We start from the raw sequence: 144,179 nt of genomic DNA on the forward strand, positions 1-144,179 counted from the left end.
CTGGAAATAGCCCACGAGTTGCTCACTTAATCATTTGAATGATACATTTTCCTAATCACTTAAGGGTTCATGAATTAAACATTAAATAATTAAATATTCATGGACATTTCAAGGACTTTGAGAAAATGGCAGCAGCTTACCTTGACCAGTCCTCATTGAAGTGAGCAAAATAACTAAACAAACAAGCTTTGGTCATATTAATGAGTTTAAATATTTATTTTAAAAACTGAAAAAAGAAAACAAACCCACATAGTTTTTAGTATATCATACAAATACATTAATTCAATGTTATTTTGAGTGTTTGTTTCTCATTGACTACAGTGAGCGGCAGTTTGAAAGGCTGTCTGAGCTGGTTGGACTACAGACACAAACCAAAAGGTGAGAGGTTAATAACCAGGAAGTAGTGACAGAAGTACACCGCTAAATCATTGTTAAATACCCAGTGTCACAACTTTTTATATAAAACAGCAAAAAGCAGAGCAGAATAATAAAACTCAAAGGGGCCGCCAGGGTAGTGGGTTCGATCCCCATAAACAAAAATGTATGCACGCATGACTGTAAGTCGCTTTGGATAAAAGCGTCTGCTAAATGGCATATTATTATTATTATTATTATTAAGACACGCAGGAAGACAAACTCAAAGAGCATCACACACGGAGAAAGTATACTGTGATTAAACCAGATCTGGGTCCAAATAGGATGAATACATTTTTGAATTGCATTGCTTTCATTGAGCCTGACTGGAGTGCCAGATGGGTGTGTTTTGAAGCACATTTGGGACTATTTCATTGGTTCCATTGCGCCAGGCAAGCTCAATCAAGCGCAGCTAAAGTATTTGAAAGGAAAACAAATACTGGATGAAACCCTACTAATCTAACTCATGGTGTACTCTACAACATACTATGTTCCCATTTCTTTTCATTTAGCCAGATTGAAGAGCACTAGTGACCACTGGCAAGAGAGAGGTGGAGGAGAATTCATGAGTCTCTGTAATGTAATAGCTCTGCTGTGGAACACTGCCCTCTTGTGATAATGTAACTTATTGGACAGGTCCAGGTATACCCTCCCTGTTTCAGTCCGTTTTGTGCCTAATGAACAGGGCCCAGGTGTTATTGCTACTGTAGACAGATGGTGATGATGGAAGTTGTCGGTTCCTCTGTCTAGGCTTTACAGCTCCATCGTCTGGGGAAGCTGATAAGATCCCAGCAGTGTGGGTGTGTAGGGCTGCATTCCAATTCCCTACCTTTCTGCTTATTACTTGCTCACTCCACTACACAAGTCAATTCCTTTCAAATCAATGAGGGGGAGCGCCTGGGAAAAAAGGGTAAATGATCAGACGGCAGCTTATGGAAGTCCATGTTCCTGCTACGTTACAGAGACCAGGAAGCTCAGAGCCACACAGCCAATCAACGGTCCAGCATGATCAGGGTTGTGTTCAATAGGACACGGCGTAGCATACCGTTTTGCAAAGGAAAACGAAAACAAGCGTTTGTTATTGGACACGTTCAGGTAGTACCTTTTCGATTCACTCCGTTTTCTTCCGTGTTGTGCCTAATGAACACAACCAGGTGTTCAAAGCAGCCCCAGAGCATCACACACACACACACCACTTCAACTCCAGCAACAGTCTTCTCTGGCTGCTCAGACACACCACACTAGTGTCTTTAACAAACCTAAACCCCATTCATTTCAACAGACAGAGCTCACTGCAGGGCCGGATCTTTTTCTAGTGTATCCCCAGGGTAGCTGGGTGTCTAAACAGTCAACTCTAATAATAATAATAATAATAATAATAACAGTCATCATGGTCTTTAAAACAGGAGGCGAAAAGGCATAAGTCCGTATCCCGTTGGACGTATAGCTCAGATGGGGTTTGGGTTAGAGAGGTAAAAGCTCGCAGTGAGAGGAAAAAAAGGATCCAGGAGAAAATAAAACTGGGGAGGGCAACAACCCTACGATTTAGAATAACAACGCAACACAACCGTTTAGTGGGAGAAAAACACACGTGCCTGTTTTCGTTGCACTGATGAGACATGGGTAGCCAGGGGGAGGGCAAGGGGTGGGGTCTAAGTGGCAATCAGTCAAGTCTCCCTCTGATGAGGGATTGGCCCTTGTGAAATGTATCCTAGGATGTCTGTTTGTGAAGAACTTGTGCTCGTGGTGGGTCGCTCCACAGTGCTCCGACTGCGACAAAGGGAACAGTTGGAGAACTGAAATAAATACTTGCTAGAAGACAGAGGATCCATCAGCAGGTGTGCTATTCCTCAACAGTTGAGGGGGAGGGGCCAGGCAGGTAGTCAATCCATCCCCCTTCACTTTCCCTCCTCATCACGGTCCAATTAGAAGCCGCCGGGAGCAAGAGGAGAATTTTAAAAAAGCACCTTTTTATTTGGCTTTCATAAAAATAAAAAAATAAGAAAGACTGAAGAGAGTGTATAAATGGGGCAAGAGGCAGAGCGAGAGAGAAGTCAGTCTTGTGGTTGGAGGAGTAGTGGGGAACAGACCTCAACCTGTACCTGTGAGGAGAGTAGAGGGATATTAGACTGGACTTCAACACACCCAATTACACACATGGTACAAAAAAGGCCATAAAGCAATCACACACAATCGCTATTTCTGCCATAGTGCCTCTGAGTAATCATGTTGAGACACACATACGCACCTTCGTCCTCCTCCCCCCAGCCCTCGGCCACCCCGGCCAGCTCGTAGTGCTTCTTCCTTAGCTCTCCAAGACGCTCTCGCTCCTTTTGCAGCTTTGTCTCCAGCTCTAGAACCGAAACCTGACAACACACACAAAAACACGGTTTACTTAGACCTGTAACACACACACACACACACTCAGCTACCCCACATTGCTCTTACCTGTGAGTCCATCTCCTGCCTCTTGATCTGAGTGAGGCTCATACTGGAGAAATCCATGGTGTCTGAAGCACACAGTCATAGGAGAAAGAGAGCGGGTGAAAGGAGAGAGAGAAAGGAGAGAAAAAAGGGAGAGACAGATGAAGAGAAAGGAGGGAGAGATGAAGACAAAGGAGGGAGAGAGAAAGAAAGAAATTCAGCATTCAGTCACAATACATTCAGTCACAATACATGTCATGTTGATCTCTCACTGTGTAAATCCATGGGCACACTACTGTTAATCCACTCACCTTTCTCCTGGATCTGGGACTTCCCGGACTTGGTGGAGGCTACAACCCCAGCGGTGGCCTGTGTGACCCCTTTGGATGCCAGCTTCAGGCGGCCCAGGTTGGCGTTGTCTTTGTCTGCCTTCACCTGCACAACAGACCAGAGAGTGGCTGGGTTCCCAACGGGAATGGGTCATGGGTGTGTCTTAAACACGTGTAGAGATATGGTTGACACACCAAGTGATGAGAGAGACGTAGGTTGGCGTATGTAGATCCGGTTGTGAGTGAGTGTCTCATGCACACAGTTTCAGTTACCACATATCACTACAAAATAAGTACCGTCTCACCTTGGATGCGGCCACCAGTTGTGCAGTGCTGGCTGCGATCTCATGCGAACACACCATCAGCTCCTCGTACTTGCCCTTGCCCTGCACCACCAGGTCTGCTGCATCTCTATGGGATACATTACGCAGAGTATTCTGGGTACTGTAGTACATCATGCTACTATTACAATGGTTATAGGCTATACAGTAGAGGCTGGAGATTTTCCTGGTCAGGTCATGTAGTCAGGAAAAACTTCTGGCCTAAATGAGTGTATTCCAGAATACCATGGTGTTGTGGAGTAGTAACAACACTGCTGTAACAGTGCTCCGGTGTAGTAATACAAGGTTAAGTTAGAAGTGAAAGGGTGATACTACTTACACCATGACTGTGGCGCCCCAGCCCACGGCTTTGGAAGCTGAGATCAGGCCTTCAGTCCAGCGAGAGTTCTTGACATAGAAATCCTTCATGGATGCTGCCCCCTGGTGGAAACAATATATTATATTGGAATATACACTGAGTGCGCAAAACATTAGGAACTCCTGCTCTTTCCATGACAGACTGACCAGGTGAAAGTTATTATCCCTTATTGATGTCACCTGTTAAACCCACTTCAATCAGTGTAAATGAAGGGGAAGAGACAGGTTAAATAAGGATTGTTAAGCCTTGAGACATGGATTGTGTATGTGTGCCATTCAGAGGGTGAATGGGCAAGACAAAAGATTTAAGTGCCTTTGAACGGGGTATGGTAGTAGGTGCCAGGTGCACTGGTTTGAATCTGTCAAGAACTACAACGCTGCTGGGTTTTTCACGCTCAACAGTTTCCCGTTTGTATCAAGAATGGTCCACCACCCAAAGGAAATCCAGCCAATTTGACACAACTGTGGGAAGGAAGCATTGGAGTGAACATGGGCCAGCATCCCTGTGAAACGCTTTTGACGCCTTGTAGTCCATGCCCCGACGAATTGAGACTGTTCTGAGGGCAAAAGGGGCGCAACTCAATATTAGGAAGGTGTGTATACTGTTACAACAGACAACAAATTTTGTACAAACATGTCGAAAGTGGTGTAAAGTACTTAAGTAAAAATACTTTAAAAGTACTACTTAAGTATCGTGTCGCACTTGAGGCATGGAATTCATAGTTCGAACATGTCGACCATATCTTTAGTGTACAACATGAAGTTTCCCCCTCCATGTCAATGAGTGGGAAGCAGCAGCGACCCAGTGGGAGCACTGGGCAGAAGCTACATAGTCAGCAGAGAGGGCAGCAGCTACATTTAAAAAAAAATACAGCACATGCGCATAAATCTCTGTATCAATAGCCACGGCAAGTGGGGTTCCAGATACTCCGGAACCGCAGCCACTCTGTATATTATATTATATTATTATATACTATGATGCACATATGATACGTTTCTGTTTCTCACCCTGCCACTCTCCACGATGTCCCTTTGCAGATCTTTGGAAGACAGCACGAGCACTTTGATGGCCTGCATCAGGTCTGTACAGGAGGCCAGAATCCTATGGGGGGCGATAGAGGACACATTCGTTGGGCAGCACCACTGTGCAACACATCTTGATCTCAAACGTTTCACTCATTTGAAAGTTATGTGATTCTCAAAGCCAGGGTCGTGTTCATTAGGGCACGCAATGAAAATGTTTTAAAAGGGGACGGAAAAATTAGCGTTTCTTACTGGACATGTCCAGGTAGTCCCTCCCTGTTTCAGTACATTTTCTTCCATTCAGTGCCTAATGAACACGACCCAGGAGTGGGAGACTCACCTCTCATTGACCTCCATCTTAATCCCTGTGTCGACTGCACGCGACTTGTTGAGCATGTCCTGTCAATGGGATACAACAAATAGAGGAAATGAAACACATTTTGGTTGGTACTCCTGTAAAATGAAACCAGAGGATTCTTTTCACACACACACACACACATTTCTGTTTTTGTCTGGGTCCTCCTTGGTGATGGTGGTGACACACACACGCGCACACACGTTGAGCTGGTTACCTCTATCCTGGCGGCTGCTGACTCCACAGCGGCCGATGTGGCGGCCATTTCCTGCTCCACCAGATCTCCCAGCTCCCCCTGCTGCAGCTCCAGACCCTGAGGACGCAGTTTCTACAGACCAGGGAGAGAGGGGGGGTAAGACAAAAAAGAGAGATAAGACAAAAAAGAAAGATGTGGCATTGGACTTGTCGTTGTGGTGGCACCTGTAGATGCTGTCAGTTTGACATTTCCCCCCAACATTTTTAAAGATAAGGACATTGGGAGGGGGAGCTGACCTGTGCCCAAGGTCAATTTCTAGTGTTGTGACTTGCCCTCCAAGGGTCACATACTTAGTTGAAAGGATAAGAGGCACTGACTCATCTTATCATGATGACATCCCCTGGTTTAAATGTGCACAAATAGGTATTATGAAGAAGTTGAAGTTCTCAGAATGATTGCAGGGTGTGGACTTTTGGTAAATTTTGTAGACCTACACTACCAGTCAAAAGTTTGGACACACCTACTCAGTCAAGGGTTTTTCTTTATTTTTACTATTTTCTACAATAATAGTGAAGACATCAAAACTATTAAATAACACATATGGAATCATGTAGTAAACAAAAAAGTGTTAAACAAATCAAAATATATATGTTAGATTCTTCAAATAGCCACCCTTTGCCTTAATGACAGCTTTGCACACTCTTGGCATTCTCTCAACCAGCTTCACCTGGAATGCTTTCCAACAGTCTTGAAGGAGTTCCCACATATGCTGAGCACTTGTTGGCTGCTTTTCCTTCATTCTGCTGTCCAACTCATCTGAAACCATCTCAATTGGGCTGAGGTCAGGGGATTGTGGAGGCCAGGTCATCTGATGCAGCACTCCATCACTCTCCTTCTTGGTAAAATAGCCCTTACACAGCCTGGAGGTGTGTTGGGTCATTGTCCTGTTGAAAAACAAATGATAGTCCCACTAAGCCCAAACCAGACGGGATAGCGTATCGCTGCAGAATGCTGTGCTAGCCATGCTGGTTAAGTGTGCCTTGAATTCTAAATAAATCACAGACAGTGTCACCAGCAAAGCACCCCCACACCATAAAACCTCCTCCTCCATGCTTTACGGTGGGAAATACACATGCGGAGATCATCCGTTCACCCACACCGCGTCTCACAAAGACACAGCGGTTGGAACCAAAAATCTCAAATTTGGACTCCAGACCAAAGGACAACTTTCCACTGGTCTAATGTCCATTGCTCGTGTTTCTTGGCCCACGCAGGTCTCTTCTTATTATTGGTGTCCTTTAGTAGTGGTTATCTTTGCAGCAATTCGACCATGAAGGCCTGATTCACACAGTCCCCTCTGAACAGTTGATGTTGAGATGTGTCTGTTACTTGAACTCTGTGAAGCATTTATTTGGGCTGCAACTTCTGAGGCTGGTAACTCTAATGAACTTATCCTCTGCAGCAGAGGTAACTCTGGGTCTTCCATTCCTGTGGTGGTCCTCATGAGAGCCAGTTTCATCATAGCGCTTGATGGTTTTTGCGACTGAACTTGAAGAAACTTTCAACATTTATGACATTTTCCGGATTGACTGACCTTCATGTCTTAAAGTAATGATGGACTGTCGTTTCGCTTTGCTTATTTGAGCTGTTCTTGCCATAATATGGACTTGGTCTTTTACCAAATAGGGCTATCTTCTGTATATCCCCCCTACTTTGTCACAACACAACTGATTGGCTGAAACGCATTAAGGAGGAAAGAAATTCTACAAATTAACTTTTAAGAAGGCACACCTGTTAATTTAAATGCATTCCAGGTGACTACCTCATGAAGCTGGTTGAGAGAATGCCAAGAGTGTGCAAATATGTGATCAAGGCAAAGGGTGGTTATTTGAAGAATCTCAAATATAAAATATATTTTGATTTGTTTAACACTTTTTTGGTTACTACATGATTCCATAGGTGTTATTTCATAGTTTTGATATCTTCACTATTATTCTACAATGTATAAAATAGTAAAAAATAAAGAGAAACCCTCGAATGAGTAGGTGTGTCCAAACTTTTGACTGGTAGTGTATTTCACCACCATGTCAGAGAATTTCACAACCATGGCAGGCCAAGGAGTGGACAGCAGCACTAATTCTTCTTATAATGCATTATATCACAAAACTTCCAAGTGACATGGCAAGCAAGAGCCTATGTCTAAGGCATAAAACAAACGCCGGTGGACGCCAGTCCCCAACAAATTCTGCGACCTAACCAGTGGTGTAGTGACATTTTTCTAGGTGCCGGATAGCAAAGTATATGTATGACGTCATTGTTTCTCAATCAAAGTTTGTACCGATGTAGACCATTGAATAATACAATTTTAAAATATGCATAAATGCATCCTCCAAATGCAACATTTGCCTATGCCTACACATATTGGCTCAAATACATTTCTTTTTTTTAATACCCACAAATACTGTCAATTGTGAATGATAATTCTTCACATTTTACGGGTGAAACGTCCAAGCTGGATCTGCATGCCAACCATTTGATCTCAATCAGTTTCATGGGAATATGCATTTAGATCTTCTTGAATGATGTAAGTAACTACTGTTCGAGCAAATTTTAGAGCAGGTGGTGTTAACATGCTACAGAATACACTATATATACAAAAGTATGTTGACACCCCTTCAAATGAGTGGATTTGGCCATTTCAGCCACACCTGTTGTGGACAGGTGTATAACATTAGAGCACACAGCCATGCAATCTCCATTGGCAGTAGAATGGCCTTACTGAAAAGCTCAGTGATGTTCAACGTGGCACCGTCATAGGATGCCACATTTCCAACAAGTCAGTTTGTCAAATTTATGCCCTGCTAGAGCTGCCCCGGTCAACTGTAAGTGCTGTTATTGTGAAGTGGAAACATCTAGGAGCAACAACGGCTCAGCCGCGAAGTGGTAGTCCACACAAGCTCACAGAACCAGACCGTCGACTGCTGAAGCGCGTAGCACATAAAAATCATCTGTCCTCGTTTGCAATACTCACTACCGAGTTCCAAACTGCCTCTGGAAGCAACATCGGCACAATAACGGTTTCCTTCGGGAGCTTCATGGAATGGGTTTCCATGGCCGAGCAGCCGCACACAAGCCTAAGTTCACCATGCGCAATGCCAAGCGTCGGCTGGAGTGGTGTAAAGCTCGCCGCCATTGGACTCTGGAGCAGTGGAAACACGTCTCTGGAGTAATGAATCACGCTTCACCATCTGGCAGTCCCACGGACGGATCTGGGTTTAGCGGATGCCAGGAGAACGCTACCTGCCCCAATGCATAGTGCCAACTGTAAAGTTTGGTGGAGGAGGAATAATGGTCTGGGTTCTGTTTTTCATGGTTTGGGCTACGCCCCTTAATTCCAGTAAAGGCAAATCTTAATGCTACAGCATACAATGATATTCTAGACGATTCTGTGCTTCCAGCTTTGTGGCAACAGTTTGGGGAAGGCCCTTTCCTGTTTCAGCATGACAATGCCCCCGTGCACAAAGCGAGGTCCATACAGAAATGGTTTGTGGAGATCGGTGTGGAAGTACTTGACTGGCCTGCACAGAGCCCTGACCTCAACCCCATCAAACACATTTGGGATGAATTGGAACGCCGACTGCGAGCCAGGTCTAATCGCCCAACATCAGTGCCCAACCTCACTAATGCTCTTGTGGCTGAATGGAAGTCCCAACAGCATTGTTCCAACATCTAGTGGAAAGCCTTCTCAGAAGAGTGGAGGCTGTTATAACAGCAAAGGGGAGACCAACTCCATATTAATGCCCATGATTTTGAAATGAGATACTTTTGGTCATGTAGTGTACCTGTATTTGCAGGAGGTTAGCTTGGCTTCTCATATGGTGTTGAGTAAAGCTTAAACCATGTATTTAGATCGTAGGTAGGTAGAGTATTTATGTAGTTATTTAGGTAGTTATTGTAGGTAAGTACTGTTTACGTATTGGTTAAGTATTGTTACGGCGGAGACCGGCGAAGTGGAGAACGTTTATTGGTAATTATCTGTTTAGTGCAATGGTGGAGAGTGGTTTCCAATGTTAATGTGCCTTCTAATGTGCTAGCTAGCCAACGTTTAATTTCTTTGCTGCGTTATGAAAGGAACTAGACACGGTCATTAATTATCTGTTTAGTGTGTTAGCTAGCTAGCGGGTAGCTACTGGTATCGATTAGCAACGCTGGAGAGCTGTTTTCAATGTTAATGTAGCCCTAGCCATCGTTTAATTTTTGCTGCGTTATGCGTTATGAAAGGAACTAGACACGGACTTGAATTATCTGTTTAGTGTGCTAATACACTCTTGGCAGTTTGTTGTAACCAAGTATTGATGCTAAATTGTGTGTTAATTGATGCTAGCCTGCTAGTTAGCTACGGCGTCATAGCTAGGCATCGTGGGTTGTTGTGGGTAGTTACTGTGTCTTGGCAGTGCCGGCTGTAGCACGAAGCGAGCTACCTAGCCGCTTTTTCGAACTGAGTCAGAGTCAACACAATAGCCATTGTGTGCCGGGTGTAGCACGAAGCTAGCCAGCTAGCCGTTCTTCAAACAAAGTCAACACAGCGGCCATTGCTAGCTACCCAGCACGACCACCTAACTGTACGGTAGTAGCTAAATACAATATACTTGTCCTAGCTAGCCAACGTCTAATCATTGCTGCGTCATGAAAGGAACTTGACACAGACACGAATGATCTGTTTAGTGTGTTATCACACTATTGGTGGTTTGTTGTGACCAAGTGTTGGTGCTATACGGTGTGTTATTGTTATTGGATGCTAGCTTGCTAGTTAGCTATGGTGTCATAGTTGAATAAAGTGGGTTGAGTCTATTCCTTTAAACATTGAACCGCTGTGGTTCACAACAATTCTGATCTCTAAGGTGGAAGTTGGGAGAGTTTTTGTTCGGGTGGTTCAGTGAAACAATTTTAGTTTCTGAGGTAGAAGTTTTTGGTGAGGAAGGCCCTGCTCTCTCCGCTCCCAGATGCTTAGCTCATTTCTTTCCGATCTCCTCTGCATTTTTGTAGCCATTTGCTACAGCCTGTCATCTATGCCTCTGCCTATCCCTGTTCTCTCCTCTCTGCACAGGCTACACAAACGCACCACACCGCGTGGCTGCTGCCTCTCTAACCTGGTGGTCCCTGCACGCACCACCCACGTGGAGTTCCAGGTCGCAGGCAGCCTCTGGAACTGCCGTTCTGCTGCCAACAAAGCTGACTTCATCCCAGCCTATGCCAACCTCCAGTCCCTCGACTTCCTGGCGCTGACGGAAACATGGATCACCACTGAAAACACTGCCACTCCTACTGCTCTCTCCTCGTCTGACCATGTGTTCTCGCATACCCCGAGAGCATCTGGTCAGAGGGGTGGTGGTACAGGAATCCTCATTTCTCCCAAGTTGACATTCTCAATTTTTCCCCTAACCCATCTGTCTATCTCCTCATTTGAATTCCATGCTGTCACAGTCACTAGCCCATTTAAGCTTAATATCCTTGTCATCTATCGCCCTCCAGGTTCCCTTGGAGAGTTCATCAATGAGCTTGACGCCTTGATAAGTTCCTTCCCTGAGGATGGCTCACCCCTCACAGTTTTGGGGGGATTTCAACCTCCCTATGTCCACATTTGACTCATTTCTCTCTGCCTCCTTCTTTCCACTCCTCTCCTCTTTTGACCTCACCCTCTCACCGTCCCCCCTACTCACAAGGCAGGCAATACGCTTGACCTCATCTTCACTAGATGCTGCTCCTCTACTAATCTCACTGCAACTCCCCTCCAGGTCTCCGACCACTACTTTGTTTCCTTTTCTCTCTCGCTCTCCTCCCACACTACTCACTCTGCCCCTACACAGATGGTAATGCGCCGCCGCAACCTTCGCTCTCTCTCTCCCACTACTCTCTCCTCTTCCATCCTATCATCTCTTCCCTCTGCTCAATCCTTCTCCCTCCAATCTCCTGATTCTGCCTCCTCAACCCTCCTCTCCTCCCTTTCTGCATCCTTTGACTCTCTGTGTCCCCTATCCTCCCGGCCGGCTCGGTCCTCCCCTCCAGCTCCGTGGCTTGATGACTCATTGCGAGCTCACAGAACAGAGCTCCGGGCAGCGGAGCGGAAATGGAAGAAAACTAAACTCCCTGCCGACCTGGCATCTTTTCCCTCCCTCCTCTCTACATTTTCTTCATCTGTTTCTGCTGCTAAAGCCACCTTCTACCACTCTAAATTCCAAGCATCTGCCTCTAACCCTAGGAAGCTCTTTGCCACATTTTCCTCCCTCCTGAATCCCCCCCTCTCTCTCTGTGGATGACTTCGTCAACCACTTTGAAAAGAAGGTTGACGACATCCGATCCTCGTTTGTTAAGTCTAATGACACTGCTGGTCCTGCTCACACTGCCCTACCCTATGCTTTGACTTCTTTCTCCCCTCTCTCTCCAGATAAAATCCTGCGACTTGTGACTGCAGGCCGCCCAACAACCTGCCCGCTTGACCCCATCCCCTCCTCCCTTCTCCAGACCATCTCCGGTGACCTTCTCCCCTACCTCACCTCGCTGATCAACTCATCCTTGACCGCCGGCCATGTCCCTTCCGTCTTCAAGAGAGCGAGAGTTGCTCCCCTTCTCAAAAAACCAACACTCGACCCCACTGATGTCAACAACTACAGACCAGTATCCCTTCTTTCTTTTCTGTCCAAAACTATTGAGCGTGCCGTCTTTAGCCAACTCTCTTGCTATCTCTCTCAGAATGACCTTCTTGATCCAAACCAATCAGGTTTCAGGACTGGTCATTCAACTGAGACTGCTCTTCTCTGTGTCACGGAGACTCTCCGTACTGCTAAAGCTAACTCTCTCTCCTCTGCTCTTGTCCTTCTAGACCTGTCTGCTGCCTTTGATACTGTGAACCATCAGATCCTCCTCTCCACCCTCTCCGAGCTGGGCATTTCCGGCGCGGCTCACTCCTGGATTGCGTCCTACCTGACCGGTCGCTCCTACCAAGTGGCGTGGCGAGAAGTTGTCTCCGCACCACGTGCTCTCACCACTGGTGTCCCCCAGGGCTCAGTTCTAGGCCCTCTCCTTTTCTCCCTATACACCAAGTCACTTGGCTCTGTCATATCCTCACATGGCCTTTCATATCATTGCTACGCTGACGATACACAACTAATCTTCTCCTTTCCCCCTTCTGATAACCAGGTGGCGAATCGCATCTCTGCATGTCTGGCAGACATATCAGTATGGATGACGGATCACCACCTCAAGCTGAACCCTGGCAAGACGGAGCTGCTCTTCCTCCCGGGAAGGACTGCCCGTTCCATGATCTCGCCATCACGGTTGACAACTCCGCTGTGTCCTCCTCCCAGAGTGCGAAGAGCCTAGGCGTGACCCTGGACAACACCCTGTCGTTCTCCGCCAACATCAAGGCGGTGACCCGATCCTGCAGGTTCATGCTCTACAACATTCGGAGAGTACGACCCTGCCTTACACAGAAAGCGGCACAGGTCCTAATCCAGGCACTTGTCATCTCCCGTCTGGACTATTGCAACTCGCTGTTGGCTGGCCTCCCTGCCTGTGCCATTAAACCCCTACAACTCATCCAGAATGCCGCAGCCCGTCTGGTGTTCAACCTTCCCAAGTTCTCTCACGTCACCCCCCTCCTCCGCACACTCCACTGGCTTCCAGTTGAAGCTCGCATCCGCTACAAGACCATGGTGCTTGCCTATGGAGCAGTGAGGGGAACGGCACCTCTGTACCTTCAGGCTCTGATCAGTCCCTACACCCAAACGAGGGCATTGCGGTCATCCACCTCTGGCCTGCTGGCTCCCCTTCCTCTGCGGAAGCATAGTTCCCGCTCAGCCCAGGCAAAACTGTTCGCTGCTCTGGCACCCCAATGGTGGAACAAGCTCCCTCACGACGCCAGGACAGCGGAGTCACTCACCACCTTCCGAAGACATTTGAAACCCCACCTCTTTAAGGAATACCTGGGATAGGATAAAGCAATCCTTCTACCCCCCCCCCCCACACACACAGCGGAGTCGCTCACCCCCTTCCGGAGACATTTGAAACCCCACCTCTTTAAGGAATACCTGGGATAGGATAAAGTAATCCTTCTACCCCCTCCCCACCCCCCCACACACACAGCGGAGTCGCTCACCACCTTCCGGAGACATTTGAAACCCCACCTCTTTAAGGAATACCTGGGATAGGATAAAGTCATCCTTCTACCCCCCCCCACCCCACAGCGGAGTCACTCACCACCTTCCGGAGTCATTTGAAACCCCACCTTTTTAAGGAATACCTGTGATAGGATAAGTAATCCTTCTACCCCCCCAAATTGTAAAGTGGTTATCCCACTGGCTATAGGGTAAACGCACCAATTTGTGAGTCGCTCTGGCTAAGAGCGTCTGCTAAATGACGTTAATGTGCCCTTGAGCAAGGCACTTAACCCCAATTGCTCCTGTAAGTCGCTCTGGATAAGAGCGTCTGCTAAATGACTAAAATGTAAATGTAAATGTAATTTGGTTTCAATTAACACGACCATTCAGCAAAATCATCCTAAAATCTCATAAGAAATTACATGTTGTTTTCGATCTAACACTAACGTTAAACTATGCTATTAAATTCGGTCTGTTGTGTAGAATTCTAATTAATCATTAAGTGATCTTGCCCAGACATTTTTTTTTATATATATATTTTATTTAACCAGGTAAGCCAGTTGAGAACAAGTTCTCATTTCAACTGCGACCTGGCCAAGATAAAGCAAAGCAGTGCGATAAAACAACAACACAGATTTACATATGGGGTAAAACAAAACATAAAGTCAAAAATACAACAGAAAATATATACAGTGTGTGCAAATGTAGCAAGTTATGGAGGTAAGGCAATAAATAGGCCATAGTGCAAAATAATTACAATTAGTATTAACACTGGAATGATAGATGTGCAAGAGATGATGTGCAAATAGAGATATTGGGGTGCAAATGAGCAAAATAAATAACAATATGGGGATGAGGTAGTTGGGTGGGCTAATTTCAGATGGGCTGTGTACAGGTGCAGTGATCGGTAAGGTGCTCTGACAACTGATGCTTAAAGTTAGTGAGGGAGATAAGAGTCTCCAGCTTCAGAGATTTTTGCAGTTCGTTCCAGTCATTGGCAGCAGAGAACTGGAAGGAATGGCAGCCAAAGGAGGTGTTTGCTTTGGGGATGACCAGTGAGATATACCTGCTGGTGCAAATACTACGGGTGGGTGTTGCTATGGTGACCAATGAGCTAAGATAAGGCGGGGATTTGCCTAGCAGTGAATTATAGATGGCCTGGAGCCAGTGGGTTTGGCGACTAATATTTAGTGAGGACCAGCCAACAAGAGCGTACAGGTCACAGTGGTGGGTAGTACAGTGAGTGAAATAAGTATTTGATCCCCTGTTGATTTTGTACGTTTGCCCACTGACAAAGACATGATCAGTCTATAATTTTAATGGTAGGTTTATTTGGACAGTGAGAGACAGAATAACAACAACAAAATCCAGAAAAACGCATATACAATTTTTTATAAATTGATTTGCATTTTAATGAGGGAAATAAGTGTTTGACCCCTCTGCAAAACATGACTTAGTACTTGGTGGCAAAACCCTTGTTGGCAATCACAGAGGTCAGACGTTTCTTGTAGTTGGCCACCAGGTTTGCACACATCTCAGGAGGGATTTTGTTCCACTCCTCTTTGCAGATCTTCTCCAAGTCATTAAGGTTTCGAGGCTGATGTTTGGCAACTCGAACCTTCAGCTCCCTCCACAGATTTTCTATGGGATTAAAGTCTGGAGACTGGCTAGGCCACTCCAGGACCTCAATATGCTTATTCTTGAGCCACTACTTTGTTGCCTTGGCGGTGTGTTTTGGGTCATTGTCATGCTGGAATACCCATCCACTACCCATTTTCAATAACTTGGCTGAGGGAAGGAGGTTCTCACCCAAGATTTGACGGTACATGGCCCCGTCCATCGTCCCTTTGATGCGGTGAAGTTGTCCTGTCCCCTTAGCAGAAAAACACCCCCAAAGCATAATGTTTCCACCTCCATGTTTAACGGTGGCGATGGTGTTCTTGGGTTCATAGGCAGCATTCCTCCACCTCCAAACACGGCGATTTGAGTTGATGCCAAAGAGCTCCATTTTGGTCTTCATCTGACCACAACACTTTCACCCAGTTCTCCTCTGAATCATTAAGATGTTCATTGGCAAACTTCAGACGGCCCTGTATATGTGCTTTCTTGAGCAGGGGGACCTTGCGGGCACTGCAGGATATCAGTCCTTCACGGCGTAGTGTGTTACCAATTGTTTTCTTGGTGACTATGGTCCCAGCTGCCTTGAGATCATTGACAAGATCCTCCCGTGTAGTTCTAGGCTGATTCCTCACCGTTTTCATGATCATTGCAACTCCACGAGGTGAGATCTTGCATGGAGCTCCAGGCAGAGGGAGATTGACAGTTCTTTTGTGTTTCTTCCATTTGCGAATAATTGCACCAACTGTTGTCACCTTCTCACCAAGCTGCTTGGCGATGGTCTTGTAGCCCATTCCAGCCTTGTGTAGGTCTACAATCTTGTCCCTGACATCCTTGGAGAGCTCTTTGGTCTTGGTCATGGTGGAGAGTTTGGAATCTGATTGATTGATCGCTTCTGTGGACAGGTGTCCCTTTAAGAGTGTGCTCCTAATCTCAGCTCGTTACCTGTATAAAAGACACCTGGGAGCCAGAAATCTTTCAGATTGAGAGGAGGTCAAATACTTATTTCCCTCACTAAAATGCAAATCAATTTATAAAATTTTTGACATGCGTTTTTCTGGATTTTGTTGTTGTTATTCTGTCTCTCACTGTTCAAATAAACCTTCTATTCAAATTATAGACTGATCATTTCTTTTTCAGTGGGCAAACGTACAAAATCAGCAGGGGATCAAATACTTTTTTCCCTCACTGTATATGGGGCTTTGGTGACAAAATGGATGGCACTGTGATAGACTACATCCAATTTGCAGAGTAGAGTGTTGGAGGCTATTTTGTAAATGACATCGCCGAAGTCAAGGATCGGTAGGATAGTCAGTTTTACGAGGGCATGTTTGGCAGCATGAATGAAGGAGGCTTTGTTGCGAAATAGGAAGCCGATTCTAGATTTAACTTTGGATTGGAGATGCTTAATGTGAGTCTGGAAGGAGAGTTTACAGTCTAGCCAGATACCTAGGTATTTGTAGTTGTCCACATACTCTAGGTCAGACCCGTCGAGAATAGTGATTCTAGTCGGGTGGGCGGGTGCCAGCAGCGTTCGATTGGAGAGCATGCATTTAGTTTTACTTGTGTTTAAGAGCAGTTGGAGGCTACGGAAGGAGTGTTGTATAGCATGGAAGCTCGTTTGGAGGTTTGTTAACACAGTGTCCAATGAAGTGCCAGATGTATACAAAATGGTGTCGTCTGCATAGAGGTGGATCTGAGAATCACCAGCAGCAAGAGCGACATTATTGATATACGCAAAGAAAAGAGTCGGCCCAAGAATTTAACCCTGTGGCACCCCCATAGAGACGGCCATAGGTCCAGACAACAGGCCCTCCGATTTGACACATTGAACTCTATCTGACATTGATTCAGCTTTGATCTAAACTTTATTAAGCATCCACAATTCTGAGTAGTGGCGGCATGAGTTGGAGACCAGATTTACACTCCTGATCATCCAGATTCCAGCATCCTCCAGCTAAGATTCTAGCTACACCAACTGTGCTGCCATCCTGTTAGAAGGTAACAGATTATTTTATTATAGTGGTTAAGAGTGACTTTCATTGCATTCCATGGTGTTTATCGCCCCCTAGTGGAGTCTTCTGGTACTTAGACAGACTGCACAAAAACCGGGAGTAGAGTTGTCATTCTGCACGCAGACAAGCAGCTAGAATAATAATAATAATAATATGCCATTTAGCAGACGCTTTTATCCAAAGCGACTTACAGTCATGCGTGCATACATTTTTGTGTATGGGTGGTCCCGGGGATCGAACCCACTACCTTGGCGTTACAAGCGCCGTGCTCTACCAGCTGAGCTACAGAGGACCACTAGAAACAACGCTACAGTTCTTTCTGTGCAACTATTTCTTGTCATGCTTCAGCCTCTGAACATATTTGTTTGTAAGTTCAATTCAAGCATATTGCTAGTGATGATAATATTGTTATTGATAGAATTACTTACTTATCAATGTTAGTTGGTTACATTTACTCAAGCAAATCGCACTGATTTCACGAATGGCGTCAGCTGTATTAGTTAAGTGAATTGTAAAACATACTATACTATAGTTGACTGTTTCTAGTGTAATATGCTTTGTTATTGTACAGAGGTGTTTGCACATTATTAGTGTAATGAAAGGAGTTGGCTAGTTGTTACTCATAGAGTAATTATCTATCTGGTTTGTCGTCATGTCAGACACATGGTACCTTGGCACTTGCTTTGTATTCATGCAACTTCAACTTGAAATGTATAATGTACAGCTACAGTATGTCAATGTGAATTGAATACTAAAGTATATTATTTAATGTATTTTGCAGTTTCACAACAGACGTTTTCAATACATTCGGTTAAGAAAATTCACGCCTTGGAAGTTTTATTGAAGACTCAGTTGTTAGCCATCTGTCTAGTTTTGCATGGGAACGCAATTCCAGGGCAGAATACCAACGTTCACCATGGACAGAAAAGGCCTTGTCTGCTCTGTCCTCCTGTTGCTGTCCCTGCTCCAAGTCTCTTCAGCCGCCATCGGAGAACTCCAATCAATCAATGAACTGCGTACCATAGAGTTCGGCCACAGGTATCCACGTCACGGTCTCAAGCTGCTCTACTGGTTCGCTCAAACAGCTGACCATCAACGCCGGCACAGACACCATTCCTGTTGGTTTCAAAGCACGCCAGCTGCAATAGAGACGCATACAAAGCTCTCCCTCGCCCTCCATTTGGCAAATCTGACCATAACACTATCCTCCTGATTCCTGCTTATAAGCAAAAACTAAAGCAGGAAGCACCAGTGACTCGGTTAATAAAAAAGTGGTCAAATGACGCAGATGCTAAGCTACAGGACTGTTTTGCTAGCACAGACTGGAACATGTTCCGGGATTCTTCAGATAGCATTGAGGAGTACACCACATCAGTCACTGGCTTCATCAATAAGTGCATTGATGATGTCGTCCCCACAGTGACCGTACGTACATACCCCAACCAGAAGCCATGGATTACAGGAAACATCCACACTGAGCTAAAGGGCAGAGCTGCCGCTTTCAAGGAGCAGGACTCTAACCCGGACGCTTATAAGAAATCCCGCTATGCCCTCCGACGAACCATCAAACAGGCAAAGAGTCAATACAGGACTAAGATTGAATCGTACTACACAGGCTCTGACGCTCGTCGGATGTGGCAGGGCTTGAAAACTATTACAGACTACAAAGGGAAGCACAGCCGCGAGCTGCCCAGTGATACAATACTTCCAGACGAGCTAAACCACTTCTATGCTCGCTTTGAGGCAAGCAACACTGAAACATGCATGAGAGCACCAGCTGTTCCGGATGACTATGTGATCACGCTCTCCGTAGCCGATGTGAGTAAGACTTTTAAGCAGGTCAACATTCACAAGGCCGCAGGGCCAGACGGATTACCAGGACGTGTACTCCGAGCATGTGCTGACCAACTGGCAAGTGTCTTCACTGACATTTTCAACATGTCCCTGACTGAGTCTGTAATACCAACATGTTTCAAGCAGACCACCATAGTCCCCGTGCCCAAGGACACTAAGATAACCTCCCTAAATGACTACCGACCCGTAGCACTGACGTCTGTAGCCATGAAGTGCTTTGAAAGGCTGGTCATGGCTCACATCAACACCATTATCCCAGAAACCCTAGACCCACTCCAATTTGCATACCGCCCCAACAGATCCACAGATGATGCAATCTCTATTGCACTCCACACTGCCCTTTCCCACCTGGACAAGAGGAACACCTACGTGAGAATGCTATTCATTGACTACAGCTCAGCATTCAACACCATAGTGCCCTCAAAGCTCATCACATTGCTAAGGATCCTGGGACTAAACACCTCCCTCTGCAACTGGATCCTGGACTTCCTGACGGGCCGCCCCCAGGTGGTAAGGGTAGGTAACAACACATCTGCCACACTGATCCTCAATACAGGGGCCCCTCAGGGGTGCGTGCACAGTCCCCTCCTGTACTCCCTGTTCACCCATGACTGCATGGCCAGGCACGACTCCAACACCATCATTAAGTTTGCCGACGACACAACAGTGGTAGGCCTGATCACCGACAACGATGAGACAGCCTATAGGGAGGAGGTCAGAGACCTGGCCGTGTGGTGCCAGGATAACAACCTCTCCCTCAACGTGACCAAGACAAAGGAGATGATCAAAGGAGCCCATCTTTTTACGCTGCTGCTACTCTGTTAATTATTTATGCATAGTCACTTTAACTCTACCCACATGTACATATTACTTCAACTACCTCAACTAGCCGGTGCCCCCGCACATTGACTCTGCACCGGTACCCCCCTGTATATATAGCCTCCCTACTGTTATTTTATTTAACTTCTGCTCTTTTTTTTTCTCAACACTTTTTTGTTGTTGTTTTTATTTTACTTTTTTTATTAAAAATAAATGCAATGTTGGTTAAATGCACCTGTTGTATTCGGCGCATGTGGCCAATAAAATTTGATTTGATATGGCTTCCATTCCTTTGGGAACACCGAGGGGCTACTCCCAGCAATTGATCCGGCCACACAACTCTACTTTGCAGTGGGCAACCTCAATACAAGAAGCAACCCCGGTGCTAGCAGCCTGCCAATGTATGTTGTTCATGATAACAGTAAACCCTTTACTGCCGAGAAGAACATGGATCGGATCATTGTTAAGATCCCCTATGACCGGCTCGTTGTGGAAGACGCAGCACCAACCGACAGCCAAATTCTACGACCAGGCGAATACCTACAAGATCAGTGTCGGCCTCTTAAAAGAGATACGTAGACAGAAGAATATCCAAGCTTTTTTTGGAAGTGGCAGGTTATGTTGCTTGAAACCAGGGCTGAAAGCAAATTTACATCCTTGCCAGTAGGCATAGTACAGATTGCCAAAAAATATTTTTAACATGTAGTCATATTGTGATTGTTTGATTGTGCTTTTCGATTGTGATTCTTCTTCTGATGAGATGCCAAGTGTTTAATGACAGGCTTATTGTTTACTTTCTGTAGTTCACTTTGAGGTCAACTGGACATGTAGTCTATTCAAGTTTATACATGAATCCCTCCGTCCCTGCAGCCTGACTGAGGTTAACAATGGTTCTGTATCATCAGTATCAACATTAGTAACATGGCAACGCATAGTATAAAATAAATTATCCTCCTCCTTTTAACTCGCTAGTAATTGTGTAATAATCTCATGCTTTCATGAAATGAAATTACTGTAATTTGCAGCTTAACTGTACTATGTACTCATATTTAGTCTTAAGAATAAAGCAGCAACAATAACAACAAAACTTGTATGACCATAAAGACTCGACTGACCTCTGCGGTGGCCAGAATGCCATCCAGCGCAGCCCTCAGCGTGGCGATGTCTGCCGTAGCCAGGCTTTCCTGCGCTTTCATCTGACCCAGCAGGGCCAGGGCCTCGGCCCCACACGCCTTCACACTGTCTGACAACGCTGTGTGTGTGGGGGGGGACAGAGAGGAGGGTCAGAGATACAGACACAGTATGGAGACTTAGAGGAAGTGGGTGGCAGTGATGGTCCCTGATCGGTTTGTGCCGTCTTCCCAACCCGGTGACAGACAGCACAAACAGATCGGGGACCAGGCTAGGCTATGGTTGCCTATCTGCGCATTATCAGTACTTCTCTAACAGATCTATATAGGGATGTAGAGGAACAAACTTTATTTAAAATCATGGAGTATTCCAGTCCTGGATGTGTGAGTGCACATTTCAGTTGAAAAGACACAGGGACAGCTCACACTCACCGTCCGCTTGCTCCACTGGCACCATGTGAGAGGTGGCACTGCCCTGAACAATGGTATCGCCCACCAGGTGGGCAAGATGGGTCACTGCCCGCACCAGCTCCGACACACCTGGAGAACCAAGGGTCAAAGGTCAAACTGCTATAAAGTCTATATACAATCAACTGGATATGCTACTTTTATATGAAGTACTTGAAGGCTGTAATGCTGAAAAACACTGTATTTGAACAATAAATAAGCATTTTACTATCAACCTCCACTGTCCACCAAGAGTGTCTGAATAGTGAATACCTCTCACATATTCAAGTAGATTTATTTTCTCCCATAGAAATCTAGCTCTTTCATGTGGGCAAGAAACTGAAAAAGGAACCTTTCTTCAAATATATATATATATATATATATATACACACAGTGGGGAGAACAAGTATTTGATACACTGCCGATTTTGCAGGTTTTCCTACTTACAAAGCATGTAGAGGTCTGTAATTTTTATCATAGGTACACTTCAACTGTGAGAGACGCAATCTAAAACAAAAATCCAGAAAATCACATTGTATGATTTTTAAGTAATTAATTAGTATTTTATTGCATGACATAAGTATTTGATCACCTACCAACCAGTAAGAATTCCGGCTCTCACAGCCCTGTTAGTTTTTCTTTAAGAAGCCCTCCTGTTCTCCACTCATTACCTGTATTAACTGCACCTGTTTGAACTCGTTACCTGTATAAAAGACACCTGTCCACACATTCAATCAAACAGACTCCAACCTCTCCACAATGGCCAAGACCAGAGAGCTGTGTAAGGACATCAGGGATAAAATTGTAGACAAGGCTGGGATGGGCTACAGGACAATAGGCAAGCAGCTTGGTAAGAAGGCAACAACTGTTGGCGCAATTATTAGAAAATGGAAGAAGTTCAAGATGACGGTCAATCACCCTCGGTCTGGGGCTCCTTGCAAGATCTCACCTCGTGGGGCATCAATGATCATGAGGAAGGTGAGGGATCAGCCCAGAACTACACGGCAGGACCTGGTCAATGACCTGAAGAGAGCTGGGACCACAGTCTCAAAGAAAACCATTAGTAACACTCTACGCCGTCATGGATTAAAATCCTGCAGCGCACGCAAGGTCCCCCTGCTCAAGCCAGCGCATGTCCAGGCCAGTCTGAAGTTTGCCAATGACCATCTGGATGATCCAGAGGAGGAATGGGAGAAGGTCATGTGGTCTGATGAGACAAAAATATAGCTTTTTGGTCTAAACTCCACTCGCTGTGTTTGGAGGAAGAAGAAGGATGAGTACAACCCCAAGAACACCATCCCAACCGTGAAGCATGGAGGTGGAAACATCATTCTTTGGGGATGCTTTTCTGCAAAGGGGACAGGACGACTGCACCGTATTGAGGGGAGGATGGATGGGGTCATGTATCGCGAGATCTTGGCCAACAACCTCCTTCCCTCAGTAAGAGCATTGAAGATGGGTCGTGGATTGGTCTTCCAGCATGACAACGACCCGAAACACACAGCCAGGGCAAGTAAGGAGTGGCTCCGTAAGAAGCATCTCAAGGTCCTGGAGTGGCCTAGCCAGTCTCCAGACTTGAACCCAATAGAAAATCTTTGGAGGGAGCTGAAAGTCCGTATTGTCCAGCGACAGCCCCGAAACCTGAAGGATCTGGAGAAGGTCTGTATGGAGGAGTGGGCCAAAATCCCTGCTGCAGTGTGTGCAAACCTGGTCAAGACCTACAGGAAACGTATGATCTCTGTAATTGCCCCACACCTTCGCCCCACACGCCTTCACACTGTCTGACAACGCTGTGTGTGTGTGTGTGTGTGGGGGGGACAGAGAGGAGGGTCAGAGATACAGACACAGTATGGAGACTTAGAGGAAGTGGGTGGCAGTGATGGTCCCTGATCGGTTTGTGCCGTCTTCCCAACGCCGATGGTCATTGTCACCCGGTGACAGACAGCACAAACAGATCGGGGACCAGGCTATCGTTGCCTATCTGCGCATTATCAGTACCTCTCTAACAGATCTATATAGGGATGTAGAGGAACAAACTTTATTTAAAATCATGGAGTATTCCAGTCCTGGAATACTTATGTCATGCAATAAAATGCAAATTAATTACTTAAAAATCATACAATGTGATTTTCTGGATTTTTGTTTTAGATTCCGTCTCTCACAGTTGAAGTGTACCTATGATAAAAATTATAGACCTCTACATGCTTTGTAAGTAGGAAAACCTGCAAAATCGTCAGTGTATCAAATACTTGTTCTCCCCACTGTATATATATACAGTTCCAGTCAAAAGTTTGGACACACCTACACATTCAAGGGTTTTTCTTTATTTTTATTATTTTCTACATTGTAGAATAATAGTGAAGACATCAAAACTATGAAATAACACATATGGAATCATGTAGCAACCAAAAAAGTGTTAAATCAAAATATATTTGAGATTCTTCAAATAGCCACCCTTTGCCTTGATGACAGATTTGCACACTCTTGACATTTGTTTAACACTTTTTTACTACATGATTCCATATGTGTTATTTCATCGTTTTGATATCTTCACTATTATTCTACAATGTAAAAAATTAAGAAAAACCCTTGAATGAGTAGGTGTGTCCAAACTTTTGACTGGTAGTGTAAATTCATGTTAACGTTGCTGAGTTAGTTACTGTCAAACTGCACAGCAACCGTCGGTGAAAGTAACGTTTTTGGCTGCCTTTTGACCTTGTCTGCTACACAAGAACAACGATGGCTTCGATAGGTGCCTGAAAGTAGATTGTGTGTGTGTGTGTGTGTGTGTGTGTCGTGTGTGTGTGAATGCACAAAGCTGACTAAGGGAGTAAGAGAACAGTTCTGAGTCTGACCTGTGTTGTCTGCCAGGTAGCTGTCTCTGGCAGAGTGAAGTCTGTCCATACAGTCCAGAGAGGCCTGACACCTGGACGCCAGGTAGTCTACACACAAGGAGGGTACACAGTGAGGGGAGAGGCCTCTTCCACCATACAAACACACATACACACACTATTATGAGGGGACATCATCCTACATCACACACTGGAACACAAAACACACACACATGCACAAGTAGATTGAGGCATCACACACACATCTACACATCCAGCATTGGTTTCACAATGTGGCATCATCTCAGGTGGACGGACGGACAGACAGACCGGAACAAAGCTGGAGTCAGTAGTGCATAAGACAGAGGTTGGAGAGGGTTAGGGGCTGACCTGCAGAGCTGGTGCAGCTGATGTGTGCTGGGTCGTCAAGCTGGGCCAGTGAGTCCTGGACTATCCTCTCTGCCTCCTCCACAGCTCCCTGTAGGGTGGACCAGCGGGCTGCCACAAGCTGGCTCTCCAGGGCCTGCTCCCTGCTCTCCTATACACACAGGGTCAGTGAGAGAATCAGATATCACACACGCTCACTGAGAGGCTGAGACGCAGGCGCACACAAACGCACACGGCTACCTCCCCTGAAACACACCTTCTCATTGAGTTGGTTCTGTAGGGCCTCGGCAGTCTTCACTCCGCTCTCCCTCTCACTGGCCAGGCTGCTCTGAACACGCTCTAGCTCCTCCCCCAGGCCTGCAAGCTCCTCCTCTTTCTTCGACAAGGATTCTGCTAACTCCACCTTGTCCGATTCCACAGTCGAGAGCTGAGAACTGAGCTCCTCACTCGACTGAGATTGAGAGAGAGAGAGAGAGACGGAGAGAGAGAGAAGAGAGAGGAGAAAGAGTTTGACACACATACACAGTATTTTAGGATCGTGCCTATCCCTGTGTTTCTCCGCTGAAATGAACAAAAAGGCTCACACACTAATACCACCTTTTAATGGTGACTACGCCCTAACTGCTATGAGATGTGGATATGACAACTGCCATTCTTCTACTCTACCTCACCTGTTTGTGGGCACCCTCCTGAGCATGTGAACAGGAACGAGAGACGGGAAGAAAGAGTTTGTAAGTGAAATGTGTGACAAAGTGACAGAGTATGCGTGTGAGGACTGGAGGGAGTGGTTGTGTGAGAGAGAATGAGAAAAGAAGGGGTTAGGGCGAGAGAGAAGTGAGTGTGTTGATTCAGAAATAGGGTTGACAGGAGTGGGAGAGAGGGATGAGAGATGGAGAGGAGGAATGGTAATTGGACCGTCATGGCCTAGTAAGACTACACACTGTCGGGATCATGCAGAGATCGAGGTCTGCACCGACGCTTCACACAACCCTCTCTCCACACACACGATTTCATGCACGCACACGCTCACACACACACACACACACACACACACACAGACGGGTAGAAGAGTAACATGGAGTTGGGGAATGTAAAGATAGAAGACAGAGTAGAGATGATTTGAAGGTGTCAGAGGTCAGGGTGAGGTCAAGTGGGGTAGAGTGGAGAGGAGTGTACTGTTGGGTGAGTGTTTAGATTGGAGAGGAGATGAGGAGTGTACGGTTGGGTGAGTGTTTAGGTTGGAGAGGAGATGAGGAGTGTACGGTTGGGTGAGTGTTTAGGTTGGAGAGGAGATGAAGAGTGTACAGTTGGGTAGAGAGGTGGCTACCTGTTGGGATGAGGCCATGGTGCTTTTCAGGCTGTCTAGCTCCACCCTGCTGGAGATCAGCTCTCTCTGCAGCTGCTGCAGCTGCTCCACCTGTTCCTGCTCCTGAAGGGGGAGAGAGGTGGGAGAGACAGAGGGGAGGGGGGGACGGGGACAGAGAGCAATATGGGGGGAGAGAGATAGAGGGGGAGGCAAGGCGGGGCAAAATAGAGAACGAGAGAAAGATAGATAGAAACAGAGAGTCATGTTATTTGCTAGGTCTCCATCTCTCTACCTCAGTTTATTCTGGAGGGGTTTCTACCTCTCTAACACCCACATGTACAGCAAGGCATCTCAGTTACACAATGAAATGATCAGAGAGATAGAGAGAAAGTTGAAATGTACTGTAGTATGAAGAAGTGAAGTATATTACATTTGAAGTCATCTGTGTCCATGAAAGCGAGAGAGGGGGAAAAGGGGAAGGGAGAGAAAACAGAAAGAGGGTGATACAGACTGTACACACACAGTATTTCAGGAGAGTGTGTATCCCTGTGGGAGTGTGTGCCTCGCCCTCACCCGTCTCTCCGCGGCAGCTTTGACCTTCTCCTGCATCTCTCTCCTCACGCTGTCCACCTCGTCCTGAGCCGCCCGCGCCACCGTCATCTGACGAATCACCTCCGCATTCTAAAGCCAGAAACAGAAAAACACAGACGTTTTAGGGGAGGGAAGAGCTTTTAGAATTACAAACAAGAAACGTGGAGGAAACGTGTGAGCATTGCTGCTAGAAGTGTTTTCTCTAAAGAAATGTTGTAGTACAGAATGGATAGGGGGTCCCTGTTCGCACCCTACTCCTCCCCCCTCCATTGGCCCAAACCCTCTGATGTTTGCAGATCTGTAAGGTGGAAGCAATATGGTGAAAGCTCTACCACTACACTGTTCATACTCATCCAGACCCTTCAGATCTGCAAACATGGAAGGGTTTGGGCCAAGGGAAAGGGAGCAAAATGGGACTGGCTGAGAGGGGTCGGAGTTAGCCTGCACCATGAGTCTGAGGTTCTTCCATCATAAGGGGTCTGGATGGGCCTACCTTCCTCAGCAGGTCAGCGTGACTCTGCACCAGCTCTGTGTACTTCTCCTTCAGCTTGGTGTAGCGCTGCTCGTTGGCCACCGCTTTCCCTGAGAGACACGGACAGACAGCGCTGTTACTATCAGAACTATCAGTTACTACAGAGGGCTGAATCCTGACTTGAGATATGCACACATAATTCAAACGTTCGTGTAGGCATTGATATCAGTTGAAGACATTTGAGTGACTCATGTAAATCTTGTGGCTTGGGATTGGTCAAGTAATTAGCACTGCCAGCTTCTACACATGATGCTTGTGTCTGCATGGGATCGAATCCCAGTCCCACCATTCTAACACACGTTTACTAACAAAACACATGTATAGATGGGTACTGGAGTGTCGGATGGTAGTGGCTAACTGCTAGAAGGCGGAGCTGTGCAGATGTGCCCGGGCTGTCTCTGGACTCACTCTCGATCTCGGTGAGGCTTCGCTGCTCTTTCGCCGTGTCCTCTTTGACACGGCGCAGGTCGTCAAGCTCCGCCCTTAGGAACTCGCTCTCTCCCAACGCCTGCATCCTCAGGTGGCTCTGCTCTGCTAGCTCCGCCTCCAGCTCATTGACACGCCCGCGCAGCGCCTGGCACAGACGCCCACTCTGAGAGAGAGGCAGAGCGAGAGAGAGATGGAAAGAGAGAGAGGAGGGAGAGAGTGTTATGGTTCAACAATGTGTAAACACACTGTCACGACTTCGGCCGAGGCTGCCTCCCCTCCTTGTTCGGGCAGGCTTCGGCGTTCGTCGTCACCGGCTTACTAACCACTGCCGCCCCAATCATCATCACAATTGTCTCGTCTTGTCAATCACACACACCTGGTTCTAATCCCCTCATTAGTCTGTGTATAAGTGTTCCCTCTGCCCCCTTGTCCTTGTGGGTGATTGTTATTTGTGAGAGTAGTATAGCTCGGTGGAGCTACTCATATCATATTGTTGCCAGGGTAGATTTTCCCCCTGTGCCATTGTATTATTGGATTATGTTACAGTGTATTTACCAGGGATGTTTGTTTCCCCTGTGCCTGTTTCGTTGATCGCTATTTAAGCGCAGTTATGTGTCAACGAAGGAATAAACTCTGTATTCGGTGATTACCCTCCTGCGCCTGACTCCATTCATCACACACACTCCCTCAGAAGTTTAGGCATTATGGAAAATTGCCTCTGCAGTGGCTCAAGTGACTCATTAAACCTCCTCCCCTCTTCTCACCTCCAATCTGAAGGACTCCAGTTCCTCCCTGAGGGCCTGGATATCCCGTGTCAGCTGCTCGATCAGGCGGTCCCTAATGGAAACAGGACAGGACAAGGTCGTGTTCATTAGGCACCAAACGGAAGAAAACGGGCCGAAACAGGGAAAGGACTACCTGGACGTGGCCAATGATAAAAGCGTATTTTCCATTGCAAAAAGTTTTGGTACGGTGTGCCCAGGCCATACCTCAGCTGCAGGGCTTTTAATGCCTCCACATACCTCTATTGGAGGTCAGTTTGTCACACAAGTCAGACCAATCTATACAGACCAAGGATATCCTACAAATCATACAGAGTGTAGCAGTTTGCTTCTGGTGTTTTACTTGTCGTCCTTGCGCATCCCGTTCTGACTGTTGAAATTGAAGGGGTCGGTGGCGGCGGACGTGCCAAAGAGGTCGTCGAACCTGGGCTCTACCACAGCAGCCTAGTCGGAACCAACACAGCAAGACAGAGAGACAGTCAGCCTGCCAGTCAGTCAGTAGTTCTATAAGCTTTAGGTTTCATTAGGTTCAGTTGACAGACAAAGGAGAGTAGACACAGATACAGTACAACTAAGACAGAGCACAGAAGGGGCACCGTTTGTAACATGCCATATTTTGTGAAAAAAATTAATTCCGTACCACAGGAATGGGATAAGTGTGAGTCAGCTAGTGCACAAAATTAATCTTTCACACACAATATGGCATGTTACAAACAGCGCCCTGTAAAAAAGCAGTAATGGGACATGTTCAGATGGGCTACCGGCTGGACGGGGATGTCGGTGTCCACCAGGTCCTCTGTCACCAGGTCCACCATGTGTTCCGTCTCGGGGGAGGATGACTCAGCCGGGATGACTACCACGGGACTGATGTGCTCTGACAACGCCGACGCCCGCAGGAAGTTAGGTGGGTTCTGAGAGAGAGAGAAAGAGAGAGGAAGAGAGAGAGAAAGAGAGAGAGACACACACACGAGACAGAGCACGTCACGCCCTGGCCTATATAACTCTAGCTAGTTTGGTCAGGGTGTGAATAATCTATGTTTGTATTTCTATGTTTGGCCGGGTGTGGTTCCCAATCAGAGGCAGCTGTCGCTCGTTGTCTCTGATTGGGGATCATACTTAGGCAGCCAGTTTTCCTGCCTGTGTTGTGGGTTTTTGTTTGTGTTCGGTTAGTGTGGCTTGTTAGTGTTAGCCTTCCGACGTCACGTTTCGTTGTTTTTGTATGTTTATTCAGTTCAATAAACATGGATGCATTTCACGCTGCGTCTTGGTCCGTCCCGTCTATGGACGATGGTGACAGCACAATTAATCCAATTGTATTTGTATAGCACTTAACCAAGCAAAGGCAACAGAGAAAAATGGGAGACTACGTGATTAGGCAGCAGAGATCCTGTCTAATCTGCAGGCTAGTTCAGGAGGACTCCAGGCCTTACCTCAGGCAACTGTGGGATCTGAATGAGCCTCTTGAAGTACTGCAGGTTACTGGAGCGGTAGAACAGACTCTTCAGCCTAGCAGAGACAACAAGCACACAGATGAAACACTCCACCTTCATAATCACACCTTCAGCACTGGAGTTAGTTAGGTCAGGCGATAAAGCACTATGGGCCCTGGTCAAAACTAGTGCACTATATAGGGAATAGGGTGTCATTTGGGATGCCACCCATGACTTGTGTGTGAACTCACTTCTTGAACTGCTCCTGGAAGCGGTCTCTGTGGCCCTGGAGTGTGTCAGCAGGAAGGCCTGCAACAGACAGACAAACAGATCAGAGTTTTGGAATGTGTGTGTGTGTGTATGTGAAACTACTGAGAATGTGTTTGTACTACAGCGTGTGTGTGTGTGTGTATACTAAGGTATTAGGCATTTCCTAACCCTATGATATGACCAGGAAAATTATGTGAATTACGTGCCCTTGGAATAGCCACCGTTTTTCTGGGAAGGTCACAGGAAATATTGTTGGCCCTAGATTAGTAGTCAAGTACGAGGTATTCAGGCTGTCACTCTGCTATTTGTCCAGCAGGGGGCATGTGTTGACTCACAGGAGTGCAGCTTGAAGAGCAGCTTGACGGTGTAGTCGTACAGGTGGCTGCTGTCCAGGATGACCTGGATCAGGGGAGCCAGGCGACACTGGCCTGCCGCCGTCACCGACACAGACCGTGACATGTCCAGGGAGCTGAACACTGCAAGGGAGGACACACAAACATATCAGTGATCATCACACACATAAAAAAGGCATGTGTGTGTGTGCGTGGTTGTGCACGCAGGTGGTTAGGAAAAGCTGTTCTAGACTGAATCAACTAATGAGTATGTACTCCAACAGTGTCTCGCTTTCTTCCACTCTCATTACAGCTCTCTTTCAGTCCCTCTATCGCCTTTGCACTCCCTCCCGCTCTGATGCCAGTCCCTACAGACCCAGTTGTTTCCTCCACACAGAGGTGTGGTTTCCTGTGCAGCCAAACCCAGACACACACACACAGTGAGGCCTCTCAGCTCCTGGGTGACGTGATGCTTTAGCCTGCAAAACATCTCTCCTGATGGGAGGCAAAGGGTGTGTGTGTGCGTGTGTGTGTGAGATGGATGAGAGGAGGAGGAGACAGGATAGAAATGAGTCCTACTGAGTGTTCAAATGGAGGAAGAAGGGCAATCATGTTGAGATAGATGGAAGATGGAATATGTGTTTTACTTTGTGAAGAGCGTATAGTGGCAGGGAGACAGGAGAGTACTGCATAGCTCTGTTTTAATGTCCATACTAGTATACTACTTCCAATGAAGCAATGTATTGGGCACACATTCTATGTGGTATGCTAGTGTGGATATTGGGACGTAGCCTATGAAGCCAAAACCAGGGTCATGTTCATTAGGCACCAAATGGAAGAGAATGGACAAAAACAGAAAGGCACTACCTGGACTTGTCCAATAAGAAACGCTCATTTTTGTTTTCCGTTGCAAAACATTTTCCATTGCATGCACGGATGAAGATGACCCTGACATATAAAAGCTAAGGGCCATGTTATGTCACAACATCTTTAGATAAGCGCGGTTGCAGAGGAGAGATGGAGAGAGAGAGACAGGAATAGCTTACCACCCAGGAAGAGGTTGAGCTCACACTCCAGGTAGTCGAACATCTCCACTGTCAACTGGAAGCTGTAGTGAGAGGACACACCCACCCACACACACAGAGGAGTTGGATTGGAGGGTTCACAGCATGTACAAAGTGGAGGAGTAGCCTACACATCACACATACAGAGGCTGTAAGACCCATGTAGCAATGAACCGGAGTTGGTTTGTATACATATAACAAGAGTCATATGCTCTATATAGAGTCTATAGAGATGATCTAATAGAAGGCAATAACAAAAACATTCTGCATTTTCTTGTCATTTTCAACACTTGTAATCATAATCAAAGGGAACATTGGGGCTATATTAGAATATGTATCGCTATAGATCCAGCCCTCTGTGGTTTGGTGAGAACAACAATAGCAAGTGACACTCACAAATTGTTGACGTCGTTCTCTCCCGCTTCGTCAAGCTGCCTGTTTGACATCTGAAGGTTGCCGGGGAAACGGGGATTCTGGGGGAGAGAGAAGAACTTGTCATATCAGAACTGGGGCTGAATCTCAATTGTATTCCTTGATCCCTCGTCTCATCTCTCCTTGCCTCCTTCTCAAAACGCATCGGAGGAGAAGATTCGAGGGGAGGAACCTCAGATATTCTGCTCCAATATGCTTTGAGAAGGAGATTAGGAGAGAGGATGTGAGGAATCAAGGAAATACAATTGAGATTTACCCTCGGTTTTTCCACTTCAGTAGGCATCTCCAGGAACAATGACTAAAACCCCCAGAGCAACACCAAGTCTGCTGCCTGCAGTATTTCACTGAGCTTAGCTGTCTATGAGCTACTGATTCCTAAAAGGCCATTACTTTTAGAGTAGTGTGTCTGTGTGAGGAATATCCCTAGAGAAGGGTATATATATATATATATATATATATATATATATATATATATATATATACAGTGCCCTCCACTATTATTGGCACCCCCTGTTTAAGATGTGGTCGAGGACTTCCAAAAATTTTCCCTTTTTTTTTAAACAACATAGAACCCAAATGCAAAAAAATTGAAAAATCCAACCTTTTATTTAAGTACATTACTTTGGTGGTAAAAAAAAAAATCACACATTTAGAAAAAAAACAACTTGAAATCATGTGTCCCACAATTATTGGCACCCCTAACAATTCCGCTGAAAATTTTAATTGATTTTTTTTTTAATATATTTTTCTGTAGTTGCTAAAGTTGGTCAGGGTATCTAGGAACTTTTAATTAGTAATTAATGACTTCCTGTTTCCCTGGGGTATAAATATGACGTGACACAGAGGCCTAATTCTCTTACCCATTTGTCAACATGGCAAAGACAAGAGAACACACCATTCAAGTAAGGCAGATTTGTGTCGACCTTCATAAGTCAGGCAATGGCTACAAGAAAATAGCCACTCGCCTTAACTTGCACGTATCTACAGTCAGAGGAATCATTAAGAAGTTTAAAACAACTGGAACAGTGACAAACAAGGCTGGAAGAGGTCCCAAGTTTATCTTGCCACAACGCACAGTGAGGAGGATGGTAAGAGAAGTAAAAAAAAAGTCCTAAGCTCACTGTCACAGAATTGCATCAAAGAGTGGCATCTTGGGGTCACAAAGTCTCCAAAACAACCATCAGACGCTCTCTATATGCCAACAAGCTGTTTGGGAGGCATGCAAGGAAAAAGCCTTTTCTCACTAACACTCACAAACGTAAACGTCTGGAGTTTGCTAAGCGGCACTGGGACTTCAACTGGGATCATGTGCTTTGGTCAGATGAGACTAAGATTGAGCTTTTTGGCAACAAACACTCTAAGTGGGTCTGGCGTAAAACAAAAGATGAGTATGCCGAAAAGCACCTCATGCCCACCGTGAAGTATGGTGGAGGATCTGTGATGCTGTGGGCCTGTTTCTCTTCCAAAGGCCCTGGGAACCTTGTTAGGGTGCATGGCATTATGAACGCTTTGAACTACCAGGACATTTTAAATAAAAACCTGATGGCCTCTGCCAGAAAGCTGAAGATGGGTAGTCATTGGGTCTTTCAGCAGGATAATGATCCAAAACATGTGGCAAAATCTACACAAAAATGGTTCAGCAGTCACAAACTCAAGGTCCTCCCATGGCCATCTCAGTCCCCAGACCTCAACCCAATCGAAAACCTGTGGGGCGAGAGTGCATAAGAGAGGACCCAGGACACTGGATGATCTAGAAAGATTGTGCAAAGAAGAATGGTCAAAGATCCCTCTCTCTGTGTTCTCCAATCTTGTGAAATGTTATAGGAGGAGATTAAGTGCTGTCTTGTTGGCAAAAGGGGGTTGTACAAAGTATTAACATCAGGGGTGCCAATAATTGTGGGACACATGATTTCAAGTTTTTTTTTTTCTAAATGTGTGATTTTTTTTTTTACACCAAAGTAATGTACTTAAATAAAAGGTTGGATTTTTCTCTTTTTTTGCATTTGGGTTCTATGTTGTTTAAAAAAAAAGGAGAATTTTTGGAAGTCCTCGACCACATCTTAAACAGGGGTGCCAATAATTGTGGAGGGCACTGTATATATGTATGTATGTATGTATGTATGTATGTATGTATGTATGTATGTATGTATGTATGTATGTATGTATGTATATATATATATATATATATATATATATATATATATATATATACAAATAAATAAATAAATAAATGAGAGAGAGAGAGAGAGAGAGAGAGAAGGGAGACTGGTCTGCCTGTCGTTCATACAGGCTGGGGCACTACTCACTTTGACGTGGAACTCCATCTTGGTGATAAGCAGTTTGAGGTAGATGCTGCACAACTTCCCATAGCCTTCACTTAGGTGACCCTGAGGGCAGAGGGGAAAAGGGGAACAGATGGAGTGAGATGCCTTAGAGAGAGACCAGATCAAACAGATATTCCAGGGGCTTGGGAGATTTCCAAAGGAGTCGCTGTTACAGAAGGAATTTTCTCATTAAATCAAATTGATCTGCTTCTGCAAAGTCTTGCACTGTAGGAGTGCAGGCCTATGTGTGTGTGTGCATGGTGTGTATGTTTGTGTGTGTGTGTGTGTGTGTGTGTGTGTGTGTGTGTTTTAGTGGTGCGCGGGTCAACTTGTTGTTCACCTGCGATTGCTAACCCATCCGCAACCGCCCGACTATATGTGACAAAGTGAAAATCTGTGGCCCACACCCGACCCTAACCTGCTAATATAGAAAATGCGCTGTAGGCTACAGTAAGAGATAGTGAAAAGCATTTTTGACAGGGGGTGCATGATCTTTTTTGCCTGATTTAGCATTGTTCCTGCTTATAATTTTTATAATCTATAATTTGATACATGCAGCTTCTCTTCTGTCATTATATGTTGCCCCAGAATACTAATTAAACTCTTGGTCACCAGAATAATGTCATAAATCGATAGAATGAATGTTTGAATCTAGTTGACATAGGTAAAGTTCTCTCAGTCATCTCTGCTCCTTTCACGCATATTTTATGTGGTTGAAATACTAAAATCAGCTTTTATGATGCTGATCAGAATCACCTTTATTTGCCAAGTACATTTACACATACTCAGAATTTTACTTGGCGATATGGTGCTGCTAGTGAAAGACAACATTTAGAGACAGAATACAGACAACGGATTTTAAACAAAGTTTACGTACAGTACCAGTCAAAAGTTTGGACACACCTACTCATTCAAGGATTTTTCTTTATTTTTACTATTTTCTACATTGTAGAATAATAGTGAAGACATCAAAACTATGAAATAACACATACGGAATCATGTAGTAAACAAAAGAAGTGTTAAACAAATCAAAATATGTTTTATATTTGAGATTCTTCAAATAGCCACCCTTTGCCTTGATGACAGCTTTGCACACTCTTGGCATTCCCTCAACCAGTTTCACCTGGAATGCTTTTACAACAGTCTTGAAGGAGTTCCCACTTATGCTGAGCACTTGTTGGCTCCTTTTCCTTCACTCTGCCGTCCACTCATCCCAAACCATCTCAATTGGGTTGAGGTCGAGGGATTGTTGGTCAAATAGCCCTTACACAGCCTGGAGGTGTGTTGGGTCATTGTCCTGTTGAAAAACAAATGATAGTCCCACTAAGCCACAGAGTGTCACCAGCAAGGCACCTCCACATCATAACACACACGTCCTCCATGCTTTACGGTGGGAACTATGCATGTGGAGATCATACGTTCACCCACACCGCGTCTCACAAAGACACGGCGGTTGGAACCAAAAATCTCAAAATTTGGACTCCAGACCAAAGGACAAATTTCCACTGGTCTAATGTCCATTTCTTGTGTTTCTTGGCCCAAACAGGTCTCTTCTTATTATTGGTGTCCTTTAGTAGTGGATTCTTTGCAGCAATTCGACCATGAAGGCCTGATTCACACAGTCTCCTCTGAACAGTTGATGTTGAGATGTGTCTGTGACTTGAACTCAGTGAAGCATTTATTTGGGCTACAATTTCTGAGGCTGGTAACTCTAATGAACTTCTCCTCTGCAGCAGAGGTAACTCTGGGTCTTCCATCCCTTTGGAGGTCCTCATGAGAGACAGTTTCATCATAGCGCTTGATGGTTTTTGCGACTGCACCTGAAGAAACGTTCAAAGTTCTTGACATTTTCCGTATTGACTGACCTTCATGTCTTAAAGTAATGATGGACTGTCGTTTCTCTTTGCTTTTTGAGCTGTTCTTTCCATAATATGGACTTGGTCTTTTACCAAATTGTGCTATCTTCTGTATACCACATCTACCTTGTCACAACACAACTGATTGGCTCAAACGCATTAAGGAAAGAAATTCCACAAATTAACTTTTAAGAAGGCACACCTGTTAATTGAAATGCATTCAGGTGACTACCTCATGAAGCTGGTTAAGAGAATGCCAAGAGTGTGCAAAGCTGTCATCAAGGCAAATGGTGGCTATTTGAAGTATATTTTGAAGTAAAAATATATTTTGATTTGTTTAACATTTTTTCCATCTGTGTTATTTCATAGTTTTGATGTCTTAACTATTATTATATAATGTAAAAAATAGTAAAAATAAAGAAAAACCCTTGAATGAGTAGGTGTGTCCAAACTTTTGACTGGTAGTGTACATTATATACATATACTATATACAACTTTATATAAAATATATACACCGTCTGTAGAGGTGCTAAATGCACATTCACATTCTCTCAAGATGCTGAGAGAACTACATCTTGTTCCTGAGTAAAAGTTTTGCCTACAATTGGTGTATCATTTTCAGTGGTGTAAAGTACTTACAGTTGAAGTCAGAAGTTTACATACACTTAGGTTGGAGTCATTAAAACCAGTTTTTCAACCACTCCACACATTTCTTGTTAACAAACTATAGTTTTGGCAAGTTGGTTATGACATCTACTTTGTGCATGACACAAGTAATTTTTCCAACAATTGTTTACAGACAGATTATTTCACTTATAATTCACTGTATCACAATTCCAGTGGGTCAGAAGTTTACATACACTAAGTTGACTGTGCCTTTAAACAGCTTGGAAAATTCCAGAAAATGATGTCATGGCTTTAGAAGCTTCTGATAGGCTAATTGACATCATTTGAGTCAATTGGAGGTGTACCTGTGGATGTATTTCAAGGCCTACCTTCAAACTCAGTGTCTCTTTGCTTGACATCATGGGAAAATCAAAAGAAATCAGCCAAGACCTCAGAAAAAAAATTGTAGACCTCCACAAGTCTGGTTCATCCTTGTGAGCAATTTCCAAACGCCTGAAGGTACCACGTTCATCTGTACAAACAATAGTACGCAAGTATAAACAACATGGGACCATGCAGCCGTCATACCGCTCAGGAAGGAGACACGTTCTGTCTCCTAGAGATGAATGTACTTTGGTGCGAAAAGTGCAAATCCATCCCAGAACAACAGCAAAGGACCTTGGGAAGATGCTGGAGGAAACAGGTACAAAAGTATCTATATCCACAGTAAAACGAGTCCTATATCGACATAACCTGAAAGGCCGCTCAGCAAGGAAGAAGCCACTGCTCCAAAACCGCCATAAAAAAGCCAGACTACGGTTTGCAACTGCACATGGGGACAAAGATCGTACTTTTTGGAGAATTGTCCTCTGGTCTGATGAAACTAAAATAGAACTGTTTGGCCATAATGACCATTGTTATGTTTGGAGGTAAAAGGGGGTCGCTTGCAAGCCGAAGAACACCATCCCAACCGTGAAGCACGGGGGTGGCAGCATCATGCTGTGGGGGTGCTTTGCTGCAGTAGGGACTGGTGCACTTCACAAAATAGATGGCATCATGATGAAGGAAAATGATGTGGATATATTGAAGCAACATCTCAAGATATCAGTCAGGAAGTTAAAGCTTGTCACAAATGGGTCTTCCAAATGGACAATGACCGCAAGCATACTTCCAAAGTTGTGGCAAAATGGCTTAAGGACAACAAAGTCAAGGTATTGGAGTGGCCATCACAAAGCCCTGACCTCAATCCTATAGAACATTTGTGGGCAGAACTGAAAAAGCGTGTGCCAGCAAGGAGGCCTACAAATCTGACTACACCAGCTCTGTCAGGAGGAATGGCCCAAAATTCACCCAATTTATTGTGGGAAGCTTCTGGAAGGCTACCCGAAACGTTTGACCCAAGTTAAACAATTTAAAGGTAATGCTACCAAATACTAATTGAGTGTATGTAAACTTCTGACCCACTGGGAATGTGATGAAATAAATAAAAGCTGAAATAAATCACTCTCTACTATTATTCTGACATTTAACATTCTTAAAATAAAATGGTGATCCTAACTGACCTAAGACAGGGATTTTTACTAGGATTAAATGTCAGGAATTGTGAAAAACTGAGTTTAAATGTATTTGGCTAAATGTATTTGGCTTTTACTTTTACTTCACTAAATTCCTAAAGAAAATAATGTACTTTTTATACTAAACACAAATGTTTCATTTGTAAATGATGTCTGAGTGTTGGAGTGTGCCCGTGACTATCCGTAAATAAAAAGGAAAAAAAGGAAAAGTGTGCTGTCTGGTTTGCTTAAAATAAGGAATTTGAAATGGTTCATACTTTTACTTTTGATACTTAAGTACATTTTAGCAATTCCATTTACTTTTAATACTTAAGTATATTTAAAAGCAAATACTTTTAGACTTTTACTCAAGTAGTATTTTATTGGGTGAATTTCACTTGAGTCATTTTCTATTAAGGTATCTTTACTTTTAGTCAAGTATGACAATTGAGTACTTTTTACACCACTGATCATTTTACTATAAGTAATGCTTAATTCTGCAGTTCCCTATTTGAAGGCCTATGGCGCACGTACAGTTAGGCCCTAAAGCTTAGGCTTACGCACTAATGCCAGATAGCCTAAAATAATTAAAGAAAAACTTCAATGTAGCATATAGAATTATACATTTAGGGATTTTTTAAGGTATTGTTTTCTCTTTATTCATCCACGCAATATTTCATGACCCTAAACCAGCCCACCCGCAGATATAACCACGGGGACTGCGGGTTATGACTCACCCCACACATCACTAGTGTGCGTGTGTATGTGTGTATATATATATATATATATATATATATATATATATATATGTGTGTGTGTGTGTGTGTGTGTGTGTGTGTGTGTGTGTGTGTGTGTGTGTGGCAAAGTGAATAGCCAGCTATGAAGTCAATTGCTTCTTCTCACTTCCCTTTCCTTGAGCCCTCAGTGTGATGTCACAACAGGAAGGAAGCAGTACTGACTGGTCATCAAGGTCACTCTCTCAGAGTCCTAGTATATTTTATACCATCAGCAAATACCAAGAGACCCAACTAAGTGTACTTCCAGGAAAAGGTTACTAGTCAGCATTAGTCCCTACTGCTCCCCCGCCCATCTTACTCACTGAATACATGGGCAGTAAACGGTTAGGCTTTTCCACTGTACTGCTGCAACCCAGAGGCAACTCTTTTGTTGAAACGTGGTTATTTCATGTAAAAATTTAACGTATGTCAAATCAACAGTCCTAAATCAATCATTCAACTGGATGGAAACATTTGTTTCCAAAAAAAAAAGAGTAAAGCTATAGTCTATACACAGTAGCACCATTAGGATACCATAACAACAGCGTGTGTTGTTGAGTCTGACACAGGTTGAGCAGGACCACATTGCTGTATGACTGTCACCTATTAGAATGTTGGTCACTCAGATGGCGACGGCAACACTAACTGACAGCAGACCAGCATGGACACACCACACTGATATGGTGTTGAAGGGAAATAATGATGGCATGGGGGTGATCATGATTTTACCCCCCAGTCAATGTACAATATATGACATGCGTGTTCTTAAATCACACCATATTCCCTATATTAGGACTGTGCCCGACCCAAAAAAATATTGGTCGACCGAAAGTAGTCTATTAAACTTGTATTTTTCCATATATAGACACACCCTATGTGTTTTAATAAAATCACCTATACTGAACAAAAATATAAATGCAACATGTAAAGTGTTGGTCCCATGTTTCATGAGCTGAAATAAAAGATCCCAGAATTTTTCCATACGCACAAAAAGCTTATTTCCCTCAAATTGTCACGCCCTGACATTTAATACCTGTTGTTTCTTGTTGGTTTGGTCAGGGTGTACATTCTATGTTTTGTATATCTATGTTGGCCGGGTGTGGTTCCCAATCAGAGGCAGCTGTCGATCGTTGTCTCCGATTGGGGATCATACTTATTTTGCCTACCTTTAGTTGTGGGATCTTGTTTCTGTGTGTTTGGCTTGTTTGATGTTTAGCCTTTAGGACTTCACGTTACGTTGCTTTTGTTGTTTTGTCGGTGTTTATATAATAAACGAACATGGACGCATACCACGCTGCACCTTGGTCCAATCCTTTACACGACGTACGTGCACAAATTTGTTTACATCTCTGTTAGTGAACATTTCTCGTTTGCCAAGATAATCTATCCACCTGACAGGTGTGGCATATCAAGAAGCTGATTAAACAGCATCATTACACAGGTGCACCTTGTGCTGGGGACAATAACAGGCCACTTTAAAATGTACAGTTTTGTCACACAACACCACAGATGTCTCAAGTTGAGGTAGCGCGCAATTGGCATGCTGACTGCAGGAATGTCCCCCAGAGCTGTTGCCAGAGAATTGAATGTTCATTTCTCTACCATAAGCCACCTCCAAAGTCATTTTAGAGAATTTGGCAGTACGTCGAACCGGCCTCACAACCACAGACCAAGTGTAACCACGCCAGCCCAGGACCTCCACATCCGGCTTCTTCACCTGTGGGATCGTCTGTGACCAGCCACCTGGTCAGCTGATGAAACTGAGGAGTATTTCTGTCTATAATAAAGCCCTTTTGTGTGGAAAAACTAATTCTGATTGGCTGGGCCTGGCTCCCCAGTGGGTGGGCCTGGCTCCCAAGTGGGTGGGTCTATGAACTCCCAGGCCCACCCATGGCTGCGCCCCTGCCCAGTCATGTGAAATCCATAGATTAGAGCCTAATGAATTTACTTAAATTGACTGATTTCCTTATATGAACTGCAACATGTTGTATTTCTAATTTTGTTAAGTATTTAAGCATTGAGCTTGTCTGATGCTTTAAGCGCACTGTTTGATTAAATAAGACACAAATGACTCAAGAGGGAGCCAGAGATCAAGATAACCAGAAGAAAGAAACCTTAACTTGACACAACCATCCTCCTCCTGCTCCTGCTGGCTTTCGCAGGTTCTGCCGTTAGTCTCCTGAATTTGCCATTAATAGGCTACACGAGGAGGCGGCAACCTTTTTCATGTGGAATTCCAATTTATCTTACCATTTCTACCGATCTGCGTGTCAGTTATGGTTTTCATTTGCACACTTTTGTGGAAGATTTTCATTTAATCTCAAAATCATTGTCAAGTGGTTAATAAAAATTATATCCAAATCTAAATGAAAATGATACAAACCTAAAAAAAGTAACTTCTATTACCATTGCCAACTATGTAAAAATAGCCTACATCAAGCCAACATCCTGATAAAAATAAATATCCTATGAATCACATTGGCTACGCGTGGCCTGTCTGCAACGAACTTGAAACATTGTTTCAACTTGGGTCTAGGGCTGTTGTGGTGACCGTATTACCGCCACACCGGTGGTCACAAGTCATGAAGGCAGTCAAATTCCACGTGACTGTTTAGTCACGGTAATTAGGCTTCTCCAAGCTCTGATGCTGCTGATGGTCATTAGTAGCCTACCAAACTTGCTAACTGCCTGGTACTCTATTGTACCTCTAATCACTCTGACATCAATGCAAATGTAATTGAAAAGCTAAATCAGACACTTCATGAGAGCCCATGAGTTCATGTTGCGCAACATTTCTATAGGCTATGCAATTGCGCAAGAAAACAGAGTGATGGCCGCTAATAAAAAGAGGAGGATCCCATCAGCTTTCTATAGGCTAGGCCTACTATACAGTGGGGAGAACAAGTATTTGATACACTGCCGATTTTGCAGGTTTTCCTACTTACAAAGCATGTAGAGGTCTGTAATTTTTATCATAGGTACACTTCAACTGTGAGAGACGGAATCTAAAACAAAAATCCAGAAAATCACATTGTATGATTTTTAAGTAATTCATTTGCATTTTATTGCATGACATAAGTATTTGATCACCTACCAACCAGTAAGAATTCCGGCTCTCACAGACCTGTTAGTTTTTCTTTAAGAAGCCCTCCTGTTCTCCACTCATTACCTGTATTAACTGCACCTGTTTGAACTCGTTACCTGTATAAAGGGCGGCAGGTAGCTTAGTGGTTAAGAGCGTTGTACCAGTAACCGAAAGGTCGCTGGTTCTAATCCCCGAGCCGACTAGGTGAAAAATCTGTTGATGTGCCCTTGAGCAAGGCACTTAACCCTAATTGCTCCTGTAAGTCGCTCTGGATAAGAGCGTCTGCTAAATGACCAATTATTTATTTATTTATTTATTTATTTATAAAAGAGACCTGTCCACACACTCAATCAAACAGACTCCAACCTCTCCACAATGGCCAAGACCAGAGAGCTGTGTAAGGACATCAGTGATAAAATTGTAGACCTGCACAAGGCTGGGATGGGCTACAGGACAATAGGCAAGCAGCTTGGTGAGAAGGCAACAACTGTTGGCGCAATTATTAGAAAATGGAAGAAGTTCAAGATGACGGTCAATCACCCTCGGTCTGGGGCTCCATGCAAGAGCTCACCTCGTGGGGCATCAATGATCATGAGGAAGGTGAGGGATCAGCCCAGAACTACACAGCAGGACCTGGTCAATGACCTGAAGAGAGCTGGGACCACAGTCTCAAAGAAAACCATTAGTAACACACTACGCCATCATGGATTAAAATCCTACAGCGCATGCAAGGTCCCCCTGCTCAAGCCAATGACCATCTGGATGATCCAGAGGAGGAATGGGAGAAGGTCATGTGGTCTGATGAGACAAAAATATAGCTTTTTGGTCTAAACTCCACTCGCCGTGTTTGGAGGAAGAAGAAGGATGAGTACAACCCCAAGAACACCATCCGTGAAGCATGGAGGTGGAAACATCATTCTTTGGGGATGCTTTTCTGCAAAGGGGACAGGACGACTGCACCATATTGAGGGGAGGATGGATGGGGTCATGTATCGCGAGATCTTGGCCAACAACCTCCTTCCCTCAGTAAGAGCATTGAAGATGGGTCGTGGCTGGGTCTTCCAGCATGACAACGACCCGAAACACACAGCCAGGGCAACTAAGGAGTGGCTCCGTAAGAAGCATTTCAAGGTCCTGGAGTGGCCTAGCCAGTCTCCAGACCTGAACCCAATAGAAAATCTTTGGAGGGAGCTGAAAGTCCGTATTGCCCAGCCACAGCCCCGAAACCTGAAGGATCTGGAGAAGGTCTGTATGGAGGAGTGGGCCAAAATTCCTGCTGCAGTGTGTGCAAAACTGGTCAAGACCTACAGGAAACATATGATCTCTGTAATTGCAAACAAAGGTTTCTGTACCAAATGTTAAGTTCTGCATTTCTGATGTATCAAATACTTATGTCATGCAATAAAATGCTAATTAATTACTTAAAAATCATACAATGTGATTTTCTGGATTTTTGTTTTAGATTCCGTCTCTCACATTTGAAGTGTACCTATGATAAAAATTACAGACCTCTACATGCTTTGTAAGTAGGAAAACCTGCAAAATCGGCAGTGTATCAAATACTTCTTCTCCCCACTGTATTTATTTCTCAACTTTCCTAATATTAAGCACATTGCTTCTCTTTACAACAGGAGTATAGCCTACCTGGCTGCCATGAAAATGAACCAAGGGGCCTCCCGAGTGGCGCAGCGGTCTAAGGCACTGGATCACAGTGTTGCAGCGTCACTACAGCCTAGGGTTCGATCCCAGGCTATGTCATTACAGGCCGTGATCGGGAGTCCCATAGGGCGGCGCATAATTAGCCCAGTGTCGTCCGGGTTAGGGGAGGGTTTGGCAGGGGGGGCTTTACTTGGCTCATCGCGCTCTAGCGACTCCTTGTGGTGGGCCGGGCGCCTGCAGGCTGACTTTGGTCGTCAGTTGAACAGTGTTTCCTCCGACACATTTGGTGTGGCTGGTTTCTGGGTTAAGCGAGCGGGTGTTAAGAAGCGTGGTTTGGCGGGTCATGTTTCAGAGGACACATGATTCGACCTTTGCCTCTCCCGAGCCCGTTGGGGAGTTGCAGCGAAGAGACAAGATCGTAATCACGAAATTGGGGAGAAAAAGGGTGTAAGAATTACACAAAAAATTAAATAAATTGAAAATGAACCAAGGGAAAAGCGGTCCTCCATTCGCTATTTAAGTGCATAGATGACATGTATTTTTTCCCCTGCCCGTGTTTCGAGATTGGACCATTATCATGCACCTTTCTAAATCAAAACTAATTTCACACATATTTATTTAGTATATGTAAAGACAAGATTAAATCAAGAATAGTCTGATGGGTGACAATATTAGCCTATCACTGAATGATGCCCAGCATAAAGACGATGCATTTTTTTTGCGACTTTTTCTAAATCATAGTCGCACACCTCATGTAGCCTAGCCCATAGGCCTATATGTTTTGATAAAGTTTGTATCACAACTAAAGTGGCCAAATAACTTCTAAAAAGCACATTAATCCGCTTTACAAGAGGTGTAGAGCCTAACTGGCATCCATAAGCAGCGCGTGAGTTTCAAGTTTGGGGAAGATATGTTTTCACCATAGAAATGCACCTTTATAATAAAAGCATTACATGCATAATCGCATTTGCGGTCACTTTTGATAATGGTGTTTTCCCGCTAATGGAACATTTGTGCTTATAGCCTACTGCCATGTGCGATTTGCTGCGCTTATAATGTGAAGAAATAGCCTAATGGTTTATCAACATTTTAAGCTAAACGTTCTGATCTGTTGCGTCAGCCACATTGCGTAAAAAATGTTTTGGGATGCTAGTGGTTGTATTCATTTGGGATCTATCGCATCCCACAACTGTCCAGACTATGTTTGGAATATTTATTTCTCGCACAGAATAGGTCAACTTTTGTACTATGGGGGATAGTAGATTGACATAGGCTAGTGCTTTTGCTGTTCGTTAGGACTACTCATCTTGTTGGCTGACGAAAAGCAAAATGTGGACAGCTCTTCCAATATGCACCTTGGAATTGGATAAGGAAGCGCGCAGTTGCGTCCCCGATGTGTCTGTCTTCACCTGTGAGAAATACCCGATCACGTGATGGAGAGCTGTGTGAGTGAGATGAGAGGTGATTTGGAGTGCACAGCCCTCAGGGAGAAGGGCACAATGCAGGACTCCGGGTCAAGGGCACAACGGCCACTGGCCGCAAAAGGCATGGATTTTGTTAGGGTGCATTACGGCCACACAAAGTGGATGCCGCCGTGAAATTCGAGGCATTATCAAGTGCTAGTGCTTGTGAAATTGTGAATGAGAGACTGATGAATTGTGTAAAGCCTGCGCAAAAAAACAAAGCAGAGCTCATGCCTTTCAAGCGACTTTTTTCAAATCAGCATTAGAGTCACATCATGCAGCCTTACAATGTATTAAAAATCTAAACATATAGTTACATTAATAACTCTAAATTAAGCATATAGGAGTACCTATTTCTTTGTTAATCGCTCAACAAAGAATAGCCGCATGTGCACACTCTCTCAAATTGTTTGGAGAAAATATCCTTTCTATTTTATTCAGCTTTGTTCAATTGTATTCTTCATACTATAAAATAATGCCAAATCTTGTCTGCTAAATGAACTAGTGTAGCCCACAGACATTTGGCATAGCCAGATCAGGACCTAACATAAGGACAACTCAGAGTATGCTATTCTGTTCTTCTGAAATAGACTACATTTTCTTCATATCATGCTTCTTCAGACCAGTCTAAAATAAATAATGGATTTATTGTGAAGGTGTAGGCTATATTACATGGATTTATTAGACTTTTTAAAACGCATCAGTGGCTTGTAGGCTATGTGTGGAAGCCAGGAGATGCTAAATGTGTTTATGTTCATTAACGGTCAATTACCGTGAGACCGACAGTTATTTGCTTGACAATCACCGGCTGACAACATTTTGTTGCCGCCACAGCCCTACTTGTGTCCAGCCTCAAGCTCCTGCTAGCAAACTTGCAGCATTGTATAAAATATTCTGCGCCCTCAGTTTCCTGCGCCAGAGAGCTTGGGACAGACACAGCTGTAGGCTATTTATGCAAGGGATAAGAAGTAATCAGGTAGGCCTATTTCATGACATTTCCACTGGATCAGAGCATGACATTTTTCCCTTTCACGCTGAGTGGTTACCGAAAGGGAGAGAGCTGGAAATATTTTCATTCTCAATGGATGTAAAAACAGACTTAATTTGCTTGCTGTTTGAGGTGAAGAAAACATTACTTTGAGAAGCTCCACAGCTGATTAGTGGTGGTGCATTAAGCCAATCAGAAATACTATCAGATCCCCAAATGGGCACATTTATATGCCTACATTTGCGCGCAGGCCAGGTAGCTTATAGGCCTACTTCTATGCGTAATGAACATTGACAGTAGTGCTCCTGTCAATGTTGAGTAAGGACTATAAAAACAATGATTAAATTGACAAATCTCGTAAATAGAATTAAATAAACCAAAACTTGTTCCTCATAAGTGTAACATAGGTTGTGCACTCTGCAAACAAACTGTCCACTCCGACAATGAGAACAATAAAAGACTGGAATAATAATATATTGAATGCATTAACAGAAGTTACCGTAGCCAAACAAACATTGTAGAAATTATAGGAACTAACGGTAAATGTACTACTGGTGATATACACTACCGTTCAAAAGTTTGGGGTCACTTAGAAATGTCCTTGTTTTCGAAAGAAAAGCAATTTTTTTGTCCATTAAAATAACATCAAATTGATCAGAAATACAGTGTAGACATTGTTAATGTTGTAAATGGCTATTGTAGCTGGAAACTGCTGATTTTTAATGGAATATCTACGTAGGCGTACAGAGGCCCATTATCAGCAACCATCAGTCCTGTGTTCCAATGGCACGTTGTGTTTGCTAATCCAAGTTTATCATTTTAGAAAGGCTAATTGATCATTAGAAAACCATTTTGCAATTATGTTAGCTGAAAACTGTTGTGCTGATTAAAGAAGCAATACAATTTCCACAGGTCTCTTCTTATTATTGGTGTCCTTTAGTAGTGGTTTCTTTGCAGCAATTCGACCACGAAGGCCTGATTCACACAGTCCCCTCTGAACAGTTGATGTTGAGATGTGTCTGTTACTTGAACTCTGTGAAGCATTTATTTGGGCTGCAATTTCTGAGGCTGGTAACTCTGATGAACTTACCCTCTGCAGCAGAGGTATCTCTGGGTCTTCCATTCCTGTGGTGGTCCTCATGAGAGACAGTTTCATCATAGTGCTTGATGGTTTTTGCGACTGCACTTGAACGTTAAAAGTTCTTGAAATGTTCCGGATTGACTGACCTTCATGTCTTAAAGTAATGATGGACTGTCATTTGTCTTTGCTTATTTGAGCTGTTCTTGCCATAATATGGACTTGGTCTTTTACCAAATAGGGCTATCTTCTGTATACCCCCCCGTACCTTGTCACAACACAACTGATTGGCTCAAACGCATTAAGAAGGAAAGAAATTCCACAAATTAACTTTTAAGAAGGTACACCTGTTAATTGAAATGCATTCAGGTGACTACCTCATGAAGCTGGTTAAGAGAATGCCAAGAGTGTGCAAAGCTGTCATCAAGGCAAAGGGTGGCTATTTGATTTGTTTAACACTTTTTTGGTTACTACATGATTCCATGTGCAATTTCATAGTGTTGATGCCTTCACTATTATTCTACAATGTAAAAAATAGTAAAAATAAAGAAAAACCCTTGAATGAGTAGGTGTGTCCAAACTTTTGACTGGTAGGGTATATAATTTACATATAAACTCACCAAAAAAAGAAACTCAAATCAAATTTTATTTGCCACATGCGCCGAATACAACAGGTGTAGACATTACCGTGAAATGCTTACTTACAGCCCTTAACCAACGATGCATTTATTCTTTAATAAAAAAGTAAAATAAAACAACAACAACAACATAAAAGTGTTGAGAAAAAAAGAGCAGAAGTAAAATAAAATAACAGTAGGGAGGCTATATACCAGGGGGGTACCGGTGAGATAATTAGTGAACATCCAAATAACTTCACAGATCTTCATGGTAAAGGGTTTAAACACTGTTTCCCATGCTTGTTCAATGAACCATAAACAATTCATGAACATGCACCTGTGGAACGGTCGTTTAGACACTAACAGCTTACAGACGGTAGGCAATTAAGGTCACAGTTATGAAAACTTAGGACACTAAAGAGGCCTTTCTACTGACTCTGACAAACACCAAAAGAAAGATGCCCAGGGTCCCTGCTCATCTGTGTGATCGTGCCTTAGGCATGCTGCAAGGAGGCATGAGGACAGCAGATGTGGCCAGGACAATAAATTGCAATGTCCGTACTGTGAGACGCCTAAGACAGCGCTACAGGGAGACAGTACGGACAGCTGATCATCCTCACAGTGGCAGACCACATGTAACAACACCTGCACAGGATCGGTACATCCAAACATCACACCTGTGGGACAGGTACAGGATGGCAACAACAACTGCCCGAGTTACACCAGGAACGCACAATACCTCCATCAGTGCTCAGACTGTCCGCAATAGGCTGAGAGAGGCTGGACTGAGGGCTTGTAGGCCTGTTGTAAGGCAGGTCCTCATCAGACATCACCGGCAACAACGTCGCCTATGGGCACAAACCCACCGTCGCTGGACCACACAGGACTGGCAAAAAGTGCTCTTCACTGACGAGTCGCGGATTTGTCTCACCAGGGGTGATGGTCGGATTCGCGTTTATCGTTGAAGGAATGAGCGTTACACCGAGGCCTGTACTCTGGAGCGGGATCGATTTGGAGGTGGAGGGTCCGTCATGGTCTGGGGCGGTGTGTCACAGCATCATTGGACTGAGCTTGTTGTCATTGCAGGCAATCTCAACGCTGTGCGTTACAGGGAAGACATCCTCCTCCCTCATGTGGTACCCTTCCTGCAGGCTCATCCTGACATGACCCTCCAGCATGACAATGCCACCAGTCATACTGCTCGTTCTGTGCGTGATTTCCTGCAAGACAGGAATGTCAGTGTTCTGCCATGGCCAGCGAAGAGCCCGGATCTCAATTCCATTGAGCACGTCTGGGACCTGTTGGATCGGAGGGTGAGGGCTAGGGCCATTCCCCCCAGAAATGTCTGGGAACTTGCAGGTGCCTTGGTGGAAGAGTGGGGTAACATCTCACAGCAAGAACTGGCAAATCTGGTGCAGTCCATGAGCAGGAGATGCACTGCAGTACTTAATGCAGCTGGTGGCCACACCAGATACTGACTGTTACATTTGATTTTGACCCCCCCTTTGTTCAGGGACACATTACTCAATTTCTGTTAGTCACATGTCTGTGGAACTTGTTCAGTTTATGTCTCAGTTGTTGAATCTTATGTTCATACAAATATTTACACATGTTAAGTTTGCTGAAAATAAACGCAGTTGACAGTGAGAGGACGTTTCTTTTTTTGCTGAGTTTATACAGTTGAAGTCGGAAGTTTACATACACCTTAGCCAAATACATTTAAACTCAGTTTTTCACAATTCCTGACATTTAATCCAGGTAAAAATTCCCTGTTTTAGGTCAGTTAGGATCACCACTTTATTTTAAGAATGTGAAATGTCAGAATAATAGTAGAGAATGATTTATTTCAGCTTTTATTTCTTTCATCACATTCCCAGTGGGTCAGAAGTTTACATACACTCAATTAGTATTTGGTAGCATTGCCTTTAAATTGTTTAACTTGGGTCAAACATTTGGGGTAGCCTTCCACAAGCTTCCCACAATAAGTTGGGTGAATTTTGGCCCATTCCTCCTGACAGAGCTGGTGTAACTGAGTCAAGTTTGTAGGCCTCCTTGCTCGCACACGCTTTTTCAGTTCTGCCCACTAATTTTCTATAGGATTGAGGTCACGGCTTTGTGATGGCCACTCCAATACCTTGACTTTGTTGTCCTTAAGCCATTTTGCCACAACTTTGGAAGTATGCTTGGGGTCATTGTCCATTTGGAATACCCATTTGCGACCAAGCTTTAACTTCCTCACTGATGTCTTGAGACGTTGCTTCAATATATCCACATAATTTTCCTTCATCATGATGCCATCTATTTTGTGAAGTGCACCAGTCCCTACTGCAGCAAAGCACCCCCACAGCATGATGCTGCCATCCCCGTGCTTCACGGTTGGGATGGTGTTCTTCGGCTTGCAAGCCACCCCCTTTTTCCTCCAAACATAACGATGGTCATTATGGCCAAACAGTTCTATTTTTGTTTAATCAGACCAGAGGACATTTCTCCAAAAAGTACGATCTTTGTCCCCATGTGCAGTTGCAAACCGTAGTCTGGCTTTTTTATGGCAGTTTTGGAGCAGTGGCTTCTTCCTTGCTGAGCGGCCTTTCAGGTTATGTCGATATAGGACTCGTTTTACTGTGGATATAGATACTTTTGTACCTGTTTCCTCCAGCATCTTCCCAGGGTCCTTTGCTGTTGTTATGGGATTGATTTGCACTTTTCGCACCAAAGTACGTTCATCTCTAGGAGACAGAACGCGTCTCCTTCCTGAGCAGTATGACGGCTGCGTGGTCCCATGGTGTTTATACTTGCGTACTATTGTTTGTAAAGATGAACATGGTACCTTCAGGCGTTTGGAAATTGCTCCCAAGGATGAACCAGACTTGTGGAGGTTTACAAATTTTTTCTGAGGTCTTGTCTGATTTCTTTAGATCTTCCCATGATATCAAGGAAAGAGGCACTGAGTTTGAAGGTAGGCCTTGAAATACAACCACAGGTACACCTCCAATTGACTCAAATTATGTCAATTAGCCTATCAGAAGCTTCTAAAGCCATGACATCATTTTCTGGAATTTTCCAAGCTGTTTAAAGGCACAGTCAACTTAGTGCATGTAAACTTCTGACCCACTGGAATTGTGATACAGTGAATTATAAGTGAAATAATCTGTCTGTAAACAATTGTTGGAAAAATTACTTGTGTCATGCACAAAGTAGATGTCCTAACCAACTTGCCAAAACTATAGTTTGTTAACAAGAAATTTGTGGAGTGGTTGAAAAACGAGTTTTAATGACTCCAACCTAAGTGTATGTAAACTTCCGACTTCAACTGTATATACATATTTGACAGTGAGAGGACGTTTCTTTTTTTGCTGAGTTTATATATATATATACATATTTGCTACTGCTCAACTAAATAAAATGTTGGTCGACCAACAGCCTATCGACCAAATAATTGACCAGTCGACTGGAGTCAGCCCTTCCCTATATAGTGCACTACCTCTGAGCAGGGCCAATAGGGCTCTTGTCAAACTTAATGCACTATATAGGGAATAGGGTGCCATTTCCGACGCAGCCAATGTGTCCATGCCAGCCTGCCGGTTAAGAGTGGTAGACATGATGACTGGGGCTGAGAGTTTTTCCTTGTCTGGATGGAAAACCTTAGGGCCCTAATGGCAACCATCAGTGCTGTGTTCTGATCCTTACCCACATTCTGCTCATGTCACTCAAGTCAGCCTTGTTCCTCATCGAGTCCTTTATCACCTGAACACACACAGAGACAGAAAGAGAATTTAGACAAGGCTGAAGCCACAAGCCAAACATTCAGAATCTTGCTGATACAACAGAGAGAGCACTACACGTGAAGTTGTACTGTATGCATTGTGTGGGTGTGTTCAAGAAGGCCAGTGTGTGGGCAATTGCCTGGGTGCTCAGAAGTGAATGAATGTGTATGGGGGTGTGTGAACAGCACTATGCTGATCATTTAAATGATGCTAGTCCTTGGAGGTTGTAGCTACTGTGGCTAAACTGGTGGTTGTCATCTCACTGTAGAGTATTCTGAATTAAGTGCAAATCTCAAATGATATTCCCTATGGGCCAGTTTCTTGAACACAGATTAAGCCTAGTCCTGGACTAAACAGCATGGTCAATGGAGAATCTCCATTTAAAATCAGTTTTTTTTGTCCAGGATTAAACTTAATCTGTTTCCGGGAAACCGCCCCTATATTTAGTTGACCTAAACCTTATTTTACCAGGTAAATTAACTGAAAACACATTCTCATTTACAGCAGTGACCTGGGAAAGAGTTGCAGGGGAGAGGAGTTGAAATTAGCCAATTGGAAGCTCGGGATGAGGAGGGCCAGATTAGGAATTAAGACAGGGCGACCAGGGTTAACACCCCTAGTCTTGGGATAAGTGTTGTGGGATCTTAGTGATCACAGAGCATCAGAATCTCAGTTTTACTTCCAGCAGGATCTGGTCTCCCATTCAAGGACCAACCCTGGCCCTACCCTGCTTAGCTTCAAACCAAATCCAGCAGAGTAATATACAGGGAATATTGTATCATTTCAGACCTCTTGAGCACAAGTCTATGGAGAGATGGGCATGTCCCTGGCGTGCAGTATGTTCAGGGTTGTGTTCATTAGGCACCAAACGAAAGAAAACGGAGTGAAACAGGGAGGAACTAACGAGTCTTGTCCAATAACAAATGCTAATTTCCGTTTTCTGTTGCAAAATGTTTTCTAAAGTTTTCTATTGCATGCCTTAAAAAGGTATGCGTTCCATCAGGGCTGTGTTGGTGGGTTCAGACTTACATTGGGATGGCCGTCTCGCAGCAGCTTGTGGAAGACGTGGCAGAACTTCCAGCAGAGCACCGCATTGCTGGAGAGCGGCAGCCGGTTGACCGCCGCCCAGAAGGTGTGGGCGCCCTTCTCATGGTGGGTCCCCAGGATACAGGGTGAGACGGACCAGTCAAGGAGAAACACACAGGAGATGGCAGAGAGAGCACACACTCTGACGAAGGCTGCTGGGGGGGGGGTTAATATAGAGAGGTGTTTTGCTTGCCTATTCAACTTTCACTGTTCTCTCAAGAGGGGCTAAAAATCTCCCACATATCTCTGATCATATCTCACAGAAAGACCGTACAGAGCAGTCTGTCTCTCGGTCCCTTTCTCGCTCTCACACACACACACACAAATTAATGGCCTGGTCCCGGCAGACATCAGGGTCACGTTACATTATTGTTTTTGTTTTGCACGAACATAACCCTGAGTCATGAAGGAACAATTAAGAGCTTCCACAAACACATGGGCGTCAACATTAACACAGCTCTCCTTCCTCTATCGTCAGAGAAAAACAGATTCTATCCAACACACACACACACACACACACACGCTCCCACTACGCACACACACACACTGCGCAACTAACACAGACACTGCACACACAGCGCCACACACACACAGCGACACACCCGGCTCCACAAAGAGGATATTCCTGGCATGCTTCTCTTTGACAACGACCTCCTGCGTGTTGATGGCCTTGTTGATGCTCACAGCCTGTGCAGAGGAGGAAGTGGAGGAGAGGGAGAGAGGAAAGAGACAGAAAACACCAATCAGTGCAATGCTTTTCACTTGTCACTCGGGGAACACACCACACACACACACACACCACACACACACACAGAATTCTTTATTTGGAGTATCCCTTTCAGGCCTATTTGATCTCGGCCTCCATCTGAGAGAAAAAGCAGCCCCTCTATGCACCTCCACCTCCTCCCCTTCTCTGATCCTTTAAAAAAATCAGGGATGGGCAACTTTGATGGGGGGGGGGGTTACAAATAATCTGAACCTATGAGGGGCCGCAGTGACTCGCAGGTCTGCATACCCACGTCCATACCCACACATGCAGTCAGAGCCGGCCCTAGCCTTTTGGGGACCCTTAGCTAAACTTGGGGCCCCCCACTGTGATTTTTTTTTTTGTGGCCCCCCACAGCAGAGAGAACGTTTTTGAGTAAAATTCTTACAATTCTACACATTCTGCCAAGGGGCGAAGAGAAAATGTTGCAGTTTTAAAGCAAGTTTGATGCCATTCTACACATTTTGCCATGGGGCGGAGAGAAATGTTTGCAGTTTTTAAGCTTATTTCCTGCAATTCTACAAAATGTGCCATGACTTATGTCATGTTAATATGATATCTGAGTGAGAGTGGCTTACAAAATCAATGGGGGCCACCCCGGTCCATAATTACTACAAGTTTAGATTGCTGGCTAGAGTAACTTACCAATCAAAATGTTTTGTGCTGACATGGGCTAATTGAGTGACTGTCAGTGACTGACATAACAAGAGAAAAACTTCTGATGCACATCCACATTTTGAAATGGCACCTTGTGTATTCTACTATTCTAACTCTCAACAGTAAGTTGAGACCTCGACTGAGTTCCTAATTATTTTCTTTTTTAGAAATTGATCTCTGGGCCTACAAACGGGGTTGGGCCGCCAGTTGCCCATCTCTGCTTTAAATTAATAGCTGGGTCACATTTAGCATGTTCTCCGACAAAGAACAGTGATATGGAGGTCTGAAGTGGAGTGGCTGGGGGGGGGTCATGAAAGGACAGGCCAGGTTGAATAATGTCCTGAGTCCTCTCTGGGATGGGAAGCAGAGGATGATAAATCATCACAGGTCCATTTCACTGGTGGTTCACTGGGAGCGCAGGCAGTTTGTTGGTTTCACACAAAGGAATAACTTGCTGGCCATGGCATTCAGAGGAATAGCCTAGGAGTAGTACACTCCACAGTCATGCTTGGTTGGAGTAAAGTGCACACCAGAAGTGTACGATGAGGAAGTCACAAGTCGAACCCCCAAAATGTATATTCTGAGTGATCATTTGGACACCTTGTTCATTTGGACATGTAGATTGTTTCTATAATGATCAAATCAACAAAACGGTATACTCACTAGGGGTGCAAGAGTCATCACAAGAGTAGACAAAATAGCCTATGTTTATTTCTGTATTTTTCTCTCAGCCTCATTACAAATGGCATATTCACAGCTCAAGGTGACAAAGAAGGGCTTTGTATTGACAAGATCGATTCACAGGGTGACTGTCTAATTAGGTCACAGCTGTGCCTTCTGAAGAGGAGGAGGAGGACAAGGAGGAAGAGAGGAATGCGGAGCTGGCCAACATCTCTCAACACACACTGCTCCGTGGTTCAAATTCCACTCCATCCATGTCTCTGTGCTTAGCTTGTAGCCCTGCAGAGGATGAACCACAAACCATGCTCAGATCTACTAGCCATGCCTTCTATCATTAAACATACATGCAGGGTTGATATGGTCACTGGTGCTACATGTTGTTACATAATCAAGCACAAGCCAAGAGATGTGTGTGTGTGTATGCCATCATGTCAACACTGCACACAGAGCCATATATCCGTCCAAAGTCTCCTATGGTTGGACAAAGGACAACATCTCATATCTGGATTCCACTTGGATAGAAATACTGCAAATACAGTCGAACACATTCAGCATCTTCTTTACTGAACAAAAATATAAACGCAACATGCAGCAACAATTTCAAAGATTTTACTGAGTTACAGTTCATATAAGGAAATCGGTCAATTGAAATAAGTAAATTAGGCCCTAATCTATGGATTTCACATAACTGGTAATACAGATATGCATCTGTTGGTCACAGATATCTTTTTTTAAAGCTAGGGGCGTGGATCAGAAAACCAGTCAGTATCTGGTGTGACCACCATTTATTTGCATCATGCAGAGCGACATCTCCTTTGCATAGAGTTGATCAGGCTGTTGATTGTGGCCTGTGGAATGTTGACCCATTCCTCTTAAAATAGCTGTGCGAAGTTGCTGGATATTGGCGGGAACTGGAACACGCTGTCGTACATGTCGATCCAGAGCATCCCAAACATGCTCAATGGGTGACATGTCTGGTGAGTATGCAGGCCATGGAAGAACTGATATATTTTCAACTTCCAGGGATTGTGTACAGATCCTTGCGACATGGGGCCGTGCATTATGCTGAAACATGGGGTGATGGCGGCAGATGAATGGCACGACAATGGGCCTCAGGATCTCGTCACGGTATCTCTATGCATTCAAATTTCCATTGATAAAATGCAAATTGTGTTCGTAGCCTACAGTGAGGGAAAAAAGTATTTGATCCCCTGCTGATTTTGTACGTTTTCCCACTGACAAAGAAATGATCAGTCCATAATTTTTTAATGGTAGGTTTATTTGAACAGTGAGACAGAATAACAAAACAAAAATCCAGAAAAACACATGTCAAAAATGCTATAAATTGATTTGCATTTTAATGAGGGAAATAAGTATTTGAACCCCTCTCAATCAGAAAGATTTCTGCTAAGGGGACAGGACAACTTCACCGCATCAAAGGGACGATGGACGGGGCCATGTACCGTCAAATCTTGGGTGAGAACCTCCTTCCCTCAGCCAGAGCATTGAAAATGGGTCGTGGATGGGTATTCCAGCATGACAATGACCCAAAACACACGGCCAAGGCAACAAAGGAGTGGCTCAAGACGAAGCACATTAAGGTCCTGGAGTGACCTAGCCAGTCTCCAGACCTTAATCCCATAGAAAATCTGTGGAGGGAGCTGAAGGTTCGAGTTGCCAAACGTCAGCCTCGAAACCTTAATGACTTGGAGAAGATCTGCAAAGAGGAGTGGGACAAAATCCCTCCTGAGATGTGTGCAAACCTGGTGGCCAACTACAAGAAACGTCTGACCTCTGTGATTGCCAACAAGGGTTTTGCCACCAAGTACTAAGTCATGTTTTGCAGTGGGGTCAAATACTTATTTCCCTCATTAAAATGCAAATCAATCTATAACATTTTTGACATGCGTTTTCTGGATTTTTATGTTGTTATTCTGTCTCTCACTGTTCAAATAAACATACCATTAAAATTATAGACTGATCATGTCTTTGTCAGTGGGCAAACGTACAAAATCAGCAGGGGATCAAATACTTTTTTCCCCTCACTGTATGCCTGCCCATACCATAAACCCAAGGCCACCATGGAGCACTCTGTTCACAATGTTGACATCAGCAAACCGCTTGCCCACACAACGCCATACACATGGTCTGCGGTTGTGAGGCCGGTTGGACATACTGTCAAATTCTCTAAAACGACGTTGGAGGCGGCTTATGGTAGAGACATTAATGAACATTCAATTCTCTGGCAACAGCTCTCGCGGACATTCCAACAGTCAGCATGCCAACTGTGTTGTGTGACAAAACTGCACGTTTTAGAGTGGCCTTTTATTGTCCCCAGCACGAGGTGCAGCTGTGTAATGATCATGCTGTTTAATCAGCTTCTTGATATGCCACACCTGTCAGGTGGATGGATTATCTTGGCAAAGGAGAAATGCTCACTAACAGGGATGTAAACAAATGTGGAAAAAAATTGAGAGAAATAAAATTTTTGAGCATATGGAACATTTCTGGGATCTTTTACTTCAGCACATGAAACATGGGACCAACACTTTACATGTTGCGTTTATATTTTTGTTCTGTGTAAAAATAGTGTCTACTCTTACATTTCAGTTAAAACCCCACATAATTTCTTCCCTTCATTTTTTTTCTTCTTCTAAAAACCAAGGAACGATGGAAGGCTCCCAGCACTTGTGCAAGCGGTTCCCACACAGGAACGGCCCAATTAGTCCACAGAGCGACTTTGTCATCCGTCTGAAAGAGAGTGCCAGCTGCCCAGGACTCCTGGCAAGCCAATGGGACTAGAAGCTGGAGCGGCTCGCTGGCATCGACAGGCCTATTAACTCATCCCATCGCAGCATGGGCAGCCGATGAAGTGAGATGGTGACTGCTATCAAATTAAATTAGGAGGTGAGAAACAGACGGTGGTGGTGGGTGTGTTGGGGTTGGGGTAGGTTAGACAGAGGATGAGGCTTGCCTCACAGACAGACTAGTCTGGACTGGGACCCCTATGTCATGCACAGAGAACTCTAGAGGCCTCTCTCGTCGCCATTGATATGCTAGTCCTCGCCTGGCTGTGTGGCAGTGGCACTGTCAAGAAACAAACCCTAACGGCCTACACACTTGTTGATCTTAAAGGATAGGTGCAAGCAATATGGGGAAAACTCCACCCAGCCTATCAGAAGGCAAGGTGAAGGAATTACCATACTGCTTAAACCTATCAGATCCTTTGAGATCTACAGGAGTGCCAAGGCCTTAGGGGTGGATTTTGGATTCAGCATGAGCCTGTTTTGTCTAGTACTGCACAGGACCCAGCCGGTGCCTTAAAAGCCGCCCAGTCAGTGCCCGTTTAATAATGCAGTGATCTCTCATTGATGAGTCATTTCCCCAAAGAAAGCATTTGAATAATGGTTGACTGCTTGACATGAACATGACTAACATCCAATGGCATAATGGGGAAAAAATTGTATTCCAAGCTTTTCCTGCAGACATATCGGTACTAGGACACTAGATGATTATGACGACAACGCAGTATATTTATATCACTGCTCTAGGAAACTTGTTGAACAGCAGAATAAACTTAATGATGGTCCAAAAACATCTGCATTTAGAGATAGCACCCTCTACTCCTGTGCAACAAAAAGTCTGATCGATTGAATCAATCAAATAACGTAATCAATCCAATCAAAATAATAGTCTAAATAATGAAACCTGGGTTCTCAAGAGTTTGGGGAGCTGCCATCCTTACATGACCTACATGGCTGACAGGGAAGAAGAGTGCTTTTCCGGTGGTGGTCTTGATAGTGTTTTAGATTATCTGCTGATCACGCAGTGCTGAAACCAAACCAAAACACAAGCAGGGGCCAAGCAGCACACACTATTCCCTGTTCCCACAGCACAGTGCTTTTATCAGGCACCATGGACTGGAGGTGCATGGTGGGCTGCTGCGGTGGTACTGCTAAGTCTTGCCCACCACCTCAAGAGGAATGGGTAAACAGGGAAGGGTGGAGGGAGGGAATGAAAACAGGAAACATGGATCGCTGCCTGTGAATGCGTCGGCACTGTACACGGAGGTGCTGTGGTGCGGAGAGGGTCAGTGGGTCTGGGGGGTGGTAGAGAGCAGGGGGAGAGGGGCACTCAGTCAGGCTTGCTGTCTTGGCACACCCTGTCCTGACGAAAAATGTACCCAGCTCCTCCCCTCTTCCTCCACCTCCTCCTCAGGCCTAGTACCCTGTGCCAACCCAAACAGACCTCACAGCTCCCCTTTCCAGCTCCCCTTTTATAATGTTTCCTTTGCCAGCCTCTTCCAGGTGGCCCCAAAGGTCAACTGGACATACTTTAAAACTTTTACCCCCCTACCTGAGGACACACAAGCACACACAATTTGTAGCTGTTTGACACTAATAGTGCTCTCCTGCTGACAAGGATTGCTTTAGATGGACATTTTGAAATAACAAAAAAGACCTACTAGCCACTTACTGAAAGGTTACTCACTTCACATTACGTCACACTAGACAAGACTGTGAAATAACAGTCATCCTACTATGCACTTAAAAACACACACCTTTTTTGGAAGCAAATTTGAAAACTGAAAACCAAGCATATTATTAATGTCCCTCAAAGCAACAAGCTGTAAAGCTATAGAGAGTAAAAGCGAGAGGGTTTAGGTTATATTATTTCTTCAGGTTGGAACTCCACCCCTTTTAAAATGTCAGTACACTAAAAAGGGCCCTCTGTGTTACTTGTTTCGATAAAGGACCGTTTTACAAATTTGCTCACATCGATATCCGCTCCCATGGAACACTCACTCTACACCTCTTTAAGAGCCTGGCACGGTGGGGAAAGGAAACATAAAAGACAATCCCTCCAGCATGGCCACTCTTCCTGTCTATGTGAACACACAGCCAACATGGATTAGACCAGGGTTGTGTTCATTATGGCACACCGTAGGAAAATGTTTTGCAACAGAAAATGAGTGTTCTTATTGGACAAGTTTAGGTAGTCCCTCCCCGTTTAAGTCAAGAGTTTTTCCTGGTCAGGTCATGTGCTCAGAAAAGAACTCTGGACCTTACTCAGGACCAAAGTATGACAAAATACTGTGAATATAAAGCTGTCCAGAATCAAACTGGTAGGCCTAAATATTTTTACACCGAATAGGTATATATATATATATAACTACTGTATTGTCGCCCTACTTCTCATTGTCTCATGTCTATTACGACTCCATTATCACTTCAAAACCTCCAGCATTGAGCTAGTCAAAGTCTATGACCTCACCGACACCAGCCTTTTGTTACTGTGGGGCTTAGGCTAGAAGACAGGACAGCAGGTGGTTCAAGAGACATACTGGCCAGAGTGTGGACCCTGGAGGCCAAAGGCCCTGGCTAGCATAATAAAACCTAAACCCCATGGTCCGTTTAAGAGCCTCCTTTGACAAGACAGCTTTCTGCAACCTCCTGTGAAGGAGGCCTCCTATCTGCTTTGTGTAATTAGTGGAACTAACTTCCTGAAGGAAGTACTGACGTCATAAAAGCACTGTAAAAAGGTCAAGCACATCAGCCGCTGAATTTGTTTGTGATTTCTCTATGCACATTTACACTAATTTACCTTGATAACGATGCTATGACACTGTAGAAATGTAAAACAGTCTTAAATAACCAAAGCAGAAGCGTATGGGCTAAGAGGACACTGACAGGCAAGTGGCAGGCAGGCAGGCCTTTATCTTCCTCTGGCCGAGAGAAAGAGGAACTTGCCTCAGAGAGCAGCCGTGAGGCTTTGTCTGTTTGATACAGAGCAGTGAACAGCGCTCCAATAACATTTATAAAGTGACTTTGAGCAATCTGTGTTGATTCCAATTACAACTGAGGAGCTTTTTCCATCACAACCAGTGTCTGTCTCAAACAAACTGTTGTGTGTCCTCAACGGCTACCTCAACACCAATGAGGAGCACAAAGCCCCTGGAGATGCTTTCGTATTGGCCCCCTTCCCCCACCCCTCTATATGGAGCCAGAGTAGCCTACACTGTGTTGGCACTGAAAGGGCAGCCTTGGTGCTTTGGCCCTGCTAGTGCACCTGCTCTGGAACTCTCACACCAGTGTTGAACTGACCCTGAGGGGATTTCTCAAGTGGGGATTCCCCTATTCACAAATTACTAATCAATGCTCTCCATCTATTGTAGGCCATTCATGATCAATCATTCACAACAGCATGCATTGCCTCTCACTATCAGCCATGATATTTGCAATGACACTCATGCTGTAATAAAAATGTGATGGTTGTCTATCAGTAAAAGTGATTATTAGTCCGAACTAATCATGTATGGTTTGTTACGCTATATCTTATGTCCCTGGTGGTTAGTAAAATGTTTTAAATGTATTGTGCAATCCAACCTATTACTAGATATGCTGCTATCTCTAGTAGCCTTATAGAAAGTATTTAGCTGACCATGACACACATTGCAAAGCAGCTGGGCTACCATAAGTCTGACTGACATCGCTATCGTCCAAGAAAACAACACTACAATCAGATAGCTCGTTGACATTCTAGTCACCGTGAAAAACGTGCGTTTGCTTACGTTATCTAATGACCATAGAGAACGGGCTACTGTGAAAAAATAAGAGGGAAACATCCGATCAGTCGGGGGTAATTCATTAGCAAACTATAGACAAATATACTAGTTATAGCCTACACTAAAACATGCATCTGACTGGAGTCTGGACTATCCTATAACAATCCATAGCCTACACGGCCAACTTAAAAAACACCACGTCGATACAGTTACATGATCATCAACTGATTTAGAGCGACCATGAACATATAGCCGGACTGAAGTATCCTAACTTGTAATTTCCTAAAGAAGAAACAATCCTGGTAACAAATCTGTTCGCTCCCACCCCAAACATACATATCTGTTGCGCCTTTTCCGCAATAATGTTCACTGGAAATATCTGGAAACCTACCATTTTACTAAGATCCATAGTCCCAGAAAAATGCAGGATGGCTGTGAGCTCAAAGACGAATCGGGTCGCTGGCAATACTTCAACAGAATAGTCTACAACTGGGAAAGGAGAAATCTAGAAACGCTTATGAGGGAGAGAGGGTGGTGGAGTTGGGCCCGTTAACTCAACATGTGTCCCGATTTGGTATCAAATGCTCTCCAATGTCTTTCCTTCCGTGTCCCTTCTCCTCTCCCCGGTCATACGTGCTCAGTTAAGAGGGGGGATCGCAGCCACAGCATCCGACTGTCGAGAAGCGGAACCGAACTGTCTTGAAAACGACAGCCTGCCCCTAGAGTAGGCTACACACGGGAACATCTCCACCTCGTGTATTTTTCGCATATGTTTCATACCATTTTAGATTGCAATATTTAAAAACGACGTGGTGACTGAGTTTCTAAACATCGGGAATTGAATATCTGTCTGGGGATTTTGTGTAAACAACAGCGTGCTCTCTCTGTGAGACAATAGGTGCAGACTGGGGATGGCACAACCCCCCGCCCAAACGAACCTCGTACATCACCATGTAAGAAATTATACTATCCTGAAAAAACTATCAAATAAATTATGAGAAGCCGAGACACCAGAGCAGCGCGCCTGGGCACACTGCAAATCATCATGATGGTAAACAATGTAACTTTCCATCACCAGTGCAACAAATAATCAGTGATTTGGTGACTGCTTACATGTGGCCATAACATTACTCTCTGATGTAGGCCTATATCTATGGGCCATATTGAAATAGGATGTGCTATACGAAAAGTGTAGCCTACAATAGCATAATTAAAGTAAGTCACTGTCAATATCAACGTTATGTGGTGACACTGCAAAAAGGAGCCAGTTATGCTGAGGCAATGTGGCTATAAACTTTAGCCTACATCAGTGTAATTTTAGGTAAATAGTGCCCTCCTCTGGTTGCTCTCAGACAGGTTTATATCATAATCATGAAATTATTGCACTATCTGGAATCTTCACAAAAAATCGAACAGCTCAGATCATTTCAGATAGCTATTACATTTTACATTTTAGTCATTTAGCAGACGCTCTTATCCAGAGCGACTTACAGTTAGTGAGTGCATACCTTTTTCATACTGGCCCCCGTGGGAAACGAGTAGGCTCCTTAATTAGAGAAAAAAAAAACTTTGACAAAGCAGAAACAAGTCAATATTAGACCATGCATATCATTCTTTAGTAATAACCTCAGCAATGTGGTACCGAACACATGAAATGAAATATTTTTTCTGAAATCTTTGCAGGTCATGCATGAAAGGCACATTAACAATTAAAGTTACTATTATATTATTACTAGGGCCAACTGAGGAGCATTGTCCACGGTAATCAATATGTGACCCATTCTCCTGCTGGCAGACTGGCCGCTCCACACAAACAGTCTCTCTTCAGACAAAGCCTGCTCTTCACCACAGTCTCTTCACTTCCTGGTACGGTGTGGGCCAATGGTGTGGGTGGACCCACCGAGCACGGCTCTATGGAGAGGCTGCAATTCTCACATCCACTACTCTAGGCCTTTATGAGTATCATGTTTATGTTGTAGTCAGTTGTAGAATATTGATTGTTTGAAAAACTTCTGAGTTCCTCTTTTCCCTGGGTCCCCATACATTGATTCCGCCTTAGTGATGGTGGTGCCAAGCACACACAATCACACCAAGTTTCAAGGGTGAAAGCCCCTGTCTCAATTCTGTGGGCAAAGTTCATATAATGGCCTTGAACACGTCTGAGACAAAACCGTTCCAGACCATTTATCAACTTACTGGTAGGTCACAACGGCATTTCATTGCTGAGTAGGCCTTTATATCCAGTTGGCCAGACTCACGGCATATCGCTACTGTGTGTCAACAATATCCACTAAGCTATAATGGATTTACGCAATAATAATATAAAGTCAGAAAGTTAGATCTACAAATCACAAGTATTATTGTAATGATGAACTAAAAGTAAATAATACAAATGTATGTCCTTGTGATCATGTAACCTAAGCATCCATTGTCCAATTAACTTTTTTCAGGTTGTAAAATATCTAATCCACTCCAAATTAAAGCCAGAGTTAATGCCATTGTGATCTCATTTCAGCACTTTGTTCCAATGGCTGACCTGCCACTCATGTCCAGGACTTTTTAATCTACAGCCGGTGCAATGAGGCCACAGGCCAGTGCCTGCTGTTTTTGCTGCCTCAGTGGTTTCATGGGCCCGGGCCGCTTTCGCTCTCTCTGTGAGTGCGTGTGTATGTGTGTGTGTAACTATCTCTCTCCAACTCTCTCTGGTTATAATGACAGGGTACAAGCACAGGGTGGGGGTAACTTACATAGGCAGGAAGAGAAAGGAAGACCAAGAGTGTGTGTAACAGAGAGAGAGAGATTAGAGAGTGCTTGTCTGGGTCTGCCCTACTGTGCTGCTTGTAACCAAGGGACATGGCAGTGGATCCTCCCCCAAATTCCACAACTGCCAGGGCACCACAGTGTCCCACTAAAGGGGGCACAGGCGGTGGGGCGGGCAGCATTGATTACCAGACAGAGGCAAAGGTATGCTGTGGCACGGCTATCTCTTAGTCAAACCAAGGTACAGTTCCCGCTCAGCCCAGTCAAAGCTATTCGCTGCTCTGGCACCCCAATGGTGGATCAAGCTCCCCCACGACGCCAGGACAGCGGAGTCACTGACCACCTTCCAGAGACACTTGAAACCCTACCTCTTTAAGGAATACCTGGAATAGTATAACAGTAATCCTTCTACCCCCCCCTCCCCCAACAACAACAAAAAAGGGGTGGTTGTCCCACTGGCTATCCTAAGTTGAATGCACCAATTTGTAAGTCGCTCTGGATAAGAGCGTCTGCTAAATGACTTAAATGTAAATGTAATGATCTAAGAAGCAAACTGTTAACATCCTCCAAAAGTGTCAGAATGACTCTCATATTCTCAAAAAGCACAAGTGGATTTCGACACCCACAATCTCAGATTGTTCTGAAATTGTTTATTTTGTTAGAAACAGATAAGATTAGCATTCCTTTAGTTAAATTTAATTTCGTTAAAATATAATTTGATCTCTAAGAAATTAAGCTAATTGATTGCACCCAAATTGGCCATTTCTATTTATAGGATTCATATAATATTCAATAAATATAGTACCTGACATCCGATTTGGACCAAACCTTTTTCTAACAATGAGTAAGACATGAGGAATCCAAAGAAATTGTCAGCCACGGACCCTCCACGCCAATCCCATCCCAACAACGAGTATCAGTTCTCTATGTCAGACAAGTAGTATGGAGCTGCGGCTCAGAGTATTGGAGGTTCCGTGGGCGGCTTTTGACGATATCTTTGGATTCTTTGAATATTATATTAATCCTATAAATTAAAATGGCCAATTTGGGTAAAATCAATTAGCTTAATTTCTCAGAGATATAATTATATTTCAACCAAATAATGTTGCAGGAATGCTAATCTTATCTGTTTCTAACAGAAACAATTTCAGAACAATCTGAGATGGTGGGGGTCATGGCTTGCTGAAATGACATGGAACGACCCGTACTGAATATCCAGAGGCAGCCTGCCTTGGAGAGCTGTGGGATGCAGGGAGGCAGGCAGGAATAATCTGGATCTAAATTTAAGGCCATAATTATGTAAGCCACACTGCTGTGGGTGGAATCACTCTCAGGATGTATCCAACAATAGAAAGCCCAGTCTGGGAGCTGGGAGACCCAGAAGAAGTTCTAAAGTGGGGTGTCGGGCTGAACGGAAGTAGCCTTCCCACAGACGTAGCCCTGTTTCTCTCATTTCAGACGACTATCCAGACAGACAAGCAGTCATTGTAGCATGCAGTACTTAGCTATGGTTTCTGACCACACCAGTGGTGTTAATCATCACCATAGTGCATTCCAGGGAAGATGGATGGAAAAACATCAACATGTAGTCTAGGCCTACTAGCCTATTTCAGGAATAGCTAGAAAGAAACTAATGAAACCAGGGAGATTTTATTGTGATTCAAGACAAAGTCGGCCTGTCATTCCAGACGAGAAAGAGATGGATAGCAGCTCTCCCCTGGAAGTTAAATGGTTAGTTAAAGTGGTACGGTGTTCAAGTGGAGGTGGACTGCTGAAACGATTAAAGTAGTTTCTCTCAAGATGGTAATTGAGCTCTTTTTCAAGAACTTTGCCATTACGTTTCATGACTGATGAGAAACTGTTATGTAGCAGTACAACTGGGACTTCATAGAGTCAGGTCACTAAACATGTCATTACACGCATGCTGTATCTGGGCCTGAGCGAGGTCTTTTTATAATTCTGCGGACAATATGAAGGAGCGAGTACTCTGACTCTGAACACACCCTTGTTGTTTACCCGACTATCAGGCTCTAAACCTCGCCGAGATAGGAGCCCTGGAACCCATGACTTCACCCTTACCAGTCTACTCTAGAAACTTGTTCTGTGTCAATGCACATTTCTATACACCATAAAAAAAAGACTGCATTTTGCCAACTCCTATGGTCATTGGTGTAACAGCACAAACAGATCTGGGACCAGGCTAGATTGTATTAGGGAGCTTGTGCCTGAACAGAGGAGCTGGAAAGGTCTTAGAGCAGAGCCAGACTGGTGGTTTTGGGACAGTGGTGAAAGCCAGCAGATTCAGGCAGATCCGAGCCACAACGGATCAGATCAGATTAACTCAGGGCTGATCCCTATATTAACGCACCAGCAAGATTTATTTGATTCCTCCCTCCGCCATGAAACAGCTTTAGGACTGCCATCAAAAATCAACCATAACAAAAACAACTGCTACAACCAGATTAGGAGTCGTATCCGATTTGAGCAATTTTGAGAGGAATGTGGTGTGATAGGCTAAATGTGCAAGTTTAGGCTTTCATCTAAAATCAATGTCACAGTCACAGCACACTATGACTACAAGAGACAGCAAAACTCTGTCTCTTGACCACCATACAGGAAGTGTCTTGTCCACACAGCTCAGCAGTGTGCATGAAAAATGAGCATGCGTTTTTCTGGACTTCAGCTCTTGAGTAACAGCCTGTCAGCTATATGGGATCTATAATTCATAGAACAGCAAAACCAGTAAAGGGGCAATCTGGATTTATAAATGAATGATATGTACCCATTGATTCTAGAAGAAAATAACTTATAAATGCCTAATGAGCTTAGTTTAACTGTCCTACTCCATCAGAACCCAAAATATAAGCTTGCTTTACTCCAATGTTTGTAAACAAAGTAAATGTAAACAAACACCATATAGCCTCAAAACATGATTAAAACACAAATGTTGATATCATGGCTGGCCAGTCCTTGCATCCATAGCTCTGTCTATGAATTTGAGAGTGGTTACATTTCTCCAGCCCCATCCCTCAGCTTTTTACCAAAATGCTTTGTTATTGTTTGAACTGCGGATTGCCCCTTTAAAGGGCATCAACAAACAGTGCTGCTCAGTTCCACCCTTTCTTCATTACTCCCAATTTATTTCCCTGTATAAAAGCAACAATGATAGTCCCACCCAGCTCTCTCTCGCACACCCCAGTATGTAGGCTGATAGCACTTTCCAGAACCCATCACAATATCACTCAGGCTATTGGTTCTAGTGCTGTGTCCAGGAGTCACTAAAAGGCTTTTACTGCAGTTCGATTCATGGTAGTGGTTTTTATGGATAGTCCAGGCAGACACATACAGCATTTTGCCTCGCTCTCTCTCCAGTTATGTGGGCGTCACCTCTCCTGAGATATGGTAAACCAGCCTCTGTTCTTTATCAGGCCGAATTTCTCAAAGACCTAAATCTGTGCTCTTAGGACTGACCTATTTCAGATTTTGATCTTGCACTGAAGACCCAACACTGATGTCATGTCTATATAATCTTTGCAATGTCAACTTTGTGACGATACTTTTCCTAATCTAGTAGAAGTACTAAACATATGTCTCTGCTCCAACGGGTGGTACGCTATTTGAGGCATAGCCATCAAAAACTCATATCAGAGATGTTACCCACTGCTATGAATGAGGGGGGATGATGTTGGCTTGCTGTTGTGTGGTGGTCCTATAGTACTGCATTGTACTACAAACATCGTAAACAATGCATTCCTGTAAACACTCGCTCATTTAGGTCAAGTTGGCGCGCACACCTTCGCGCATAGATCATGAGCAATGTTCACAGAAAATTCCATGGAAATCCGAACCTGCGAGGCAGCACCAATCAGTCAAGCAAATGAATCTTCACGCTGAACGGATCATTTCCAACTTCAACGGAACGGACGGTTCCAACTCGAAGCTTTACCAGAACTATTATAATATCTTCACATTTCTTAGTCCCTTCTAATTCTGTACAAGAAATCCCGAATTCCCACTAAACAAGTGCTTTACCTGACCGCGTTCAAAGTTCTCCTTTTCAAGTTCTAAGCTGTTGGCACCACCGGTCCGACGAATCAGCGCTTTGGGAATTGGGTTCGGTACTTGCTGCATGGAGCTCTTCACTCGGTCCATTGTGTCTCTTTAGAATTTCCAATGGAAAATAATATTTCTACAAAGATATCATCAAATTATTTATTAAATTGGACAATAATAGTTCAGGCAGTCGACCAATTCAGGAGGTAATTTCGCCTGTCCACCGCATCTCACTCTGTAGGCGATGTCATGTATTTTAAACTGCGTTCATAACCAAGTAGGAGGTGGGAATTTACTAGTTGTGAAGTCAAAAATTAATTCAAGTGTTTTGAATTCGTTGAGAAAAGCAGATTGGCTAATGCACAACAAGCTGTGTAAGCCATAAACTAAAAGTACAGCTATCATGCTTGTAAACAAATTCGTGTTTAAAAAACATATTAATAGATGGCTTTTTATAAATAATGCTTCGTTTTTTGCATTTAACTGCCAAAATGCTGTTATCAAGGTCATTTTCTTAGTAGGTGACGTCAGAGGTCAGCATGTGGGAGAAATGGGAGCTCAGGATGATAGACAAGTTTCCCACTAGTAATTACCAGTTGGAGGGCGGTTCAAGTGGATTTTCCCAGTTGTATGTAGTAAATTCCCACTTCCCACTTGGTTACAAACGCAGCATTAAACCTGACGGAAGGTGGGGTTGCTGGTGCACTAAACTGATTAAAAAATATTATCCTCATGCTCTCCAATTAGTATATGTTACGTTTAGTAGGTATTAATATGTGGATGTCCATCATCCATGTGGTATGATATGTTACGAATTCCAATTTGTATGATATGCTGTATATTGTATTTCGTACAATATGTTAGGAATTGTAATTAGTACAATATGTTACAAATTTGCCAAAGTATAATATGTTACAAATTCCAATTTGTTGTGGCGTTAGCTAAATTAGGGGTTAAGGTTAGGGTTAGGATTTAGGTTAAAGTGTTAAGGTTAAGGTTAGCTAACATGCTAAGTAGTTGCAAAGTTGCTAACTATCTAAAAAGCTAAAGTTGTCCATGATGAGATTCGAACACGCAACCTTTGGTTTCCCAGACCTTCACTAGACCTTTGCGTTATACCTTCTGTCTTATTTAACCATGCCAAACATAACATCATACTAATTTGAAAATCCCGGATTTACATTTACTATGTTACGTCTAGTCTATGAGACCAGGCTGGAAAATCCCAGCCCGTTGACTGCATTAAAATTGTGGAAGCTCTCAATTGCGCTGCCCATGGTTATGGTCTTTTGGCCGCTAGAGGCCTCTATCATTCTCTATGGCCCAGATAGAACTGTCATAGACTCCTCCCAGAAATGTCAACGACTGGCTGGAATTCCGCTGGTGCCCGCCTACATTAATATTATTGGACTATTATTGATTTTGATATGATGCGTAATTACGCATAATTAAAGGCGCATGATAGCGTTTGGGTTGTTAGTACAGACTTTATCACGATAATGTAAATATAGATAAGCCTGAAGGAAAAGTCCATGTTTATGACTGTAGGCCTACAGTCAGTGTCTAATTGAGTTTTTGCTACAATAGCCTACATAATAGACACAGCATGCAAGTGCCTATTAATTTTTGAATCAGAGTAAACAATTAATCTCCGGAAGTAAATGAATAATATGGTGGTTATAATATAAAAAAATATATATATTTAACCTTTATTTAACTAGGCAAGTCAGTTAAGAACAAATTCTTATTTACAATTACGGCCTACCCTGGCCAAACCCGGACGACGCTGGGCCAATTGTGCGCCGCCCTATGGTCTAATAATATGTGCATAATATGTGTTTTTATGGATATGGTTATAATATGTCATTATGTAGATCACATGAGCTTGCAGGTCACCAGTCCACTTCTGTGGGCCTTGAATTAGATCATTTCCATGGTTTCTGCTGGCCCTCTCATATTTGATAGCTGGCAACAGGCTGGTTTTCTGTACAGTACTTTGACAGTAGTGCTGCTAGGCAGTGCCTATCTTACTGTCTTGTTTGTCAACTGGGATTGAATCTCCAGGAATGTACTGTGTGTTACTTATTCTCTCATGTGAAGAGCTCTCATATCCTCTTATTGAGGGAAGATGGGTTGTGACCTAACCAGAAAAAACTCTGGTTCCTAGTAAGGCTATATCTATGACCTGACCAGAGCAAACTCCTGGCCCTAGGTCACCTCCATCTGATATTTACATTTTACATTTTAGTCATTTAGCAGACGCTCTTATTATTTAGCAGACCTACAGTTAGTGAGTGCATACATTTTCATACTGATATGTATCCTCATTATCAGGCAGAGCCATGTTGATGCATTAAGTGATATGTTATGATGTAGAATAGAATAGTGTGTGTGAATAGTGTGTGTGTGAACAGTGTGTGTGTCCATCATCTTAAAAATCCCTAACAGAAACAGACTTGCAAGATTTAATGGACATCGATCTGGGTTTTCAAACATTCAAGGAGCTGGACACTCACCCGGACACTTATAAGAAATCCCGCTACGCCCTCCGACTAACTATCAAACAGGCAAAGCTTCGATACAGGACTAAGATCGAATCCTACTTCACCGGCTATGACGCTCATCGGATGTGGCATGCAAACTATCACTGATTACAAAGGGAAACCAAGCCGCGAGCTTCCCAGTGACGCGAGCCTACCAGAGGAGCTAAATGCCTTCTATGCTTGCTTTGAGGCAAGCAACACTGAACCATGCATGAGGGCACCAGATGTTCTGGACGACAGTGTGATCACGCTCTCCATAGCCTATGTGAGTAAGACCTTTAAACAGGTTAACATTCACAAGGCCGCAGGGCCAGATGGATTACCAGGATGCGTACTCAGAGCATGCGCTGACCAGCTGGCAAGTGTCTTCACTGACATTTTCAACCTCTCCCTGACTCAGTCTGTAATACCTACAGATTTTAAGCAGACCACCATAGTCCATGTGCCCAAGAACGCCAAGGTAACCTGTCTAAATGACTATCGCCCCTTAGCACTCACATCCGTAGCCATGAAATGCTTTGAAAGGCTGGTCATGACTCACATCAACACCATCATCCCAGACACCCTGGACCCAATCCAATTTGCATACCACCCCAAAAGATCCACAGATGACGCAATCTCTATTGCACTCCACACTGCCCTTTCCCACTTGGACAAAAGGAACACCTACGTGAGAATGACTACAGCTCAGCGTTCAACAGCATAGTGCCCTCCAAGCTCATCACCAAGCTAAGGACCCTGGGACTGAACACCTCCCTCTGCAACTGGATCCTGGACTTCCTGACGGGCCGACCCCAGGTGGTGAGGGTAGGCAAGAACACATCCACCACGTTGACCCTCAACACGGGGACCCCTCAGGGGTGCGTGCTTAGTCCCTTCCTGCACAACTCCAACACCATCATTAAGTTTGATGACAACATGATGGTGGTAGGCCTGATCATTGACGACGATGAGAAAGTGTATAGGGAAGAAGTCAGTGTGGTGCCAGGACAATAACCTCTCCCTTAAAGTCAGCAAGACAAAGGAGCTGATCGTGGACTACAAGAAATGGAGGGCCGAGCACGCCCCCATTCACATCGACAGGGCTATAGTTGAGCGGGTTGAGAGCTTCAAGATCCCCGGTGTCCACATCACTAAGAATCTATCATGGTCTAAACCCACCAACACAGTCGCGAAGAGGTCATGACAATGCCTCTTCTCCCTCAGGAGGCTGAAAAGATTTGGCATGGGCCCTCAGATCTTCAAAAAGTTCTACACCTGCACCACTGAGAGCATCTTGACTGGCTGCATTACCGCTTGGTATGGCAACTGCTTGGCATCCGACTGCAAGGCGCTACAGAGGATTATAGTTATATGTATACAGTATGTACATACTGTATCTACCTCAATGACCTCGTACCCCTGCACATCGACTCGGTACTGGTACCCCTTGTATATAGCTAAGCTATCGTTACTCATTGTGTATCTAGTATTACTTTTATTATTACGTGTTTTACTTTTCTATTATTTCTCTATTTTCTTTCTCTCTGCATCATTGGGAAGGCCCGTAAGTAAGCATTTCACTGTTAGTCCACACCTGTTGTTTTCGAAGCATGTGACTAATACAATTTGATTTGATTTGATCTGGCTGGGTGAAATGTCAAATGAGGTGTGGTTGATTTAGTTTGGAGGATTTTCCCGTTGGTTCCGTTGTACCAATCAAACTAAATCAAGCACAGTCATAGTATTGGACATACAGTTTTTTAAATCCAGGTCAGCTCTGCTGCTACGCTGTTCGGGGTCTTTTCTAGTCCTAGTTGAGGTAGTTAGCCACAGCGATAAGATCAGAATACATAAAGGATACACAAAATATCTCACCCTGCTGATTGAGCCTGCCAATCAATATTTGTTTGCTTCAGTGCTTGACTTGGGCAGGAGCTCACCGGAACTGAGTACCTGCACCTAAAATGTTCTACTGCTTCAGTTCCTGCACCTCTGATAGAATATTGCCTTAAAACTATTGCAGAGTTCCTGCACCTAAATATAAACAGTAACGGCACACAAAATGAGTACCGGCACCAATTTCAGTCCAAGTCAAGCACTGGTTTGCTCAATAGAACTGAGCTTACAAATGCATGTCATATCAGTATTTATTGGTCAGTGCTACCCTCTACAAGACTAAAAAGATAAGCCCATAATAACACATACTGTATTATAAACATCTTTGGCCATATGATTGATAGTAAGCAGGGAGGGAGCTCCAGCTGTACATAATTGGATCTCATCACTCCCTTTCTATTGTAGTTTCTTCATCCCCCTCACTTCCTATCATACCCAAGGATTCTCATCCCATCAATCTGATAGTGAACTTTGTAAATCAACTTCGTAAAATCAACACTATATCCAATTTGATTCATTATGTTTATGTCATTTATGGGGGTTAAAATATCCAGATATCCATAATTTCCATCATAATTCCATCTCTCCCGAGTGGCGCAGTAGTCTAAGGCACTGCATCGCAGTGCTAGCTGTGCCACTAGAGATCGTGGTTCAAATCCAGGCTCTGTAGTAGCCGGCCGCGACCGGGAGACCCATGGGGCGGCGCACAATTGGGCCAGCGTCGTCTAGGGTAGGGGAGGGAATGGCATGCAGGGGATGTAGCTCAGTTGGTAGAGCATGGCGTTTGCAACGCCAGGGTTGTGGGTTTGATTCCCACGGGGGGTAATAATAATAAATAAATAAAATGTATGCACTAACGGTAAGTCGCTCTCGATAAGAGCGTCTGCTAAATGACGTAAAAATGATAACAACCTATTATTTTACTGTCAATGGTAAGGTGATGACGTCAGATCAAAGATGATGGGGAGGAGGAAGAAAACAGACAAACCAACCATTAGGAAAAAAGAATGGGTGTTAAAACCTCGCGAGAATATTAGCCTATTGGAGGAGTAAGCACACTGCAAGTTTGAAGTTGCAAGAAAAGACATCTCCAAAAAGTAACAACAACTAAAGATGTCCGGACGGTCAGGTCGCGCGGAGACACGAAGTCGTGCTAAAGATGACATTAAAAAGGTGCTGGCAGCAATTGAAAAAGTGCGTAAATGGTAAGTAAAACCGCGGGGATTATGTAAATGAAATGTAAACATCTGCAATGCTACACAACAAACTTCACTCGGAAAATATTAGAAGGGTTGGTGAGTGACTGAAACAACAGCCAATGGAGAGACGGGGCTGCCGAAGCCCGGTAATTCTATGGGCGGGACTAACGGAATTTTTCAGTATCTGTCAAAATGGCTACACTTGTCCACATGTTGTTACAGTGTTACGCATTCTGATATAACTGTGACCCACATTGAAAATATACATCGTCCATCTGAGCAGTTTCCCTCGGCGAGGTTCAGGAATATTAGGCAAAAAATGCACTTGCACATATAAATAAAATAATCTCACACATAGGCTATTTATATAGCCTAGCCCTATGCATATATGCATAGCCACCAGTAAACGAGCGAACCCCGGCAGAATCTTTGGTTAATGCTTTTTGTTACTGAATGTAGTAGATATATTCTTTGTTCTATTACATTTCATTTTCAGGGAGAAGAAGTGGGTAACTGTGGGAGACACATCCCTACGCATATTCAAGTGGGTGCCTGTGACAGACACTAAACAGGTATGGTATCTAATAAAAGATGACTGCATCAGGCTATCATATGGTTCATGAATGGAACAACCTCGCCATGCTGGCTCTATTTTACTCTCTCCTTTTCTCTTTCAGATATACCGGAGCAAATCCATAACTGGAGAGGTTCGAGGTCTAAAAGATGTGGTGTTGGAAAACACCAGCTCTACCTTGGATTTCCTTGGTGAGGCACTGACTGACTATGAGAAGCACAAGCACCACTGTGTTTGGATCAGGTTTTACAGCACTGCAATACTCTATATAACAGGGTTGGGGGAAATTCCATGGAAATTCACTAAATGCAGATATACAAATATTTTTACATACTTTTTATTTGGAATTTCAATTTACCTCCTGAATTGAAAATGATACCGTTCAAGACTGCCCCTGTTCTCTTCACCGCAGATGAATGCAGCAACCAGAGTTTCCTGTCTGATGTCTACCAGCCCAAAATGGACAGCAGCAGCTCCAGCTCCCAGCATGCCAGTGAGGCAGTCAGTCCTCTTCCTCACACCACAACACTCCGCATGGCCGAAGACACTCAACCACCCATGCTGGGCCAGGAGAGTGTGGACGGTACAGTTGGCTTAGCATACTACACCATCACACTGCACAGTGCACCCATGTAGGGCCAGGAGCTTTTCCAGACCCTGTAACCTGACTAGGAAAAACTCTGGGCCCTAGCTATTATGTCACTCCTGTAACTGAGGTATACTATATTGGCTATATTACAGTTAATATCTCAATGCCTTTTAAGTGTTTAACTCAGTCTTTCACTCTATATGCAGAACCGTCCCAGCCAGCACATGAAGTTGCTGATGAGCCTCCCACATTGATCAAGGAGGACCTGGTTTTGCCCCTTGGTGTCCGAGTAAGAGCTCCATGCACAGAGGTAAGTCATTTTCTATAGTAATAAAGGATATGACCATTTTTATTAGTGTTTAAAAAATAAAATATATTTGCTGCAAAAAAGTTGTGATTGGCTTAAGCTCTTAATAATAACATGAAAGAAATCACCATAATCAATTTATTTAAATACCAATATTTCTAACAGGAAGAAGAGGAGGGATCAGGAGCCCCTTCATTGAAGAAAATTTGCACTGAAAAAAAGACTGTACTGAGATAACTAGTTGACTGGATGGACATGCATGCAACCCATGCACTGTCTTTATTGAAGGCTCAAATGGGACATACGGATAACTGCCAAAATAATGGAAACACTTGAGTAAATGAGCGATACAAAGTATATTGAAAGCAGGTGCTTCCACACAGGCGTGGTTCCTGAGTTAATTAAGAAATTAACATCCCATCGTGCTTAGGGTCATGTATAAAAATGCTGGGCAGGCCATTATTATGGCCATCATTTTGGCAACCATGGATATGCCCCATAGTATGACAAACACCAAATTATGCAATTTCTTGTGGAAGAATGGTGTCGCCTCCCTCCGATAGAGTTCCAGACACTTGTAGAATCTATGCCAAGGTGCATTGAAGCTGTTCTGGCGGATAGTGGTGGCCCAACGCCCTATTAAGACACTTTATGTTGGTGTTTACTTTATTTAGGCAGTTATCTGTAGATACATTATCATAAAATATGCATTTCTGTTAATCAAGTCATTACTCATGGAATACATTTAAAAAGAAAGTTGAAGTTATTGTTTTAACACAGTTTTAAGTTGTTTTTTAAAATACTATTTTACTTTCTCAGCTTTGAAAGGAATTTTAAGCCGTTTAATGCATTACACTGTACATAGTCATGCTCACAGAAAGTGCCTATCGCTCTAAAATATACACTATATATTTATTTTCTGTCAGCCAAGTGTCTCATATGTTATGCTATTCGTATAAGCACAGGAAGTATGAGGGAAAACTCATTCCAGTCACTGGATTTAATTGAATATGAAGTTTTTGAAATCATTTTTTACATTTGTACTTCGCTTTGCAAAGAAGATTAGAAAACTGTTTGTCATGTCTATCCTTTTTGATATACTGTATCTTGCTTGTTAAATTTTCATAGGGCATTGGATGTGACTGGCATAACATGAGTTTGAATGGTGAACAAGGTTGAAAAGTATTGTGTATTGTAATTCAGAGATTGTTTCTTATGGTCAGGTGGGTCATGCTCTCAAGTGCTTATTTTGTGCTGCAAAAGTGATGCAGATGCTGGAATATACCCTGCTCCATAGTAAAATATGGTTGTGGATATTGTGTTTTCTTTTCGTTTTGCATCTTTTGACTCCCATACTCTCAAATAATTGGCCTAAATGTTTTTCACCCTATAGGATGACCACTTGACCTGGTTGCTTTTTATCAGATTGCAAATCCATGGCCTTGAGCCTTCAATCTATACATAGAAAGCTTGGGCCGTGACTGGCCATCAGTCTCCAGACTTAGCACTGTGGGTTGTTAAGCAGTTCATGAAATAAACTCATGACACTTGATAGAGATGCTAGAATGACTCTTGATTGAACATTAAAATCCATGGGAAGTAAGTAACTCTTATCACTATAGGAAATGTAATTTCAGTATAAATTATTGTAAAAACATGATTGTAGCGTTTTCATTATTTGTAAATAATACAATTTCCCTGTCATACTAAACATTTTCATTATAAGAAATATTTAATTGCTTGTTATTGAATGTAAGGGATAGTTCACTCAAAATATAACCAAAAGTGGATTATAGGGGAATAAGGTAAGTTTTCTATATTCTAATGCAATATGTTCTAATGCAATATGTCTTCAGACAGGGATACTGAATCTAAATGTAAAGGGAAATTTGACAATTATGGGGGTGCCCAGCCCACCCAAGCAACAGAGCCCCACAGTGGATTGCATCATAATACCCATAAAACCTAGCGGTCAAACATGGAAATGGTTCCAAACCTTTTTTTTCACCATTCATTTTTCCCATAGGGCATTTTAGAACCACTTCAAACAAGGTTGGTGTTTCATGTAGGCTTTCTCTGGCGTGACGTTTTGATAACCGTTTAAATCTCTCTCAGATAACGTGACTCTTAGCAATATATTCCACTCTATTTACTCTCAGATTCAAAAATGCTTATTAGCATCAAAGTAGACATCATGCAAGACTACAAATCCCTACAAGCTCCTGCACTTTATTTCTAGCTACTAACTACAGTGGGGGAAAAAAGTATTTAGTCAGCCACCAATTGTGCAAGTTCTCCCACTTAAAAAGATGAGAGGCCTGTAATTTTCATCATAGGTACACGTCAACTATGACAGACAAAATGAGATTTTTTTTTCTCCAGAAAATGACATTGTAGGATTTTTAATGAATTTATTTGCAAATTATGGTGGAAAATAAGTATTTGGTCACCTACAAACAAGCAAGATTTCTGGCTCTCACAGACCTGTAACTTCTTCTTTAAGAGGCTCATCTGTCCTCCACTCGTTACCTGTATTAATGGCACCTGTTTGAACTTGTTATCAGTATAAAAGACACCTGTCCACAACCTCAAACAGTCACACTCCAAACTCCACTATGGCCAAGACCAAAGAGCTGTCAAAGGACACCAGAAACAAAATTGTAGACCTTCACCAGGCTGGGAAGACTGAATCTGCAATAGGTAAGCAGCTTGGTTTGAAGAAATCAACTGTGGGAGCAATTATTAGGAAATGGAAGACATACAAGACCACTGATAATCTCCCTCGACCTGGGGCTCCACGCAAGATCTCACCCCGTGGGGTCAAAATTATCACAAGAACGGTGAGCAAAAATCCCAGAACCACACGGGGGGACCTAGTGAATGACCTGCAGAGAGCTGGGACCAAAGTAACAAAGGCTACCATCAGTAACACACTACGCCGCCAGGGACTCAAATCCTGCAGTGCCAGACATGTCCCCCTGTTTAAGCCAGTACATGTCCAGGCCCGTCTGAAGTTTGCTAGAGTGCATTTGGATGATCGAGAAGAGGATTGGGTCAGATGAAACCAAAATAGAACTTTTTGGTAAAAACTCAACTCGTCGTGTTTGGAGGACAAATAATGCTGAGTTGCATCCAAAGAACACCATACCTACTGTGAAGCATTGGGGTGGAAACATCATGCTTTGGGGCTGTTTTTCTGCAAAGGGACCAGGACGACTGATCCGTGTAAAGGAAAGAATGAATGGGGCCATGTATCGTGAGATTTTGAGTGAAAACCTCCTTCCATCAGCAAGGGCATTGAAGATGAAACGTGGCTGGGTCTTTCAGCATGACAATGATCCCAAACACACCGCCCGGGCAACGAAGGAGTGGCTTCGTAAGAAGCATTTCAAGGTCCTGGAGTGGCCTAGCCAGTCTCCAGATCTCAACCCCATAGAAAATCTTTGGAGGGAGTTGAAAGTCTGTGTTGCCCAGCGACAGCCCCAAAACATCACTGCTCTAGAGGAGATCTGCATGGAGGAATGGGCCAAAATACCAGCAACAGTGTGTGAAAACCTTGTGAAGACTTACAGAAAACGTTTGACCTGTGTCATTGCCAACAAAGGGTATATAACAAAGTATTGAGAAACTTTTGTTATTGACCAAATACTTATTTTCCACCATAATTTGCAAATAAATTCATAAAAAAATCCTACAATGTGATTTTCTGGAATTTTTTTTCTCATTTTGTCTGTCATAGTTGACGTGTACCTATGATGAAAATGACAGGCCTCTCTCATCTTTTTAAGTGGGAGAACTTGCACAATTGGTGGCTGACTAAATACTTTTTTCCCCCACTGTACATTGATCCAAAACAAAATATATATTATAATAATAATATGCCATTTAGCAGACGCTTTTATCCAAAGCGACTTACAGTCATGCGTACATACATTTTTGTGTATGGGTTGAACATTTTCATTTACTGTTACATATTTGGTTTAACTAATATTTGTCTTATTTATGCATTTGGTCTTGTACAGAATACAATCCTAGTAGCAGTCAGATATTTACAATGTGCCATGAATACTAGGCTATTTTTTTTCCAAAGAAGCTAGCTAGCTAGCTACCTAAATGATACTAGCAACATACCCTTATTTTACCAGAACCTCTTCTCCTTCAGCCAGTGGAGGTCTATATTTAATCCCTTATCATTTCTGCCAACTATATGAATGAGGAGAAATCTATTTCAATTCATGGTGTCAGAATGCACGGCTGCATTAAAGCAATTCAGAACTAACTTGTGGACATGTTCTGTTAAGTCTTGCCGATTTAAAGCCAGATTAACTCATTGCAGAATGTATACATAATCAGGTATGAATAAGCATATTTATTTGACAAGAATGCACCTAGTCACCCATCAATCACATCAAACACCTGAACTCCAACAATTACATTGTTTTAAAGAAATCAAAATTGTAAACAATGCATACATTCAGTATGCCTTTCATACATAACATACTGTATAAACATCTGACTTGAAGTAAAGATGAAATTATTTATTAATCAATGCCACAAACCTGGGACATTGAAGAGGACCATATGAACTATTATTACTATCAGAGAGTGCACAGATGCTTCTGCTTTTCCATTTTAGGAATTTGACCAGCACAAATAACACAAAATGTAAAACAGCGTATTGTGATTTTTGGTGGGTGAGTTACAAATGGAGAAACAACTGGATGCGTAAGGTAGGTTTAATATTAAAATACTAGGTCAACTCCAGCAGAATGAGGAACAAAACAAGGAAGCCATACCTAAACACAGCTATATCAACACCCGTCTTGTCAATTAAATGTTGCTGCTGTCAATTGTGAGCAGCACATTTACCACAGCATTCAGTCTGAACCCCAGAATACGCAGGACAGCTTTACACAGGTGAAAGAAAAGTAGCAAAAACAGTACACCACAAAACGTTTAAACGTGTTACTGAGTCTAGATGTTATCAAATCAAGAGAAGAACAAGTTAAGGAAGCAGCATAGGGAAGATGGGTGAAGGTAGGGTGGGTTTATAGAGATAAGATGGAGAGTTCCAAATTGTTAGAAGTTGAGGGACCATGGGGCATAAAAGGCAATGTGGAAGAAGGGGTAGCTAGAGGGATGGTTGGCCATGGAATAAACATCAAATGGGGTGCTGGTGTGCTTCTGCACCCCTTTTAAGTCATTGTCACAAATATCCGTCCCATTTCCAGTCATACTTGGGGTCTCAGGGTGTCCCTCAATGTCATTCAAATCGTGGTCATCGTGGGTCTGTGAATCACAACATTAAAGACGATGAGTGATCACAGGATTTCCACAAATTGAGCCATACACAATACAACTTAAGCATTGAAGACAGCCTTTTGTTGATAACCTGGTGGATTACACTATGTCTACTGTGTGTGAATGACGGAAGAATCTTACCCCAGCTGTAGGTCCATTTGAGTGTGTGTGGTCACTTAGGCCTGCACATCAACCAGTACTGGGACCATTGGAGACTTGGGACGCTTGAATGTCTTCGGGTTTGCAAATACTGTATAAAGGTGAAGTACAAAATGGAGAAAGTTAACAATCTGTGGTTTAGATTGAATTCAAAGTTGACACAAATGATCAACTAAGGAATACGATGCAACAAACTACTACACATATGAAAGACTGTACCACACAGGCCAGTACAATAGCCTACACATAGAGAGTAACCTAAAAGCACATACAGTACCAACCAATGCTACTCACCCGACAGACAGGCCAGGTGTGGACCAATGCTGCCTTGGCTGCAGTCTTCTGGTCCGCAGCTACTCCCTTCTTCTTAGCAGCAACCACATTGGTATCAGTCAACAAGTTCAACTGTACCCATAGTACAGAATAGTTACTTAAAAGGGTGGACAGTTCCAGATATGAATAGCAGAAAGTATTCAGACCCCTTGACTTTTTCCACATTTTGTTACGTTACAACATATTCTAAAATGGATTAAATTAATGTTTTTCCTCATCAATCTACACACAATACCCCATAATGACAAAGTGAAATGAGGTTTTTGGAAATGTTTGCCTAAAAAACCTTATTTACATAAGTATTCAGACCCTTTGCTATGAGCCTCGGAAGCCACTCCTCATTAAAAGGCACGACAGCCCACTTGGAGTTTGCCAAAAGGCACCTAAAGGACTCTCAGACCATGAGAAACAAGATTCTCTGGTCTGATGAAACCAAGATTGAACTCTTTGGCCTGAATGCCAAGCGTCATGTCTGGAGGCAACCTGGCATCATCCCTATGGTGAAGCATAGTGGTGGTGGCAGCATGCTGTGGGGATGTTTTCAGTGGCAGCAACTGGGAGACTAGTCAGGATCGAGGGAAAGATGAACGGAGCAAAGTACAGAGAGATCCTTGATGAAAACCTGCTCCAGAGCACTCAGGACCTCAGACTGGGGTGAAGGTTCACCTTCCAACAGGACAACGACCCTAAGCACACAGCAAAGACAACGCAGGAGTGGCTTCGGGACAAGTCTCTGAATGTCCTTGAGTGGCCCAGCCAGAGTCCGGACATGAACCCTATCTAACATCTCTGGAGAGACCTGAAAATAGCTGTACAGCGACGCTCCCCATACAACCTGACAGAGCTTGAGAGGATCTGCAGAGAAGAATGGGAGAAACTCCCCAAATACAGGTGTGCCAAGCTTGTAGCGTCATCCCCAAGAAGACTTGATGCTGTAATCGTTGCCAAAGGTGCTTCAAGAAAGTACTGAGTAAAGGGCCTGAATACTTATGTAAATGTGATACTTCATTTATTTATTTATTTTAATTAGCAAACATTTCTAAAAACCTGTTTTTGCTTTGTCATTATGTGTCACGCCCTGGCTCTGGGGACTCTTATATGTTGAGCCAGGGCGTGTAGGGTCTATGTTTTGTGTTCTATGTTCAGTTTCTAGTTCATGTGTTTTCTAGGTTGGCCGGGGTGGTTCTCAATCAGAGGCAACGAGAATCAGCTGTTGCTTGTTGTCTCTGATTGGGAACCATACTTAGGCAGCCTGTTGTGCACTTGTGTTTTGTGGGATCTTGTTCCGTGTTGGTTTGTGTTGTTAACCGAGGACTTCACGTTTCGTTTGGTTGTTTTGTATTTTGTATCGTGTTGCCAGTACACTATTAAAAAGATGTACGCATATCACGCTGCGCCTTGGTCCAATCATTATGACGATCGTGACAGAAGATCCCACCAAAACAGGACCAAGCAGCGTTTCCAGGAGCAAACGCCGGGTAAGGAGCTGGAGAGGTTGGCGATGGCCCAGGTGGGCCAATGGTGGTCCTGGGAGGATATGTTCGCGGGTAAAGGGCCATGGGCTAAAGTTAAAGCCCTGGCGAGAGAGGAGGTATGGCGCCAACAGTGTCGTCGTCGGACAGACGAGAGGCACCCCCAATAATTTTTTTGGGGGGGGCACACGGCATGGACGACGGGGCTGCTGGAGGCTGATACAGGGCGAGTATGTGGACGAGGAGAGAAGGCCACCAGGTAACGGGGGCCATTGGTCGTTAGAGGGAGGGAGGGTGTAGAGGCACGGCGAGAGGTAGGAAGGTGTGTTACCAGTCCGGTCCGGCCCGTTCCTGATCCCCGCACAAGGCCAGTGGTGTGTGTTCCCAGTACGGTCCGGCCTGTTCCTGTCCCTCGCACCAAGCCTGTGATGCGCGTCGCCAGCCCGGCCTGGCCTGTTCCTGCTACCCGCACCAAGCCTATGTTGCGCGTCGCCAGCCTGGCCCGGACTGTTCCTGCTCCCCGCACCAAGCCTATGGTGCGCGCCGTCAGCCCGGCCCGGCCTGTTCCTGCTCCCCGCACCAAGCCAGTGGTGCGCTTCGTCAGCCCGGTCCGGCCCGTTCCTGCTCCCTGCACCAAGCCAATGGTGCGCTTCGTCAGCCCGGTTCGGCCCGGTTCGGCCCGTCCCTGCTCCCCGCACCAAGCCAATGGTGCGCGTCGTCAGCCCGGTCCGGCCTGTTCCTGCTCCCCGCACCAAGCCAGTGGTGCGCTTCGTCAGCCCGGTTCGGCCCGTCCCTGCTCCCCGCACCAAGCCAATGGTGCGCGTCGTCAGCCCGGTCCGGCCCGTCCCTGCTCCCCGCACCAAGCCTGTGGTGCGCGTCGTCAGTCCGGCACAGCCCGTGCCTGTTCCACCGGTGCCTGGTCCGGCACCGGTCAGCTGCTCCACTCCGGAGCTAGAGCAATCCGCTCCACCAGTGTTCAGTCCAGCTCCGGCCAGCAGGGCCAGACCAGACCAGGGGCGCTACGGGGGGGTTGGTTGGAGGGTGGGGGTCAAGCCCGGAGCCGGAACCGCCTCCGGGGAGGAATGCCCACCCGGCCCTCCCCTGTTTGGTTTATGTTTGGCGCGGTCGCAGTCCGCGCCTTTGGGGGGGGGGTACTGTCACGCCCTGGCTCTGGGACTCTTATATGTTGAGCCATGGTGTGTCGTTTCTATGTGTTTGTGTTCTGTGGTTAAGTTCTAGTGCTTGTGTTTCTATGTTGGCCGGGGTGGTTCTCAATCAGAGGCAACGTGAATCAGCTGTTGCTTGTTGTCTCTGATTGGGAACCATACTTAGGCAGCCGTTTGGGCATTGTCATTTGTGGGATCTTGTTCCGTATGGTTTGTGTTGTAACCAAGGACTTCACGTTTCGTATCGTTTATTGTTTTGTTCGCTGATAAATAAAGTATGTTCACATTCCACGCTGCGCATTGGTCTTCTCTTCCCGACGATCGTGACAAGATACAACATTATTACATTATTTACAGTGGCTGATGGAATTTTACAGTATGGCAGAAGCTGCTATCCACATGCTGCTACAGTACATTATATATTTTTAATTTGATGACATATTCAAAAGGTCTGAGTCTTAAATAGGACTAGAGTGCCATCTGCATGCACCATTGACAGTGGCCGTGTTCCAGAGCATCAAGACCATGATGTAGCATGGGTAAATTGTGACTGACTGATCTACAAAAAATAATGAGTAGTTATTTAGGATGTAAGCCAGGTGATTTGTAGATCAGTCAGTCTCGACTCGCCTTTAACTCGCCTTTAAAGTCAGCTGCAATAGAGCTTGCCAGCTTGTAGTCCTAAAATGGGCTACCACTGGTTTGTTCAGCCATCCCAATGGGAAACATTAATGGCAAAATAATAGGGTTTTGGAATAAACACCTGAAAATAAGGTCTGAGATTAACACAGGTTTAGGAGATTTTATACGTTTTGTTCTACAAGATAATAGCAGTCAGTTAACATGACCTTTATGAATTATGCAGCCTTTATGTGCTTTATGTGTTTTTTTAATTACATACATTCTTCAAAATTCACAAAAAGTGAGGTTAGTTGATGAAGATTATCTCATAGAACAAAACGTCTAATATCTCCTAAACCCGTGTTTACCACAGACCTTATAGAGAGAAATAGTAATGGCGTCTTTTCGTAGGCATTAACTCCGCAATGGTTCGTTGGATAAAGCCTATGAGGAAAATGAATGGCGTTTTTGGATAAACGCTGAAAATAAGGTCTGTGGTACACACAGGTTTAGGAGATCTGATACATTTTGTTCTATGAGATAATCTTCATCAGCTAATGCCGCTTTTTGTGAATTTCGAAGAATTTATGTCATAATAAAAAACACATAAATCACATAAAGGCTTCATAATTCATAAAGTTCATGTTAACTGACTGCTGTTATCTCATAGAACAAAACGTATAAGATCTCCTAAACCTGTGTTAACCTCAGACCTAATTTTCGCGTTTATTCCAAAATCCTATTATTTCACCATTCATTTTTCCCATACGATGGCTGAACCAAAGATGGTTTAGTATGAAGATATGTAGAAACTGCTTCTCCAATAGAAATTCCTGATCACGCTTGTAGGCGATGTCATGGCGACGTTGGCTTGCTAAACTCATGGGCAGAAACACGTCATCGGGTCTAACGGTCGTCTCGCGCCGAACTGCGCATGTGCAGGCCGTCAAATCAAAGACACTCCTATTGAAAGTTTATTTTGCCGAAAATAAAAACTTGTCAGTTTGTCACTTTCACGAGGATAGAGTAATAAGATGTTCAGCTACTTAAGGCGTTGGCTCTAATCTAGGTTGTGCCTTTAGATTTCAAGAAAATTAACAACTAAGGAAAAATTGTCTACTTCTCAAACCTCGGTCTGGTCTTCCGAGTATGCGTCGCAAGCGTTCCCGGAAGTCTGGGTTTAGAAAATGTGGCTGAACGAACATGAGGTAACTCATTTCCGGGTTTTAGGACTACAACAAAGATTTTTATAACTAACCCAAGACAAACCACAGCCTGTCGTTTCCAATTGGAACAAATGAGTCATAGTGGGCAGAACAAGCAAGCAAGGAAGGGGGGCAGAGCCAAGCACGAGCTAGCCTCACTGCCTTTCCATTTCATATTCGTACTGCCCCCGTAGCTAAACTACGCCCCTAACAGGATATACGCGTTAGTTACAGGTCAGGTAGTGACAAAATAACAATTAAAATCAATAAATCACGTGTCTAAAATTACTTGTCATTTGAAATAATGTGTTGACACAACAGCGGCAAATCAAAGTATACTGGTTATGAAACGGGCTCCAAAACGTTTAATTCCAGAGGAGGGCACCATTTTGAAGTACGGTTGGAAACAATGGAGCTCGCAAGCTTGTAGTCACAGATTGAATAATGAGCCAGATATTTCACCGGATGTATAAGTGTGAAGAATCCGGTTGGCGTTTCCACTCACTACCAAATATGGCGATGAGAGAAAGCCTAGTCGCCGGCAAATGGAGAAGATGGAGCGAGATGGATTTTGGCCGACATTTTGCTCACTGATGAAACGCGTTTGATCTCAATACAGTTTTCTGTTGCCAAAACTAAAATCTGTTACAAAAAGAGTGGACTAAGTTTAGTAAATTTTACCATTTGACAAAGTAAAAAAAAAAAATTGCGTTGTTTTGAAGGAGTGCAAGGGCGATTTGCGTTATTGCACACGCGCACTTCAGAGTAGGCGTTCCCTGACGAATATATGCAAATATATGCTAGAACGCGCCAATAGGATCGCTCTTTGTTAGACCAATCGAAAGAGAGAGGGGCGGGATAAATCCATAAGACACTGTTTGCTGCCGGGGAAACTCAGTTTTGAGGTTGTGCAGAATTTTTGCCGGGCGGGAACTCCCGCCATTTTTTCAACCCAGGCGTAAACCTCTTGCATATTTCAATGAAGTTATTACAACCCTTTACTATCATTGTAACAACTTCAACTTTCAAGGACGGAAACTGCGAGTCAAAAAAATTAGCTCCGTGAGAAGAGGCCTAGTCTTTGGAGACCGGAGTGTAGAGAGCGCGCCAGACCCCTAGACGGGAACCTCCGCTGTTGCGGCAAGTTTGAGAATCCTGTCAGCTCGCCTCTCCATCCTCCTTTCGGACAAGCTTGCAGAAGTTTTTCTGGATAGCCTACCCGAAGAGTCCATTATAATTGCACATTTTTAAACAGCTGTTTTTGACAAGTTCGAGTTGATAAACAATGACACAACTACCGGCGAACAGAACAAGGATGTGCTTTTGACTGCTAGCAAGAAGTGCTGTGTTATTGTTTTGCAGCGAGGATTTAGCCGACTTGCTAGGTCAGCTAGCTAACTTAGAGGCTACACGTTGAATGCTCCTGGAATATCTTTTGGATACTTGACTACATGCTAAGGCCATATTGTCATATTTTGCGTAGTTTTGTGCTAGGACTTTTATTCTTGAAGACGTCAATCGCTGCCGTTTCGTACTCAGGATGGCACCACTGCTGGGCCGGAAACCCTACCCGCTGGTTAAGCCGCTAGCGGAGCCGCCAGGCCCAGAGGAGGAGGTCTACATCATCGAACACACCAAGGAGGCCTTCAGGAACAAAGAGTATCCTTTCACATTATGGCAAAGCTGACTCAGTTCGCCAGATAGCTAGCTGACTGTCAAAGCACAACCATTATGCACACTAATTGGAACATCGTGTTTTCAATGTTATTCCGCTTCTGAAGCTTAATAATAGCGAAATAGCTAGCTATGTCGGATTTGTTGTGCTTCTTTGGGATTGTTTTGCCTATCGTAATAAGCGCACACAGTCACTCACTATGTTTCGTAGCCAAAGTTGTGCTCTCTTTTTTAAACTAGCTAGACAAACAGAACAGCAGCTAACTACTATTTATTTGAAAATTGCACAATCCAGCAATCTATCTAGCTGATTTATGCATAACTGGTTTGGGTGATTCTCACGGTCTCTGCGTTTGTCATGCCGCCTCGGTGGCGCGTTTCCTAACATAGCTAGCTAACTTTACAGAGTAGATTGAAGAGTACACCGCTAAGTAAGGACAGATAACGTCACAGATTACACCACGTCAGTTCTTCTGACACTAGCTCATGATCAAATCGGTCGGATTTAACTTGCAGATCAAACTGGCAAGTTTGACTTGTTGGAAATACAACGGTTGTAATATGACTTGTAAGGAAAGGCAAACGTGTTCGTGACATGAATCACTTTCCAATCAAGTGTAGCCTATGCATGGCCGCCTGGCATGCCAGATTGATATAAAAAAGGCATCGTTCAGGTTGCTTAGCCTTGTAATAACAATGCAGTTCAATGCATTGTTTTGAGGTCCCCTGGCCCTACTACCAATAGATACAGAAGTGTTTTGGTGCCCCACGTGAGTTTGACATAATGTATTGCTCCTTGAGGCTGCATAACTCACTAGGCCATCATCCCCACTTTTTGTCTCTAGTCTAAAGGTACAGTACAATAACCATATCTGATATGCAGAAAATTATGAGCCACCTGTAAGCAAACCTAAATACTACTACTATCCCAGTGCAAAGCATCATCAACCCAAAACGTTTGTGCTCTGCATTTTGTCAGTCAGTGCATTATAATGAGTAAAGTTTGTACTGCTTAACATCTAGCCTATAGCCATTGGGTTTATAGATGCCAAAGTCCTACTGATATCAGGACGTGACTTAACACATTGCTTAGTCCCTACAGAGAGGAACACTGTGAGATTTAGTTTCAGCTGGAGCACACTGGGGATTATCCTGCACTTTGGCTCTGTTATGAAAGGATCCAGAATCTATGCTTGGTGTGGGATGTCCCTCACACCCAGCCTTTTAATAATTGAAATCAATTGCTGCTAACCTGATTTATTCATTAATTATGAATGGGGGGTCTCTCTGGGTATGCCGTAGAGCTAACTGAGTCAAGTGACTAAGTGGCTGTGCCTATCCTGTATCCAAGTACTCACACTATGAGACTGTATGATCATTTGAGGGGAATAAATGTTGTTATCCTGATGAAATGGCTACAGAGAGTATGAGGCGCGCCTGCAGAGATACGCCGAACGCATCTGGACATGCAAGAGCACCGGCAGCAACCAGCTCACACACAAGGAGGCCTGGGAAGAGGAGCAAGAAGTCACTGAACTGTGAGGAGCAAAAATGCTCTGTTTCAAAATAAATATAAATCATCATTACATACAGAGGCTAAAAAGATCAGTGCAGCTCCATCTGTAGCACACACAGCTCACTGACTCCCGTTGAAGGTCACATGATTCACAGCTGTGTTATTGGATGTTCCCCGCGCGCCTCCTTCTTTTCTATTTGCAGGACGTATGGATTGAGTCATCCTGGAATCTAGTGAATCCAGTGACTGGGAGAATGCCTTCATTTTATTTCATGAATAGAGGAGGGTGCAAAATAAGTGTGTGGCCTGGTCCAAAAACAACCCCTAGCACCCCCAACCCCTAGGCTCTTGTGTACATCTGAAGGGATTGGATTAGGGATTGTTTATAGACAAGGTCTAGGTTCTCTCATTTGATACGTTTCAGTATAGCGTGTCCAGATTGGCTGCTGTGGTATTGAGTGCTGCGCTGTGGGAGGGCATGAAGCTTTGTGAGTTCCGTGTGTACACGAATGACCTCAGAGTAGTGCCACAGACAGGCTGTGCTCCTCCTGCACCCTCAGCGCAGGCCAAGCAGGATCAGCAGCCGTATTTAAAGATGTCTATTTATACCAGGCAGGGAAGCCATTGTTTGAATTGGCTCCCCCTTCTGGAGAAGTGGTTATGTACACTGTACAGATAGGATAAGCATTGGTGGTCCAAGCAGTCTGTTTTGCATTGAGGCATGTCCATTTGTATCTATTCCTCAGCTCGGACTGCTGCATGCATGTTTATGAATTACGGAAAGCATTTGCAGGTGACTCGATTTAGTGTGAATAGTGAAAATAGCAATAGCTACAATAAGCCACCATCTGTCAAAATTAGTTGAGTGAAAGTGCACCAATAAACCCAAATCAGTTAGTATAAGAAGACTGTTTATTGCTTGTATTTTCTATTGAGTGTTATAAACTGGGTGGTTCGAGCCCTGAATGCTGATTGGCTGACAGCCGTGGTATATCAGACCGTATACCATGGGTATGACAAAACATGTATTTTTACTGCTCTAATTACGTTGGTTAACCAGTTTATAATAGCAATAAGGCACCTCAGGGGTTTGTGGTATATAGCCAATATACCACGGCTAAGGGCTGTTTCCAGGCACTCTGCGTTGCGTCATGCTTAAGAACAGCCCTGAGCCGTGGTATATTGGCCATATACCACACCCCCTCATGCTTTATTGCTTAATTAGATAAATGAGATGTTTGACATGAGTGATTTATGTCCAGGCTTCAGGAAGAGTACCCACTATGGTTCGAGAAGCCCGTCCTGGAGATGGTTCATCACAACACGGTCTCCCTGGACAAGCTGGTGGACCAGGCCTGGGTGGAGATCCTCACTAAGTACGCCGTAGACGAAGAATGTGACTTTCTGGTGAGATTCTTTTATTTTGGTCGAATGCTGTGAATGTTTGTTTTCATGTGGTGAGATAGTAGTCAATGAAGGTGGAAGAAATACTGTTAATGGAAAATATGTTGATAGAAAATGAAATCAAATTTTATTTGTCACATGCGCCGAATACAACAGGTGTAGACCTTACAGTGAAATGCTTACTTACAAGCCCTTAACCAACAGTGCAGTTTTAAGAAAAATAAGTGTAAAGTAAAAAATAGATAACTTAAAAATAACAAATAATGAAAGAGCAGCAGTAAAATAACAGTAGTGAGGCTATATACAGGGGGTACCGGTACAGAGTCAATGTGAGGGGTCACAGGTTAGTTGAGGTAATATGTACATGTAGGTAAAGTGACTATGCATAGATGATAAACAGAGAGTGGCAGCAGCGTGAAAGAGGGGGTGGGGGACAATGCAAATAGTCTGGGTAGCCATTTGATTAGCTGTTCAGGAGTCTTATGGCTTGGGGGTAGAAGCTGTTAAGAAGCCTTTTGGACCTAGAGATGGTGCTCCGGTACCGCTTGCCATGCGGTAGCAGAGAGAACAGTCTGACTAGGGTGGCTGGAGTATTTGACCATTTTTAGGGCCTTCCTCTGACACCGCCTGGTATAGAGGTCCTGGATGGCAGGAAGCTTGGCCCCAATGATGTACTGGGCCGTACGCACTACCCTCTGTAGTTCCTTGCGGTCGGAGGCCGAGCAGTTGCCATACCAGGCAGTGATGCAACCAGTCAGGATGCTCTCGATGGTGCAGCTGTAGAACATTTTGAGGATCTGAAGATGCATGCCAAATATTTTCAGTCTCCTGAGAGGGAATAGGCTTTGTCGTGCCCTCTTCACGACTGTCTTGGAATTGTACATATTTTACAAATTTTTGCACATACTTGATCTGAAATATCTTTTTACCCCCCTTCCCCAATTCATTTTTGGGATTTTTAGGTGGGGAAGGAAAAGAGTTTGCGGGTTAAGGTCGTGAAGATACACCGTCTTGAGGGGAACGATGAGGGGGAGACGTCGGAGAAGAAGCTAGAGGGAGCCTGCGACTCTCCTTCCAGCGACAAGGAGAATGCCAGCCAGGAGAACCAGAAGAAGGAACAACAGCTGCCCAGAGAGGAGGAGAGCCCCAGGGAAAGCAGGAGAGAGAGCCTCAGTGAGTACAGCACCTTTTGGGACATGTTGTGCTAACAAATAAAAGTATTAGATTTTGGGTAACCTACACCAAAATCCATAACACAGTAGAGGCGTGTGAACTTTTAAAAGAAATTGTGATCCTTAACGTTAAGAAAAATCCCTAATAATTTTTTGTTTTTTCCCACACACTTTTAATTACAGTGCAGTTATCACAAAACATTATTTTCTGTGTTATAGCCTTAACTAGACAATAGGCTATAAAAGCCTGGGGAAAGTTGTGTAATTTAAAGGAAGACTCAGCCAGTGGTGATTTTAGCATGTAAATCTTGGTGGGGCAAACTCAACAACAAAAAATGTAGATGCGTGCCAGACCATGTTTGTATGCAGCTTTATTAACTCAATGATAAAAATAAATAAAAAATTGCATTGTTTGCAAACTATGTGACTATGTGACAAAATAACATGCAAAACAGGTAACATACAGTGGGGAAAAAAAGTATTTAGTCAGCCACCAATTGTGCAAGTTCTCCCACTTAAAAAGATGAGAGAGGCCTGTAATTTTCATCATAGGTACACGTCAACTATGACAGACAAATTGAGAAAAGAAAATCCAGAAAATCACATTGTAGGATTTTTTATGAATTAATTTTCAAATTATGGTGGAAAATAAGTATTTGGTCACCTACAAACAAGCAAGATTTCTGGCTCTCACAGACCTGTAACTTCTTCTTTAAGAGGCTCCTCTGTCCTCCACTCGTTACCTGTATTAATGGCACCTGTTTGAACTTGTTATTAGTATAAAAGACACCTGTCCACAACCTCAAACAGTCACACTCCAAACTCCACTATGGCCAAGACCAAAGAGCTGTCAAAGGAAACCAGAAACAAAATTGTAGACCTGCACCAGGCTGGGAAGACTGAATCTGCAATAGGTAAGCAGCTTGGTTTGAAGAAATCAACTGTGGGAGCAATTATTAGGAAATGGAAGACATACAAGACCACTGATAATCTCCCTCGATCTGGGGCTCCACGCAAGATCTCACCCCGTGGGTCAAAATGATCAAGAACGGTGAGCAAAAATCCCAGAACCACACGGGGGACCTAGTGAATGACCTGCAGAGAGCTGGGACCAAAGTAACAAAGCCTACCATCAGTAACACACTACGCCGCCAGGGACTCAAATCCTGCAGTGCCAGACGTGTCCCCCTGCTTAAGCCAGTACATGTCCAGGCCCGTCTGAAGTTTGCTAGAGTGCATTTGGATGATCCAGAAGAGGATTGGGAGAATGTCATATGGTCAGATGAAACCAAAATGGAACTTTTTGGTAAAAACTCAACTCGCCGTGTTTGGAGGACAAAGAATGCTGAGTTGCATCCAAAGAACACCATACCTACTGTGAAGCATGGGGGTGGAAACATCATGCTTTGGGGCTGTTTTTCTGCAAAGGGACCAGGACGACTGATCCGTGTAAAGGAAAGAATGAATGGGGCCATGTATCGTAAGATTTTGAGTGAAAACCTCCTTCCATCAGCAAGGGCATTGAAGATGAAACGTGGCTGGGTCTTTCAGCATGACAATGATCCCAAACACACCGCCCGGGCAACGAAGGAGTGGCTTCGTAAGAAGCATTTCAAGGTCCTGAATTGGCCTAGCCAGTCTCCAGATCTCAACCCCATAGAAAATCTTTGGAGGGATTTGAAATCAGTGTTGGCCAGCGACAGCCCCAAAACATCACTGCTCTAGAGGAGATCTGCATGGAGGAATGGGCCAAAATACCAGCAACAGTGTGTGAAAACCTTGTGAAGACTTACAGAAAACGTTTGACCTGTGTCATTGCCAACAAAGGGTATATAACAAAGTATTGAGAAACTTTTGTTATTGACCAAACACTTATTTTTCACCATAATTTGCAAATAAATTCATAAAAAATCCTACAATGTGATTTTCTGGATTTTTATTTCTCATTTTGTCTGTCATAGTTGACGTGTACCTATGATGAAAATTACAGGCCTCTCTCATCATTTTAAGTGGGAGAACTTGCACAATTGGTGTCTGACTAAATACTTTTTTCCCCCACTGTATAGCTAATATATACAGTACCAGTCAAAAGTTAGGACACCTACTCCTTCAAGGGTTTTTCTTTATTTTTTAAAAATGTTCTACATTGTAGAATAATAGTGAAGACATCAAAACTATGAAATAACACATATGGAATCATATAGTAACCAAAGAAGTGTTAAACAAATCAAAATATATTTGAGATTCTTCAAAGTAGCCACCCTTTTGCCTTGCTGACAGCTTTGCACACTCTTGGCCCACCTGCCCTGAATGACAGGTCGCCACTGGACTCAGCGATATGAAGTAGATGTGTAAAGTAAACAGCATAGTGGGTCAAATTACGCAACAACTAAGAGCATTAAAGCGCAAGGCTCTGCTTCTCCGCTGGCCTCGGAAGTACGGCAACTAATCAGTCTCCTCCGTTTCAAAAATACCAAATCTTAGACACTCCGAAATGGGAGTCGAGGAATCAATTATTTTGGAGTCGACTCGCCACAGCTAAGTCATCGTCGTTAAGTTGGGGGAAAATGGCAAGCGACAGCAGCGTAGTCTTGTATGGCAATACTTTGAGGAGTTAAATGAGATGGAAATGTAAACTTTGCGAGGTGGAATTGAGGTACAGTAATGGTAGTACAGTCGTGGTCAAAAGTTTTGAGAATGACACAAGTATTGGTCTTCACAAAGTTTGCTGCTTCAGTGTTTTTAGATATTTTTGTCAGATGTTACTATGGTATACTGAAGTATAATCACAAGCATTCCATAAGTGTCAAAGGCTTTTATTGACAATTACATTAAGTTTATGCAAAGAGTCAATATTTGCAGTGTTGACCCTTCTTTTTCAAGACCTCTGCAATCCGCCCCGGCATGCTGTCAATTAACTTCTGGGCCACATCCTGACTGATGGCAGCCCATTCTTGCATAATCAATGCTTGGAGTTTGTTAGAATTTGTGGGTTTTTGTTTGTCCACCGCCTCTTGAGGATTGACCACAAGTTCTCAATGGGATTAAAGTTCTGGGGAGTTTCCTGGCCATGGACCCAACATTTCAATGTTTTGTTCCCAGAGCCCCTTAGTTATCACTTTTGCCTTATGGCAAGGTGCTCCATCATTCTGGAAAAGGCATTGTTCGTCACCAAACTGTTCTTGGATGGTTGGGAGAAGTTGCTCTCGGAGGATGTGTTGGTACCATTCTTTATTCATGGCTGTGTTCTTAGGCAAAATTGTGAGTGAGCCCACTCCCTTGGCTGAGAAGCAACCCCACACATGAATGGTCTCAGGATGCTTTACTGTTGGCATGACACAGGACTGATGGTAGCGCTCACCTTGTCTTCTCCGGACAAGCTTTTTTCCGGATGCCCCAAACAATCGGGAAGGGGATTCATCAGAGAAAATGACTTTACCCCAGTCCTCAGCAGTCCAATCCCTGTACCTTTTGCAGAATATCAGTCTGTCCTTGATGTTTTTCCTGGAGAGAAGTGGCTTCCTCGCTGCCCTTCTTGACACCAGGCCATCCTCCAAAAGTCTTCGCCTCACTGTGCGTGCAGATGCACTCACACCTGCCTGCTGCCATTCCTGAGCAAGCTCTGCACTGGTGGTGCTCCGATCCCGGAGCTGAATCAACTTTAGGAGATGGTCCTGGCGCTTGCTGGATTTTCTTGGGTGCCCTGATGCCTTCTTCACAACAATTGAATATAAAATTTAAAAAACTAACTCATTCCATTGAGGGTCGAGTGACTGTGGGTTTTCGCTCCTCCCTTGTACTTGATTGATGAATTAAGGTCACTGATTTAGTAAAGGAAGTCCCCTCACCTGGTTGTCTAGGTCCTAATTGAAACTGAAAATCAGCAGACATTAGGCCCTCCATGGAATGAGTTTTATCACATCCCTACAACACAGCACATTGAGCTTTAAGACATTTGGGATAGTTCAGATACTGCTGTGTTCACATATTAAAGAGACAAACCTGGATGAACATTTTTTAAATTAAAATGTACATTCAAAAATAGCGTAGAATCCACACAGGCCTGATCCAAAAAATTGACATGAGTGTTAAAATATACTGTGTGCTTGTTTGCCATTAGGTGACCGAGCACGGCGCTCCCCCAGGAAAACGCCCACCGCTATGAAGGAGGAGAAGAAGAGATGGGTGATGCCAAAGTTCCTGCCACACAAGTACGACGTGAAGCTGATCAGCGAGGACAAGGTTGGTGTCCTCTCCACTGCTTTAAAATGTATATTCACCTCCGGCCATCAAGTGTACATGTATTATGTAACTGGGTTGTGTTCATTTGTTACACAATGGAAGAAAATGGATTGAAAAAGGAAGGGGCTACCGGAACTTGTCGAATAAGAAACACACATTTTTTTCTTCCTGTTACCAAATTGATTTAAATGTTTTTCCATTGCATGCTCTAATGAACACAACACTGGCATCTATGTTATGTAATTTAAATGCATTTTTAAACCCTACACCAACAGGTCATCAGTGATGTCCCAGTGGACAGCCTGTTCCGGACTGAGCGCCCTCCAACCAAGGAGATCATGCGCTACTTCATCCGCCACTATGCACTCCGGCTTGGGATGGGAGAGACGGCCCCCTGGGTGGTGGAGGATGAACTGGTGAAGAAGTTCAACCTACCCAGCAAATTCAGCGACTTCCTCCTGGATCCACACAAGGTAAACCTAGATTTATATGTGGTTTGTACGTTCTTTTTTGTCCAAAAACCTCCACATAATCTCCTGTTGATGTAGGAGCTCTGGATTATGTGATGAACATGTAGGTAAAATACAACACTAAGACAAAACAGCATCATACATTGCCTTTAGAAAGTATTCATACCCCTTGACTTATTCCACATTTTGTTCTTACAGCCTGAATTGAAAATATATATTTTTCTCACCCATCTACTACACACAATACCCCATAATGACAGTGAAAACAACATGTTTTTAGATGTTTTTTCTAATTTATTGAAAATGAAAAACAGAAATATCTCATTTAAATTAGTTCACAGCCCTGAGTCAATACTTTGTAGAAGCACCTTTGGCAGCGATTACAGCTGTGAGTCTTTCTGGGTTAGTCTAAGATTTTGTCACGCGTGGATCGTGCCGATTGTATTATTTTCAAAATTCTTCAAGCTCTGTCAAATTGGTTGTTGATCTTTGCTAGACAACAATTTTCAGGGCTTGCCATAGATTTTTTTACGTCAAAACTAACTCGTCCACTCAGGAACATTCCCTGTCTTCTTGGTAAGCAACTCCAGTGTAGATTTGGCCTTGTGTTTTAGGTTATTGTCCTGCTGAAAGGTGAATTAATCTCCCAGTGGCTGGTGGAAAGCAGACTCAACCAGGTTTTCCTCTTGGAATTTGCCTGTGCTTAGCTCAATTGTCTTTTTCTTTCTTTTTTTCTGAAAAACTCCCCAGTCCTTAAAGATTACAAGCATACCCATAACATAAATAAGTCCCCATTGATTGGCCTCATAGTGAAAACCCTGACCGGTTTCCTTCCTCTTTGGCAACTGAGTTAGGAAGGACGCCTGTATCTTCGTAGTAATATGTATTGATACACCATCCAAAGTGTAATTAATAACTTCACCATGCTCAAAGGGATATTCTATGTCTGCTTTTTTTTTTTTTTTTACACATCTACCAATAGGTGCCCTTTTGCGCAGCATTGGAAAACCTCCCTCGTCTTTGTGGTTGAATCTGTTTGAAATTCACTGCTCGACTGAGGGATCTTACAGATAATTGAATGTTTGGGGTACAGGGATGAGGTAGTCATTTAAAAAATCTTGTTCAACACTATTATTGCACACAGTGTGTCCATGCAACTTAAGTCAAGGGGTGTGAATATTTTAAAGGGGTGAATGTCTTTATATAATATTAGTTTTTAAATATGTGACTAGTAGTTTTGTTTGCCTTCTAGTTTTTCGCAGAGAATCCAGTCTCAACCAAGCGCAAGAGCCTGAGCTCAATGGAGGGCAAACCCAGTAAGAAGCTGAAGACCTCGAACACCCCGGGAGGAGTGAATTCGGGGAATGAGAAGAAAAATAAGGATTCTCTCGGCATGCCCCTGAGCCCAGCAATCTGGGGCCACATGCAGGTTTGTCAAATTTGATACATGCTGATGTAATCTCATTTGCATATATTTTTAGCTGGCTTAGTGATTTCATAAAGAATCTGAGAATTTGTTAAATGTTTTTCAATTGAATTTGCATATTTAGTCTGTTGCATTGGATTGAATCAATAATGCATCCATTTATATTGTAGATGAAAATGAATGGCTCGCCTCTGAAGGTAAAGAATTCCGGAACCCCCAAGAAAAGAGAGGGTGGGGCCTCTGTCCTCTCCTCCCCAAAATCCAGCAAAAAACCTGGAGACAAGAAATCTGCTACTGGCAAAAAGACGCCCGGCAAGAGCGGCCAGAAGGCGTCCTCCAAAAAGGATGAAAAGGGTGGTGGCGCCAAGAAGCCCAAGATGAAGCAAATGACCCTGTTGGACTTGGCCAAGAGCCCTCCCTCTGTTGGAAGCCCCAAGAAGAGAGCCCGGAGCACCGGCCCAGGGACCCCCAAACTGGGCAAGCCCCTGCACCCCATGGCCCTGCACCTGCTGCGCTACTACAAGGAGAACAAGGGCAAGGAGGACAAGAGGAACGCCATGTCATGTCTCATATCCAAGGCGGCCAAGGCCCTCTCGCCTGAGGACCAGGGCCGGCTTCCTGAGGAGCTCCGCGACCTTGTCCTGAAGCGCTGGGAGCTGCTGGAGCACAAGAAGAAATGGGCGGCCATGAGCGAGGAGGAGAAGCAGGACGTGATGAGGAAGAAGCGCGAGGAGATCAAGGAGAAGCTCCGGGAGAAGACCAAGGAGCGGCGGGAGAAGGAGCTGCAGGTGCGCCGTGAGCAACAGCGCCGCTATGAGGACCTGGAGATCGAGGGCGGCAAGGCACTGCCTGTCTTCAAGCTGGTCGACATGCCAGAGGGGCTTCCCAACTCCCTGTTCGGAGACGTGGCCATGGTGGCGGACTTCCTCAACTGCTACGCGGGCCTGCTAATGCCCGATGACCAGTACCCGGTGACAGCAGTGGCCTTGATGGAGGCTCTGGCCGGGGAGAAGGCAGGTTTCCTCTACCTGAACCGTGTGCTGGTGGTGCTGCTGCAGACCCTGCTGCAGGATGAGTTGGCCGAGGGCTACAGCGAGCTGGACATGCCCCTGTCGGAGATCCCCCTCACCCTCCACTCTGTCTCGGAGCTCGTGCGCCTGTGCCTGCGGCCGTGCGACGCCCACGGCGATGACTCGGGCCAGGGCTCCGTGGGGGATGACTGGGGCCCCCTAGGGGGCTTCGACCAGGTGGTAAGCAGCGAGTTTCTCGAGCGGCTGGAGGCGGTGGAGGTGTTTGAGCTGACATCGACGGAGAAGGCCAGCCTGCTGGTGGCACTGTGCCACCGCATCCTCATGACGTACTCTGTGGAGGACCACGTGGACTCCATGCAGCAGCGCTCGGCCGAGCTGTGGAAGGAGAGGCTGGCCTCGCTCAAGGAGGTCAATGATCGCAAGCGGGCTGAGAAGCAGCGGCGCAAGGAACAAGCCGAGGTCAAAGGCGAGGAGGCTGCCAGTGGCGACACGCCGTCAGCCACCACCAAGGTGGAGAAGGAGGGTAGCGCCAAGAAAGATGTGAAGAAGGTGAAAGCAGAGCCGGTGGCCGCAGAGCCGGAAGACATGATCAGTACAGTGAAGAGTAGGAGGCTGATGTCCATCCAGGCCAAGAAGGAAAAGGAGGAGCAGGACAGACAGAACAAGGGTAAGGACAGCTGGACGTGTTGTAGGTCATTAGACAGGGCCAGTTTTCCTTGTCATGTCACGTGGTTAGGAAATACTCCCATCACTAGTCATAGAAAAATATTTCTTAACAAGGCAACAGTAAACATGTCGTCCCCCACGAATGATGCAGCACCCCGCTTGGGCCAATCAGTGTAATTTTGTAAATGCTAGATCTCTATGGCAAGACGCATCATTCACTCAAGTTTTGTCAAAATCGGGCCAGTGGTGTTTGCGTTCGCGTGGGTTAGCTAGACTCTTATCCCAGAGCATGTGTGCCAAATTTCATCACTCTGTGCCAAACCGATCAAGAGATATAAACATGTCCGTTATAGCGCAACCGTGTGGTCGATATGAATGTTCTTGCATATGTTGTGTCTTGAAAGTGTTTGCAACAAGTGCACCAAATGTTGTTACATTATGAATATCCTTGACTGATTTATATGCGTTTGTGCCAGACCACGCCCACGTGAAAGTTTATTGGTCAATAGCGGGCCATGTTTTAGGTACTAGTCTGGAAAATATTGCGTTGAGACCCTTTGTCCATAGATGCCACATATCAAGTTTCAAGCAGATCGGTCATTCGGTGCCAGAAGAGTGTCGTTTAAGTGTTTTTTACAAATTCAAATATGTTCCTTATGAGGAGAGGGACCTATGTATCAAATTTAATGACTGTAGATCAATCAGTCAGGAGCTTGACCTTTCAAAGTTTGCATTTTCAATCTCTTGTTACATTGCCACCATCTGGCCAATCAGTGTAATTTTGTAAATGCCATATCTCTATGGTAAGACTCATCATTCACACAAGTTACGTCAAAATGGGGCCAATGCGGTCTGAAATCATGTGTGACTAACGTACTATCAGACGGAGACAGAGCCACAGTCCTCTCCCCGATTTCATCGTGGACAATTGGAAAGGATAAGATATCTATGGTTGAATTTGAGCCAAACAATGCTCAGAGTCCCTGGTTGCTTAGGTGATTTATGCAATGGGAATGCTCTGTTATGAATGATGTGCCTAGAAAAAAAAAGTATAATTGGCTCAAATAATTGTTTTGTCTCCCCTCAGAGCGCATGGAGAAGGAGGCGGAGGAGGAGCGTGTCCGCAAGCAGAAGGCTGCAGCAGAGAGGGCCTTCCAGGACGGCATCACCAAAGCCAAACTGGTGCTGAGGAGAATCCCACTGGGAACTGATCGAAACCATAACAGGTCAGCATGCACACTTCAATGGTTCACAACAGGTTTAGGTGTTTTATTTACAGTTTACTCTTGAAACATGCATATAAGTGCTCTGGTTTAGTGCATGCATTCTCAACGGTCCCAAGACATTGGATATATTAGGAATCGACAACTATGTAAAATGTAAACTGTTGTACCACATACATTTGATTTAATGTCACTGTTGGTTTATATTACCGTCGGTATTGACCATCCAACTCTTTGTGTCTGTGTGTTAGGTACTGGCTGTTCTCTGATGTGGTGCCTGGCCTGTACATAGAGAAGGGCTGGGTGCATGACAGCATTGACTACAGCTACACCCTCCCCCTGGAGGAGGCTGCAGCCGAGCCTGAGGACGAGGAGGCCACCAAAGAGGAGACTAATGGTGAGTTAGTACACTCATCACAGCTGAGTCTGCAAACCTTAGTACTAGTAAGTACAGCTTATACTCTTCACTAGCTATGTTTAGTGCCTCATGTCCCAGAAGAGTAAAGACAAATAATTGATAAATATAGCTGTGAGCAGCAATGAACAGGCCTCACATGATTACAGAAAGGACACAAGATCAGTTGAATAACAAAGCAAGCACTCAATCATGTAGGAACTATCTTTATGTGCAGTCATGAGTCTAAATACAAAATCTGGAGTGACTCTGACGAATGGTTCATGAGGAGAAGATGATTGCAGAGGATTTTGAGCATTAGCGTTACAAATGCAAAGAATGAGTTGCTAATAGTTTCCTTGTTTTAGATATCAATACCAAATTCACTGTGGTTCGTCTTAGGGACATCCGTGACAGCGATGTTAAGTTGATAGTCCACTGTGGAGTGGATTTACAGTGGTTTTAAATGTAACTCAGCCATCTTTTGACCAATCTCTTAGCTTTTCTCAAACTAAGGTAAGACCTGTACCATGGGCCTACATGTCATTTGGTTCAATGGTTCATGAGAAGATGACTTTGGAAGTATATTTAGCATATTAGCGTATGTGCTAATATGCATATACTGGTATAGTGTGGCAATCTTTGAATACGTCAACGTTATTTTCTTAAATTCTTTTGGTATTGTAATGAGTCAAAATACCACATTTGGAGTAAATGTGACTTTTAGTCCATGAGAATATTTTTTAAATGATTATTTTGAGCATAGTCGAGGTGAATTGTTAATAGTTTCCTTATTTTTTAAAGATCTCAATGCCAAACTTAGTTTCAAGTTGATAAGCCATTGTGGAGTGGATTTAAATAGACATGTAAAATGTGCTTTCCTTATTTATTAATAACTCAGCCACCTCTTAACCTAAGTCAAAGTCAGTGGGTGTGGTCGACAGTGCGCACCTCATCTCTGCCCTCACAACCAACCTGGATCGATGTTTGGTTTTAATGCAGACGAGAGCACTGAATCCAGCTTCACACAGATATGAGCTGGCGAAGGGTACCATGAGTTTTATGGTGCTTCAAGACAACTGGGAACTCAGAAAAATAAGGTCAAATCATGGCGTCAGTGATCTTCAGGTCAGAAAGTCTGAGTTCTAGAAAGCGGCCCGAGATTCTGAGTTGGATGACCGTTCAAAACAATTTCTCCCAGTCGGAGCTAGTTATTTTGTTCTCCATGTTCCCAGTTGTCTTGAATGCACTTAAGTTGGAGAATTCCGAGTTCCCAGTTGTTTTGAAAGTGGCATTAATGCTCAGAGGGAGACGGCAGGTTATTTATTCCCTTTGAGTCAGGAAGCAAAACACATGCATGCTTGTGTTCAGTTTCCCAAATAAGTCTGTTACATAAGCAAGGAGACACATTTTATTTTCATAGAAAGTCACCCAAGTAATTTCCTCTCTCAATGTGAAAAATATTTTCCCTCGATAACCACCAAGCCTCGGTATAAAATAGAACATTGTCATGCTCTGATCCCATATCTCCAAATAGTTTTGCGAACAGGCGTGCGCGTTGTGGATGTGGTTTGACGTAGTTTACAATTTAAGTTACCTGCTGCAGTATATCTCCCAAGTTCTGTGCTCGGCTCTTGTGCTGCCAGTCGCATGTATCATACAATACGTCCATATGGCAGAGGGAGACACATTCATAACTAGAGTGCAGAGGCCTGCGCGCCGTCCCGCCATAGATTGAGCTCCATCTGTACAAAAGCCCACCATTCGATCCCATGGAAGCTGTTTTTTGTCAATATAGTGACGCAGCACACTGATTCCTCTGTGCAGTTTCATGCTTGGGAATCGTGAGACCGAACAATATGTCCTCGAGAATAGAATCCAACATGTATAGCAAACATCTCCCGCAACCCCATTTTTATATCAGGTGTCCCCTAGTTTGGGAATCGCTATCTTAACCAATCCCTTAGCTTTTCTCATAGTATGTTACAGGGTTCGTACTTCATGAAAATCCTGGAAAAGTCATGGAATTGAAATGTTTTCTAGGCCTGGAAAAGTTTTGGAAAAGTCATGGAAATTAATTTAATAATTTATCTTAATGTAATTTATTTAGGCACAGTTAAATATTGTATGAATCAAAGAAAAATCAACATATCAGAATGACACTTTAGCGCGTCTGTGGTTGCGCGCATCACCTGCGTGCGAGACCAGTGGTCTGTTGCTCAAGGAGAGAGAGAGAGAGAGACATTGCAGCAGCAGGTAGGCCTATATAAAACCTATAAATATGATAGAGAACAGACTAATAACTAGGTAGCCAATTCAAAACAAATCTTGTACCCTGTAGTTAACTGTTTAGCAATTATTAGCGTGTATGTTTTCATCATGTCCCCCAAAAAAATCCACGGACACTTGCGAATAAGGCCATACAAAGTTGATTCATTTAAACGATTCACTTCGCCATTGTATTAGTTGGGATTTGGTTAAATCGTGATGAATCGAATGTGAATCAAAATCATTTGTGAATCGCAAACAGTAATATTAGGGGGGGGGGGGGATATTAAATGTAGCCTTTTATTTTTGATTATGTGGCTTCAACTTGTTTTGTAGATACTTCCAGTTGATTTGGCCATCCAATGTATGGGACATTGCAACTCATTAGATGCTAGTCAGCCTGCAAAGTAAACACTTCTAAGGTAGCTAATATAAATATGACTACACTAAAAGGTACATTTACTGAAGAAAATGTGTGGTCTTGTTTCAGCTTAATGAAAAGATTTGTAGCCTACTATAGCCATTTCATCTTTGACGTATTAAATGAGTGAATTATTTCAAAATGATAACGTATTTGGTTGCAATGTTATGGTTGTAATGTTGCAATGTTATACAGGACAGCTAGTGGGTGTGTAGGCTTTTATTCCAGTCCCCCTCTGTTTGAGCAGAGCTTGATCAAAGGTCTGCACACCCAGTAGCTCTCCAGACTGAGGGTTGACCACATGTGTTTTTATACAGTTGCCTAACTGGTATTCTACTTTGGGGGGGGGTGGTTAAGTTCCTTGCACAACGACAGGAGATGGTACATGGGATCAGAGAGCAGCCTCTGTGTCAATAACACATTACTCAACTTTTTTTATACGCACGTAGAGACGCCGCTAACGGTTGGTCATGGAAATTTGGTTAAAAATTCCATCTGTCAAAATGTGTATGAACCCTGAAGTTAAGAGAGGCCTACATACCGAATTTGAGATGTTTTCCAAGATGGAGGAAAATCGATCCTGAGGGACCTTATGGGCTCTTAAGGCAAATTTGTTCAGCATGTAAAAGACACCTACATACAAAGTTTAGTCTCTAGGTCAAACAGGGCGACATATATGAGGGTTTAAGTGAGACTGCTTATAACAGTGCCATTCTTTTTGACCAAATTACTCATGGCCCTGTAGTTTCTGTGTGCCAACTTAGAAAAAAGTTAACAATCTATGCCATGTCAGGGAGAACGGGAAAAAAAATTATTCAGAGAATAACAATAGTTTTCACAACTTTGCTGTGAACCCCTAAATATAATTTATTGATATTATTAGTTGTAGGAGATGGTCTTGTTGCAGCATTAAACCTGGGTCGTATTCATAAGGGCAACCGTAGAAAAACGTAGTGCAACAGGAAGCTTTTCTTATTGGTTAAGTTCAGATAGTCCCTCACTTTCTTTGGTTTTGTGGCTACTGAACACGACCCTGTTCTGTTGCTGGTCCTGCAGATGTTGAGGAGGACGGTGGCAGTCTTGATGGTGCTCTGAGCGAGGGAGCCCACCAGGGGGCGCCAGCTTGCGTCTGCATAGAAACCACCACTCCCAACCAGGGACAGAACCTCTGGTAAGAAACTCACTGGCAGAGATGGTCATTGGTTGACTTGATAACTGTAAGTCGCTCTGGATAAGAGCGTCTGCTAAATGACACAACTTTTTTTTTTTTTTTTTTTTTTTGTCATTCAATAACAATGTTGAAATGATACTTACACCAAAGAGCGGATTATTATATTTGTGCTATGATATACTATGTGTTTACGCCAAGCTTATGTTTGTGTTGAAGGTTTGTGTGTGATGCTCCGCGGGACCTCGATGACCTGGTGGAGAGCCTCCACACGCAGGGTGTGAGAGAGAGCGAGCTGAAGACCAAGCTGCAAGTCAGGTGAGGAGACAGGAGCCTTACATTCTACACACCCTCCACAAATTCACTCACTCACCCAATGACTGCTTTGTGAGTGACTCCACACTTTTTTATCTTGTCCTATTTATGCAAATGGCCCAGAGTTTGTCCTGGTTAGGTTACATGGATCAGGTATATGTGCGTGAGCAAGTCTGACTGACTGGGTGTTGTATGCTGACAGGTACCAGGACATCCTCCACTCTATCAACCTGGCCCGCAAGGGGAACCCAGGGCTGAGGAGCTGCGACGGCCACCAGGAGCTGCTCAAGTACCTGCGCAGCGACGTCATCGAGGTGGCCTCGCGCCTCCAGAAGGGCGGCCTGGGCTACATGGACGACAGCATGGATGAGTTTGAGAAGAAGGTATCTATTCATACAATCAATTCACATGTTCTGAATCAGGAGTTTTTCCTGATCACTTATCAGGTCATATGGTCAGGAAAAACTAATGTCCATACACATTATTTTGTATCTACCGTCTTATCAAGATCTTCCTCAATGCCCATTTACCTGTATTTGTCTTTGTGCCTTGCACATCCAGCAGAGTATGACCTCTGAACTTGACCATTCCCCCCCTGACCCCTGTCTCTGTGTGTGTTCAGGTGCGTGACCTGGAGAACCTGAAGGACTTTGGGGAGTGTGTCATCACCCTCCAGGCTTGTGTCATCAAGAAGTTCCTGCAGGGCTTCATGGCCCCCAAGCAGAAGAAGAAGAAGAAGCAGGAAGGGGAGGAGAGCAGAAAGACTGAGGAGGTGGATGAGGAGAAGAAGCTGGCGGAGGAGGCCAGGGTGAGTAATACCTATTTTAGACAGATAACATCGTTACCTGTAATAAAAACAAGGCAACCCTCTTTCAAACAGCCCCTTATTTACAATGTTCTTGCCAGTATAACCCCTGTTATACATATCGGTGCGTAAACAGCAATTTGGATGGGGGGGAGGGTTAAACCATGGGGCCTGTTTTGCAATTCAAATTAGGAAGGTGTTAAACAATAGTGTTATTGAATTTACCCGCATAAAATGTATATTTTCTCATAGACCCATTACCAGTTTTTTGGTTACATGGTCTGAAAATACAGGTTTCATGACTAGGTCTCGAGGTGGGTTGGAATGTACCGTGTTTTTTTTACCCCCTACCCCTTTCAGATATAAATAAAAGATGTTATGGTAAAAAAGTGGGATTTGTGTCTGTATATGAAAGGGGTATTACTAACGTCTGATCCAGAGTCCGATGTTTCTTCATCCGGCTAATGGTTAAGGATAAGTTGAAGCTAGGGTAATCTGATCCTTGATCTGGTTTTAAAGGGCTTCTTCAAACCCAAGCTTAGTGGAGCTTTAGGAGGACTTTCTTTTCAAATTAAATAAATGTTTAATTAAAGTGCATGTTAAACACAATTTTCAGTAAAAAATCAATATCATAATAGAAAAATATATAAATAGTAATTTGTCTGCCGTGCAGGTGGCAACTGCAGTAGAGAAATGGAAGACTGCGATCCGTGAGGCCCAGACCTTTTCCCGGATGCACGTGCTGCTGGGCATGCTGGATGCCTGCATCAAGTGGGACATGTCGGCAGAGAACGCACGCTGCAAGGTGTGCCGCAGGAAAGGTGGGTGATCCTCAACGTCCTGGAGCTGTGTGAGGGAGTCCGAAAACTGAAGGGGGAATTTTAAAATGGTGTCAATGGAAAGGACATGCCAATTAGTAAGAAACAATTGCAGATAGTATCCTAAAAGTGGATCTAATTTTAACACTAAAGTCGATCCCCCAAAAAATATATGTAGTGCTGAAATCTATCATTAGGTGGTGGTAGAGCACCGTGCCCCAAGGCCTCGTCAAGAAAACCTTTCACAGTATTGAGTCACCTACACCAGGGTTTCCCAAACTCTGTCCTGGGGCCCCCCCCTGGGTGCAAGTTTAGTTTTATGCCCTAGCACTACACAGCTGATTCAAATAATCAAAGCTTGCTGATGAGTTGGTTATTTGAATCTGCTGGGTTGGGCCCCAGGACCGAGTTTGGTAAACCCTGATCTACACTACAGCATTTGACTGTCATTTTCTGCCTGTTGAAGATGATCTGCCTGAGCAAGGTGCTGTGAAGACTTTGGCGATCCACAAATCACCTTGCATTCCACTAAAGCAGGGGTGTCAAACAAGGCCCGCGACCCCATTCATTGAAATGACTCAAACTAAATTGAAACTGTGTAGAAATAATCACCTACATTTAGTCTCTTTTAAAAATAGATTTTTTCCCTGTCACATACACCTGATAGGTGCAGTGAAGTGTGTTTTACTCTGTGTAGCTTGCTACATTCATCGAAACGAAAGCTAGACAGTCGGGAGCATAGAAAATTCCTAAAGCGATGGATATAGTGACAATATTTTTAGCATTTTGACACAGAGGAATGTAATCAATTTTAAGTGCGGCGTTCCGGACTTCGGTGAAGACCGAATGCGGCACACAGGGCAAAATGAGTTTGACACCCCTGCACTAAATGAATCTTTGCAGTATAAATGAGCAAATTTGTTCATGGCCTTCGAGTCAGACCTCTCGAACAGGCAGAAAGACATTGATTAGTCCTTGTTTTGGTAGAGCTAATGAGTGAACCCTTATCCTTGGGGGTTTGACCAGCTGTCTCATTGTAAATTGAGCCCTAGCCAAATCACCTTGGATGTTTCAGGGCAGCTCCTTGGCCCAATCCCATATCATCCCCTACTCCTTGTAGCTGTGGGTCCTGGGCTGTGAGGGATGCAGCACAGGCATTGTTCGTTTGCTCAGTTGTAGCTTTTGCATGCAAACACTGGTACTGTATGTATACATACACATACACACATTTCATTGTCTAGAGTTAATGACAGTGTAGGCCTAAACTATTTACTGAGTCTGTGATGATGATGATCTCTCCTCCATCCTTCCTTCAGGTGAGGATGACAAGCTCATCCTGTGTGACGAGTGCAACAAGGCCTTCCACCTGTTCTGTCTGCGGCCCGCCCTCTACCGTATCCCCCAGGGCGAGTGGCTGTGCCCCGCCTGCCAGCCCGCCATGCAAAGACGCTGCTCCCGCGGAAGGTAGGGGGTCACACGATAACACACTACCTCACTGGAGGATTAAAGACTTAGCTGTGTCTAAACGTTCTGTTTCCTCGTCAAACACGACGAGCAAGCCGTTTCAATCTGAAGATGGTACTGTAGAAGCCACTTGGAAAATACTCTAGTGTTTTATTATTTGATGAGCCCCCAAATCAGCCCCTAGTTTCAAATGTTCTTCCAAACTTACGGCGTGTAAAGAAAGAAGACTGTTTTGCTAGAACGCTGGTTGGGTGGTTGTTGGGTACCAATTGGATGAATGCTCTTTAACATAGAATACTAATGGCTACTTGTGGTTCTAGAAACTACAACGAGGACACTGAAGAAGAGGAGGTTTCTGAGGATGAAGAGGAGTCTGAATCTGAGGACACTGATGAAGATGATGAGGAGGATAAGGATTACAAGGCCATGGGCCACAGCTGTGAGTATTATTGACCCCAGTAGGGACCCTTAGTTACCATAACCCAATGTAACAGTACTGACTAGAGCAGGGTGGCCAACGTGCAGGGTTTTGTGCCTATCATAAGTATTCACCCCCTTGCATTTTAGTGCAAGTCTTGCCAATAGATTTTCAAGCAGATTTATGTCAAAACTGTAACTTGGCCACTAAGGAACATTCACTGTCTTCTTGGTAAGCAACTCCGGTGTGAATTTGACCTTGTGTTGTAGGTTATTGTCCTGCTGAAAGGTGAATTTCTCTCGCAGTGTCTCGTGTAAAGCAGACTGAAGGTTTTCCTCTAGGATTCTGCCTGGTCTTGGCTCCATCCCGTTTCTTTTTATCCTGAAAAACTCCCCAGTCTTTGCGGATGTCAAGCATACCCATACCATGATGCAACCACCACCATGCTTGAATATAAGGAGGCAGTTACTTAGTGATGTAGTATTTGCCCCAAACATGAGGCTTTTCATTTAGGCCAAACAGTCCTGTGATAATAAAGGATGCATGTTTTGGAATATTTGTGTTATGTATATTTGTATTCTTCTTTTCACTCTGTCATTTAGGTCATTATTATGGAGTCACTACAATGTGGTTGATCCATCCTCTGTCTTCTCCCGTCACAGCCACAGCTGTTTTAAAATCACCTACTGCCTCATGGTGACATCCCTGAGCAGGTTCCTTCCTGTCCTTCAGCTCAGTTCAGAAGGATGACTGTATCTTTGTGTCTGGGTGGTTTAATACATGATCCACAGCATAATTATTAACTTGACCATGCTTAAAGATGTATTCAATGTCTGATTTGTTATTATTAACCATTTACCAATCACTGCCAGTCTTCATGAGACTGTCTCAAATCTCCCTGGTCTTTGAAGTTGAATCTGTTCTTGAAAGGCAATACTTGACTGAGGGACCATACAGATGTACAGTGCCTTCAGAAAGTATTGACACCCCTTGACTTCTTTCATGTTGTGGTTACAGCCTGAATTTAAAATGGATTACATTTAGATTTGTCACTGGCCTACACACAATACCCTATAATGTGAGTGGAATTATGTTCTTAGACATTTTTACAAATTAATTACAAATCAAAAGCTGAAATGCCTTCAGTCAAGTATTCACCCCTTTGTTATGGCAAGCCTAAATAAGTTCAGGAGTAAAAATGTGGTTGAAAAATAACACAAGTTGCATGGACTCACACTGTGTGCAATAATAGTGTTTACATTTTTTAATTTTTATGAATACCTCATCTCTGTACCTCGCACATACAATTATCTGTAAGGTCCCTCGGTCAGTGAAATTCAACCACAAAGACCAGGGAGGTTTTCCAATGCCTCACAAAGAAGGGCACCTATTGGTAGGTGGGTAAAAAAAAGTAGACATTGAATATCCCTATGAGCATGGTGATGTTATTAATTACACTTTGGATGGTGTATCAATACACCCAGTTACCACGAAGATACAGGTGTCCTTCCTAACTCAGTTGCCGGAGAGGAATGAAACCGCTCAGGGATTTCACCGTGAGGCCAATCAATGGTGACTTTAAAACAGAGTTTAATGGCTGTGATAGGAGAACTAAGGGTGTATCAACATTGTATTTACTCTATAATACTAACCTAATTGACAGAGGGAAAGGGAAGCCTGCACAGAATACAAATATTCCAAAACATGCATCCTGTTTGCAACAAGGCACTAAAGTAATACTGGGAAAAAATGGCAAAGCAATTTTTTTCTTGTCCTGAATACAAAGTGTTATGTTTGTGGCAAATCCAATACAACACATTACGAAGTACCTCTCCATATTTTTAAGCATATTGGTGGCTGCATCATGTTATGGGTATGCTTGTAATCGTTAAGGACTGGGGAGTTTTTCAGGATAAAAACAAGGCACAGAATGGAGCTAAGCACAGGCAAAATCCTAGAGGTAAGTCTGCTTTCCACCAGACACTGGGATATTAATACACCTTTCAGCAGGACAATAACCTAAAACACAAGGCCACATCTTCACTGGAATTGCTTACCAAGAAGACAGGGAATGTTCCTGAGTGGACGAGTTAGTTTTGACTTAAATCTACTTGAAAATCTATGGCAAGACCTAAAAATTGTTTAGCAATGATCAACAACTAATTTGACAGAGCTTGAAGAATTTAGAAAATAATAATATGGGCATAATCCAGGTGTGGAAATCTTAGACTAACCCAGAAAGACTCAGCTGTAATCGCTGCCAAAGGTGCTTCTACAAAGTATTGACTCAGGGGTGTGAATACGTATGTAAATGAGATTTCTGTATTTCATTTTCAATAAGTTTGCAACAATTCATAAAAAAATGTTTTCACTTTGTCATTATGGAGTATTTTGTGTAGATCAATGACAATAAAATCACAGTTAAATCTATTTCAATCCCACCTTGTAATTCAACAAAATGTGAAAAACTCCAAGGGGGATGAATACTTAGCTGTGATACCCACTATATATTTATTGAATCGGGTTTAAGTGCTGAGTTGACACAGAAGCCCTTACACTTTGAAGTGAAGAACTGTGGACTAGGGGTCTAAGACTGGTTGGGAAGGGCCTGTAGTGTAGCAGTGGTTTTACATAGATACTAGGGCCCAGAGTTTCTCCTATCCAGACCAGCAGACCAGGGAAAACTCTGAACAGCCCAAACAATGGACACATTTCCATTTCACGGGTGCAGAGAGGGATGGGAATGTGGTGCAGTATTCGGAGCCCATTCTCTCCCCTCTTCATTGTCTGAGTGTTGTCCCTCCTTTTGATCTGGCATACTTTTCACCCCCGGCTTGGCTGACAGTATGTGGCAGAGTGATCCTCTGTGAGTTTAGGTCTGCACGTAAGGTAACCACACACAATTGGGTTTGGAAGACAGGGGTGGTTGGTGGTTATAGTGCTGCCATAGCAGGACGGTTTTTCCCCTGCAGATCTGGCAACATAACATTGCAAACCAAACTGTGAGCGAGGATTCGGCCCAGTGCATTTTGAGGTCTCTTGACTTGACATAGCTCCCTCCCTCTGAGAAGTTGGGCTTGTTGATGAGCCTAGTTGACCAGAGGATATCTGTTTTAGGATGACTATTGAAAGATTTTAAAAGTCTGAATGTTTTAGCATTTTACTTGTGATTTTATAGCTTCATCCCTATTCTTACAGTTCATACAGGTACAACAAATGGGACTGACTGAAATGTTTTTTTCTGATGGTGTGTGTATATTTAACTGGACTCTTCTTCTTCCCAGTGAGATCAAGGAAGAAGACAAAGCACTCTAAAGCATCGAAGGCGTCCAGTAAGGGTGGATCTAAGAAGCACTCTCCCCCCAGTAAACAGAGGGCCGCCCCTAGCAGCCCTGCAGACATCGACGAGCTGGTGAGAACTTCACGCTATGGCTCATTGTTAGAAAGACTTGGGTCTGGACTCCCGAGTGGCGCAGCGGTCTAAGGCACTGCATCGCAGTGCTTTAGGCGGTACTACAGACCAGGGTTTGATCCCAGACTGTGTCGCAGCTGGCCGCTACCGGGAGACCAATGAGGCGGCGCACAATTGGTCCAGCGTCGTCCGGGTTAGGGGAGGGTTTGGCCGGCCGGGATGTCCTTGTCCCATCACACTCTATCGACTCCTTGTGTCGGGCTGGGCACATTGCACTCCGACACATTGGTGCGGCTGGCTTCCGGGTTAAGCGAGCAGTGTGTCAGGAAGCAGTGTGGCTTGGCGGGGTCGTGTTTCGGAGGATGCATGGCTCGCGACCTTCGCCTCTCCTGAGTCCGTACGGGAGTTGCAGTGATTGGACAAGACTGTAACTACCAATTTGAATATCACGAAAAAGTGGGAGGAGAAAAAGGGGCAAAAAAGTACCCAAAAATATATACAACAATAAAGACTTTGGTCTGGTGACTCTGACGCACTGGTGCAAGCCAGCTTCAATGCAGATAATTTGACCCCTTTCCCAACAATATGGTGTGTGTTTGGTTTGCTGCAGGTGCGTCAGAGCTCAAAGACAGGTGTGCGTAGGCAGGCCCTGGAGCTGGAGAGGAGTGCGGAGATCCTGAAGAAACTGGTCAAATTTCGCTACAGCTGGCCGTTCAGGTGAGACTGATGCACTACTAGTGTGTTAGTTAGACTGGCATGCAGTTAAACATTTGTGAAGCTGGAAAATGCCTCCTGAAAGTGTTTCAACTATGGCTTGACTAGCACAACTAACTTTGGACTTATACTCCTATCTCAATGCAACAACATACATTGACACTAACTAACTATATAGATATCAGACAGTTGTTTAGATGTTCAGTGTAGGTGTCCATGTGAATTCCATGGCAATGGTAACAAGCTAACTAGATCGGAGACAGTAGACCTGACCCCTAACCTCCCTGTCCTCTCTCCTCGCTCCAGAGAGCCGGTGTCAGTAGAGGAGGCGGAGGACTACTTTGACATCATCTCCAGCCCCATGGACTTCCAGACCATGCAGGCCAAGTTCAGCGAGGGCCAGTACCGCCACGCCCAGGACTTCCTGGAGGACGTCAAGCTGGTGTTCTCCAACGCCGAGGAGTACAACCAGACGGGCAGCTCGGTTCTCTCCTGCATGGCCAAGACGGAGCAGAGCTTCACCCAGCTGCTTCACAAGCTGCTGCCCGGCCTCAGCTACCTGCGCCGCCGCCAGCGGAAGAGAGTCAGTCGGAACCCTCAGGAGGATGAAGAGGACGAGGAGGAGGAAGAAGAAGAAGAAGAAGAGGAGGAGGAGGAGGAGACGCCGAAGGGTCGGAAGATGCAGAATGGGAAAGGCAAGGTGGGTCGGCCCAGGAAAGCCGTGGCGGAGCAGAGGATGAAAGGAAGGAGAAAGGAAGAGAGCGATGAAGAGGGCAGAGCGAAGAGGAAGAGCAAGCGGGCGGCGGCCACGTCCAGCCGGAGGGACTACCGGGAGCAGGAGAGTGATGGCGAGGAGCGCGACAACCGGAGAACTGGGCAGTGGGGGGGCGTTGGAGGGGATAGTGAGGAGGAGAACAGGGCCGGCCACCGACATTCCAAGCGGCAGAAACGCTCATAATGAAGTCCAGGGTGCTTTTTGTGTTTGTCTCTTCACATTTCCGCCCTTAAAATGTCAACAGAACACACCTCCCAATTCCCAGGAAATGGGACTGAACTTCTCAGATGAAGTTTTTTGTGTTTTTGGTTTTATGTTAATATTTTTGAGTAAAAAAAGAAACTGATTTATATTTGTAATGCGATTTAATATTTGGTGACTTTTTTTCAAACTGAGAAATTTACATTTAAGACGAGAGGATTTGTCAGAGCTCTTAGATAATTTAATTTGAATTTATCCCAACCACCCCCACACCTTATATTCTTGTCATCCTCCCAGGTTTAAAGTTGTAATTTAGCTTCTGTGCGGCTTAGGCTGTGAGGGATGGGCTGTTAACCGTTGTCAGGAAATAACTAATTTATGTCGATGTACAGTGTCATCATTCTCTGGTGTCGCTTTTTGACGTGACTAAACACTGGCCTTTGTGCAACCCAGCCGTGTGAGGGCACCAAAGCCCTTGGCATATACGCCTGAATTCTTCCTTCAGGCTACACGCACACACTGCATAGCCATCACTCTGCCGAATTGTTGAACCATTCAGATAATCCAGGTTTTTCTAAATGCAATTCAGTTTCTAGTGATATTGACAATGAAAAATACCTATTGTAAAAACAACAGTACATTTTAACCCTCCCTTCTGGTTGCAGCAACACATGTTTATCTGCAGTGTCTCATTCCTGGTCCACCGCGTTGCCCAACCTTTCATCTCCATGATGTCCTCAAGTTAAGTAGATTATTCCCCTTAAACAGCCCTGTAGTTTTCTCCCTATAAAGGCAGACCTAGCTTTGTTTTCATATGCCTACTGTGGTAGGGCTCTACTGTCTCATTGACATTATAGGCATTTATTATTTTAAACCAGTGTTTAAACCACAAATACAAGCATAGCCATGGTCTAAATTCATGGAAATGTGTTTGTTGACTTGAAAATGGGATTTTCATGTTTTGTGATTGTTTTGTTGCACTTTTGGCTGAATTTGATTCAAAGGCAGTGTATGAAATACTTGCGAGCTGTAACCACTTCCTTCCTCTCAAAGATTTGTCAACGGTCATCTTTATGCCATGTCATCCATACAAGTTCTGGTTAGGTTCTAGTCCGAGGAAGGCGATTTGTGTGTGGAGGAGGGTTCGTGGACCATGGCACGGGTTGTGAGGTTCAAATCCTTCAGCAGCAGGTTATTGCCGTTGCTTCAAATTCCTTAGTGTATGTTTCCATTCATTAGCACCAGGTGGTGCTATACTCCTGCACTTTTAACCTGCATAGTGCAAGCCATGGTCCCATGAGAACGTCTTGTTCATATTCCTTTCCTTATTATAATAATAATAATAATAATATGCCATTTAGCAGACTCTTTTATCCAAAGCGACTTACAGTCATGTGTGCATAAATTTTTATGTATGGGTGGTCCCGGGGATCGAATCCACTAACCTGGCATTACAAGCGCCGTGCTCTACCAATTGAGCTACAGAGGACCACCTTAAACAACCTCATGCACATTCTACTGTATGGTAGAAGTAGGTGTTAAAATACCCCTTCCCTCTCGCTAGTGTATGTGTGTGTACCATGTACCATAATCACACCTTGGAGAGAGTTAAGGGCCTTGTAGTAATTCTCAGATGGGGTGTTGGGGTAGCTATGTACAGAACGCAGGTTAGGTAGTCATATACAATGCAGATGTCGTGACTATTCCCTGTCCTGTATGTGCTGTTCTATGCAGTATGTTAGCGCTTTTTCATCACTACTGTCATTGAATCATCAATCCTACGATCTGATTTAATTTGGTTCTTATAATTTGGGCAGTTTTAAAAAGCGCTTTGAGGTTTTTGTTTGTACTACTCAACTCCTGTACCTGAGATTATTGAAATGTCATTGTTGGCTGTTCATTTACATTTACGTCATTTAGCAGACGCTCTTATCCAGAGCGACTTACAGTTAGTGCATACATTATTCTTTTTTTTTTTTTTTCATACTGGCCCCCCGTGGGAATCGAACCCACTACCCTGGCGTTGCAAACGCCATGCGCTACCAACTGGGCATACTTCCATGCCGGCCATTCCCTCCCCTACCCTGGACGACGCTGGGCCAATTGTGCGCCGCCCCATTGGTCTCCCGGTTGCGGCTAGCTACAGCAGAGCCTGGATTACATTCAATATATAGATGGAAGAGCAAATCTAAAGAATTGCAAAAGTGACTGCCATCCTCAGTAGAATACCTGTCTGTTGTAAATGCTTTCTTTCTTTCCGGAGGAACTAAAAAAAGTATTTTACACTTCTCTTTTTTTATATTTATAGTCGCAACTGGTGTCGGGGTTGGACAGGTGTGGAGCTCACATGTAAAGAATTCCCGATAAAGGATATGGATTTTAAGTTTAGAACTCCCCTTTTTTAATTTGTTTTGAGGTAAATATTATTCCCCCAGCCATCACTGCCAATAGTAAACCTTCTGATAGATAATTGCCAGTGGGGAGGAGTTAGCCATGGGACCGCAGGCTGACATGTTTTCTTCACTTTTTAATAAAACATCATACAATGGTATCGCTTTCCAGTGTCTTGCTTATTTCTGTAGTCTTTATACTTTGTGGTTGGCTTACCTTCCTTGGTTAAATGCACTGATTCTAAGATGTCTTCTTAATGACTGAAATGTAAATGTTGATAAAGGTCCTATGCATTGTAAAAGATTGTTACAACCCAGTACATGTAGGCTTAGTTGAGAAATTAGTTTGAAGATGCCTTGCAGAATTAAAACTGCTTCCAATCATCTGAGGTGGGAGAAGAATTTCCTTGAACCATTGTCCAATTAAGGCAGCTTTTGTGTAGTCAAGTGAAACTGTCTCGGGTTTGTAGCGTTTCGTTGCCTCGTCGGGACTGGTGGAACACTGACGTGGGGCTTCAGCAGTCTGTCTGCTGTCGGGCTCTCTGGTCTGGTCTCACTGGGCCTGCACTCTCACCCAGAGAAGCATGCCATTCTTTTAATTACAGACACTCGTGTTGTTCTTGGACATCTCCGGTGGCACCAGGTAATTATCCCTAGTCACTTGCGAAGGCACACAGGCTCCAGACTTTCCACTGCTGCATGGAGGGAGCGGGGCTGCTATGGAGTGGATAATGTGTTTAAGGAAGTGACAGCTCCCCAGTTTCTAGTTGGATACTCAAGAATGGTTAAACATACAGGGAATTATCCAGACAAAAGGTCATTTTGTACTCATTGACACTAAATCCAAATTACACTGCTCAAAAAAATTAAGGCAACTCTAAAATAACACATCCTAGATCTGAATGAATGAAATAATCTTATTAAATACTTTTTTCTTTACATAGATGAATATGCTGACAACAAAATCACACAAATTATCAATGGAAATCAAATGTATCAACCCATGGAGGTCTGAATTTGGAGTCACCCTCAAAATTAAAGTGGAAAACCACACTACAGGCTGATCCAACTTTGATGTAATGTCCTTAAAACAAGTCAAAATGAGGCTCAGTAGTGTGTGTGGCCTCCACGTGCCTGTATGACCTCCCTACAATGCCTGGGCATGCTCCTGATGAGGTGGCGGATGGTCTCCTGAGGGATCTCCTCCCAGACCTGGACTAAAGCATCCGCCAACTCCTGGACAGTCTGTGGTGCAACGTGGCGTTGGTGGATGGAGCGAGACAGGATGTCCCAGATGTGCTCAATTGGATTCAGGTCTGGGGAACGGGCGGTCCATAGCATCAATGCCTTTCTCTTGCAGGAACTGCTGACACACTCCAGCCACATGAGGTCTAGCATTGTCTTGCATTAGGAGGAACCCAGGGCCAACCGCACCAGCATATGGTCTCACAAGGGGTCTGAGGATCTCATCTCAGTACCTAATGGCAGTCAGGCTACCTTTGGCGAGCACATGGAGGGCTGTGCGGCCCCCCAAAGAAATGCCACACCATGACTGACCCACCGCCAAACCGGTCATGCTGGAGGATGTTGCAGGCAGCAGAACGTTCTCCACGGCGTCTCCAGACTCTGTCACGTGCTCAGTGTGAACCTGCTTTCATCTGTGAAGAGCACAGGGCGCCAGTGGCGAATTTGCCAATCTTGGTGTTCTCTGGCAAATGCCAAACGTCCTGCACGGTTGGGCTGTAAGCACAACCCCCACCTGTGGACGTCGGGCCCTCATACCACCCTCATGGAGTCTGTTTCTGACCGTTTGAGCAGACACATGCACATTTGTGGCCTGCTGGAAGTCATTTTGCAGGGCTCTGGCAGTGCTCCTCCTGCTCCTCCTTGCACAAAGGCGGAGGTAGCAGTTCTGCTGCTGGGTTGTTGCCCTCCTACGGCCTCCTCCACGTCTCCTGATGTACTGGCCTGTCTCCTGGTAGCGCCTCCATGCTCTGGACACTACGCTGACAGACACAGCAAACCTTCTTGCCACAGCTCGCATTGATGTGCCATCCTGGATGAGCTGCACTACCTCAGCCACTTGTGTGGGTTGTAGACTCCGTCTCATGCTACCACTAGAGTGAAAGCACCGCCAGCATTCAAAAGTGACCAAAACATCAGCCAGGAAGCATAGGAACTGAGAAGTGGTCTGTGGTCACCCCTTGCAAAACCAGTCATTTATTGGGGGGTGTCTTGCTAATTGCCTATAATTTCCACCTGTTGTCTTTTCCATTTGCACAACAGCATGTGAAATTTATTGTCAATCAGTGTTGCTTCCTAAGTGGACAGTTTGATTTCACAGAAGTGTGATTGACTTGGAGTTACATTGTGTTGTTTACGTGTTCCCTTTATTTTTTTGAGCAGTGTATTTGAGTGTACAGCCAGTAAACATTATTTGACCTCACTGTCCCAGTGCTTATGAAGACCACTGTTGATGTACATACTTCAAGTGTTCTGTATCTGGTATGGCTCATCATGGCTTCTGTTAATATTGAAGATGTGTTGTCCAACCTCCCCAAATCCTTTGGGATGTGTCAGTGGATCTGAAAGACTCCCTTACAAAGGTAAGCACATTCCTCTGTCCTCATCCAGTGTACTGTGGTTCAGCCATTGAATACCTTCATCCATATTCACTCTAATCTCGGAAACCCCAGACCTAGGGCAACCGCACATTGGTAACATTGTAGGAGGCAACCTGTCTGTCTAGAGACTATACTCTGTCTGGTCAGGCCAGACCAATCGGTGTACACTTGAGTCTGCTCACTGGTGTGGGTCTACTCTACACCTCTTCTGAGCATCTTGGTATGATGACAAGCCCTGTGATTCCTCAGAAGAGCCGAACTGACCAAACTCCGATGGAATGTACTGTACCTGAAGACACTAGTTTTTTGTAAATTAGCCAAGATGAAACTTGGAAAATAAGTGTATGCTCATTTTCTTAACCCAGTGTCTTCTACAGACCTCTTCCAGTAATGAGAGGATGGAGCATACAAACCCTGTAGCTTACAGCTCTCTGGTTATAGGCCTTCTATGTAGGTTGACCATGATGTGACCTGACTAGGAAAAACTTTAGGCTCTAATGTTATAGGCTATATAACTAGAATAGAGCCCAGAATTTTGCCTGTGTTAGGTCACTTTAGGCCCAAACATTTCACTGTGGCCAGACTCAGCGTAACGTTCTAATGACCAGGTGTTTGCCCTGTAGGGATACTGTATCGGTTGGGGTTTTACTCTCCACAGGGTATTACTAATCTGATAATGAATGTCAATGTTATCTTCATGACATCAACGTGACCCACTTATAAAGTACAGTCAGAACAATATTCTCCATCTGAAAGTGTGACCACCATTAGGTCACTGGGGCAAAAGGTAAAGCAAACCGTACCTCTAAAGTATGTAAACACACTAGCAGGGCTTCAAGCTGCAGACATGAAATCTAAAGTTTTACACAGCAAGTCGTCTTCATTAGGGCACGCAACAGAATATGTTTTAAAATGTTTTGCAATGGAAAGCGAAACTTTATTTCTTATTAGTCAAGACCAGGTAGTCCTTTCCCTTTTCAGTCTGTTTTCTTCCATTTGGTGCCTAATGAACAATAGCCAGGTTTAACAAGAGGCAGATATCACCATCGTCAAGCAAACACTCGCCACGTGCAGAGTCACCTTTGACCCACCATGCCTTGTGCAAACTACCAATTGAAGCGAGCGAGCCACGGACTGTGCGTGTTGGGGGCAGTGTGGCGCCCAGAAAATATTGACCCACAACTTCTGACCAAGGTCCTGCTCAGTGCGGAGGTCATTTGGCAGCAGCAAACAAACATATTTCATAGGTGATTCCACAGGGGATTGTGTGTGTATGTTTGTGTCTGTGGTGTGGGTACCAATATTCATATAAGGGCTGTTGATGAAACGTTTCCTGTGGTACAAAATAAACAGACAAGAAAAATCCTGACAGCCTGACTATGCCTGAAGGCAGACTGAGCCACAGAACCATACAGAGGGACAGAAATGACCTGAAAACGAGAGACAGAACCAACTCCCAAGACCTCTGTATCAACAACATCAATGCACCCAATTAAATCTCCCTCTCCCTTTCAATGCGAGCTCAGAGGATTACTAATGCATTATTCACAAAACAGCCCTCGACTCCATACTCCTTTACCCCACATTTCTTGACATGAGTGCGTCCTCCTCTCCCTTTGATGATAAAAAAACGTAGTTAAAAAAAAACCTGCAGCATACAGAAATAGAGAAGTTCTGAGGCTGAGCTTACTCCCGGGGAAAGACAGGGAGATCATCCCGATGGGAGTCTCTGCTCTCCTCTGAAATCCTCCCTCATCCCAGACTAGTTCAAACTCACCCAGCATTTACATCATTGATATATGCACTGCTGCGGCTGGATCTGGAAATAGACTCTATATAAAATCAAATAAAATTGTATTTGTATGTTTGCTTCGTAAACAACGGGTGTAGACTAACAGTGAAATGCTTACTTACGGGCCCTTCCCAACAACGCAGAGAGAAAGAAAATAGAGCAATAAAACACATAATAATACAAGTAATAATACACAATGAGTAATGATAATATTGGCTATATACACGGGGTACCAGTACCGAGTCGATGTGCAGGGGTACGAGGTAGTTGAGGTATATATGTACATATAACTAGCAATAAAGTGACAGATAATAAATAGCCCACATCAGATCAGACAGACTTGCCCTGCTTACTGGCTGAATCCATGAGAAGTACTCCACTCCTGTAGGTGCTGTGGCGTTTACTGGTTTTACATGTTACATCCTGGCACTTTGATCATTTGGCGGGGCTTTTTAGACATGTTACATGTTACAGCTGTTGTATTGGCAGGATTAGAATAGCATTTCAGGTTGCTATTGAAAGCCTGTCTAAGGTGTGAAAACAAATGACAATAGTTTCAATACAGTTTTTAGACCAGTCTCTTCACTTGTCAAAGGGTTCCTGTTCTACAACATTTTCCCTGTGTTTCACTCATATGACAGTACACGTGTCATGAGAAACACATCTACTCTTCAACATAGTCTTCATCTTATTTGTCTGCTGATTTAGTTCCTGAGTTAAACTAATCCTGAGTTAAACTAATCCTGAGTGTGTTCTCGGCAGATAGAAGACTTCAATCAGAAAGAAAACCATTAAAGTGTGTAACAGCGTAATAACCACCCCCGGACTCTCACCTCCTACACAGCAGAACTAAACACTGGTGATTCATTAAAAAAACGGACTGCAGCTGTTGTGTCCTGCAGGAGGTCAGATTCCTGTAAAAGAAAAGAGAGAGCTTTTCAAGAGGTGTGAGCATGTGCAACCCTTCCAGTGTGTGTGTGTGTTTTAATAGGACACAGTCAGAGGGGCTGCTGACGGCTCCATAAAGGACCCTTTGAATGGCGGGGCAATGGCTAATGCACAGCAGATGTGGAGGAAAGAATATCCTCCCAGGTTGAGTGGCCCTCCACAGCCAGGCGACAGGAGCCCTGTCCAGGGGAGGCAGCCAGACGGCAGGCAGACACTCTGGTTCTCTGGACCCACCGAGTCTGGAGGTCTAGGCTTTATGTAGGCTTTATGCCACGTCTCCTGGCTCTGACGCCAGCGGTGGCTAGGATGGCGCCTCTTGGCCAATTAACATCCTCTCACGGCGTTAGCATGGCCAGGTAACACATGATACGTTCGCCGTCTGAACTGAGCCGCTGACGCGAAGGCGACATGGCCAGGTAAGATCATCTTCTCAGACCATTCACTGAGCCAGGTAACACAGAGGGCCTGTTCTCTCTCACACACTCTTCATCTGTCAATAGGGCCACTTTGGCCAGGTGATCACAGGGGAGACAGGTGATTCAAACACCTCCGACTAGAGTACAATAAACACTGGCTGTACTTTACAACTACCTTCGCTTACTAAAGTACAAACAAACTGAAGTTATTTTAATCCTGTGTTTCCTTTGATCTGCAAAAGCAGTGAAATAGGGGACAAGCAGTGAAATAGGGGACAAGCAGTGAAATAGGGGACAAGCAGTGAAATAGGGGACATGCAGTGAAATAGGGGACAAGCAGTGAAATAGGGGACAAGCAGTGAAATAGGGGACATTAGTAATAATATTACAGGTCTCTGGTAAAATGTTCACTTACAGTTCAAACCTATGAAGGATGAGGGGAGAATGGGCTGGCCATAATTCCAATTTAACACGATACTAAAATATCCTACTCCCAGTGAGGGGAGAGGAGAGGGGGGGCGTTATTGGGCCTTGTCTGTGACCCAAGGTGTTCCGCTTCGCCTGACCGATAATGAAAACAAACAACCAGGAGAGAACTTTCACACCATCAGCCCCTTCCGTGGAATAACCCCCCGTTCCTCACCACACACACACATATGCATGCACACAATCACACAATCACACATGCACACACGTACAAATACACGCACACATACACAAACTTCTCCTCATGCCCCTCTGTCCCTCCACACAAATGGGACCCAGGGGGAAACAAAGACCCAGGGTGCACCTCACCTCACTGCTGGGCATCACTTTCACTTTGAATTAAAACTTAACACCCAAAATAAATTTGGCCGAGCGGATCGCCACCACACTACCCCCTCATTCCTTCCTCACAGAGAAAGTGGACCCGGCAGGCCAGATGTTTGCCTTAGTGAGGATAAATATCCAAGTGCCAGCTTTCTCTGTAAGGCAATCTGCTCGCTGTGTCGTTTGTCGGATTAACGAGGGTAAGGCAAACATGGGGATTGTGTTCCCGTGGCATTTCCCGCTCTCGCTCTAGCCGCTCTGTGTAAACACCCCAGGCCTCAGCCTCCCTTCACTTCAAGTTTCAAGTTTTATTAGTTGTATGTATGGGACATACATGGTATACAACGTCCAATTAAATGCTTACGTGCAGGTTCCTTCTCGACAAATTAAAAACAATAAGTAATAATAAAAGATAAGAATATGACCATAAAGTAAATGTCTCAGTAGAATACAATAAAAGTTTAACATAAGTATAAGTACAGACGGCCCAATTTAAAGTCCAATGTTAACACATTTTGGGGAAGGAGGGATTGGGGGGTAATGTGTTTAAATTGTGCAGTATTTAGCAATCATAATAAGAGTCTGCTAGCAGCAGTTGTGACGTGTGTGTCCGTGTAGCAGTGCGGTCGTGTTCTTTGTTGTGTGTCCGTGTAAATAGCCTGTTTTTTTTATTTTTTTTTATTTTTCGTACATATTTCCCTATCACACTTTTCATCCTTCTACAAAATATACTTTCCTGCAACCCGTCTCACTCAATGTGGAACGGATTCTATTATTGACTTACCTTTTATCTAGAATCTCCAGTTGAAACTAGCTAGCCAGCTAACTAGCTAACTAGCTAACTAGCTACTTGCTATTAGCCACCGTTAGCGGTTTTCACCCAGATCATCGGATTTTCTGCCGGAATAACTGAATCACTGGACATTAACACTGGATCGCAACTAGCTAGCCGCAACCGAATGGATGTTGCTGTTGGCTAATCACCACTGCCCCCGAAGCAAGCACCAGTTAGTCTTGAAATAGCCTTGAGCCAGGCCCATATCCCGGCTATCTACCTCTCTGTCTACCGGACGGGAGTAGCCAGCTAACTAGCTACTTGCTATTAGCCACCATTAGCGGTTTTTCACCATTGTCCGTGGCCTGCACTACCTACCAGCCAGCTCTAGCCTGGACTATTATCGGCCAGTCTGCACTGTCTGCACAGCGCGTTATCGACCCAGAACATATCGGTTTCTCTGCCGGAATTACTGAATCACTGGACCTTTAACACCGGATCATCGCAACCAGCTAGCTGCAACCAAATGGATGTTGTTGTTGGCTAATCAGCCTTGAGCTAGCCTCGAGCTAGGCCCATCTCCCGGCTATCTACCTCTCTGTCAACCGGACGGGACCTCCTAGTGTTGACACGGAGCCCCGCCGATCCAACACGACTGGTCTGCCGACGATATCGTCTGATGTGGTTTCAACAGGCTTCCTGTTATGACGTCGACCACGAAGATCCATCTGCTAGCCCCGGCCCGCTAGCACACGCAAGCCGTGGCCTATGCTCGCCAGTGCTGTAGCAGCCCCCGAACTACCTCCGAACTCTCCTATTGCTGTTCACCGGACCTTATGATAACTCAGCTATACAGCTGATGCCTGCTGGACTGTTCCTTTATACGGTACCGCATCCTGTTTATGTTTAGCCTCAGCCCAAACTTTGTCGCCATTACCAGCTGTTGTATTAGCTCTCTCGAATAACACCTGTGATTGCTTTATGCCTCTCTCCCATGTCAATATGCCTTGCTTATTGCTGTTTCGGTTATTTCTTATTGTACTATTTCACTGTAGATCCCCCAGCCCAGCTCAACCTGCCTTAGATAGCTCCTTTGTCCCACCCCCCATACACCCGGAGACTGACTCAATCGGTGCCTCCAGTGATGCTATCTCTTTCATCGTTACCCAACGCTTAGGTTTACCTCCACTGTACTCATATCCTTCCATATCCTTGTCTGTACATAATGCCCTGAATCTATTCTACAACGCCCCCGGAAATCTGCCCCTTTTTTTCTCTGTAACCAACGCACTAGAAGAACAGTACTTAAAGCCTTTAGTCGTATCCTTATTCTACTCCTTCTCTGTTCCTCTGGTGATGTAGAGGTTAACCCAGGCCCTGTAGCCCCCAGTATCACTCCTACTCCCCAGGCGCTATCATTTATTGACTTCTGTAACCGTAAAAGCCTTGGTTTCTTGCACGTTAACATCAGAAGCCTCCTCCCTAAGTTTGAGTTATTCACTGCGTTAGCACACTCCGCCAACCCTGATGTTCTAGCAGTGTCTGAATCCTGGCTTAGGAAGGCCACCAAAAATTCAGAAATGTCCATCCCCAACTACAACATTTTCCATCTCGATAGAACTGCCAAAGGGGGTGGGGTTGCAATCTACTGTAGAGATAGCCTGCAGAGCTCTATCGTACTATCCAGGTCTGTGCCCAAACAGTTTGAGCTTCTACTTCTAAAAATCCACCTTTCCAGAAATAAGTCTCTCACTGTTGCCGCTTGCTACAGACCCCCCTCAGCCCCGAGCTGTGCCCTGGACACCATATGTGAACTGATTGCCCCCCATCTATCCTCAGAGTTCGTACTGCTTGGTGACCTAAACTGGGATATGCTTAACACCCCGGCCAACCTACAATCCAAACTAGATGCCCTAAATCTCACACAAATTATCAACGAACCTAGCAGGTACAACCCTAAATCTGTAAACATGGGCACCCTCATAGATATCATCCTGACAAATGTACCCTCTAAATACACCTCCGCTGTCTTCAACCAGGATCTCAGTGATCACTGCCTTATTGCCTGTGTCCGTGGTCAAACGACCACCCCTCATTTGACATTTTTAGTCATTTAGCAGACGCTCTTATCCAGAGCAACTAGGGTTAAGTGCATTGCTCAAGGGCACATATACAGATTTTTCAACTAGTCAGCTCGGGGATTAGAACCAGCGACCTTTCTGTTACTGGCACAACACTCTTAACCACTAAGCTACCTGCCGCTCATCACTGTCAAATGCTCCCTAAAACACTTTAGCGAGCAGGCCTTTCTAATTGACCTGGCCCAGGTATCCTGGATGAATATTGACCTCATTCCGTCAGTAGAGGATGCCTGGTTGTTCTTTAAAAGTGCTTTCCTCTCAATCTTAAATATGCATGCCCCATTCAAAACATTCAGAACTAAGAACAGATATAGCCCCTGGTTCTTCTCAGACTTGACTGCCCTTGACCAGCACAAAAACATCCTGTGGTGTACTGCATTAGCATCGAACAGCCCCCGCGATATGCAACTTTTCAGGGAAGTCAGGAACCAATATACACAATCAGTTAGGAAAGCAAAGGCTAGCTTTTTCAAACAGAAATTTGCATCCTGTAGCACTAACTCCAAAAAGTTTTGGGGGACACTGTAAAGTCCATGGAAAATAAGAGCACCTCCTCCCAACTGCCCACTGCACTGAGGCTAGGAAACACTGTCACCACCGATAAATCTACAATAATAATACATAGTCGTTTATTTTAATAAACGCCAACAAAATAACAAAATCCAACAGAACGTGAAGTTCAAGAGGCTAAACATCAAACAAGCCAAACAGAAACAAGATCCCACAACTAAGGTAGGCAAAATGGCTGCCTAAGTATGATCCCCAATCAGAGACAACGATAGACAGCTGCCTCTGATTGGGAACCACACCCGGCCAACATAGAAATAGAACATCTAGAATTTCACACCCTGACCAAACCAACTAGAGAAAAACAGGGCTCTCAAGGTCAGGGCGTGACACTATTACTAGCCTGTTCAACCTCTCTTTCGTAACGTCTGAGATCCCCAGAGATTGGAAAGCTGCCGCGGTCATCCCCCTCTTCAAAGGGGGTGACACTCTAGATCCCAACTGTTACAGACCTATATCCATCCTGCCCTGCATTTCAAAAGTATTTGAAAGCCAAGTTAACAAACAGATCACTGACCATTTCGAATCCCACCGTACCTTCTCCGCTATGCAATCCGGTTTCTGAGCTGGTCATGGGTGCACCTCAGCCACGCTCAAGGTCCTAAATGATATTATAAATGCGATCGATAAAAGACAGAACTGCGCAGCCGTCTTCATCGACCTGGCCAAGGCTTTCGACTCTGTCAACCACCGCATTCTTATTGCCTCGCCTGGTTCACCAACTACTTCTCAGATAGAGTTCAATGTGTCAAATAGGAGGGCCTGTTGTCTGGACCTCTGGCCGTCTCTATGGGGGTGCCACAGGGTTAGATTCTCGGGCCGACTCTATTCTCTGTGTATATCAATGATGTCGCTCTTGCTGCTGGTGACGCTCGGATCCACCTCTATGCGGACAACACCATTTTGTATACATCTGGCCCTTCATTGGACACTGTGTTAACAAACCTCCAAACGAGCTTCAACGCCATACAACACTCCTTCCGTAGCCTCCAACTGCTCTTAAACACTAGTAAAACTAAATGCATGCTCTTCAACCGAACGCTGTTTGCACCGGCCACCCGACTAGAATCACTACTCTCGGCGGGTCTGACCTAGAGTATGTGGATAACTACAAATACCTAGGTGTCTGGTTAGACTGTAAACTCTCCTTCCAGACTCACATTAAGCATCTCCAATCAAAAGTTAGATCTAGAATCGGCTTCCTATTTCGCAACAAAGCCTCCTTCACTCATGCTGCCAAACATGCCCTCATAAAACGGACTATCCTACCAATCCTTGACTTCGGCGATGTCATTTACAAAATAGCCACCAACACTCTACTCAGCAAATTGGATGTAGTCTATCACAGTGCCATCCGTTTTATCACCAAAGCCCCATATACTACCCACCATTGTGACCTGTATGCTCTTGTTGGCTGGCCCTCACTACATATTAGTCGCCAAACCCACTGGCTCCAGGTCATCTATAAATCACTGCTAGGCAAATCCCTGTCTTATCTTAGCTCACTGGTCACCATAGCAACACCCACCCGTAGTCTGCGCTCCAGCAGGTATATCTCACTGGTCATCCCCAAAGCCAACACCTCCTTTGGCCGCCATTCCTTCCAGTTCTCTGCTGCCAATGACTGGAACGAACTGCAAAAATCTCTGAAGCTGGAGACTTATCTCCCTCACTAACTTTAAGCGTCAGTTGTCAGAGCAGCTTACCGATCACTGCACCTGTACACAGCCATTCTGAAATTAGCCCACCCAACTACCTCATCCCCATACTGTTATTTATTTTGCTAATTTGCACCCCAGTATCTCTATTTGCACATCATCTTTTGCACATCTATCATTCCAGTGTTAATATGAAATTGTAACTATTTGCACTATGGCCTATTTATTGCCTTACCTCCATAACTTACTACATTCGCACACACATATTTTCTGTTGTATTTTTGACTTTATGTTTTGTTTACCCCATATGTAACTCTGTGTTGTTGTTTTTATCGCACTGCTTTACTTTATCTTGGCCAGGTCGCAGTTGTAAATGAGAACTTACCTGGTTAAATAAAGGTTAAATAAAAAATAAATAAAAATGAATGTATATGTGTGTGTGTGTGTGTGTTTATGCCTGTGTGGGTGTGTGCATGAGTGAGTGCATGTGTGCTAAGTTACGGAGGATCAGAGCAGGTGGTCAGTCCAGTTCAAGTGTTCAGCAGTCTGATGGCATGTAGATAGAAACGGTCTCTGAGCCTGTTGTTATCAGACCTCATGCTCCGATATCGACGGTAAGGGAGACAACAGCTCGTGGCTGGGGTGTGAGAGGTCCTTGATGATGCTGCGGGCCTCCCTCAGGCACCGTTTCGAGTAGATGTCCTGGATGGGTGGGAGCACGGTCCCAGTGATGTACTGGGCTGTCTTCACCCCCCGCTGAAGGGCCTTGCGGTCGTAGACGGAGCATTTCCCGTACCAGGCCGTGATGCAACCGGTCAGGATGCTCTCGATGGTGCAGCAGTAGTATTTAGACAAGACCCGGGGGACATGCCGAATTTCATCAGCCGCCTTAGGATGTAGAGACGCTGTTGCACCCTCTTGACAAGAGTGGTGGAGTTGTTGGTCCATGTCAAGTCCTCGGTGATGTGGACGCAGAGGAACTTAAAACTGCTGACTATCTCTACTGCAGTCCGGTTGATGTGGATCGGGGCATGTTCCCTCCTCTGCTTCCTGAAGTCAACAATCAACTCCTTTGTTTTGCTGACGTTGACGGAGAGGTTGTTGTCCTGGCACTACAATGCAAGTTAAATTACCTCCTCCCTATAGGCTGACTCGTCGTTGTTGGTTATCAGGCCTACAACCATGGTGTCGTCAGCAAACTTGATGATGGGGTTTGTGTTTTGCAAAGCCACGCAGTCGTGGGTGAACGACAGAGGGCTGAGGACACACCCCTGGGGGGCCCCTGTGTTAAGAGTCAAACATAGGGATCACTTCCACCTCTGCTACAGCATTCTGTTGCTGCAGAGTTCCCAGCTCCCCTGCGGCCGTTTGTTTTAGTAGCAGAGCCCTTGGAGGAGTGTTTGGTTGTGTTGCGTGTCCCAACTGTGTGAGTGTTAGATAGTGCTGTTGGTTACACTGTGTGTGTGTGTGAGCAGGACCGCAGCTCGTGAGAGCACAGGGAGTACTGCTAATCCCTCCTTCCCTTCTGTCTCCCCCCAAGGAACTATTTTATGACACTTCAAACTGAAAACACTTGTGGAATTCACTGAGGGCTTTGTCTCAGAGTGCCCTCTCTCTCTCTTTCTCAGGGTATCACTCTGAAATCTCTCTCACACACACACACACACACAAACACACACAGGCTTGACCTAACAAGAGAAATACAGCCCTATCCCTGACACCCTGCAGCTGCAGCTGGACAACAATACTAGCCATGTTTAATACCTTTAAACAGGTCAACATTCACAAGGCCGTAGGGCCAGACGGATTACCAGGACGTGTACTCCGAGCATGCGCTGACCAACTTGCAAGTGTCTTCACTGACATTTTCAACCTGTCCCTGAATGAGTCTGTAATACCAACATGTTTCAAGCAGACCACCATAGTCTACTAAGGTAACCTGCCTAAATGACTACAGACCTGTAGCACTCACGTCTGTAGCCATGAAGTGCTTTGAAAGGCTGGTCATGGCTCACATCAACATCATTATCCCAGAAACCCTAGACCCACTCCAATTTGCATACCGCCCCAACAGATCTACAGATGATGCAATCTCTATTGCACTCCACACTGCCATTTCCCACCTGGACAAAAGGAACACCTACGTGAGAATGCTATTCATTGACTACAGCTCAGCGTTCAACACCATAGTGCCCTCAAAGCTCATCACTAAGCAAAGGACCTTGGGACTAAACACCTCCCTCTGCAACTGGATCCTGGACTTCCTGACGGGCCGCCCCCAGGTGGTAAGGGTAGGTAACAACACATTTGGCACGCTGATCCTCAACACGGGGGCCCCTCAGGGGTGCACGCTCAGTCCCCTCCAGTACTCCCTGTTCACCGATGACTGCATGGCCGGGCACGACTAACAACCTCTCCCTCAACGTGATCAAGACAAAGGAGATGATTGTGGACTACAGGAAAAGGAGGACCGAGCACGCCCCCGTTCTCATCGATGAGCTTCAAGTTCCTTGGTGTCCACATCACCAACAAACTATCATGGTCCAAACACACCAAGACAGTCGTGAAGAGGGCATGACAACACCCACCCCCCCCCCCTCCTCAGGAGACTGAAAAGATTTGGCATGGGTCCTCAGATCCTCAAAATGTTCTATAGCTGCACCATCGAGAGCATCCTGACTGGTTGCATCACTGCCTGGTATGGCAACTGCTCAGCCTCGACCGCAAGGCACTACAGAGGGTAGTGCGTACGGTCCAGTACATCACTGGGGCCAAGCTTCCTGCCATCCTGGACCTCTATACCAGGCGGTGTCAGAGGAAGGCCCTAAAAATTGTCAAAGACTCCAGCCACCCTAGTCATAGACTCTTCTCTCTGCTACTGCACGGCAAGCGGTACCGGAGCGCCAAGTCTAGGTCCAAAAGGCTTCTTAACAGCTTCTACCCCCAAGCCATAAGACTCCTGAACAGCTAATCATGGCTACCCAGACTATTTGCATTGTCCCCCCCGCCCATCCACCCCCTCTTTTACTGCCACTCTCTGTTTATTATCTATGCATAGTCCCTTTAACTCTACCTACATATTACCTCAATTACCTCGACTAACCTGTGCCCCCGCACATTGACTCTGTACCGGTGGTCCCCTGTAGCTCAGTTGGTAGAGCATGGCGCTTGCAATGCCAGGGTTGTGGGTTCGTTTCCCACGGGGGGCAAGTATGAAAATGTATGCACTCACTAACTGTAAGTCGCTCTGGATAAGAGCGTCTGCTAAATGACTAAAATGTAAATGTATATAGCCTCGCTACTGTTATTTTACTTAACACTTATTTTTCTTAAAACTGCATTGTTGGTTAAGGGCTTGTAAGTAAGCATTTCACTGTAAGGTCTACCTACACCTGTTGTATTCGGAGCATGTGACATGTAACATTTGATTTGATTTGTTCCCTGTTGGTGCTGAAGGGCCTGGCATGGTGTAATAGAGCTAGAGGCTGGCCCAGTGTGACTGTGGCTCTGGCCTGCAGTCTGGAGCCACTAATAGGTACTTTATGGACACATCCGCCCAGCGGTGTGTAAGCCTTAATGAGGCTCTTCTCTGGCCTGTAAACAAGGCCAGATGCAGAGCAGACCAACTACACAGGAAATGTATTATTACCAGAACAAGGCAAGTCATGCCTCATGCCAACGCAGGATGAAGTGTGACGACAGAGAAAATGAAGACTGAGGTATCGAACTTAGTGATCGAAAGTGCTGCAGCTAGACCTGAAAATTCACCCAACCATCACTTGCAGTCAGAATCATCACCGACCAACCACCTCACTGTTTCCAAAGCCTATATTGGCTGGCAGTTGATTTCAGTTCTACATCGAGCTGGCATGTAATGTTCGACACGCCATAATGGAGAACCATGTTAGTTTTAACATAAAGAATAACTCTCATGCAAGAATCGTTTTTTCTTTAGGTTTGGGGTGGTTGAGCAGTCCTTCATTTGTGGTACAAAAAAGTTCCAGTGTGTGTGTGACTTACTCTGGCCTATAGACAGCCAGCTGGTTCCTCTTAGTGCTGAGCAGTCTAATGTACAGTGATCAGCCTAAGTCAACACCCCTTTGGCCAGAGAACAGGCTTAATTGATGATAGGAAAAATTGGAGCCAATATGTCTGAACTGCCTAAAGAACTGTCTCAATAACCCCGTTTATACCTGGTTGTAACTTGCGTCCCTTGTCCTGATCTTGTCCACATTCTGATTATGCCCACAATTTTAGACAGGTGTAGACAATCAAAAGACACATTGTGATCTGATTGTAATCATATCATCCTGCCCACCTCCGGAGGTAGTCAGACACACACTGTGTAGACAGATCTGGACAGAGAAACCACGCCCTCTAAAATCATTGACAGGTGGCACCATAGACTAACTACATCAATATGTGTCTTACAATAAATATTATTCTGAAAGAATAGCTGTGAAATAATTTGCATAAAGGAAGGGATCAGGAAATCTGGTCACAATGCAGACACAGTGGATGGATAACAGAAACATTTAAAACCATGTGTAGACACATTTCTGGAAATGTGGGCACAATTAGAATGTAGACTAGATCTGGACAAACGACCCATGTTAGCACCAGGTATAAACGGGGCTATTGAATTATCGGGTTCTCTTTGCCCATGAAACACAGACAGGGGTAAATTGGCAGGGGGAAGAGGTAGTGTGTTGGGCTAAAGCAATGTTTCCCAAACCTCCTCAAGCACTTCTAGCCGTTCCACTTTGATCTACTTCAGTACCACCAACACATCTGATTCAACTGCTCAACTAATCATCAAGCCCTTGATTAGTTGAATCAGATGTGTTGGTACTGAAACAGACAAAATAGGTGAAATGGCTGGGGGTACTTAAGGAGAGGTTTTGGGCTAAAAGATGTAGGCCTACAGTGCCTTGCAAAAGTATTTATCCCGCTTGGCGTTTTTCCTATTTTGTTGCATTACAACCTGTAATTTAAATTGATTTTTATTTGGATTTCATGTAATGGACATACACAAAATAGTCCAAATTGGTGAAGTGAAATTAAAAAAATAACTTATGTATTCACCCCCTTTGCTATGAAGCCCCTAAATAAGATCTGGTGCAACCAATTACCTTCAGAAGTCACATAATTAGTTCAATAAAGTCCATCTGTGTGCAATCTAAGTGTCACATGATCTGTCACATGATCTCAGTATATAAACACACCTGTTCTGAAAGGCCCCAGAGTCTGCAACACCACTAAGCAAGGGGCACCACCAAACAAGAGGCACCATGAAGACCAAGGAGCTCTCCAAACAGGTCAGGGACAAAGTTGTGGAGAAGTACAGATCAGGGTTGGGTTATAAAAAAATATCAGAAACATTGAAAATCCCACGGAGCACCATTAAATCCATTATTAAAAAATGGAAAGAATATGGCACCACAACAAACCTGCCAAGAGAGGGCCGCCCACCAAAACTCACAGACCAGGCAAGGAGGGCATTAATCAGAGAGACAACAAAGAGATCAAAGATAACCTTGAAGGAGCTGCAAAGCTCCACAGCGGAGATTGTAGTATTTGTCCATAGGACCACTTTAACCCGTACACTCCACAGAGCTGGGCTTTACGGAAGAGTGGTCAGAAAAAAGCCATTGCTTAAAGAACAAAATAAGCAACATGTTTGGTGTTCGCCAAAAGGCATGTGGGAGACTCCCCAAACATATGGAAGAAGATACTCTGGTCAGATGAGACTAAAATGGAGCTTTTTGGCCATCAAGGAAAACACTATGTCTGGCGCAAACCCAACACCTCTCATCACCCTGAGAACACCATCCCCACAGTGAAGCATGGTGGTGGCAGCATTATGATGTGGGGATGTTTTTCATTGGCAGGGACTGGGAAACTGGTCAGAATTGAAGGAATGATGGATGGCGCTAAATACAGGGAAATTCTTGAGGGAAACCTGTTTCAGTCTTCCAGAGATTTGAGACTGAGTTGGAGGTTCAGCTTCCAGCAGGACAATGACCCTAAGCATACTGCTAAAGCAACACTTGAGTGGTTTAAGGGGAAACATTTAAATGTCTTGAAATGGCCTAGTCAAAGCTCAAACCTCAATCCAATTGAGAATATGTGGTATGACTTAAAGATTGCTGTACACCAGCGGAACCGATCCAACTTGAAGGAGTTGGAGCAGTTTTGCCTTGAAGAATGGGCAAAAATCCCAGTGGCTAGATGTGCCAAGTTTATAGAGACATACCCCAAGAGACTTGCAGCTGTAATTGCTGCAAAAGGTGGCTCTACAAAGTATTGACTTTGGGGGGGGGAATAGTTATGCATGCTAAAGTTTTCTGTTTTTTTGTCTAATTTCTTGTTTGTTTCACAATAACACATATTTTGCATCTTCGAAGTGGTAGGCATGTTGTGTAAATCAAATGATACAAACCCCCCAAAAATCAATTTTAATTCCAGGTGGTAAGGCAACAAAATAGGAAAAATGCCAAGGGGGGTGAATACTTTCGCAAGCCACTGAATATAGGGTGTTTACTGGTAATGGTATAGAACAGAGAACATAACACAGAGCATGTCTAGTGGAACAGCCATACTCCACTGGTTGGTTTGATTGGTACAGGGGGGCGACACTCAGCCCCCCCTTCATCCCTCCTTCCTCCCACCTGGGGGTGTGCTTAATTAAGTAGGCCCCCCACCTCCCCAGTCCCCATTCTTCCCTCCCTGTGTTGGGGGGTTGGGGTTGGAGTGATTGGGGGGTTGGTATTGTTTTGGTGGGGGAGGTCGCTCTCATTACACCCCTCTATAAAGCTACCAGCCGCTTCACAATGGGCTTATAGGCCTCCAGGGCTAGTGGGCAAAATCACTCCTGTGTGTGTGTGTGTGTGTGTGTGTGTGTGTGTGTGTGTGTGCCTCATGGGTAGGTCCCAATCAACCAACACACACCTCTGCTATGCTGAACATCACACCACTGCTGAAAACCCTTCAGTACTCAGTTCATTCATCTCAGTCACTCAATCGCAATGCATTGTTCTTTCTGGTTTGTTAGCGATACTGCTGGGTCAGCGTGCCAAGGTAACATCACAAAATATGTCAAAATATATGTACACCTGAGCTCTCAGGTGGTTTTTCAGGTGGTACTGAAAATGCTTTGACTGAAATAATGTTAATTGGAGTCCATAAATATGAAACAGCACTCAGAGTTTTAAAAGTTCAAATCAAAGTGTGGAGTGAATTCAAAGGGAGAGGAACTTGGAAGTTTTAGTCTACCCTGGGGAGAGGAGGAAGGCTGTGCTGGGCTGGCTTTCTAAGAGGAACACACACCCGTGGGGCCAGCCTTTGATGGCTGAGCGTGACATGAGCACATTTTAGGACAGGGTAACAGTGTGACAGCCACACTTGCCAGCCAACAGAGATGCAAGCAGCTCTCATCCTCCTCACCCACCTGGCAATACACACCTACCAGCCATTTTGAAACGGTGTGTCATGTTGTTTCCTGGGATTAGGAGGTAAGTTAGTGTGACAGACAGGGTTGTTTTCTCGCAGTTGAAAGTAATGGGGACAAACAGAGAGAGGCGTAAAGTGCAGGCAGACATACAAAGCAGGGTAGTGGAGAGAGGCATGCAGGGTGAAGACTCAGACTCACATCCTGTCCTTTACACTTCCCTTCTCCTTTTCAGTGTTTCTATAAAGCAGGTCATAATGCAGCACGGTTTTGTGTTCTTTGTTGCTGTTGTTGATTTTGTTGTCTTTTGTAGTTCCTGCTCTCTTTATCTCCTCTCAAAAGAGACTATGGTACTGGCGATTAGAGGGGTGCTGCCTAGCAACCGATTCAAAATGGCATCTACAAAAGGGGTGCTCTCTCTCTCAAATGCCTGACCTACATAATCCCAAGCCTCTGATCTATGGTGCAACACAACAACACGATGAAAGGGGCAACATTCTTTTTTAACCCTCAAACAAATGCTTGCCATTGCTAGCCTCCACCCCGAGTCACTGCACCCCGGGTCAAATCAAAGGATGAGGTTAAATCTAAATAGTATAAGCAACACTGAAATTAAATGAACATGCAATGAAATTAAATAAACATGCAATGAAATCAATGTATCTGAGAAGAAGGCAAAGCCGATTATGATCCCAGCGACGCTGTTAGCTTGTTAGCGGCTTCACAGCAAGATAGGCGGAACCTCCCTCTCTTCTCTGACTCATCCACCAGTCCAGAGGCAAGAGAGAAAGGAATGAGAGTTTTTTAGAGTTCTGTCTGATTTATTGATCAAAGACTGTGAAAATAAACATGCAAAAAAGACGAATGGAAAGATGGAAAACTGGGAAATGTAAACTAATTACAATAATGGAGTTGTTTGTCCCGAATTCAACTAAACTGCTATCTGTGGTAAATGTTCCTGTATGCTCTTTGTACTGATCCTTACCGGCTCTAGAGTTAATTTCTCATATTGACATCAAATTTGACTGTTCCATTGGTATGCATGTCTCAAGTGTTGATGATTGGGATGACAGGAATGAGGATCAGAGATGGTGGTTGAGACTGAGGCTTCTTACAACGTGAAGATATTAGGGCTTTCAGATGTGAAAAGGCACATGATATGATACATCACTGGCAAGCCAGAAAAGAACAGAGATGAAGACACTACATTATAATGAGTTACGATTGTTCATACCTATCATGTAGTTGGAAAAACAGCATAATATTTTAAAGACATGGATAGTTTGGGTAACCATCTGTTATAACAGAGATATTAGCTCTGTGTCGCAACAATATCATTCCGGCTTACTAAATAGCTCAAGATTATCTGAAATGTTTCTGAAATTCCAAGGCATTGAAAAAATACAGCAGAAAATGAATGCTCTAAATCTTTGCGTTTTCCTCTGATTTAATTTAATTTACATGGTAAATATTATCCCAATTTTCAGCAATGGCCTTGTCTCTCAAATTCTGCTATTTTTTCAACCCAGGCTAAAGTAAGGTTCTTCTTTCACACTAGTCACTTTATCAGAAGTTTAGGCTTGGATTTTGTTGGAAGTTGTATGTACTGGATATATGAACATGTTAATATTTTTGCATGTGTATTAAATAGTTAAAACTGTGTGTGTGCCATTGTGTGAGTGTGTGTGTGTGTGCTGGTTAGTGAATGTGTGTGTGCTGGTAAGAGAGAGCGAGAGAGACGGTGTTGAACTGGCAGACTGGGAGCCCAGTGGGAGGCCAGTAATGAAGGGCCTGAGCTGTGTGAACTCCGTTGCTCTCAGACTGGTGCATTTTCATGGAAAGCATCTCTTTCGGGCCTGCAGGTTTTCAATGCACTCATTTACACATCAAAACGGCCCAGGAAAGGGATAGTACTGAGGGGGAGTGGGGGAGGGCAGAGGAGGGACAGCAGCAGGGTAATGAAGGATGCTTTCTTTTCTTCCCCCCCCTGCACCCCCCGAGGGGTAGGCAGCGGTTTAGGGCTAGGAGGGAGGGGCCTCGGTGCTATAACGATCGCCTCTCTAATCAGACGCATGACCAGACAGCCGGATTTCTATTCCCACCGACCGCCCAGACAATCACATAGTCCCTTAACTTTTAATAAACCCACCTTGAAAATAAATCTTATTCACCCAGCCTAAACAGTTCATGTAATACTCCACTGTGTGATAAATCAACCTCCTCCCACACTATAATAAAAAAAATATATATATATAACAAACCAGATACAGATCCATATACCATGTTTCTCCATTCTGAGTCAATACACTGTAGCGTTCCAGAGAGAGTAGCTAGAGACATAGACAAGGTAGATACAGTATGTTGAAGTCCCCTCGAATTTTGAACTTTTTCAGATAGGTGCAGAGACAGACAGACACTGAGTCCGTTCTGTCCCACAGACTGCAGTTAAAGAAAGATAAGCCCTCAAGGTTAACCCCCTGAGCCTTCTGGTTGAAAAAACAGTGCCTTGGCCAAGCAAAATCTTTCGACCAAGACCAAGCTTACTCACTCTTGAAATTGAGCATTTCTGTAAAAAACAAAAAAGTGTGTGGGGATTCTTTCCAGGGTTGTGCTGATTGGCTGGCACCGGTTCTAGAGTGCTGACCTCAGGAGTGTGTGTGTGTGGAGGGCACGTGTTACCAGAGGTATGTTTTGCTCTATGTATTAATTAGAGTTTGAAGCAGTCGGCACGTCGGATGCTTTTTTACCCAATTCCTCCGATGAATCTTGAATTTTTCGTCGACTGACTCTGTAGCTCAATTGGTAGAGCATGGCGCTTGTAACGCCAGGGTAGTGGGTTCGATCCCCGGGACCACCCATACGTAAAAATGTATGCACACATGACTGTAAGTCGCTTTGGATAAAAGCGTCTGCTAAATGGCATATTATTATCACCTCGTTTGTATTTAAATTCAGCTTTACACTGTTGGCCACAGGTATGGCGCCCCACAAGACACACAGCTCAAACAAACTCTGTTTTAGGTATTCTGGGCCCAGCTCCATACTCCCTTCCCCTCCCTTCCATCTACATAGAAGTTCAGTAGTGTTGTGAGTCTGAACAAGTTTTTCCTCTGGAGAACAGCTAGAAAATACCCAAGCTACTGGCACTAAAATGTTCAATCATTGAACAAGCCCCATTGAGCAAGGTTTATAAACAACAAACGTTTCCAAACGCTCCCTGTTCCTCCAATCACTGCATGTTGTCTTTGGGGATTTGTTTTCTCTGTCCAGCCACACAAATAAATAAAGTAGCTCCATATTTCCTTACTCAGCCCTTAACACACTGCAGTTCCTATCTAATCACAGAAACCACAGGTGGGACTGGCTTTCTTTGCTGTTTTTTAGGGCAAGTGTTTCACCTCACTGGGTCATGTCACCGAGCGTAAACCAGAGAGGAAGCCAGCAGCTCGTTCAACCGTACGTGAACAGATGCATGTGGCTTTAACTCCAGTCCCTGCGACATGCTCCAAATAAAACACACACTCACTTTTAATAGTTAAATGCGGTTGGCGATGTCAAGACTTCAGCTCTCTCTGCCAAGCAATGGACAATGTCTACAATGTCCATGCAAGGAAAACACAGAGGTTAACCCCCATCTCCCTCTCCCTCCTTACATATGCACACACACACACACACACTATAATACAATACAATATACACTACTCTGTTCTACAAAGATTGTGTTAAGTAAATTCCTTTAGTTTTGACCTGCCACAATCTTCTGAATTTGAATGCAGTTGTTAAGTTTTTATAATCTTGAAGTTGATGGTATCTAACCCCAAAACAACACAACCATCTATAAAACTTGACAAAATCTAAACGTTAAAGTGAGCAGCAGTCTGATGATGTAATGACACCACATATGGCATCACCCCATATGTTGCCTGACACAGAACACAATTACACAGACATAATAAACAATTACATTTACTGTCAAACACCATACATCCCAGCAAGCCTGCTGTGAAACAAATGGTCTCTTATATTCGTGTGTGTTTATAATTGACATTGACACCCTAATTGCAGCCTACTGAACAGTTGCTGCATACATATGGCTTTAATGTCCCAAATTCAAACTGAGACAAAACCATGCAACCAATGACCAATATGGAGGATATAGTATGACATTTGTGAAACATTTTGGTCAAATACAAATCTTCAATTAATTTCCTCCCAATTTAGATCTAAAGCGTTGGACTAGTGCTGAGATCTTGTTGGCCTACTTCAAATTCGTCCTCCTGGATCAAAGTGCCATGTATTTGCATGGGGATCAAACAGAGCTGAGGAGAGGGAGAGGGCACAATAGTGGATTAGCACACCCATTAATTAAATATATTTCTCTGTGAACAGCTCCCGCATTTTAAAGGGATACTTCAGGATTTTGGCAATGAAGCCCTATGTCTACTTCCCCAGAGTCAGATGAACTCTTGGATAGGCCTACCATTTGTATGTCTCTGCCTGCAGTTTGAAGGAAGATGCTAACAAGTGTTAGCACAATTGCTAACAAGCGTTAGCGCAATGGCTGGATGTCTATGGTAACTGCTAGCATGCTAGTAGATACCATAGACTTCCAGTCATTGCGCTAACGCTAGTTAGCATTGGATCACGTAACTGCCTCAAACTTCCTTCATACTGGATGCCGAGACATAATGTTATCTATGAGTTCATCTGACTCTAGGGAAGTAGATAAAGGGCTTCATTGCAAAAATCCCGAAGTATCTTTAAAGATGATGACCCGAACATTGAGACTACTTACCACAGATTGTCACTCTATTCATCTCCGATTCTCTTTGAGGAATAGTGTGTCGATGTTGCTTCCAGGATGTAGCCTACAGTATATGCAGCCTACGCAGTGGAACATTTGGCGCGCGATTCTCACTGTAGAAAATTGGGCCAAGGCAAGAGAGGATATTAAGGACCAAATGGTCGACCGGAAAATAAATAACAAATGTTGGCCTTATTCTCCTGTGATCAATGTATTCAAAGGGGTTACGACATTGGAGTGAGAAGAGATGGGCGTATTAGGCTACAAAAGTTAGGAATATAAACTGTTGTATTTATCCTTATATTGTATTGAGAAAAATGCTCCAAAGGATTACAGTTGATTTTTGCATGTTGGCATTACCATAGAAATCAGGCCACCTTTTCATTTGCAAAAGAGAATGAACCCTCCTACAGTCTACTTCACCCAATCTAGCACATCTGATTTATTCTGGTCTTCCTGGGATAATGAAATGAATGAATCATGAATATCTATAGCCATAGATAATCTAACAAAGTTCTCATTTTGTGAGAAATGTTTTTATTTATTTATTATAGAGCCAAATTATTATCAAAGAGAACGTAAGATGCAACATTTTTTGCAATGCATTTCCTCTCAAGTCTCCACTAAATATAATTTCCTCAATCAATATAATGAAGCTAAGCCATATTGAAAAATTTATAGGATTCACGCTCAACTTAATAATAGTAAATAAACCATGACCAAAAACATACAAACGGCAGTTTGAAAATGTATACCATATTTTATTATTCTTAAGAACTTGATAAGAGGCACTTTATTTTCCTTGATTCTCAAGAGTTTACTCTTTAGCCTAATTGATGCATGTTCACTCCAATCAAACTTGGGAGAAACCAAAGTAAACTTAAATTAAATATATATACAATAAATAGGCTGTTTAACATTTAAACATATTTATGAAGTTATTTATACCCAGTTCAGGGGAGAACAATGCCTCTCCTTTAAAATGTCCATGCAAGTCCTTTTCTGCATTGCAGTTGAGCATCTCTATGTAACACAGTCCACACATCTTGTGTGTCTATAAAGAGCAATACTGAACATTTCCCTTTATGCATCAACTCGGGCTCCGGAGTGGCGCAGCGGTCTAAGGCACTTCATCTCAGTGCTTGAGGCGTCACTACAGACCCCCTGGTTCGATTACAGGCTGTATCACAACCGGCCGTGATTGGGAGTCCCATAGGACAGCACACAATTGGCCCAGCATCGTCCAGGTTTGGCCGGTGTAGGCTGTCATTGTAAATAAGAATTTGTTCTTAACTGACTTGCCTGGTTAAATTATTATTTTTATTTTTTTATACTGAAATAAGGAAAGCTGTTTCTGCTTCCATACTGTAGTGTGTGCTTCCTCCAAATGCACAGAAAAGCAGCAATTGACAGTTGAATTATAACTTCTCTCCTTCCTCTCAATCTTCTTCCATATACTACAATGTCACCCAAGTAGCTCCATACGTTTAGACAAAGCATTGAATGAACTGCATACTGGTAATATACTGTCTGTCAGTGTCAGACATGTGTGGGGCTGTCTGAGTAAGGGTCTGTCTTGGCCATGTGGAGCACCACGGCAGGGGCTTTGTAATGACAGTGTGTGCTGCTGCAGCTCACGCTGCCACAGGGCTTCCTGCTAGTCCTGTCTGATGCCAGCTTCCTGCTGCACAGGCCCTGCCAGGTCTGCAGGGTTTTGGAGCTCCACACCCACACACCACTGGTGATGCCCACCACCAGAGACATGAAGATCTTAAGCATGAACACCGCCACGGTGGGCACCGACGCATCCAGGGAGCAGTCCTCGTTCCGGCGCCTGGGGAACGACCCGCACTTGCCCTCCAGCCCCCTGAACTTCCAGTAGTCCATGTTGAGCCTCTCGTAGAAGTAGCAGATGATGACACAGGTGGCGGGCACCGTGTACAGGATGGAGTAGATGCCGATCTTCACCATGAGCTTCTCCAGCTTCTCTGTGTTGGTGCCTTCGGTTTTCATCACCTTGCGGATGTGGAATAGAGCCACAAAGCCGGTGAGGACGAAGGACGTGCCAATGACCAGGTAGCAGGAGAGAGGGATGAGCACAAAGCCGGTGAGCGCGCCAGAGTCCATGCTGCCCACGTAGCACAGACCCGTCAGCTCATCCCCTGCTACCTTCCTCATGGTGAGGATGACGATGGTCTTCAAGGCCGGGATGCCCCAGGCGGCCATGTGGAAGTAGTTGCTGTGGGCCTCGATGGCCTCGTGGCCCCACTTCTTGCCAGCAGCCAGGAACCAGGTGAGGGTGAGGATGACCCACCAGATGGACGAGGCCATACCGAAGTAGTAGAGGATGAGGAAGACGATGGTGCAGCCTGTGGACTCCAGCCCCTCCTGGATGATGTAGAGCTCGCCATTCTCCCGGTCGCAGGCGATGTTCTCGGCCCCGGCCACCGAGCGGATGATGAAGGCCACAGAGTAGATGTTGTAGCACATGGAGAGGAAGATGATGGGCCGCTCGGGGTACTGGAAGCGGTGGGGGTCCAGGAGGAAGGTGAGAACGGTGAAGGCCGTGGAGACAAAACAGAGCGTTGACCACACTGTCATCCAGATGAAGGCAAAGTCCTTGTCCCGTCTGGACCAGAACACGTCCACTGCCGAGGAGCAGCGGGGGGCACACGACTGGCTCTTCTCCACGTACTGGAACTTCTCTGGGTTCTCGCAGGACCCCAGACTGCCCGTGGAGCGCCCGTTACCACTACCCGGTTGCCTTGGCCGAGGGGGAACAGGAAGCATGCCCTCTCCCTTCTTGATCTCCGTCTTGGTGTCGTTCTCTGGAGCCTCCATGCACAGCGCGTTGGGGTCATTCCTGGTCGGGAGCTTGGAGCAATCCAATGAGTCAGGCCATGCGTAGTTGAACTTCTCCATAATGGGAGAGCACTTCTGCCTGGCCTGCTCACACATGGGTCTGCAGGCTGGGATGGAGGTAGACACTTTATCAGTGCACATGGGGGCGTAGAGGGAGCAGAGGAAGAAACGAAGGTGCACATCACAGCCGTACTCCACTAGAGGTGCAAACTCATTCAGCTTGATGGCAGCCTCCTTTTGGTTGTCATGGTCCATAAAATTGGGCATTCTGGTCATGTTGTAGCCAATGCCCTGGCACATGGGGATTCCTATAGGTTCGCATTTGGCTGGTCTGCCTCGTTCCAGGTCGTAGGTTCCTAGCTCAACACTGTAGCCAGCAACCACCAGCTGACACCAGAGAGAAATCAGTATCTTCAAAGGAGACCCCTCCATGCTTATTTTCAGTCATATGTTTAGTGTAAGAACACGTTGTATTTGTTCAGACCAAATGTAAATTCAAGAGGATATTTCCATATTATTTTACCATTGTAAGTACAGACCCAAAAATAAGCGTTATAAATCCGTTGTTACAAATGCATTTCCTGCTGCTACACAACGCAAATGCAGTAGGTTAACATTAGTCTATGATATATTTTTTAAATAAAGCTTCCACGGAATTAGGGAAGACTCCGAGCCAATTCGAGCACGGCAGAGTTCAATCTAGAAAATGAAGTTCGCATTGAAATGAGAAAATAACGTCGGTGAGCTCAAATAACGTTCATTACAGAAAGTGTACTCCTTATCCTTGAATAAAAACTGTTTAAAGTTGAATCCATGCAGCTGTTTGCAGCAGTAGATATATTTCACTCTACCTCGGACAACCACTCTCCATCCATCGTTTGAGAACACTGAACTTTCTCTTCTATCTACGGCTCTTACCCAATGCGAGGGTGGGCACTCTCATGACGCGACGCTTCCATCTCGCACCGCCCACCACTGACCTGAGAAGCGTCTTTAAGCGCACGCCTATATTAATTCCACATTTCTTTATTTGGACATTTGAAAGTGGTGAGTGAGGTTTGGATATACTTGAATCTTATAATTTAACCGAGTGATCATGATCCTTAGGCTACTGTTTTCTTTTTACAATAGGCTATGTCCCATTCTGTCCAAATAGTCATCTTATGCTAGGCTACAAATCTTCTGCTTCTGCAATGGTTTAAGTGAGTAGTGAAATGGTCACTATTCATCATACAGTTTCACAATGTATATTATTATCTTTGGTATCACTAACATGGCACATGTTATGGGGCCAGTGTTTGTGTCTAGGTAAAATACTATTGTTACCATCTAGTGGCTGAATGGTAGGCTACAATTGCCCCCCCTTGACATCTCAAATAAGTGTTTGATATTTTAATT

General features: G+C 44.3%; 4 protein-coding genes, 1 long non-coding RNA gene and 1 other non-coding gene across 10 annotated transcripts; 2 read left to right on the forward strand and 4 right to left on the reverse strand.

The window, feature by feature from the left end:
• Window positions 1–201: 201 nt before the first annotated feature.
• Window positions 202–68,439, reverse strand: LOC121567550 (huntingtin-interacting protein 1-like). 4 transcript variants are annotated; one of them, XM_045217617.1, is made up of 32 exons: window positions 68,180–68,439; window positions 53,342–53,405; window positions 52,662–52,804; window positions 51,556–51,612; window positions 34,170–34,250; window positions 31,828–31,904; window positions 31,414–31,475; window positions 30,371–30,511; window positions 30,017–30,074; window positions 29,766–29,841; window positions 29,097–29,246; window positions 28,679–28,779; window positions 28,318–28,390; window positions 27,533–27,716; window positions 27,086–27,174; window positions 26,575–26,682; window positions 26,432–26,443; window positions 26,023–26,124; window positions 24,952–25,146; window positions 24,699–24,846; window positions 24,333–24,419; window positions 21,463–21,570; window positions 21,016–21,152; window positions 5,461–5,571; window positions 5,229–5,287; window positions 4,874–4,967; window positions 3,828–3,928; window positions 3,473–3,578; window positions 3,150–3,273; window positions 2,863–2,924; window positions 2,663–2,780; window positions 202–2,516 (listed from the first exon to the last, which is right to left on the reverse strand). In XM_045217617.1, exons 1-32 carry the CDS (start codon window positions 68,297–68,299, stop codon window positions 2,506–2,508), a joined length of 3,159 nt encoding a protein of 1,052 aa, XP_045073552.1. In that variant the 5' UTR covers window positions 68,300–68,439; the 3' UTR covers window positions 202–2,505. The 4 variants fall into 4 exon arrangements, with proteins under 4 accessions (XP_045073552.1, XP_045073561.1, XP_045073556.1 ...); XM_045217626.1 differs by lacking the exon at window positions 68,180–68,439 and adding an exon at window positions 61,779–62,212; XM_045217621.1 differs by lacking the exon at window positions 26,432–26,443.
• Window positions 24,101–24,237, reverse strand: LOC121568511. The gene has a single exon (XR_006001260.1). It is a non-coding gene; the product is annotated as a small nucleolar RNA SNORA16B/SNORA16A family (small nucleolar RNA).
• Window positions 68,440–73,647: 5,208 nt separating the features above from the next.
• LOC121567547 (B-cell CLL/lymphoma 7 protein family member B-B) lies at window positions 73,648–75,673 on the forward strand. 2 transcript variants are annotated; one of them, XM_041877677.1, is made up of 6 exons: window positions 73,648–73,826; window positions 74,317–74,392; window positions 74,498–74,585; window positions 74,807–74,977; window positions 75,190–75,293; window positions 75,456–75,673. In XM_041877677.1, the coding sequence occupies exons 1-6, from the start codon at window positions 73,735–73,737 to the stop codon at window positions 75,525–75,527; spliced, it is 603 nt and encodes a 200-aa protein (XP_041733611.1). In that variant the 5' UTR covers window positions 73,648–73,734; the 3' UTR covers window positions 75,528–75,673. The 2 variants fall into 2 exon arrangements, with proteins under 2 accessions (XP_041733611.1, XP_041733612.1); XM_041877678.1 differs by having other exon boundaries at window positions 73,736–73,815.
• Window positions 75,674–86,404: 10,731 nt separating this feature from the next.
• On the forward strand, window positions 86,405–114,942 carry LOC121567539 (tyrosine-protein kinase BAZ1B). Its single transcript, XM_041877663.1, has 20 exons — window positions 86,405–87,206; window positions 88,643–88,759; window positions 90,000–90,144; window positions 91,104–91,314; window positions 95,434–95,555; window positions 95,831–96,028; window positions 97,278–97,454; window positions 97,622–99,149; window positions 100,236–100,374; window positions 100,623–100,768; window positions 104,511–104,625; window positions 104,842–104,940; window positions 105,140–105,320; window positions 105,560–105,745; window positions 106,416–106,563; window positions 107,877–108,024; window positions 108,345–108,463; window positions 111,727–111,854; window positions 112,465–112,571; window positions 112,875–114,942. The coding sequence occupies exons 1-20, from the start codon at window positions 87,088–87,090 to the stop codon at window positions 113,524–113,526; spliced, it is 4,785 nt and encodes a 1,594-aa protein (XP_041733597.1). The 5' UTR covers window positions 86,405–87,087; the 3' UTR covers window positions 113,527–114,942.
• Window positions 114,943–139,065: 24,123 nt separating this feature from the next.
• Window positions 139,066–143,709, reverse strand: LOC121567551. Its single transcript, XR_006001116.2, has 3 exons — window positions 143,633–143,709; window positions 139,911–140,032; window positions 139,066–139,434 (listed from the first exon to the last, which is right to left on the reverse strand). It is a non-coding gene; the product is annotated as an uncharacterized LOC121567551 (long non-coding RNA).
• LOC121567544 (frizzled-9-like) lies at window positions 141,188–143,663 on the reverse strand. Its single transcript, XM_041877674.2, has one exon. The coding sequence runs from the start codon at window positions 143,211–143,213 to the stop codon at window positions 141,459–141,461; it is 1,755 nt and encodes a 584-aa protein (XP_041733608.1). The 5' UTR covers window positions 143,214–143,663; the 3' UTR covers window positions 141,188–141,458.
• Window positions 143,710–144,179: the final 470 nt, after the last annotated feature.

This window comes from Coregonus clupeaformis, chromosome 6 (assembly GCF_020615455.1).
Source record: "Coregonus clupeaformis isolate EN_2021a chromosome 6, ASM2061545v1, whole genome shotgun sequence".
NCBI classification, from domain to species: Eukaryota; Metazoa; Chordata; class Actinopteri; order Salmoniformes; family Salmonidae; genus Coregonus; species Coregonus clupeaformis.

Coding starts and splice junctions, on each gene's coding strand:
- LOC121567550 (XM_045217617.1), bottom strand. CDS start 68,299: ATGGACCGAGTGAAGAGCTCCATGCAGCAAGTACCGAACCCAATTCCC. Junction 21,571..24,332: donor CTACCTGGCAGACAACACAG/GTCAGACTCAGA, acceptor TTGGTTCTCCAG/GTGTGTCGGAGCTGGTGCGG. Junction 4,968..5,228: donor AAGATGGAGGTCAATGAGAG/GTGAGTCTCCCA, acceptor CGCCCCCCATAG/GATTCTGGCCTCCTGTACAG.
- LOC121567547 (XM_041877677.1), top strand. CDS start 73,735: ATGTCCGGACGGTCAGGTCGCGCGGAGACACGAAGTCGTGCTAAAGAT. Junction 74,586..74,806: donor CTCTACCTTGGATTTCCTTG/GTGAGGCACTGA, acceptor TCTTCACCGCAG/ATGAATGCAGCAACCAGAGT. Junction 75,294..75,455: donor TAAGAGCTCCATGCACAGAG/GTAAGTCATTTT, acceptor TATTTCTAACAG/GAAGAAGAGGAGGGATCAGG.
- LOC121567539 (XM_041877663.1), top strand. CDS start 87,088: ATGGCACCACTGCTGGGCCGGAAACCCTACCCGCTGGTTAAGCCGCTA. Junction 88,760..89,999: donor GAGCAAGAAGTCACTGAACT/GTGAGGAGCAAA, acceptor ATTTATGTCCAG/GCTTCAGGAAGAGTACCCAC. Junction 100,375..100,622: donor ACTGATCGAAACCATAACAG/GTCAGCATGCAC, acceptor TCTGTGTGTTAG/GTACTGGCTGTTCTCTGATG.
- LOC121567544 (XM_041877674.2), bottom strand. CDS start 143,213: ATGGAGGGGTCTCCTTTGAAGATACTGATTTCTCTCTGGTGTCAGCTG.